This window comes from Glycine soja, chromosome 10 (genome assembly GCF_004193775.1).
Source record: "Glycine soja cultivar W05 chromosome 10, ASM419377v2, whole genome shotgun sequence".
Taxonomy (NCBI): Eukaryota; Viridiplantae; Streptophyta; class Magnoliopsida; order Fabales; family Fabaceae; genus Glycine; species Glycine soja.
Genome location: NC_041011.1, coordinates 2,528,896 through 2,654,050, shown reverse-complemented (window position 1 = coordinate 2,654,050; position 125,155 = coordinate 2,528,896). Strand labels below are relative to the sequence as shown.

At 31.5% G+C, this 125,155-nt stretch overlaps 10 protein-coding genes, 1 long non-coding RNA gene and 1 pseudogene across 19 annotated transcripts; 5 read left to right on the top strand and 7 right to left on the bottom strand.

The window, feature by feature from the left end:
• Positions 1 to 3,957: 3,957 nt before the first annotated feature.
• LOC114371930 (ETO1-like protein 1) lies at positions 3,958 to 8,663 on the bottom strand. Of its 3 annotated transcripts, none has more exons than XR_003658083.1 (6): positions 8,309 to 8,663; positions 7,658 to 7,892; positions 5,856 to 7,568; positions 5,095 to 5,381; positions 4,615 to 4,924; positions 3,958 to 4,392 (listed from the first exon to the last, which is right to left on the bottom strand). XR_003658083.1 is itself a non-coding variant. In XM_028329258.1 (6 exons), the coding sequence occupies exons 2-6, from the start codon at positions 7,783 to 7,785 to the stop codon at positions 4,172 to 4,174; spliced, it is 2,664 nt and encodes an 887-aa protein (XP_028185059.1). In that variant the 5' UTR covers positions 7,786 to 7,923; positions 8,309 to 8,657; the 3' UTR covers positions 3,958 to 4,171. The 3 variants fall into 3 exon arrangements, 2 of the variants coding, with proteins under 2 accessions (XP_028185059.1, XP_028185058.1); XM_028329258.1 differs by having other exon boundaries at positions 5,090 to 5,381; positions 7,658 to 7,923; positions 8,309 to 8,657; XM_028329257.1 differs by having other exon boundaries at positions 5,090 to 5,381; positions 8,309 to 8,657.
• A 4,162-nt stretch (positions 8,664 to 12,825) lies between these two features.
• LOC114372546 (protein LIFEGUARD 2-like) lies at positions 12,826 to 15,329 on the top strand. The gene is made up of 4 exons (XM_028330154.1): positions 12,826 to 13,171; positions 13,284 to 13,397; positions 14,571 to 14,728; positions 14,824 to 15,329. The coding sequence occupies exons 1-4, from the start codon at positions 12,922 to 12,924 to the stop codon at positions 15,028 to 15,030; spliced, it is 729 nt and encodes a 242-aa protein (XP_028185955.1). The 5' UTR covers positions 12,826 to 12,921; the 3' UTR covers positions 15,031 to 15,329.
• A 1,635-nt stretch (positions 15,330 to 16,964) lies between these two features.
• Positions 16,965 to 21,425, bottom strand: LOC114370906 (VAN3-binding protein-like). The gene is made up of 7 exons (XM_028328310.1): positions 20,977 to 21,425; positions 20,545 to 20,670; positions 18,816 to 19,245; positions 18,153 to 18,383; positions 18,006 to 18,055; positions 17,437 to 17,494; positions 16,965 to 17,346 (listed from the first exon to the last, which is right to left on the bottom strand). The coding sequence occupies exons 1-7, from the start codon at positions 21,310 to 21,312 to the stop codon at positions 17,132 to 17,134; spliced, it is 1,446 nt and encodes a 481-aa protein (XP_028184111.1). The 5' UTR covers positions 21,313 to 21,425; the 3' UTR covers positions 16,965 to 17,131.
• Positions 21,426 to 23,550: 2,125 nt separating this feature from the next.
• LOC114369314 lies at positions 23,551 to 25,074 on the top strand. Its single transcript, XR_003657588.1, has 2 exons — positions 23,551 to 23,914; positions 24,581 to 25,074. It is a non-coding gene; the product is annotated as an uncharacterized LOC114369314 (long non-coding RNA).
• Positions 25,075 to 27,899: 2,825 nt separating this feature from the next.
• On the bottom strand, positions 27,900 to 29,525 carry LOC114369313 (annotated as a pseudogene). The gene is made up of 2 exons (XR_003657587.1): positions 29,172 to 29,525; positions 27,900 to 29,026 (listed from the first exon to the last, which is right to left on the bottom strand). The product of XR_003657587.1 is annotated as an uncharacterized LOC114369313 (transcript).
• Positions 29,526 to 29,956: 431 nt separating this feature from the next.
• LOC114369334 (serine/threonine-protein kinase Nek2-like) lies at positions 29,957 to 37,063 on the bottom strand. Of its 2 annotated transcripts, XM_028326549.1 has the most exons (15): positions 36,957 to 37,063; positions 36,721 to 36,827; positions 36,502 to 36,568; positions 36,253 to 36,318; positions 35,903 to 35,949; positions 35,737 to 35,782; positions 35,530 to 35,610; positions 35,382 to 35,424; positions 35,203 to 35,252; positions 35,045 to 35,126; positions 34,873 to 34,922; positions 34,584 to 34,657; positions 32,782 to 32,833; positions 31,425 to 31,889; positions 29,957 to 31,052 (listed from the first exon to the last, which is right to left on the bottom strand). In XM_028326549.1, exons 2-15 carry the CDS (start codon positions 36,804 to 36,806, stop codon positions 30,429 to 30,431), a joined length of 1,833 nt encoding a protein of 610 aa, XP_028182350.1. In that variant the 5' UTR covers positions 36,807 to 36,827; positions 36,957 to 37,063; the 3' UTR covers positions 29,957 to 30,428. The 2 variants fall into 2 exon arrangements, with proteins under 2 accessions (XP_028182350.1, XP_028182349.1); XM_028326548.1 differs by having other exon boundaries at positions 36,721 to 37,003.
• A 13,404-nt stretch (positions 37,064 to 50,467) lies between these two features.
• LOC114372479 (sulfate transporter 3.1-like) lies at positions 50,468 to 60,828 on the top strand. The gene is made up of 12 exons (XM_028330050.1): positions 50,468 to 50,939; positions 51,471 to 51,678; positions 55,471 to 55,642; positions 55,835 to 55,900; positions 56,698 to 56,811; positions 57,806 to 57,922; positions 58,921 to 59,047; positions 59,239 to 59,525; positions 59,641 to 59,831; positions 59,932 to 60,017; positions 60,140 to 60,216; positions 60,337 to 60,828. The coding sequence occupies exons 1-12, from the start codon at positions 50,597 to 50,599 to the stop codon at positions 60,520 to 60,522; spliced, it is 1,974 nt and encodes a 657-aa protein (XP_028185851.1). The 5' UTR covers positions 50,468 to 50,596; the 3' UTR covers positions 60,523 to 60,828.
• Positions 60,829 to 61,469: 641 nt separating this feature from the next.
• LOC114370002 (protein NETWORKED 1D-like) lies at positions 61,470 to 70,581 on the bottom strand. 2 transcript variants are annotated; one of them, XM_028327286.1, is made up of 5 exons: positions 70,275 to 70,581; positions 69,765 to 69,848; positions 69,427 to 69,641; positions 63,415 to 68,759; positions 61,470 to 62,888 (listed from the first exon to the last, which is right to left on the bottom strand). In XM_028327286.1, exons 3-5 carry the CDS (start codon positions 69,527 to 69,529, stop codon positions 61,791 to 61,793), a joined length of 6,546 nt encoding a protein of 2,181 aa, XP_028183087.1. In that variant the 5' UTR covers positions 69,530 to 69,641; positions 69,765 to 69,848; positions 70,275 to 70,581; the 3' UTR covers positions 61,470 to 61,790. The 2 variants fall into 2 exon arrangements, with proteins under 2 accessions (XP_028183087.1, XP_028183088.1); XM_028327287.1 differs by having other exon boundaries at positions 61,470 to 62,879.
• Positions 70,582 to 79,395: 8,814 nt separating this feature from the next.
• LOC114372150 (methylcrotonoyl-CoA carboxylase subunit alpha, mitochondrial-like) lies at positions 79,396 to 85,371 on the top strand. Its single transcript, XM_028329576.1, has 16 exons — positions 79,396 to 79,868; positions 79,982 to 80,103; positions 80,197 to 80,344; positions 80,851 to 80,988; positions 81,142 to 81,237; positions 81,324 to 81,383; positions 81,585 to 81,677; positions 81,766 to 81,877; positions 82,419 to 82,520; positions 82,658 to 82,794; positions 83,082 to 83,316; positions 83,394 to 83,560; positions 83,647 to 83,763; positions 83,904 to 84,146; positions 84,248 to 84,343; positions 85,139 to 85,371. The coding sequence occupies exons 1-16, from the start codon at positions 79,548 to 79,550 to the stop codon at positions 85,145 to 85,147; spliced, it is 2,196 nt and encodes a 731-aa protein (XP_028185377.1). The 5' UTR covers positions 79,396 to 79,547; the 3' UTR covers positions 85,148 to 85,371.
• Positions 85,372 to 86,687: 1,316 nt separating this feature from the next.
• LOC114370031 lies at positions 86,688 to 89,175 on the bottom strand. Of its 3 annotated transcripts, none has more exons than XM_028327323.1 (3): positions 89,002 to 89,175; positions 88,479 to 88,671; positions 86,688 to 87,365 (listed from the first exon to the last, which is right to left on the bottom strand). In XM_028327323.1, exons 2-3 carry the CDS (start codon positions 88,573 to 88,575, stop codon positions 86,971 to 86,973), a joined length of 492 nt encoding a protein of 163 aa, XP_028183124.1. In that variant the 5' UTR covers positions 88,576 to 88,671; positions 89,002 to 89,175; the 3' UTR covers positions 86,688 to 86,970. The 3 variants fall into 3 exon arrangements, with proteins under 3 accessions (XP_028183124.1, XP_028183123.1, XP_028183125.1); XM_028327322.1 differs by having other exon boundaries at positions 88,479 to 88,590; XM_028327324.1 differs by lacking the exon at positions 89,002 to 89,175 and adding an exon at positions 88,839 to 88,994 and having other exon boundaries at positions 88,479 to 88,590.
• A 13,610-nt stretch (positions 89,176 to 102,785) lies between these two features.
• LOC114370394 (type I inositol polyphosphate 5-phosphatase 4-like) lies at positions 102,786 to 107,924 on the top strand. 2 transcript variants are annotated; one of them, XM_028327732.1, is made up of 13 exons: positions 102,786 to 103,639; positions 103,732 to 103,819; positions 104,175 to 104,240; positions 104,343 to 104,430; positions 104,532 to 104,636; positions 104,734 to 105,352; positions 105,443 to 105,636; positions 105,772 to 105,880; positions 105,975 to 106,123; positions 106,289 to 106,600; positions 107,030 to 107,103; positions 107,199 to 107,313; positions 107,412 to 107,924. In XM_028327732.1, exons 1-10 carry the CDS (start codon positions 103,610 to 103,612, stop codon positions 106,518 to 106,520), a joined length of 1,680 nt encoding a protein of 559 aa, XP_028183533.1. In that variant the 5' UTR covers positions 102,786 to 103,609; the 3' UTR covers positions 106,521 to 106,600; positions 107,030 to 107,103; positions 107,199 to 107,313; positions 107,412 to 107,924. The 2 variants fall into 2 exon arrangements, with proteins under 2 accessions (XP_028183533.1, XP_028183534.1); XM_028327733.1 differs by having other exon boundaries at positions 107,205 to 107,313; positions 107,412 to 107,914.
• A 13,466-nt stretch (positions 107,925 to 121,390) lies between these two features.
• LOC114370182 (sucrose-binding protein) lies at positions 121,391 to 124,395 on the bottom strand. The gene is made up of 6 exons (XM_028327469.1): positions 123,813 to 124,395; positions 123,240 to 123,427; positions 122,921 to 123,001; positions 122,507 to 122,779; positions 121,677 to 121,968; positions 121,391 to 121,548 (listed from the first exon to the last, which is right to left on the bottom strand). The coding sequence occupies exons 1-6, from the start codon at positions 124,339 to 124,341 to the stop codon at positions 121,391 to 121,393; spliced, it is 1,521 nt and encodes a 506-aa protein (XP_028183270.1). The 5' UTR covers positions 124,342 to 124,395.
• Positions 124,396 to 125,155: the final 760 nt, after the last annotated feature.

Here is a 125,155-nt window from a genome sequence, read left to right as displayed (position 1 = left end):
AGAGAAAAAAATAGAAAAGAGAGAAATATGTTAGAATTTGGAGTTTGTTTGATTTGAAAGAAATAAAAGAAAAACAATATTATGAAGTTATTTGGTTTGAAATAAAAGAAGAACGAAGAAATTAGATTATAAAAAATTATTTTACACCTTTCAAATTGAAATAATGACTTGTGTCATACTTTAACTGAAATATGAGGACCAGATAAACATATGGAAGTCATTTTTTATAGATTATATGGATATGATAATCGATTAAATGGTTCTTTCAATATGTGAATATAATCAATGATGTGATGAATATGAATTCTTTAATTTTAAATTACAATTATTACATCACAGCTAATCAATGATTTTGCTAGATATATAATCAATAATGCACTGAATATGAGTTCTACATCAATATGTAAGAAAAATATTGGTAAGTTTAATCAATTGTGCATCAAATGGCTTCTTCCAAGTAATCAATTATAGAACATAATTGATTATTATGTGAATATAACTTATTAACAAGAATGTGATGAAGAAGGTGAATATATGGTCGAGAATGTGAGTAGTGCAAGACTTCCCCATAAGACCAATGGTGCAACACTCACAACGATGAGCATCAAACACGAATAGAAAAAGATTATTGTGGGAGTTACAAAAATAGAAGAAACAGTTTATTAAAGATATGTCACTCAATCAAGTGATCCAAAATTCAAATCTTGATTGATCCTTAGGTAAAAATAAATTATATTGAAAGAAAATACTCATCTTATTATGCACTCATAGTTTTTGACAAGATAATCATCACTTTCGACCGAAATTATTTCATACTTATATCATGATAAAAAAAAAACTACAAGAAAAGTACTTTTGTCATTAGTTAACTGGTTAGTATTTCCAACCAATTTCTTCTTTGATTTGCAAAGAAACAAAAAATCTTATAGGAACTATTATTTTTACAATTATTCTTTAAATGGTTACCAAATACTTAAATTTTGTTTATGACTCCTATCTATACTCTTTCCCCTCTATTTCGAAGCAACCACATAATGTAAAAAGAAAAAAAAAACACTTAGTGCAAGATAGTTTGAAGAATTGGAGTATATTACATAGTTTTCAAGAATAGGGTTAATCCTATTCTTAAAAAAAAGTAGTTATAAAAAGCATATGACATAAAGTTAATTTTTTAGATTTTATTTTTATATTTAAAATAAAAATCAATTTAGTTTTCTAATGCATGTTCAGTCATTAAATATTTTTTAAATTCAAAACAAACATATTGTAAAAAACAAATGAATTTCAAATTTTTGTCAAGGATTAACATAATTTTCCTTATGACTAAGTTAAGTATTTACAGAAATAAAATATTTCAAAGTAAATCAGACAATTATTGTTTGGCTGAAAGAATTGAACAAGACTCATTTTCAGACGAGGAATATATGGGCGTTTGTCATTGGCATGGGAAAAGGACTGCGCAAATCTGTCATTCTCCTGTTATTTTCCGTTTTTAATCTCTTCTTACTTAAAAAAAATTAGAACGGTGATCTTTAAAGTAAGAAAAATGTTTTTTTATCACTACACCCTCATTTGAATATTTGGTGTAAAATATAGTATTAATATAAGTTTTATGTGAAAATAATTTAAAATCCAAATTTTTTTTAATTTATTATATTTTTATAATCTTATATATTATCTTTTGAAATATAATATATAAGATTAAATTCTATTTTCACATAAATTAAAATATGTATATTATTTAAGTTTTTATTTTTATTTTAATATATATATTTCTTTTAAAATAATATTTATGATTTAGTGACAACATTTTTTTTATCTATATTAAGATATTCATGTTATTTGTTGTAATATAGATAAAAAAAAATTATATCAATAAATCACATACATAAATATTTTTAAAAATAGAAAATAATGTTATTTTATTTAATTACATATCTTTACTATATAATTTCATTCTTAAAAAAATTATGTACCTGATTAAATAAAGTTAATATAAAAAAATATTATTATAGTAAATAATAAGAATATCTTAATATAGGTAAACAAAATGTTATCATTAAATCACATATATAAATATTTTAAGAGATAAATAAATACTGTCATTTTATGAAATTATAATTTATATAAAATAATATACATAATAAATTTATATTATATATTTACGATATAAAATAAGTTTTGACTAACGTGATAAAATACATAAGATTATAAAAATATAATATATAAAATAAAAATAAACTTATATAAGTATATATATTTTAATTTATGCAAAAATAGAATATAATCTTATATATTGTATTCTAAAAGATAATATATAAGATTATAAAATATAATAAATTTTAAATTATTTTCGCATAAAATTTATATTAATTACTATATTTTGTACCAAATATTCAAATGACCATGTGGATGTAGTGATAAAAAATTGTGTCATTCACTTCAAACATCATGAGATAAAAAAATTAATCAAGCCAAGAAAATGATAATAAGACAAAAGAAGAATAGAAGAAATAAGAGGAAAAATCCAAAAGAAGAAGAGTTAGAGCACCAGAAAAAAAAATAATTTAAGGACAAAAAAAAGACAACACAAGCAAGGAATTCCAAAAGAGAAGTAGCAACAATAAAAAAAGAGATAAACACTTAAGAAAAATCCAACAAATGATAAGATTAGGACGAAAGAGAAACAATAATAGGAAACAAACCTTCTAAGAGTTCACCCAAGAGAATAAAACTAATTGAAATTAAGGCACTGAGAATAAAGTAACCTGACCACACAAAGAAATAATGTGAGAAAAATAAGAATACCACAAAATAAAGTAGCAACAAAGTAAGGATGGCAATGAAAAGAAGTAACAATAGAAGCAATGAGTGCAAAAAAAAAGTAGAAGCAAGGATCAAGAATAATAATTGAAGAGCCAATTGACGAAATGTGTTGGTGTTAATGTCCACATTATTTTGGAAATATTCTTCCGGAAGAGGCAGAAACTTTAGCCCTCTTCCATTTTATTGCTTGGCTGAGTGAATTTAGGGATCACTGGGTGCTTATCGAGATGGATTCCAAATCTATTGTGGACGGGTTTAATTAAAGGACCTGCTTGGCACGGTCTCAGCTTGACACTATTCTTAGATATTACAAATGCAAGCTTAGATCTTTAGTTTTTAGGAGGCAAATTAATTTTGTCCTCACATTTTAGTGAAAGCATCAAAATTCTATGCTATTGAGGTGTCAAAGTGATGTGAGTTTTGCTTCGTCAGAAAAAAAAAAATACATTATTTCAAGTGTCGAAATGATGTTTTATTTTGATAAAACTACTGGAAATGTGAAGATTTGGAGCATCAAGCCAGACAGTCGTCAACCATAAGATTTGAGACAAAAATCATTCAATATGAAGATCTGTTAAAAATTTGCAATAGTTATTACTAATTAGAATTTGTATTCTATAAAATATCTTTTTTATACCTTGTAAAAATGGGTCAGAACTTGTAACTTGTAAGTACCCTACATTCTTTAACACTCGCAAATAAACGAGTTACTATAATATTTTCGACCACTGTTTTTTTTTTTCTTTTTTTGCATTTTATATCCATGCACTTTATTTTTACGTTGCATTCTTTACTATCGTTTTATTGTCAATTAGAATATATTTATTGATGTAAAAAATTATAATATATTTATTGGTTTAGTTTACTTTCTCGCAGTTTTGATTTACATTTTTTTTCCTATTGATAACTAATTATTTTTTCTTCCTTAACTCCTTCATTTTGCTTAAAAGTTAACCATATTCCTTGAATACCCATAAAGGAGGGTAAAAGATCTTTAAAGGAAGTAAATGTCCTATTCCTTGAAAACCTATAAGATTATGTTTTGTTGATAAAAATATGCTCAAAATTTCACTATCGATAGTGAAAAAGAAAAATAAATTACCTTCTAAAAAAAGAAATTAGATTACCAAATGAGAAAAAAAAGTGAAGAGACATTGAGATGTGTGAGATATGGAGCTGTGTATTTAGCAAATATAAAAAAAGGAATGTATAAATGTTAAAATTTCGGCCACCCCTAAAAATAGAGTCTTCGGATAGTTAAATCTTATTTAACTATACTTTTCATTTACAAATTCACTTTTGGTGACCGTTAATGTTTTCATTTGGCAGAATTCATGGTCTTGACTCATGGCTCGTGGCTATTGACACGACAGTGAAGTTCTAACATTTTTTGATGGAATGGATCCACTGAGAGAGCAGCACGACAGTCTCTTAGTGCACCTAAAACATCCCCCTTGTGTTCATGGAATGCTGCACGTAGATGCAAGAGGTGCAAATCAGCTTTGAATGCAATTGCTCTAGAGAGTTCCGCAATGGCTTCCTCTTCCTTATGGCTGTCCATCAGAACTGCAACCACATACACCATATACAAATTATCAACAATATTGAGTACTAGCTGCAATACCATAATGTGATATGACGATATGAGTAAGATTGACTACTGCAATAGCACCCACAACAACGACAATATTAAGATACAATATCAAATATTTATAAAAATAACATATAAGCAAGTTGCTTATAGCAGACCAACAGAATTGTGGGTGAGTAGACAAGCAAAATATGAACCTGCTGCTCGATATCTGTAAGGATACACCCGAAGTGGATCTAATCTAGTCACCATCTCCAGATCTGCCTTTGTGATTTCACGATCACCATACTCAGACCTCTTCTCATATGCTGATGCATTGTTTCTTGCCTTCTCAATAAGGTTGGTCATTTCCTTGTAAGCGGCAGCCTTATCATTTTTTAGAAAATGAACACGAGCAAGACCCTGATGGGCTCGGGTGTGCTGGATTTTAAGGGCCTTGATATAGCAATCTTCTGCTAACTCCAATTTCCCACAATCAACATAAACACTTCCAAGATTGTTTAGAGCCTGGTAAATTAAGTGGAAGAAAACAATTGTAAAACAAAAGGCTAATTGTATCCAAAGTAGCAAACTTATATGGATACGATGTTTGTTATTAACCCGTGTGAAGGTCCACTTGTTTTGTTGATCAGTAAAATATTTCCAACACACGGAACAATTGAAGAACTATACCTGACCTTTGCGCAGATTATCAGAAGGACACCTCAAGGCATCTTCCAGAAGAGAAATAACAGTTGAAGAACATGATGAATCTAAACTGGAGTCGGCCAATGCATAGGCCTTCAGGAAGTAGGCCTCAAAAGACCTTTTAATACTAATAGACTCTTCAGCTTTTTGAAGCCCTTCCTCACAATGACCTGTATCATACAAGATCCAGCCCTCATATACAAGTCTTTCATGCTCACTTGATACATGTTGCCAAGCTAACTGTAAACTCCGCATGGCAGCCTCAGGACAGTTTAGCCTTCAAATAAATGTCAGATTTATAGACTCAGCATACATAAGTTCCAGTCAGTATTAGAATCAGAATACAAAGAAAAAGGGATCTTGAAGCAGCAGAATTTGCAGTTTTATGTTTATTGACAGAGATGTAGTGACTTATAAATAGACAAAGAATTCTACATACACTTTGAAAAATTAAAAACAGCCATCATTTATCTATTCTTTTAGTTATGATTCAATATATGTACATGAGAGACACCAATTACCATATCAGATTCCTATGGTTCATAGGTGGAGTTAGGTGGAATTCAAGATCTTTTTACAATAAAATAGGGTACAGGCCCGTGCTCATCACGATAAAAGCAACTTTTATTCACATCATATCCATCATTTATACAAGAACAACAAAAATGCTACTGGACAGGAGGAGAGAGAAAAAACAAGGAAGTGACACATTGCATTTGCCTGGACAGTTATCAAAACATTCTTAATATACCTGAGGAGAAGCAATGACTGTCTGAAGTATAGAACACCTTTTGCTACATCAGATTCAAGCATCTGGTAGATGACAGATAGAGACTCAATATCATCAACAGCAGACCAACAGTCATATAATCGGACCCAACAATCTGCTGTTGTCCAATGTTCGACATGCTCACGCACAAGAGTACAGAGCTGAGATGCAGCTACACGCCCTTCAAACATTTTATAAGATGGACACAGGGAAAGAATTGCTTGAACATCTCGGAGCGCTGCTTTGTAGTCCTCAAGGACCAGATAGATAAAAAACCGCAGTTCCAAGCACTCTAATGAAAGTTTGAAGCCAAGAATCCGGTTGATTTCAGCCAGTGCAACTTGAACATTCCCTGACTTCATTAAAGAGGCAGTCCTATACATGTAGGGATATATAAGAGTAGGATCCAGTTCAGTTGCTTTCTCAAGGTCTTTCCGCCTCAAATCACCATCACAGTATAGTGATCTTTCCTGGTACATCCATCCAAGTGGAGTAACAGAAGAAATGACTGAGCTGATCTTCTCATAAGATAAAAGTTTCTCACCCTTTATAGAGTCCAGTCTAGCTAAACCCGCAACAGAATAAATATGACCTACATTTAAAGCCCTCTCAAAAAGACAATAGGCTTCATCATATTCTTTCCTTGAGAGTCTTACACATCCCAATTGATGAAATGCCAGCAGTCTCTGCTTGTCATTTTCAGCAAAATCAACTAACCGTTCCAGGAAATGAGCTGTTGTGTCTGAACTAGAATTAAGGTTCATAGAAACTTCACTCAAGAAACAGAAAAGTGAAAATATACCAGGCCCAACCATGACTGCCAACTGCTGTTTATTAGCATGAATAAATAACTCCACAACCCGATTGTCACTCAAGCATTTGGGAATATTACGTAAAAGAACTTGTAAACAAGAAGCCGCAAGGACAGCTGAATTCTGATCAACAGCATATTCCATGAGTTCCAGTGCATCTTCTCTGGAGGAAACTAAGGATGCAAGTCTTCTGTCACAAGCCTGTTTTAGTCCTTCGCAACAATACTTATTTGCAAAAGCTAATATTTCCACCAAAAGATTTGGAGGGACGTCAAGTAAACTGTCTGTCAAGCTGAAATAACTTACTGCCCTCATACCTGAAGGAGAGAGATTGTTTTCAGACAAATCTATAGTCTCAGAAAGTGATTCCCTGAAACAACCCTTTAGCATTGCATGGAATGGTGCTGAAAGTTCAGAAATCTTTTGTCTATCACAGACTATCTTCTCATCTCCAATTTTAAAGATAACATATTCTGAAGCATCGTTCCCATTCATCAAAGCTCTATCTTGGGAACTTACATTTTTATCAAAAGGAATATGAGATTCTACATCTATGGGTCCAAATTCCTTTTCACATTTACCACAAGCTGTGAGCAACTGAGCAACTAATTCTTCTCCTTGCTTCTCATACTTCAGCCATGCCCCAAATATAATTTTCTCATGAACAGTGTTTGCTCTCTGCCAAGCTGACCGGAGGCTTCTACGCATCAGTTTGACATCCCCCAGGCCCTTAAAGACCTGGTATTGTAACAAAAACAGATTTGATTGTTCCTGTGGAGGACAAGATTCAAGTTCTTCATGGATTTGAGCTAAGACTTCCACATAATCAACAGGTTTGAAGAATGGGAGTATCGGTGACTGTGGGACCTTGATTAGGGATTCTCTGTGGCAGTTAACAGTATACACCACTTCAATGAAATGACTAAAATAAGCAAAGCTTCAAAATAAAAAATGTTGGCCAGAAAAACTTACATTGATGCAGAAGAGGACTGTGATGACAATCTGGGAAGCTTCCCTCTTTCAACTTGGAGCCAGGACTGTGGATTCAAAGCACTATGGTGTGCTTCTTTACACGACTCTGCGGTGAAGAAAGTCCTCATAGGGCATAAGAGGCAAAACAAGTCCCAGATCTCCACTATAATACCACTGTATGCTTCCTCTTCAAAATCAAACCTTTACAAATTGAAGCCAAAGAAAAGGAGCAGACCTACCAAAAGAGAAAAGAGAGAAGCTTCAACCTGCAGGTCACATTCCACAACCCTCAACTCAAAAATTCCCAACCCCAGAAAGAAAAAACACTTATTTTCTTTTTTCCTTTCTTCCTTTAACTGTTCCCCTTTTAGAAGCAACAGAACAAACAATCTCAAAGTAACGGTCTTTCCTAAAAAAAATGATCATACCCATTAACTAAATCTAAGTCAAGACTTATATTCCTGAAAAAAGGGGGAACATTTAATAATAATTTTACTCTACTCTCTTCATTTCAGCATTAAACAAGGAATATATAGACAAAACGGTCAAATAGCTAAGAAAGATCTCAACACAAAAAAAAAAATGGCCACTTGAATTGTAGCTGGTTCATCCAAATCAGCACACAAAATGCCAGAGAGAGAGAAACTTCACCTGTGGCTTCAATCTGCAGAACCAAATGAAGGGTTCGGAGCATGAGATGAAGGGCATAGAGATCAAATCCAAGTGAGGGGGAATCTAACTGAAAATTTTCGACTTTAACTAACTTTTACTTTTTCCTTTGGTTGGTGAAAGGGAAAGTGAATTACTTTTCCCTTCTTTCCGTTGTAGTTGGAGACCATAGAAGTTGCAGCTACTGTTGGTTGGAAGTTGAACTTACCAAAATCAATAGGAATCAAAGTTTAAACTTGGTTGATTGAAGGATAAAAAAAACAGAACTAAAAACAAAAACAATTGATGAAACAATTGAAATAAAAAAGGAAAATAACAGGAGAATGACAGATATTGCGCAGTCCTTTTCCCATGCCAATGACAAACGCCCATATATTCCTCGTCTGAAAATGATGTCTTGTTCAATTCTTTCAGCCAAACAATAATTGTCTGATTTACTTTGAAATATTTTTATTTCTGTAAATACTTAACTTAGTCATAAGGAAAATTATGTTAATCCTTGACAAAAATTTGAAATTCATTTGTTTTTTACAATATGTTTGTTTTGAATTTAAAAAATATTTTAATGACTGAACATGCATTAGAAAACTAAATTGATTTTTATTTTAAATATTAAAAATAAAATCTAAAAAAATTAACTTTATGTCATATGCTTTTTATAACTACTTTTTTTTTAAGAATAGGATTAACCCTATTCTTGAAAACTATGTAATATTAACTCCAATTCTTCAACTATCTTGCACTAAGTGTTTTTTTTTCTTTTTTACATTATGTGGTTGCTTCGAAATAGAGGGGAAAGAGTATAGATAGGAGTCATAACAAAATTTAAGGTATTTGGTACCATTTAAAGAAATAATTGTAAAAATAATAGTTCCTATAAGATTTTTGTTTCTTTGCAAATCAAAGAAGAAATTGGTTGGAAATACTAACCAAGTTAACTAATGACAAAAGTACTTTTCTTGTAGTTTTTTTTTATCATGATATTAGTATGAAATAATTTCGGTCGAAAGTGATGATTAATCTTGTCAAAAACTATGAGTGCATAATAAGATGAGTATTTTTCTTTCAATATAATTTATTTTTACCTAAGGATCAATCAAGATTTGAATTTTGGATCACTTGATTGAGTGACATATCTTTAATAAACTGTTTCTTCTTATTTTTGTAACTCCCACAATAATCTTTTTCTATTCGTGTTGATGCTCATCGTTGTGAAGTGTTGCACCATTGGTCTTATGGGGAAGTCTTGCACTACTCACATCTCCGACCATATATTCACCTTTCTTCATCACATTCTTGTTAATAAGTTATATTCACATAATAATCAATTATGTGTCTATAATTGATTACTTGGAAGAAGCCATTTGATGCACAATTGATTAAACTTACCAATATTTTTCTTACATATTGATGTAGAACTCATATTCAGTGCATTATTGATTATATATCTAGCAAAATCATTGATTAGCTGTGATGTAATAATTGTAATTTAAAATTAAAGAATTCATATTCATCACATCATTGATTATATTCACATATTGAAAGAACCATTTAATCGATTATCATATCCATATAATCTATTAAATGACTTCCATATGTTTATCTGGTCTCATATTTCAGTTAAAGTATGACACAAGTCATTATTTCAATTTGAAAGGTGTAAAATAATTTTTTATAATCTAATTTCTCGTTTCTTCTTTTATTCAAACCAAATAACTTCATAATATTGTTTTTCTTTTATTTCTTTCAAATCAAACAACTCCAAATTCTAACATATTTCTCTCTTTTCTATTTTTCTCTGTTTATTTCCTTATTACCAAACAAAGTGTTAAGTTGATCATTTTATTAAGTTGTCGTATAAAGGAATGTTATATGTAAAATACATATAAACTTATGAAAAAAATGGGTCAGTTTGGCCCAATTAGATGAGCTACGCCAGGACGGCAAAATTATAGCTTCATATGAAAATTGGATTGGTCCATCTGGCTTTTACTTCTAGCCCATTAAATTAATGTTTGAACAGTCAATTTGGATTGACCACTACTTTTGGGTGAAGTTATTTATTTTGACATATTATGCTTTTAAAACCTAGTTCGTAACACAGGTTTTCCAACTCGAGGTACTTGTGAGTATGTTGAGTAATTCTGTTAATCTTAAAGTATACTTTTTTAAGAGGTGAAGGGACACTCAACCCCATATTGTCATTTGGGTCATGTCCCTTTAACGTTTGAATTGTAAATGTAACAATTTGTGGTCCACGTGTTTGTTTTGGATTTTATGTTTCATCTCATAGTAGTTTTTTTTTTGAAAAAATGTCATAGTAGTTATGACAAGTGAGATTTTATGTTATGATTATGAAATTTTTTTTGTCTTAATCATCCAGTCATAAGAAAAAATAGATTTTGATTAATTCAGAGTTTGATTTAGAAATAAGTAAAATATGGTAAAAATTATTTTCACCAATGATAAAATTCATGTAATATCAAAACGATTGAACTTTAACTTCATCTCATTAATTATATATGTCCAATCATTTGGTTATCATCATATCAATTTAATAGTTGTTTGGGATGTCATTTTTATCCCTATAATCAAGATGAAAATATTAATTTTATTATATTAAATGGTAGAATATTTAATCTTTTAACTAATTGGACATATTTAATCTCTTTAGGCAGTTTATTTAAATACAAAAAAAATATTAATCATATATTTTAGTTCATTTGATTAGCATGGTGTGTGTAAGTTATTGAAAATCATTGGTATTTATCTTTGATTCAGATTAAAAAAATCACATGAATCTCATTAAATGAAAAATAAACTTAATTAATTTTTAATTTTTTTTCTTGCTACAAAATATCATTAAATGAAAAATATATAGACTGTAAACCTTTAGTAAAATAGACATAAATTTGATCTAATGCCAATGTTGGTTCGTATTGCAAGGATACAACAAAACAAGATCAAACTAAAAAGATATATTTACATATACACAGCGAAGATGAATTATATTGTTATTCTTTTAAGGAGTCAATTTTCTCCTTTGCATGACAACAGAAAGGGGCTATTTATACAGCAGTAACCCCAGAGTTATAAAAGCCACAACAGTTAAAGCAGTTAAAAAAATATATTAAAAATAGTAAACTAAAATATAGAGTCAATAGTTACTACAGCCAGAGAATATATTAATTTGTCTTAAAAAGAATATTGGTAGACAATATCCATCATTTACTTATAGGCTAAGTATGGTGCAAACGATTGACCTAACCTATATTAGTATTTACTTATTAAATTATGATAATTAAAAACTGGTTTAGTCAGAAAATTTATTTAAATCAAATATGAGAACATCTTTGAACATCTTCCCACCTTAATTTGTCTGGTTCGCAATGCTTCTAGTGCTTTCTTTTGCTTGAACTTGGGGTCTTCCATTACTTTGGCTAAGCTTTGTGGTGGATCCAGTTGCAAAATCGATGACTAATTAAGGTGCAAGTCGACTCTCATTAGGACCTGCTAATGATGTAAGACACCAAATTTATGTTAAATTAGATATATGATATGATTAAATGGAAATGGCAGGAGAAGTTTAGACATATCTAAAGTGTCCTCTCTCACTTTGGATATTGTCATGATTCGTTGGATTAGACGATTCTCCACCTCATATTTGGCTGTGACCATCTGACACCACTTTTCTAGAGCTTGCTATTTGCTGTGTGTTTAGTTTGTATTTTGTTGAACTAGGCTATTTTGTCTCCTACATTCAACTTAATAATAACTGTTCTTATTATTTTAATTTAAGTTTATCATATAGTACTAATTATGTACACGCTTAAAGAGTTGACAATGCATTTATTTGTGCATAATTATTAAATTCAACAAATGTTGATGACACACTGGAATACATTTTTTTCAAGGGTAATTTTGCTTTATGTGAAATGAAATTTGGTTGTGCTACAACGGGTCCTTGGTGTTAAATCCAATAAAAACGTGCTGATGGATAAGATCCAAACTTGAGAGCTGTAAAGTAGACCATATAAGCACATGAAATGCTGAATCTGAATCCTACAAGACTTGAAATGAATGAGTGAATGTTTGTTAGGTATAAAACTACTTTTAGTTTTAGGCGTTAACGTAAACTAATCATCTCTCCCTTATTCAACTATTCTAGAATACTTATCCTCGTTATCTTGCAGTGATCATATGTATAAAAAGAACTCAAATATTAGAAAATTTACAAATTTACAATAATTCATGAATAATCTCATGCTCAACAAAAAATGTAACTCAAATATTAGCTGTAGTGTTTCTTTTTTGTTTTTGCTCTTCGACCCCGTTTCATCAGTTACAGGCTAATCACCGTTGGAAAAATCTAGAGTTTCCAATCCGTACACGCGTCAATCAGAAAACACACCACGTGTCCAACGCGTACACAAACGGCGACGTTTCACGTTCCCCACTCGTGTAAGGTATGCGAAGTCTCACGAAGTTTCCTTTCCCACACGAGCCTCACGCTTAAACTCATTCATTTATCCACGCAAGCAAGATCCAAAAGCTCTAATTAACTTTCTTTCTTTCTTTCTCTCTGCAGCAACAAGATGTGGAACCAACCATTGGGAAAAACCGATTTGGAAAGCGGTTCTCGCCCGCTGTATCCGATGATGCTTGAGAGCCCCGAACTGCGCTGGTCTTTCATCAGAAAAGTATACTCCATAATCGCCATACAGTTGCTCGTAACCATCGTCGTCGGCGCCGTCGTCGTCACCGTCCGCCCAATCAGCGTCTTCTTCGCCACCACCGGCGCCGGATTGGCTCTCTACATCGTCCTCATCTTTGTCCCCTTCATCAGTGCGTCTCTCTTAACCTAATTCATTCCGATTCCATTCCTTACTTCCTCTTTAGTTTTTCTCTGATTTCTCTTTCTTTCTTTTTTTTGTGTTGGTTTTGCGTGCAATTGCAGCGTTGTGTCCACTTTACTACTACTCCCAGAAGCATCCCGTCAATTACTTGCTCCTAGCAGTTTTCACCGTGTCTCTTGGTTTTGTCGTTGGATTGAGTTGCGCCTTTACTAGCGGTAAGATTCATCGTCTGTGTCCTCTTTTTTTCTTTGTGGTAATTTAGAATTTGTTTGTTAGTGTTTTTTTTTTAAAGAAAAAATAGAACTGAAATAAATTATGGTTTGTGTTGTTTTAGTTGTTCAACTTGCAACACCTTTGTGTTTGGTCCTAGAGGAGGGAGAATTGTTTTTAAATTTTACCTTGTTTGATTTAAAAATCTACACTTCATTGTTCCACAATTTTATTTTTCATCACTTTCCTTACCATTTATAGAGGTATATAATAGTTCAGGTTTTTCCTCCCATCGGCTAAAGCTCCCATCCTTTCCTTTTCTCCTTTGAATTAAAGACACTATTAGTTTGGTCTGCTTGGTTATAATTTGGACTTTGATGTGTATGATTCTAATTCGGGACAATGGACAAAGGAGAATTAAATTTAGGAAATTGGGATTACTCTTGATATTGAACTTGGGGTTTCGGGGTAAATCCATCATTGTGGGTTGTGACCAAATTCCAATGCGTGGGTGCTCCGTTGGAGAGATCTTTGTGTCCGGTCTGGGAGGATATTAAGGCAATATGTTATTTCCTCTGTTCTTTTATATCTGTCTTCTAAGTTTCTTATGTAGAAACCAAGTATTGCAATAATCTTTCTTGATTCTAATAAAATAGTTTTGGGCTTTTGTGTTTTACCCATTTTTCTTTCCACTTCAAATAAATGCATGCCTAAATTAATTAAAATTAGGAGACAAGTATGATTATAATTGATAAAAGGATGTGATCTTCAACTTTGTAAATGATAGATGGTAATAGAAACAAAAATTCTCCAAAAATCCAACAATTAAAAAGGAAGCGAGGGAGTAAAACTTATTTTTGTGGTTACATTAGGGTTCTAAGTTTAGATCTACTGATTCCTTCCTTCCATTGAGAGTGCAATGGAGGGAGGAGATTGGATTATTCCCTTACATGGCAGCTTCTGATGTAACTACCGTTTCTGCAATGGGAAATAAAAGTATAAAACCACGCTTGAAATCCAAATTGAGAACAACAAGTTGTCACGTGTTAAGACTTTACTCCCTTGTATATTTTGGCTTGTGCAACTTCGTTCAACTTAAGTTGCATTCTTCAGTGAAAATTGCCGACTTGTGTATGGTTTTGATTATTTTTCCAATGGCACTGGATAATTTGATACAGAGAAAGTTATTCTGGAAGCTGTCATATTGACTGCTGTGGTGGTGATTGCTCTAACACTCTACACATTTTGGGCTGCAAGGAGAGGCCATGATTTCAACTTCCTTGGACCCTTCTTGTTTGGTGCAGTGCTAGTTCTTATGGTCTTTGCTCTGATTCAGGTATTATGATCTTCAAACACTGTTGCTTCACATGTAGTATTGTGCTATTGTAATTATTTCGGTTTAATCCTTGTATCCTTTTCTTTCTCTTGCAGGTTCTGTTTCCACTGGGTAAATTGTCCGTGATGATCTATGGTTGCTTGGCAGCCATTATATTTTGCGGCTACATCATCTATGACACAGACAACCTGATCAAGAGATACTCGTACGATGAATACATTTGGGCTTCGATCTCCTTGTATCTGGACATCATTAACCTCTTCCTGTCTCTGCTCACTATTTTCAGAGCCGCTGATAGTTAGATCATTGTGTCATATGCAATTCCGTTCCTTGCCTGCACATTATTTGTTTTTTGTGGGGGACGAGAGTGGGTTCCGAAAACAAATTCTTGTCAACTAGTATATCTTTGGGGCTTGCTCTGTTGCTAGGTGTCTTGTATACAATGGATTATTGTCAAAAGTTGTTCATAAATAGTAGATTAGCGATGAAATTTTGTACTTGATTATAAACACGACTTTCCCTTTCTTATTTGTGTTCCTTATTGTTTATATTAGAATACAAGATATAATATATGGGGCATTGGCTCATGATATGGAAAAAAGTTAAGAAATTATGTTTGTTATGATTCTAAGTTATTCTTGTTCAAGATAATATGTATTTCTATTAATATTAGCCATATTAATTATCAATTTTTTTTTCTTAATATCACTTTTGATTTATTATAGGTATATTAAGTTTTAAAATTTTTATTTTTATTTTTTATGTTTTTGAAATGTATATTTTTGTCTTTTTTTTTTTCTTTCAATCTTTTGTTAAAAACATTAGTATCATTAGTGTATTAAATTTTAAAATAATTGTCTTAATATAATGAAGGTTAAAAATGATTACTATTTTTTATTTTAAAAAATTAAAAATAACTAAGTAAATGAAAAAAATGAATTTGAAATCACAAATAATCACCTTTATTATTATTATTATTATTTATTTTAATAATTTAATAATGATTATAATTTTATTCATTAATTTATTGTTATTTATTTTTTAAAAATAAATAAAGATAATAACATTTTTATGTAAATTTAATTATTTTAAAAAGATTAATGTCACTTTTAATTAATTATGTTATTTTAGTTCATTAAGTTATAAAAATTGTTATTTGTGTTCCTTATTTTCTGGTTATGATTTTTGTCGGTAAATTGTCTATATTATAATACAAGATAAATATATGGGGCATTGGGTTATGATATGAAAAAAAATAACAAAATTATGTTCGTTATAATTTCTAAGTTATTCTTATTTAAGATAATGTGTATTTGCATTAATATTAGCCATATTAATTATTAATTTTTTTCTTAATATTTATTCATATTTCATTTTGGTATATTAAATTTTAAAATTTTATTTTTATTATGTTTTTGAAATATGTTATTTTTTCAATTTTTTTAATTTTTTAAAAAATATTAATGTTTTAAATTTTAAAATAATTAAGTTAACTTAATGATGACAATAAATGGTCATTATTTTTTTATTTAAAAAATAAAAAATTATCATTTTTTTATTTAAAAAATAAAAAATTATTAAGTAAAGAAAAAAGATGGATTTAAAATCACCAACAATCACCTTTATTATCATATTTTCATTATTTAATTTAATTATTTAATAATAATAATAATTTCATTCACTAATTTATTATTATTATTCTAGTTATTTTTTTAAAATAAAAGAAAGATAATAACAATTTTTAATCATTACTATATAAATTTCATTATTTTATATTGATTCATTATTTTTTATAATTATTTCATTTTAATATATTAAGTTTTAAAAATTTTATTATGATTCTTTATTTTTTAAAATATAACATTTTAACATTTTTTTAAAATTTAGATGTGAACAGAATCCTAACATTACTAACAACAAATAATAAAAATGATCAAAATAATATATTTTAAAAACATAAATGATTATAATAAAACTTTCAGTAACTAATTGTAAAACATATTACAATAAGAGTGACATTAAACCAAAAACTAAAATATATTAAGTATTACAGTTCATTAAAGTAATTAAATAGTAAATGTTTGACTATCAAATATACTATTTTGGAATTATTTTTTTTCATTTTAATAATAATATAATTCTTCTGATGATATTAAATATTTTTGCTACTTTCATTTAAATTTTTACTAATAAAATTTTAATGGCTTTAAGAATTGATAATGCACAACAGCGGTCATAGCGTACTGAAATTTAGCCACATAAGGGAGAAAAATATAGTGTGTTCATTATTTAGTTACAAAATCCATTAGTGTCTGAATAAAAATGGAATACAGCTAAATACATAGTTTAAATAATCAAGCAGTAGCAAGAGACTATCTTGGCAATGAGTATTAGGTGTGCATCTCAAACCCCATTTATGTTTTGTCTGCGTGCAACAATGGAAAGAAGTCTAGAAACCCCGTGAGTCCAAGTATCATATTCTCTTTGATTTCTACATTCGAACTCCACAATCCCCCTTGCTTCTGTCTTCAATCCAAAATACCTTCTTTCTTCACTGTCATCAAACAGATGCCTTCCTGGCCACGCTGGTAAATTTGTGCACACATCTAACACAACATCTGCAATTTAAGAGCACAAATTATGAATTTTTGTTATGGCAAGCAAAAATAAAGAAATGTAATTAATGGCAGGCTAGGCTAATAGCTTACTCTTTTTCTTTTTGGTAATGGTTCCTGCAACATGTCTGCTCTTCATTTTCAGCATCACCTGAAATGATTGCAAGCTTTATGATGAATGAACAATACATGTACCCAATTCCACCTGCCTCGAATTCATTTTTTCTGGTATCCCAATTGAATTGTAATATGGAATATCATAATAATGATAGAAAAGGGATGCATTTTTTTATATTCCTTAGAATGAAAAAAAAAATTCTTGAAATCTGGGTCAAAATTTTCAATTCATTTCCATTTTTATATTAGAATTTGGATTCTATCTACTTGTTTTGTTGCAAATTCCTTCATTTGAAGCTGAATATAAAATTCTTTTTATTTATTCCTCTCCATAATAGGTATTTCATACATGCGATCAGTTAAAATTTCATATAATTCATTATAAAGAACAGAAATTCTAGTAATGCTAAATGGATCATGTGATTTGACGAAGAATGGAAGCCAATTAGTGGAATATTTTTCGATAAAATTCAAAGGGAAATTGAAAATGCTTGGGGATGGAAATGAAATGAAGAAATGTTATGAATTCTTGATGGAAAAAGTACCTGGCCTGTTCGATGTATATAGACTGAAACTATTTTCCAGTGAAGATCACCTGCAGATTATTACCAAGATGGAGTTTAATCATTTTGCAAATGAGAGAAAAAATTCAAAGTGTTAATATATATTGCTACGTTTGTTAATGAAATTACCTTTACGTGTCCGTTTGAGTAATGCAGTGCCCCTAGCTAGGAACTCTTGGCTGCAGGCACCCAAAAAATTTTCACCATTGATAATCTCTCCACTATCACTGGTGCTAGAATTACTGTTATTGCCTTTACCACATATTCCAATCCCTATGCCTCTCTCAATTGGGGTCACTGCAGTAATATTCCACACCTCCTTCAATGCTCTTGCTTTCAAGGTTGCAGCCCCTCGTAAAGCTGCATATATAAAGGATCATATTCTTCAAGTGGCTATACAAAGAGAGAAAAATACTTAACATGACTATTACTAATTAGCTACTACCTCTCACAATCCATGTGTACAAGTAATGTTCCATCTGGGACTAAGGGATTATTCAGAGATCTTTCATATTGTATCAACTTTGGTTAGGACTTAGGAGCAGTAGCTTAATGTTTTCTTAACAATAGTTATAATAAGAAGGACAAAACTTAAATGCAGTTTTATATGTTCTTTTGATACTCCAATCAAAATTGGAGTTTCAACAAGGTAATCTGCCTAATAAAGGTTCATTAAAAGTAAACAGATTTTCGAGGTGAAACCTGAATTCTGATTGAAAAATCGCACCAAAAGTACTTCCTCATGACACTGCATCAAAGTTTTGTCCTAATAATAATAGTAATAAACTCTACCTGTGGCAGCTGCAGCTGTAAGTGTTGTGATATCATCATGAGAACGGACATTGACAGCAGAGCTAACCACAGAAGCAAGGTGATCTCTCTCAGCTCCCATTGCTTCAGCAGCCTCAACACACTGAGCAGCAACTAACGTGGCCGCAGAAGCCACAGCCATGGCCATCTTCTCATCCTTGTTAGCTGCAGATGAGGCTGCTGTTGCCGCGGTGACGGCTGCAACTGCAGCTGCCACCGCAGCAACAGAAATTGCAGCATGCAGTTGAGCATTGTGGGCTCTGTGTTCTTCTTTCTTCTTTTCTCTTCTGTCTTTCAACCATCTTCCAACTGTTTTAGGTCCGGAGGAAGGAGTGGCATTGCCTGTAGTAGCACCACTCATGGCTCGTCCAACATTGAATAAGGGGTGAATGGAATTGTTTGCCCGAAAAAACTGCAATTAAGACTGGCATGATTACTTCTTTGGATTAATTTAACATCATAAAATTGTTCCATCTCTAAAAGAAAAAAATGCTGACAATATTCAATTATTCATGGTTATTTACCTTGCCACTCATAAGTCACTGGCATGCATGTCTTTTCCTAATTATTTCTGCTAGTGTTCTTTTTCATTTTTTTTATATCAATTTCTATGAAACATTTCATTTCATAGTTCCTGTAATAAAGATAAAAAAAAAAACTATACACATATTTTTCTGCCGATAAAAAAAATACACATATTTTCGAGTTGCGAGAATAAATCCTACTAGTCTTTTCCTGTGCCAACTCTATGCTTTGATTTCTTCTTTCTAGTAAAAAGGCCAAATTGAACTTTTTTCTATCTACCAAGGAAAAATTCCAAAATGAAAAGATTGTTTGCGTGAATGCTGAGATAAGGTACACTGGACAGTCAAAATCAGTCAAAATCTTTGTCTTGTTATGAGACAATCATCAGGCAGGTAGGGTAAGTTGACTGGAAACCATATCAGTAACAGTAACTCGTGTCATTTACCCACTTCAATAGTTCAACACTCACCAGGACCCATCCAAAGGTTATCTCCAAAGTTTCAAAATGTTGATTTTTTAAATGAAAAGTCACAACCCCTCCAGAACTTTAGGCTCTAGCTCCCTCTTTTTTGTGTGGTAATGGGGAGAAATAAAGGGAAGGTGGCTCTCAGTCTCTCACTCACGGAAAACCCATGAGCAGTAAGCACCAAACGCCACCATTATTAATGTGGAATTTATTTTTGAATAGCTATGAACATAGATAGATATTACTTCAATGCAGCCATGGGAACTAAAAAGAGTCATGAGTAACAGATGAATCTGTTGGGACCCTCAAGTTCCTTTCTTAATTTCTTTTGTGAATTATTTTTACATATTTTGCCTCATGGTGACAGGTGAATATGATAATCATAACCCTCCTAACCCAATAGGCTAGTTATAGCAATGGCCCCACATGCATATTATCAAAATCAACTCCACCTTCTTTAAATCTATGTTTAAGATTAACTTAAATTAAACACATTTCAAACTTAATTACTGAAATATACTACATACACATACTTAGGAACCAAGATACTACATTCAAAAGTGAGATTGGGAAGAGGAACAAGAAAAAAAAGTAATACAATAGTTACCTTACAAAAAACTATTATTGTACTTGTGAGAAAGCACTGTTGAGTGCAACAGTAGAGTCATTTCACCAACCTTCCTCGGTCCAAAAGAAAGGGGGAAAGGAACAGAGAAATACCTTGACAACATCGTCAAACTCGGCAGAAGGAGAGATTGGTGGACTATCCGTTCCGGTTAAAGAAGCACCACCGTTCAAAGGTTCACTGCTATGAGACAGTCTACCTGACGTTAATGGAGACACTTCCTGTCCAACACACATCACACATTACATTATTTTAAAACCAATATGGAGTCATAGATACAAAGAAAAAACAAAAATGTGAAAAATAATGTGGTTTTTGTATGAGAGAAACATAGTGCATGTTTGGTTTGTACTTGGATATGTTGTGACAGGCATTCTAATATAAATCCATCTGAGAAAAGCAAAATAAATGCAAAAGTAAGAATTTTGATCCATTAACAAAATTACTTTTGCCTCAAACATAATTTTGTAAAGGATTTTCAAACTTGCACATAGTATGAGAAGCAATGTGACATGGTGAAGACCTACCTCTCTAGCGGACTGTGACATAATGCGGTCAAGGACAAGCTGTGAGGTGGCAGAGGAAGCAAAAGAGAACTGGTTGCCACACATGGTTGAGAATTCCTCTGAAGCTTGTTCGGAAATGGAGTTAGTGACACTGACAGAAGAGGGTGCATTAGGAGGCTTGGAAGGTATGTCTGAAATTGAAGAAGGAGGTGTAAGGGCTTTAGAGACCTCAAGAGAAGAAGCACTCCATGATCTAGACAGAAACTCCATTGGTACTCGAGGGCTCTCTGGCAAATGTTTGCCATTGGTTGGAAGGTTTTCATTTCTGCGAAACTTCATTGTGAGGTTGGGTTCCATGTGTCAGGGTTGAACAACTGTGTCTGTGTGTGATCTTCAAAGTTTGTAGCTTTGAGAGGTAAGTTGACATCCTGAAGTGAAGGGGTATATATAGTAGAATCTTTGAGGATGGTTTGTCTAATGGTGCATTTTTCTTTATGTTCTTCAGTCATCTTCAGTGTGTCTTATTATACACATCAGATTAAAAAATTTAGTAATGCTTTACTCTAATAATGATAAAAATTATTTAACAAGTTAAAATGGATCTGTATACTTTGTGGTAGAAAAGTAGTTTGTAATATTTTAGCAAGTGTTTGGTTGAGCATCACATATCTAAATTTATCTAAAATTCACATTATCTAACGTAAAAGTAACTCCCAAGTTTTTCAGAAATCCACATTTAAACACATTATTATTGTTAAGAACTTGTACAATAATGGTTTTTATAACATGGTTGCTAAAACAACCCACTCTAATGTTATTTCAAACCAAGAATTTGTTCTTAGTTCTAAGAACCACTTAATCAGTTCTCAATGGACAATGCAATTGCTCAATGGTTTGATAATAGAGAGAGAGAGGGAAAAATTAACGCTCTGTTTGATACGAGAAAAAAAGGGTAATAAATCAACATATGGAGATAAAGAAGAGAGAAATATGTGAATAAAATAAGTGAAAAATACACTGATAAATGTTTTTAGTTTAAGAGAAATAAAGAAAAAATAGACATAAAACACTAAAACATACTCAAATAGTGAGACAAATAATGAGGTTGATAGAAATTTGTGTTATCAAAAAATAATAAAGATTGAATCATAACAAGAGACACATAAATTACAAGTTGATAAAAACTGAGTCAAAATTAGAGATACACAAATTACAAGTTCATCTGACAAGCAAGTGTTTGATATCCGATAACACAATGTTATGCAAAATTAATTACGATCATAAAAAATCAATTATAAATATATTTGATATACATTATTTGTTATCTCTCCTGATTTTTACATGAAAATAAATTTGAGTGATATCTACCCTTTTTTTTTCTTTTTACCTTATTCCATAGAGTATATATCAAGCAAATTTACTCTTACCAATAAGTTATTAGTTTGAGTAATATTAAATTTAATTTTATTAAGTAAAATTTCAAATTCAAGTCTTATTGATGAAAAAAATAATAAGGAGGGAAACTTCCACTAAAAATAGCTTAGTCAATTTTTTTGACAAAAATTAGTTGTGAATAAAATTGATAAATATTCAACATCAATATAATAATTAAAAAAATTACTTTTATTAATCTATTATTTTCTGGTGGCCCTCCTTTCATTTCTTTATCATCTCTTCACCACCCAACACTTAAAACAGAATATAAAAATGGTGATATTTGTTTATTTGATGAAGAGAAAATAAATAAAAAATAGTAATATTATTTTTTTTTCCTGTTCAAATTTTAAAATTTTCTCAACTCAAACACTTTATTATAATTATACTAATAATAATGCTAATGACCTGAGGGCAATGTCTGGTCAGCACTCAGCAGGTGATAAAGTGGGTTAAGAGCAGTGAAAATTGGTCAAACACCATGTGAATTGTGAAGTACTTTGCTGTGAAGTGCATACTGGAAATAAAGTACTGTTTTCTGCTATGTGCTCGATATCAGAGACTAGGGTGTAGGGAGAATTGGGTGACAATGTCATTTTAACACGATCTTTTTTGTAGATCCTAACATTATTAAATTGATATCACGAAGAGAAGTGGCAAAAAATTACTTTTTAAGTTGAAAAATTAGTGTTGAACATTTTATTGAGCTATAATTAGTGACTGATTCAACTATCATTACCCAGCACTAATAATAAATAAGACTCATCATCACTCATGGTTTAAGTATAACAATTCACGTGACAATAGTAATGGACCCGACATATAATATTAATAGTATTTATAACAAATTATTGTAACCTCCCTTAAGGTTTAATTTGATTATGCATCCATTTCTGTTATGGCACCCAGTCTTTCATAAACGCAGTTAATTCCGTTAACTTTTATGATCACGTGATAGGCACAACTTTTTTTAAAAAAGAAAATCCCAAAAATGCCTCCATCTTCGTTAATTTTTTATTGTCAGCCTATGAGCACTTCGTTAACGGCGTAATTATAAAACAAAAATGCAAACACAGTAATGGAATACTATTACAAAAGGGACGGTAAATATTAATCGCATTGAAATTAAAAGGATAAAATATTGTTTGATTAACATAAGAAAACAAAATCCATACATGATGTCTACGAGAGTGAACTTGGTACCCTTCTCCTTGTCGGTGGCGACACGACCCTTTGCCTTGCGATCCTTGTCCAATTTCAGCTTGGTTACAGCCACCTTCTCCAATATATCCTCTGGTACCATATCCATGAACCAACATCGCAAAATTGAACAAACCAATCAACAAACCCAGACTTGAGAGAAAAAACACAGATCTGAAAATCGGGTTGGGGTTATGGTGCGTGATTGGTATAGAGTCGGAGCCGCAAACAGAGATGACGAGTACGCTGGTCTCCATAGTCCTCTCGTGGTGCGTGGCCTCGACGATGCAGCCGGGTCACCAAGGGCTCGCCGTGGAAGCCAAAGGTGAGGGAATGATTTAGGTTAAAGGATAATTTGGTCATTCAATATTAAATGGAAACTGTCACTTAACACTGTTCATCTGAGAGGTGATTATAATTTGCTTGCTTAAGGACTTTGTGTCCCTAACATAATTTTGCAAATTTTAATAATAATTTTTTTAAAATTTCTTAATTAATGTTTTAAGAATATTAGTTAACATTTATCATTACTTAATTTATTAAGATTAAGAAAAATAATTAATTTAATTCATAACAATAAATTTATTCTAAATTTATATATTTTTCTAAAAATATCATTATCATTAATATTTTCCATTCTTCTAAATATATATTCTTTAATTTAATTAGAGATATTTATATATAAAAACAAACAAATTTAAAAAGTTGGATTGTTGGATGTTATAAAAAAAACGGAGGTAATATAACATTACAAATTAAGGGTTAGGAATCTAGTCGAATGTTATATATATATATATTATTCATTGTTTGGGAGCGTGAAGTTGTTTCCTTTCAGAACAATTTGAAATTCTGAAGATTCAAATCTAGTCAGAAAAGTAGAAATGAGACTATAAATGAGTTTCATCTGGTTCTGGATAATATTAGCAAATACACCCGTTAGTTTCAAGAGTAATACATAGGACCATTTTATGACAAGTACTTATTCTTGAAGGAGGAAACAGTGTCTGCATCTCAGACATGAAGAGAGGAAAATGTCAAAATGTCAACATGGGTGTTCCTTGTTGTCGTAGGAGTTGGCAACGCCCACGGCCGACAGGTTAGGAAGTCCAAACAAAATAAGTTTTAGCAGAAACATTTTTCTCCAGTGTTGTGTTGGGCACAAAAGCTGTGTTCTGCTCTAGAAGAGAACCTGTGCTAAAATGCGCGTGCACATAGACGTCATCACTCATCATCAGCTTCTGTTTTCTCAAATTTTCAGCCCCATGGACTCTCATAATTTTCTGAACAAAGGAGAAAAGAAAAAGGCAGTGAGAAACAGCCTTAGCTTTTTGGTTTTATAATCACTTCCTTCATCACTGACAAAAGGTGGAAATTTTGTTCCTTTTGCCTCGATTTCTCATTGACAATTGTTCCCCTTGAATTTCAATTGCACTTCAGGTTATTTTCAGAAAACTATTCTTACTCAAATTTTCTTTTTTAAGTCAACTTTGGTTACCCCTTTAAGACCACTAAGAAATGAAAAAGCGAGACCTACGTAAGTGGCAAACTCGTTGTACTAACGAAAGCATAGATAGGCATAGGCTCCCTTTTTTCTTTTCTTTACTCTTTCCGCCACAAGTGTTAATTTTTTTTTACCAGAGGATTTTAACACAATCACATTTGTTTCCAGGTCAGTTGCACAAAATGTGATGCTTATCCAAAGGATTTTAACACAACTACACATTGATAAAGTGATTATACGAGTTACGTAGCAAGTAGCAACAGGGTTATTAAGGCCCGTTTGGATAAAAAAAATGTGTTTTTGACCGGTTTTCTACTGAAAATATATAGTTTTTCAATAGAAAAATTCTAAAAAACTGTAAAAAAAAAAACTTTTAATCTTGTATCCAAATATTTATGTGAACATTTATGGTTGCATCATTTAAATGTCATAACCTTAATAGGTTGTTCTGGGAGTGTTCATTGTAATACTTTTCGTGATAAGTACCTATTCCTATTATATACTAACTAACTTTCTTCTTTTAAATATATATATATATATATATATATATATATATATATATATATAAGTTATAACACATTTGATCCTATACATAAGAAACAAGTTATACCGTAAAATAGATTAGAACTTATTTCTTATAAATAAGATCGGAGGAGGAGATAGTATTCAATTTGCTGATTAAAAAAAAACTTAGCAAGTAGAAAAAAAGAGGCATTTATATATGCGTATAGCGTTCCTCTGGTGAATGTAGAATGCCGGTTTTTCTATTGGTTTAAGCCAAAGCTTTGGAAGACCGAGAAGCGAACCTTCCCTGGCAGGCATATCCTGACAAAAATGTGAGCGCGGAAAAGGCCGAAAGAGTGAAGGCATTAGATTCATCTCCATTGTTTATCGGCTAGCAGCTGCAAGATAAAAAAAACATTTTTTCAGTTCCATGATCAGGACACTTTTTCTGCTGTTTTCTTTTTCTTTTTTAGTAGGAACAAAATTGGAGAATTGCACATGTAGATGTAGGTAACCACTGGAATCAACATAACCTAGTGTCCACCACTTCCATAGATTAAAGTGATTGTTTCCTCCTCAATCTAAGTATGAAACAGACAAAGGGGTGGATAAGACAAAGAATGAAGGAAATATTGAATTGAAAATAGCCCAAAATTTTGTTTCAACATTTTTATGTTTAAATTTTAAAAAAGAGAGTTAAACTATTCACTTAATGTCTATGTCTATAGTTATTCACAGTTTAAGCTTTAGTCTATAATACACATAAATAAAAGTTAAGTTCTTGAAGCCAATAATAGAGAAATTTTTTTGGCAATGTAAAATAGCTACAAAAAGGTTTAAAGATTAATGCTTACTAAGTCATGTACGGTGCAAAATTTTTATCACCCGTTGGATTCATCTGTGGCTTAGCACTAGGAGTAGACTCTCTTATCCATTACCGTACTGTATCCTATCCACGCATAGGAGTAGAGACTCTTATTCATTACGTTGGATGCTTTGTCATTTTGTGACCACCCGCACAAGGAACCAAAGCCATGGATTAGTATCGTGACGACTTACGAATCAACCGGATTGGTTGGTTTCCATTTTATTTCATCAAGTAATCACAAATTTCTACTGTTATACTACATAAATTAACTTAAACTAATTATTTCTTTATAATTTATAAGTAAATATATTTAATTACAAATATATTTAATTGTTTCTTTACAATTATCACAACAATAGTTTAAAAATAGTTAAATTAATTTAAAATAAAATTATTATTTATAAATAAATACATTTAATTATAATATATATTTAACAAAATAAATATAAACAAAAAAATTATATAAATTTAATTATAAATATATTAAAGACAATGAAAAAAAGTAAAAAAAAATAAGCAATTCAATTAAATAAAAATAGTTAGAATTTATAATAAAATATGTTTAAATGTAAATATATTTAATACAAATAAAATATATATTGTGAATGGAGTCTAACTAAGTTGATTAAGCAAGGATGCATGAGTTGTTATATACTCCATGGATAATTTTTTTATTAAATTTATTAAAATAAATGAAAATATCCTTCTTTATCTTTGTGATGAAAAAACAAATTTCAATTACATTTTAAATATAATTTCATAAATTGTATATAATTAGTTAAATATGAGAAAATATAAAATTTTAAATAGTTTGAGGATACAATTGAGGCATGTCTTAAAATTTTAAGACCAGATTGAAGCATTTAAAAGTTTGAGGATACAATTGACGTATTTTAAATGATTTAGACAGCAAATTATTATTTAAGCCTATTATATATTCTTATTATTTATTTTTATTCATTTTTTTTCTAACAATGTCAACTATTTCAAAATACTGCTCATATGTCTAACAATTAACTGATAATATTTTCAAAGTTAAATTAATTGAACCAATAGAAGCATATAACGATAACACGAAAAAAAAAGGCCGAAATAATGCAAATCCATATTAAAATGGATCCTACATCTCGCGCTAAGGAACAGATGGATCTGACAGGTGAAAAAACTTTCGCATCGTGCAGGACCTAGTAAGCTTTTGCATGCTAGAAGCCGTCTAGAAACTAATACTTAAAATGGAGACAATTTCAAATGAATAAATTAACCTATAAAAAACAAATAAAGTAACATCTTATAAAAAAAATTTATGGAATAATAAATGAAAACAATAAGTATTTTCTCAAAACTAACAGGCAAAAATTCTTTACTGTTAAACAGCTCGCCAAATATACTGTCATTCCACTAAATGAAATGTAGTTTATACTGTATCAGAAGTGCATCTCTTTTTGCAAAAATATGATTATTCCAAAAAAAAGGTACCGAAATACATAATGAGTCAGGTTTAACTAATCAATCTATATTGCTTTGGCAGGGGTATACATTGAAACAGGACTAACCCGAAGAAACTGGTCATCTATTTGACTGCAAACCGCTACCACCATAAAACTGCTTTGTTGTTTCACGTGAGAACTCGGCAAAAGTCATACCTTCCTTCAACCGTGACGAAAGAGGGGGAACTATTTTCTTAATTTCTTGACTTAGATTATTACTATCCCGCTCAGACTGCTCTTGCTCCTCATCAGTAGCCACTAAAAGTTGACCATTGAAGGTAGAGTTTGCATGGTGATAATCCGAGATAGAGAATGTTTTAGTCCATGCAGGCTGCAGAAACACAACAAAATTTTCTCTGCTCAAATTTTCAAACTTGGAAGGTATGAACAAAGTACAGGGTCGAGCAAAGCTTCCCCAACTTGAATGATAAAACTTTCTGGAGGGGCCTTCACCATGATGGCCCTTTACTTATTGAGATCATATATCTGCAAGCATGTATGCCCAGTTGGTGATGGACACTCACCAAAACAAGACTCAGAAAATGTATCTTCCGTTTTGCTTGTCTCTGAATATGATGGAAGAATAAACAATGGAGTTGTAAGAACAGTGAATATACCATAATCATAATGCCACTGCTGCCACAAATTCAAATGATTTCCACCCGAATTCACATTGCTGGCAATTGAATTCGACTCTGACCCTTCCAATGGTTTGACATTATTACCACGTCTCTTGCTAGTTGCCCTGCTCCTCTCATGTTGTTTAAGGAGGAGAGCATCTAAATGTGAATGATGATGAATGAGTCTCCCTTTAGCCGCACATGAATCCAATAGACTCTGCTCTAACTCATTGCCACCAATAGCCTTGTCACATATTCGAGCAAGACAAAACCCAAGCTCCATCATGCAAAACCCTAGCTCTTTGAAAGACCTTCCAAGATTCTCGAATTCCATGCCATAGCATTCACTCACCGTTTGTTGAACATGTTGTGATTTTGCATATTTGAGTTGCATGGCAAAGGGGGATACACTCCTGTCAGGGTTTCTTAAAGGAACGTCACTACCTAAGTTATGCTCCTAGGAAGGAAAGCACGCAATGCAAGCACGATGAGAATCCCTACAAAACTGAATTAATTTTAAAACTAAACCCTAGATTGATGTTATGTGTAACAATGAATTTGAATCAGAATCAAAATCCACATAGATATAAAGTTGCAATTACCTTGAGAACGAGTTTTCGGGTGTCGAGGTCGAGAAGAGCGAGTTTCCGAGAGAGAGAGAGAAGGTGTGAGCGGAGGTTGGAAGCGATGGGGACGGCGAGGAGGCCTGGGACAGTGGGTTCTAGGGCTTCCATGATGGAATCGACCATGGATGAAGTTGAAGGTGAAGATAAGTCTGAATATTGAAGCTCGTATAGATCGATCGTCTCTGCTTCCTCCATCTCCATCATCTCTTGCAGTTGCAGAGAGAGAGAGAGAGAGAAGTATAGAATGAAGTATGAACGCTTGAGGACGACAATGATACTGTGGGCCAGTGTTATGTGAATATTCACAAAATGGGTTTACGTTTGAGGGTAACTTAAAATGGATATGTCCACTAAATTTTTATTGATAACAAAATTACATGAGTTCTTCTTTGGTAAGGTATTAAGGTATATGATTGGAAATTAATGGAACTTATCTTTCAAAAAAGTAAATAAGAAAAGTTTTTAGTTTATGCATTAAATGGTATATTAAGTAATTTATTCAAGTGACTTAAACTCGTCAAATTTATTACATGAGGTGATAATACACCATTGCATGAGTGTTGAATTCTTTTTTTTTTTAAGAATGAGTGTTGCATTCAAAAAGAATATTTACAGTCAAAGGTGGTTTGTCTCAATTTTATTTAAATAATTCTAAAGCATTGGTGAGAAAATCATTAACTTAGGTCTTAGGACTTAGGAGTATCTGTGCAAGTGCTGCGGAAAGCGTACATCTTAAAAATGCCGATGGTACCATCTAGATCAATAAGATTAAGAGCAAAATCCGATTAAAGAAGCTAAACTACTCTTCATATTTTAGCATATATAGTTCTACATTAGATTACAGTGTTGTTAATGATCATAAAAGTGCGTCCGAAATACTTAGACCACAATTTCTTTGTACCTTAGTCAACAAGCTGTTTCCCTCGGTTAAATCTCAGGCCCGAATGGCTTCAACACCACTCCAGGACTCCTCGAAGTCCAAACCTCTGTTGCTGTTGTAGGAGCCGTGCACTGAACTCAACCAAACTCTTCAACAAGACCCCTCTCTTTTTTATTTTACTAGCAAGAAAACTAACTTCAAACTACTTGTGCAAGCGCTGCGGAGTGCAGCATATCAGAAAATGCTAATGATGTCAACTAGAACAATAATTAGAAGCTAACTAGCTAAGCTACTGTTCAAATTATATATAAATTTACACTGTTGTTAACGATCTAAAAATGCATCAGGAAACCTTAGGCCACAGTTTCCTTGAAGCTCTTAGCCAACCAGATAGCTGTTTCTCTTGGGGAAACCTTCTCGGGACCAAATGGCTTCAACAACACCCCAAGTTCTTCAAACCTCTGTTGCTGCAGGAGCCGTGCAGAGAACTCGAGCAAACCCTCCAATGCCTCTGCACGTTGCTGGTAAGACGAGGTGTCAAACCTGTGCCTGCTAGACTCAGCAGAGGAGTGGCTTGAAACAGCATGTTCAGAGCATTCATTGCCATGTGAAACTGGAGCAGCAGGACAAGCATCACTGCCACTGGAAGGGACACTGGCCTTGTCCACAACTTGGATTGTACACTTGTCCTTCGTGATTAAGCAGTCAGCACTCTTTGGTGAACCAGAAGAGCACTGAGCGGAAGTTGATGAAGTTCCACGGACAGGGAAGAGAGAATCCTCACAAGAGGCCAAAGGGAATTCAGCCATCTTGTCAATTCGCGGTGCATTGACAGAAATATCAGGAGAGTCCACACCTCGAAGAAGACCAACATTAGCTCTATAAGGGGTGGTTGTGCACATGGTTCTGGTAGGCAGTGGAAGGGAAGCTCTTCTAGTTGGTGGGGTGAATTTACCCCCTGCTGGAGTGGATGGAAGCTGAAATGATGAGCAAACAAATAAACTGATATACACCCTGGATTCTTCAATAACATACATACGCTCCATTAATTGAGGCTAAGGAAACCACACCACAAATTAAGCCCCCACTGGAAATTAATACGAAATCATCATGTAATGACATTTGACATTGATAATATAGAAGAACCTATATTTATAATGTATTCACACATGCATGCATGTTGAACCTAAATGAATCATATATGATACCATTGACATGCTTCAAATGATAATTCAGGTTGAGAAGTTAATTCAATCGTCTCAGTACAGTCAAATTATTTTTTCTGTTTCCTTATTTATTCTGTCATAAAGATAAACGCATGTATTGAGAAGTGTAGAACTGGAACTTACTAACTCACGCTTGGAACCAGTATAGGATATCTTTGATGGTATAGTCTGCCGTCGGGGAGTGGCATATTCCTTAGCTGATCTCAATCTTGGCAATCTATCAACAGTTGAGGACTTTGTGTCTCTTGATTTGTTAAAATTGCATTCTTCACGGACAAGGCCAACAGATAGTTCATAGTGCTTCTCTTTTGAACAAGTAGAGAATCCTAGTGCTCTTTGAGTAGAACACACAGAACCTAGCTCAGTTCCAGAAATACTAGGATTCAAGGCCCTGTCATTGCTGAATGACAATCGTTTGTCTCTGTCAGAAAGAGTAGAAACAGATCCTGGCTCGAGAAACTGAGTCCTCCTTACATAGTTTGAGTCAGACCATTGGAATGGATAAGTACTTCTTCTGGGGTTATTTAATTTCAAGTGAATTTTAAGAATGTAAGGTTGAAGATGCGGATGATTTAGTAACTCTGCAGCCTGCCAAAACAATTGCACTTAATTTGTGTTGAATAAATCCACCAAAATGAAGTTAACCGAGCATAATTTGTATAACTAACTATACATTTGGTTGGGGGGGGGGGGGGGGGGGGGGAGAACAAGTACACTTTTGCAATTATAGCAGTGGCCTTCACATTATGTAAGGAAGAAATTTGTTTCAAATGAAATTGTCTTAACACTTAAAATTTCAATATAAATTCTTGGCTGTGCTTCATAGGACAACAGAAGTGAGAATTAAGCTGATAATGATGACAATGATAGAGATAAGAAAAATAAGGAATTAAAATATTGATCAGCACAGGAATAGATGAAGGGAACAAACTTAAAGGCTGGTACTACCTTAATACATATAAGGTTACGTAATTAACAAAGTTACTGCATCCAAAGGTAAGCTCAAAACGTAAAACAAATAAGTGGTTCTATAAGAAGCCTCTTGACAGGCATGTTAAGCAGAAGTGTAAAATAAACATAAGTTCCTGAAGTTCCATACATTTTTCACGTCCCATTCACATTTTCCAGAAGCCAACCCTCAGGTAACTTAACTAGAAAATGGTTCACACAATATACATTACATGGAGCTAGAAGGTACTACGATATATGATTAGAGGCTGGGAAAGAAACACTAAGGGATCAATCAAGAAGAATTGCTCCGCTACCTTATACCACATAACATGAAAGCTAAAAGCCTAAAAATTGCAAAAACAAAAACTAAAGAAAAGAGACCACAGAATTGTCTTGTATTTATCACTCAGCAATGTACAGACAATGATATCTCATACCTGCACACCATTATTTTTATAGACTAGTTTTCATTAATCAATCCACAATCACATCTTGACAAATGCAAAGAAATATGCAAGAGAAAACATACACTTGGCCGAAGCTCAGGATTCTTCCGCAGCATACTCTTAACAAGCCCTCGACTGAAATAAGAAACAGACATTATTTAAATTGCTGCAGGCATAGACAGAAACATAGCAGTTACATAGTCATGGGGAGAAAAGAGACAAAAGACAGATGATAAGTGTGAAATTTAGCTATAACTGTGTCACATATATTTGTAAATATAATTTTTTATAAAATTGTTGTGTATCATGTCAAGCATATTAGTACATTAACTTGTGTATGTTTAGTAACGCTTCCTCCTCAATCATCCTCAAAAAACTGTTCTTTCAATAGTGATTGTAGGACCATTAAGAAAGACTACTTGGTGATGAATTGGAGAGTTTTCCATTTGATTTGGAGCATGAGTGCACAAGCATTGGCAGCCAATTAAATTGTAAAGAAAATTGTCGAAGATGGGCTTTCTGACGAGTGTGCGTTTAAACACCCACAAGTGCATTTGAACGTCTCAATTATGCTAAAAATATGTAGTTGCTACCTTGTATGCATTTAAACGTCCAACAATGCATTTAATCATAGTCACTTCGACTGGATTTACATAAATAGACTTAATAATTGTAAACATGCCTAATGCTTGTTTTGGTTAGGAACACCTAAGGAATTAGGCTTTTTGGTTAGCACATAGGGGTTAAATGTCAAGGAATAGAATTTAGCCAAGACTAGTGAATTTGATCCTCGATTATAATCACTTTCATTGAGAACTGAGTCAAATTGCTTGAGAGGAGAATAGACTTGACTATGTTTGGCAAGTCATTTCAGCTAGCTTCTAGTTTCTTTTTGTTACTTCTGTCCTAAAATTCAAAATGGGAGTGAGGTAAGCTTATGACATAGGAAATGTTCATATTCATGACAAATGGGCACAAATATCCTAATGTTTATAACTTCAAACTTAATGTTTATAGCAGGAGTGAAGTAGGCATATAACTGATATAAGATATAGGAAATGTCTGTAACCGAATATTATAAGCATTAGGCCTAATGTTATAAGATTTATTTTATTTTTCTATTATTTTTTGAATAATTTTATATTAGACGATTTATTTTAGCGATTACACTAGTTAACATAATAAAAATATAATGTCTACTTAAGTGTATGTTTTTTTTTACTTTATTTTAAACTTGATTAAAAATATTTTAAGAATATGAAAAATGTAAGTAGAATACATAATATGAAAAAATGTAACAATTGAAACTAAAAATCTAATTAAATAATGTTTCTATAAATAAAAAAAATATAAGAGTTTAAAATTAATTAAAAAATTAAAATTATAACACCTCAAAATATATTTTTGCCCATAAAATAAAATTGAAATTTATAAAAAAAATATCATATAAATATCCATTTTTATCATTTTATATTTTTCAGCTACTTTAACAGATAATTCTACAAAACACTTATGATTTAATAAATTAGCTTAACAATTTTTAGCTTTTAACTAACTTTTGAACTAGTTTTATCGAGCATAGTCTAACCCTCGTTGGGGGTAATAATTGTTATTACACTGATTGTGAGACCTGTTGTTTTCTATGTTCTGTTTTTGTATTATATTATCTTCTCTTTGCAACCATTCAATGAAATGCATCCCTTTTTCCCAATTATCAATTCAAATAGAGATAACTTGTGATTTGGTACTTGGATCTAATCCTCATGGGAATGAACTTCATACTTTTACCTTATTACTTGATAACGACCAATGCACTTTCCAATGTTACCAATTAACCGATAAAAAGTCTAAAGAAATAAAAATTACTAGGAAATAGAAGACTTACAAAGAACCAGAATACACTGTTGGTAGTGGAGCCACTAACGACTTGTTTATTTTGTTAATCAGTGCTTGCATATCCTGCTCAAATAGAAGACGGAGAAAAAAAGGACTGATTTCATGTTGTGTTCCAAAATGTAATAGCTCAAACATCACCATGGAAATTAATGATGCAATATAATATTTGTATCCCCATCAAATTTCCCTCCTTAATATAAAAAGTTTTGCAAATAATATTTCATTAAAAACATTAAAAAAAAAAAACAAATAACTGCCAGCCATAGACAGAAACTTACAAGAGCTTTAAAAGCTGGCTTGTGAGCAGCCATTTCATACACACAGCATCCTGACAATTATTATAAGATGTAACCAACGTCAATTGCAAATGAAAAAAATACTGGAAGATGGGAAAAGGAAAGGGTAAATAAGCCTAGGTGATCTCATGAGTACAAAAATAATCTATCTTACCCAAAGACCAGATATCTGACTTAGAGCCATAGGGTATATCAGCAAGAAGCTCAGGGCACATATAACTTGGAGTCCCCACAACCTAAGCTTAGACCAAAAACACACAGTAAGATATCAGGTGAGAGTAATCAATAGAATATCTTGGCTATAACACTCACTGAGGATGCAAGATCATCGCATGTCAACATTTTAGCAAGGCCAAAGTCACCTGCATCCAACATACACAACATAAGGATTGGATACTAAAACAAGGCACAACAACTTAGACATGTTTAGGCTCCAAACACATTCATGAAGTGCAAGTGCAATTTGAGGACAGAATGAAGAAAGCCATTACCTAGACGTATATCTTGATCTTTTGTCAAGAATATATTTGAACACTGAAAACAACATGGATAAAACATCAATATAAAGTAGGTCATCAAAGATTTTATATACTCAGCAACATAACATCTTCAGTAAATGAACTTAGAGAAATCATTCACCTTGACATCACGATGAAGAATATGATTTGCATGCAAGTAATCAAGTGCCATCAGCAGTTGAACCAGCCACTTACAGAGCCTCTGTATGCAAAAAATTGATAGACATTAATTAGTGAATTTCCATAAAACTTCCACACAGGAATGAAAGATTGAAAGTTATTCATGGCAGGCTCAAAATAAAAAAGAATTGCTGCAAGAGCGGCCAACCTCTTCAGGAAAATAAACGCCATTGGCCTTTTTAATTGCCTCGGCCCTGCACAACAAAGAAATTATAGAAGAGCAACTTAGTAACAATTAAAAGATAAAACGTTTTGACATATGTTCTGAGTTCCTCAAACACTTAATTTAATATTTAAATGAAATTATGACTTACATATCTCCTCCTTCACAATAGCCAATGACGATACATACAAAACAACCCTGGAAGAGCAGATACCAGCTTGCAAATTTCAGAATTAAAAATTAATCAATAATCATAAACCCATTTTCTATTCTCTGTTACAAAAAAAAAAAAGAGGCTCCAACATCAACATCATCATTGATTAATATAATAAAAGTTCAACATTTGTAAAGAGATAAGCAAAAAAAAAACATTAAACTTTTCCAGTCCAAAATAAGTCCCATTTGTCAAGCATAAACCAAAAACACTACAAAACAAAAAAAATGGCAACAAAATGAAAAAAGTTTTGATTTTTATGTTTTTTTTGGTTCTTTAAAGCTGACCTTTTCCACCCAGGAATCTTTATACTCTACGATAAATGGATTGCGAACTTTAGAGATAAGCTCCATCTGCAAATTGCAAAACAAAGAATAAACAAAGCATCTCAGAATCCTTAGTTAGCATAGAAAAAAAAAAAGTAAGCACCCCATTCCACATTTTAAAACATAAAGCAACAAATATTAAAAATGAAATGCAATAGTGAATAATATAAAGAATAAAACCTAAAAAGGTGGTGTTAGTGTTAGTATTACCTCCTGGTGAGCAGATCTACGAGTTCTATCAGTCTGGCGGGCAAGACGTATCTTCTTAAGGACATACCTAATTTTACAAACACAAAAAATAACAACATAATAATGAAAATATATATATATATATATATATATATATATATATATATATGCAAGTTATTCATGAGTGTGAGTGAGAATAAGGAAACATGAGAGAGACACGATAAGAGTGAGTGGGCTCACCTTTTGTTTTCGTGCCTGTGCCTGACAAGTAGAGCTGAAGCAAAGGAACCTCTTCCAATCTGTTCAAGAATTTCATACTGCTCCATTTTTGGACTTGAAGCAATTCACTTCAACGTTGAGACAAATTAAAGAGAGAGCAGAGAAAGAAAATAAAAGTAAGGAAGGTGAATGAATTGAAGAGGAAGTGAATATAAGCGTGCAGAGAGAGAGAGAGAGCGTTAGTTTGGCCACCGTACTTGCCCGTGCTCTTATTTTACTTTTGTGTGTTCCTGTTGAGTCATTTTCCCAGAATACGCTTTTAACTTTGACCCCCCTCTTAGTCTTATGTTCCTGTTCTTATTTGAATTTAATTTATTTCTTTTCGGCTTTCCTTTTCTTTTCTTTTCTTTTGCCGCGCTCCAATAAATTATCATCATTCATCATCTTACTTAATGCAATGAATTTAAATAAAAGCATATAATATATTTACGGGCGTGGGTGGGTGGGCAAGGAATCCGAGTTCAACATTAATATTACAAAACAAAAAAGTGTTGAAATCTTTGGTGAAAATACTTGGCTTAAATTTTATCTACAAGTCAAATTTTGAATTAGTTATGATTTTTTTTCTGATGAATCTTAAGTTAAGAAAAAAAAATCAAAATAGAAAAAATAATATATAAATTTTATAGGATTTATATTATGGTAAGATGAGAGAAATAGAGGCAATGAGAAGAATGGATGAATTGTTTAAAATAAATGGATACACACGTATTATTAGTCGCAAAATCGTATTTTTGTATTATTCATTTCACTCCTGGCTGGGACGTCTTTTGGACTTGATTATGTTTATAAGCTAATTAAAGCCGTTACTTAACTAATTAGATTGTTGTTTGTGGCTACTTTGCTATTTATAGCATGAATGCAAAAGTATTAAACTTGAGAATTAGTCGGGAGGGAACCCATTTAATTTTTTAAAAAAGTGCTTTCTGAAAAAAATTATTCAAAAATACCCTAGTCCAAACCAAGAATATTCTGTCCTACCCCTAGTTTCTATAACGTGATCTTCTTACAATAGAAAATATTCTCAAACACTTTACCCTATCTTGCATGCTTCTTTTTTTAACATTTCAATGTCATCGAGCATTAGAATTCAGAAAAACACAAAAATAACTATTCAAACTTAGGACGAATCAACCATAAATACAAGGTCTTGAAAAATGCTTTCATAGGGGGACCACATAAGTTATAACTAAACTTTGGTCAAAGGGAATAATAATCTAATTTGTTTGTTTTTTTTTTAAAGTACTGAGAAAAATTCACGAGACAAGAAACCCCATGACCCTAAACTAATAAGGTTACAAGAACTTTAAAACCAATAAAAAGACAATACCTCTTTATGCAAAGAGACACTCACTCCTTTGAATGATGTAGATATAAGTTTGGTTTAACGATAAACAAAATACAAAGAGAATAATAAGTGATGGATTTGAAATCTTCATTAATAAATTAACCATTAATATTTATTTATAAAAAATTATTTTTAGAACATATCTTACACAATTACTCATGAAAATGTGAATTTGAGAATGTAGTATTCTCATATTTGATACAAAATACACATGTTTTCTCCTCTTTCTTTTTTATATAAAAGGATGAAAATCCTACAATTTTTGTATGGGAATGCAAAATAACTACCCCCACTTTAACCTTATTTTATCTCTTTTTTTTTAATTCAAACAAATTTAAAATTATTTAAAGAAATGATGAGTATTTACCGTACATCTTTAATGAAAATAATATTCCTCATAACCATACACCATAAATATAATTCCCGAACATATAATTTAATTCACGAAACAAACGTCCCAAAACACTAAGGATTGTAAATATTTTAAATCAACCAATAAAAATCTCCCCCACAACAATTTTTCAAGTTAGACAGAGGAACTACCTAGATCGTTGTAAGAGGATTGAAATCACCTATCCCCTAGTGTGTCTCACTTTCCTGTCCCACAAATTAAAAAATGTAAACGTAGATACTGAACCAAACTGTATGACACTATGTCCCCAAAATTGCATGTCTCTCAATGGCCCCCCTTTTCTCTTCTCGACGTTGTCGTGTGTGCATTGTTGTATTTTTCTAATTTCTTGCTAAACACAGTGTCCACGTTCCAAAAAAAATTTCTTCTTCCTGCATTGCAATTCGAATTCTAAAACTCTGGATCTATAAAACATAGACACTCCTGTTTTTTGTCGTGTCCGGCAGTGCCGGCACCAACACACACTCATATTACATCCTATATTTTGGATATTACAGGTGTCCACGTGTCCATGTTTGTATCGGTGTTTCATAGCTCTGGATTGATTAAATTCAAAATCTGGAAGTTGAAATCTAGAATTCCTTCATCGTGACACTGGAGTTAAGCGATTCAGAGATTGACTTCCAACACTGGGCTCTTTTGGTTTCTTCATCGTGAAACTAGAGTTAAGCCCTTCACACGCAGCAGCGAAGCACAGATGCATCAGAGGGTAGAGATAGGCGTGTGGTTTAACAGTGTGAAAAAAACCATCACGAAAAGGATCTCAAATCCACGTGTACTTATAATTGACGTGGAAGCTTTTGATTCGTGGGACAGGAAAGTGAGACACACTTTCAGTCGTAATAATCCAAGACAATTATTTGCATATTCATACTCCACAAATGCTACTAGGTATTAATTCTCATAATATTATTGGTACCATTGAGTCTTCATTAAAATACTAACAAATTTGGCATCATGACACCCATGTAAGTCTTTATTAAACCGGTGTTTTTTTGTCTGTTATTAACCTCGGGCATTTTTTTTTGTCACGAACCCATGGCTTTTTAAGTGAATTTGAATTTAAGAAAAGGGGAAGGGAAGTGAACTTAGCAAAAATAAACTAGTGGAAACAGCAAAAGTCTTTTATTTTATACGCCAACATTTTAGCCCAATTTGGGCAAACAATGCTCTTATGGCGTGCTTCAAGCTACAAAATGGGCAAATGGCCCATATTTTGACCTTCACATACACGGACACTCGAATAATGTTTAGAAACTAATAGTGAATAAAAAAGAAAGAAAGAATACATGATTAAAAAAAATAATTAGGTAATCGATATCAATAATGTGTTTTGATCTCTTATTTTGACCGAGTCAAGATTTTTGTTAAGACATCTGTCAGCTACTTAAATGACAATCGATATCAATAATGTGTGTTGGATCTCTTATTTGAAGTGGAATTAGTTGCTAATTATATAGTAGATATGTTGTAAGGGAACTGAAACTTAAAAAGGTTGAAGAAGTTGCTGTAATCATAGTAATTCACTTGTTATGTTAAACATGGAAGGACATGTTTGAGCACACGTTGCAACGGATTTTTCTCGTTCCGATACTTGGAACGCAAAAGCAACAAAATTATGTCTTTTGTGTTTTGTGTATTGGGGAGATGGAAACTACGAGTTGATAACAGCTACACAAACATTGGCTTCTTTTCTATGATATATAACTTGGAGCTGTCTCGGTGATATAAATTTGCTGGAAAAGTTTAATTGGCTCATGAAAGTTTACATCCTTTTCTGAAAGGAGAGATGGAAAATTTTGAAAGGTATTGAAAATGTGAGAGGCATTTGATTGACATTTATCCATTTTATTACTATATAAAAGAGGTCCTGTAACATGTTGAAGTATCCCGCATCAAAGTCCAAGAGAGAAGAACAAGTGTGCTTTTGGTGACACTGAGAGGGACTCTTGTGAAAATTAATTTATCATTTCTTATATAACTCTTAGGTATTCCGATTTGTATTAATGTGATAGACAACTTATGTTAGTTGTCATACTTGTAATCATTTTCAAGATAATACACATTTTTGTTGTATTTATGTGTGAAAGTAAATAAGAAGTGTCAAACAGTTTAAACTTTTGTAAAATCTACCGTATTATTTTTCTATGCAACTTGTTTATATGTCTTCTAATTTTTAATTAATCTTTGTTGTTTGTAATTTTCGTAAAATAAAAAATAATAATGTATCAAAATAGTTGTTAGATTAAGAAGTATGAACCATTACTTTAGTATTGAAAATTCACTTGTAAATTAATTAAAAGACGGAAAATAATAGTTATTCTGAATTTTAAAATAGTAAAAATAAAAAAAAAAAATTCAAAAGCTTGAAAGCCACCGTCCACTATACTATGGGCTATGGCTATCATCATCACTACGAATGCTACGTCAGTGAGAAAGCACTATATGTGGCGTTAGGTGGGTCGAAATAACAACTTTTATGGTTGTGGTTGTTAACATAGTAGTACAATTCTGGTTCTCATTTTGAACCAAATTCCTGTTTTAGGAATTAGTCAGCAAATTAATTAGTATGATGAATTTAGGCACTCATAAATTACAAGTACTTTATTGATATATCTATTTTTTCTATTACTACAAATCATTAATTAAATTAATAACTTATCATTCTTCTCTTATTTTCTCTCTTGAGATGTAAACACTCTTCTCTTATTTTCTCTCTTTGAGATGTAAGCACTTAAGAGGTATCAAAGAATTAGTTTTCAACTAGATTAATATAGAACAAGCTTAGATCTCTTCTGTACAAATATAAACCATTAATTTGAGGACAAGATAAAATGATTAGTTTCGGTTTACACCAAGATATAATCGATAATCTTTTATTCTAAACTTAAGAATACGTTGTGTATTAATAATATACAATAATTTTAGATAATTATTATATGTGATAATTTTATTAATTTAAAAATATTTTTTTAAAAAAGTATATATACCAATAAAGATTTATGATTGACTGACATTAAACTTTAAATTTATTTTTACTGCCGATAAAAAATGATCTAATTGGTAACGAATATATTTGTATTTCAAAATAACGTAAATTTAATTGCGTTATGGATGCGAGAATATTGTTAATGAATAATCTACAAATACTTATTTAATTAAACATTCTTTAAACATTGATATTTGTCATAAGCCTGCCCCCCGAACCCTCACCTAAACTTTTGCAAACCATAAATAATTATTATGGAACTAGGTGTTATTATGAGATATGGAACATATATTAAAGGGAAAAATGTCTAGCATTATAATAATTCGGTGGGGTCAATAAATCAGCATGGTTAGAGATTGCACATTGCAGAATTGCAGGTGATGCCCTCTTCAGAAAATCCAAACAGGATTTCTAATTATGTATGGGATTGGACGGTTGGACCATTGCTCAACTCAAATTGCATTTGTGATGCGTGGATTTGTACTGATATCGATCACATCCCTTTCGATTTTTTCCAGTCACAGGTGGTGGTGGTGGTGGTGGTGGTGGTGGTGGGTTATAGTTTAGTACAATTAATGTGACAAGTGACAATAAACTAGGAACATAACTGAAGTTGTTTCAGAACGAAAGGCCTCAAGAATTAGTAAAGAATTTGAAGAAAGCGTGATGGTGTGTTCTAAAGCGTATCATACCCCTTTCAATGTCTCCTGTTTCTTTCCAACCACAATATATATATATATATTTTTTTAAAGCAACAAATTAAAGGGAATGACAAGATATGGATGGAACAATTCACGCAGTTTATAAAATTGTATCAAGAAATTGTCGTCAAAGTCCCCATATGAAGTAGCTATAGTTATTTGCTAGGTGAGATTTCCTTTTACCTTTTTCATGATTTTCCTATCTTATTGCAAATAAATATTATATATATATAGTTCTCTTTATAAACCCTTATTGATGCTACTGGTGTAGAAAATTAAAACTGAGATCTAGAATACGTGCGTCATTATCAATTCAGATTATGATCTCCATACATCTCCCTTGTAGAAAAATTAGGACCTTGGCATAGACATGCGCACCAACTACTGGTTTACAATGATATGTAGTATTATAAAATTTAAATGGTTAGAAAATGCAATAAGTCCAACTATACAATTTTTTGCAATATTTGTTTATTATATGCGATTAATGTTTTGAATGTTATTTATGATGGGCAAAAAAGTATCACTTAAACGTGAGAACAATTAATACGTACAATTGTAAGACAGGATGAATAGAGATTGAAAGCTGAGTTGTAAAAATTAAATTAGTAAAAAAAAAAAGATATGTTGTAGAGCAAACAAAGATATATATATATATATATATATATATATATATATATATATATATATATATATATATATTGTAGGAAAAATAGAGAGATGTCAACAAACTAAACGAAAAAAAAAACATGTTCTCAAAGTAAATTTACCAAACAGTTTGATTTTATTTTTTATCTCTAAAGTCTAAACTTGTTTTCAAATTAATACTTACCAAACATATTTAATTTTTCTTGTTTTTTTAAACAGGGGTATTGTTTCTTGTTAATTAGTGGGCTTCGTTATCAAACTAATGTGAGCCACACAAAATATTTAAACCAGTCAGAGAGAGAATACTAATGAAAAAGAGTATTAAATGTGTGCGTGTCACTAACATTTATTCTTATAGCTAGAATAGTTTTTTTAAAAAAATAAAATTGGATCATAATCAAACAGGTATATAAGTTCTGAAGACTAATAAATCAAGTATGAAGTAATTAATAGATAAAAGATCTCGACCTATATTATGAAGATCTGTGATATTATCTATGATCACCCGAAACTTTTTGGTTTTCTTCTCTTTGTTTTAAATAATTGGTTTTTGGACCGTGCAATGCATGGGTAATTTTTTTTAATTATTATAAGAATTAATTACTAGTAATATATATGACAAATAAGTGTAGATATAAAAAAATTGTAAAAATATTCATGTTAATTCTTTGTATTTTATACATATGATAAAGAACTTGAACATAATATATACCTTAATATCATGTATGAAGAATGAAGAATTTGTTGACATATTGAATATCGGTCCATTAAAAACTTATAAACACATTGACATATTGCATAATTAGTCCACCATTCCCTTACAACACACTGATTCAATTAACTGATAATTAAGTATATATTTCAGATAACATGACAAATTCATTCCAGATTATATATGGAGCAACAACACCGTATTTATGGATGGGTACGTACCTAATTTTATATACATACTGTTGTCTTTATCGTTGGATGTATATCAGCATTTACACGCGTTAGTTTGTTATTTTTTATTAATTATTTGATTAAGTTTTTAGGATTAGTTATTTTATTTTCTGTTATTTAATAGTTGTTAGGTTAGTAGCTTGTTATTGCTACGTTAGGTTATTACGGAGGAAGTTAATTATTGTTGCTTATTTCTGTTACAACAAATTTGTATCTAAACAGATGATTATTCAATAAAAAAAATATAAATTTATTTCTCTTAATTTAAATTTTGAGTTAAGCATATGTTAGGGGATTGAATGGGTTCAAATGGGTCAGAGGATATAAATGCACTACAGAACTAGTGTATTTTTATTAGTTGTGCAAGGGAAAGGGTACCCTTTCCTCTTCCTTAATTAATGAATATGAGTTTGTTTGCTGTTATAAAGAAAAGTATATAAAATATTAATGATATACTAATAGTATATTAACGTGCATGGTGCATTGATATCAGACTAGCTATATCGGTAACTGGAAAAGAAAATGTGGGTACAGAATTGTTTGTACTAGGGAAGTGAATCCTAGCCGCTGGGTGAAGCTCCGGTAGAACTAGAATTAGTTGCAGCACCAAGAGTGGCAGCTGGGCCACTGAGCTGAACCGGAATGAAATCACCGACCATATCCATTTAATTTCAATTATTCATACATACCGTACTTACAAAGCAGAATGCAGGACCATCTAGTACGGACCACACATCAAAGCTTCTAGTCTTGTAGAATTCACATATTTAACATTGACATTGACGTCGTTGTACTGCATGTTTACTTTCATACTTATCGAGTTTAAAAATTTATATTACTCGTATCAATAGCTTTATCTACTGTGACCTTGACACAGTGCTGTGCATCTAACACAGAATTTTGTTAATTTCATTAATTCTGCAGTAAAGTTTGGACTATGTATATATATGGCATATATGCGCTCAGATTAATTATTCAAAACTAATTAATAATCTTCATCTGGTCCCATTTTTTATGCGATCATGCAAGCTCTCACTTATCCTTCTCCGCTTCATAATATCACAAAAGTTGAAATTAAAGCAGGCCTATTAAAAATTTATATACGTTGTCACATTAGTCACGGGAGGATGTTCTTGGTCAGCTTTTTCGACAAACTTAAATAATTTAAGCGTATGATCTTGAAGAAGTAATTATATGTATGCAAACAGACTATTAATATTAATAGTCGAATAACAAAATTAAGGAATATATATGTTGAATTATTAGATTTTTTCTTTCCTTTTCTAAACCATCCCTCTATCCGGTAAATACTTTAATTATAGGTTTAAATATATTTAAAATTCCTAATAAATAATTAATTTTATTTTGAGCCCTTATAAATTTTTTCATGGCTGTAAGGATCTGATATATTAAACTTTTGTCAAGAAAAAATAAATTTGTAAGATAACAAATCACCACTTAATTGATGGTACAGACTTAAAAACAAAAATCTTATATAATATCTTCAAGACTACAATAATAAAAAAATTATTAAGAATTTAAAATAAAATTTAATCATTTATCAATAACCTTAAACATATTTAAGTCTTAATTATATTACTGAATTAAAATATGATAATACAAGTTGAATATGGTTTATTTCATATTATATTTTAAAACATAATTGAAAATCTCACCATTTTTTTTATAAATTTAATGAGTGCAAATACTATTCTACACTCATTTTATCTCCTCTTCATTTATTCTTAAGTCATGTTTAAATAAACTTCTCTCCCAGAATATTTATAGAAGAATTAATAAAAAAATAAAAAAAGATTTTCTTTTAAGCTAAAATAAACTTATTTATAAGCTGAAATCAACTTTATGACGCTAAAATCATTTAACTTGCATATATGGTTTTAGTTCATATAACAAAATTTAATTATCAGATAAAAAAATTCTTTTAATTTTTTTCTCCTATAAATACTAAAAACTTATTTACAGATAACCTTAGTTTATACTGTAATCTCCACTCCTTAAAAGGGACCAAATCTCATATATATATTCATGGTATATATACACACAAAAAAACTTAATCCACCTTTTTCATGTCATTGAACAACTTAATCTCATTTGACCACATAAAAAAAATTCATTTTAGATTTTATGTGAGTTTTTTAATCTCTCTTTACACTCACATGTATTCACCCATATTTGGAATAGTTTCACAAAGGAAATAATATTATTTTTCTTACTTGTGCTAGCTAGCCGGTCAATTGAGAAATGATATCAACAAATTTCACTACAATATTCAGAACTAAAATCTTTTAATTAATTAATTAATCCTTCAATCATAATTTAAAATTTTGTAACTAGAATTAAAGTTTAATTAGAAGTTCATCTTATGAGATTATTATTGTTGTCACATTTACTGTTGTTATTCAAATTTTTATTGTTATTATTATCATTATTAGTATTATTTTTATGATCATTGTTGTTATTATCATCATATTATCTCACTATCATGTGATGATAGTGACAATAATAATGACGATAATAATTATAGTTACATTATGATATTAATAATAGTATTGATTGGTAACATAATCGTTGTAATAGTGTGGTGGACTTTATTGGTTATAATTTTTTTTTTATTTAAAATAATGTGTGGAATAAATTAAAAACAAAAGGTCATATTTGTAAAGATATAAAACAAAATACTATAAAGAAAAAAAAGATAGGTAGATTGATGTTTTTTTTATAAGCCAAATATAAAAGAAATTAAAGAAGTAAATACATTAAAATTAATTAATGTATTGATGATATGTGGTTTCCATGACATTATGTAGCTGTTGTGTGTGTGTCGTTGACCAACCTTATCTGAGTACGTGGTAGATATAGAAGTAACGTTGGCATTATCTTCATATTTATGGTGTGACTGCTGATCATGTCTAGTGAAACATGCAAGCGTCTGGAATGAGGCACGTATACGTTGCGAGATAGTATATACTATTTTGGCAGCCATGGATGCGCCATCAGGAATCTGGTTCCTTCTACTACTACACAATCTGTGAAGTCTGAACTCTGAAGCTTTCCTACGAGACAAAAACTGTCCATTTCTTAGTTGTTTTCTTGTATTTTTTTAATGTACGTAGCCAAGAAAAAAACATGCAAGCGTGTGATATGTATTCAGTGCTCAAAATTCAAAAACAAATACTACTACTCCTGTTTTGCAGCGTAGTGACTTTCCGTGAATGATTTGTGAGTAGTCAAATTTGACCTTTCCGATTACAAAGAATGGCTGAATTAAGGATCTTGATCGATCAGGCTGAGTTTATTCAGTTTAACTTTACTTACGAAAATGGCCGGTGAAATCGGAGTTTGATCAAAACAATTAATTAATTAAACTGCTTACATATAGTTTTGAAAAAGTCAACAATTTGATTTAAGTTTTTGATTTAGATAAATTACTGGAAGTGAAATATAAAAAAAAAACGAGAAAGAAAATGAATTTTTGAAAAAAGGAGACAGCTTTTTATGTGATAACGGCCATTTTTCTTTCTTTATATTTTTTAGAATTTATTTTTGAGGAAATATTTAAATACAGAATGAAAATCATTAATTAATTTTAGATTCATACACTATCTTATTTTTTTTACTTTTTTTTTACATCAAATTGATTAAACTTATATTTTAGAGGGAGTCCGTAAAGAATTCAATCATAAATAATTACATATATATATATATATATATATATATATATATATAAACTTTTTTTTGTTTTTGTTTGAAAAGACAATGTTTGTTAAATTTTATAATAATAAATTATATTAATTATAAATTTTTTACCGGTGGATAATATAAAACTTTTTACATTGTCAGTTAATAAATTTTAAATTCATTTAGAATAAATATTGTTTGAGATGATTACATTAATTTTAATAACTATAGTATTTGTTTCAACTAATAATTTTTTGCTTTAAAATATAATTATCTTAAATAGTATTACATTAAATCCAGATTACAATCAAACCACATGATTTTTTCTATACGTTAATTTACATTTTTTTACACCATTAGTTTACATTTTTATCTATGCAGGATTGTATATATTAAAGACGTTTTAAATAGTTATATATATATATATATATATATATATATATATATATATATATATATATATATATAAAATTTTATGTTTGACTTTTGATTTTAATTCCTAGGATAAATCCCGTGGGAAAAAGTCAAACAATTATTTGTCTTAAAAAGAAATTAAAAAGTTCAATATGAATTGTGTTCATTCGTGTGGCTTAGGTGGAAACGTGTCAAATCACTCAAGTGTTTATAAAGTCTACACTTTATCTGATTTTTGAGAAGAAAAAAAAGATAATTGATTTTAAATTATAAGGCATCAGTTTGGTCTACATATTTATTGTAGATTTTCTTATCAGACCTAATCACATTTGCTCAAAAGTTTGGTAAAAAACGTTTGTTTTTCTTACTAAGGTTTTTAAATGATATAATGAGTATTTCATTGTAAACTAGCTAAAAGGTCTATTAACACAATGTTTTTAAACCACATGCACCACCTATTTTCTTTTTTAATACTCCTATTGTTACACTTATTCCCATGACATTCAAATGGTACTTTTTCCCCATTTTGGTTCGTGTTTCAGAATTTAAATTCAGGGACTCTGTAAAATTTTGGTTTCCAAAATTAAAATTTTTAAAATCTATTTATATACTTTGAATGATCTTTCATATGGAGTCTAAGATTGGGGAAAGGTAACCTACAATATAAGGGAAAGTACTATTTTTTAAAATCTCGAAGTCACAGTATAGTAGTCCTTTCACCTGTTCTGGTTGAAAAACATTACAGGGGAGGGAGTCCCAGTGTTCACGCAGTGGCATGGCCAGCACAAACAGGAGCATGTATTCAGAATATTGTGCATGGAAAATAATAAAACCCACTTGATGCGCATAAAACTCAGAGACATAGGGAAGTTATTTTTGGGTTTGGGTGGATACATGGGCTACTTTTGTATTGGGAGGATGGTTTATCTTTATTTATTGCTTACTAGTGGTAAATTAAGTCTAACCAAGGCAGCAACTAGCTAGCTCTGTATTTAATACTGCTGGTACCAATTTCTTTATTAATACAAATTGATTTGCAGATAAAAAAACAATCTAATAGTCCTTTATGATCATATATATATCGCTGAATTTGTTTGAATTTAAAGATGAGTATGAGTTTAGAAAAATTGGCTTAATTAACTCCTTGTGCATACAAACACACAAAAGTACAGCTAGCACGTCTATTTTGAATCATGAAACTTTTTTAATCTCCGGCACTAAAAATCTTGAGGGATCATTAGGTGGGATTGCTCACGGAACTTTTGACTTCTAATAATGTCAATTGTGCATACTACTATTTGTTGTTATTAGAAAATTTTGATGTACACCTATTTTAGGAATTAATATATTAATATATTTATTCTAATCGTGGTGGGGTGTTTATGGCAGGCTTGCCTCCTTTGTGGAGAGTTTTTTTGGGCAAATTTATAGGGGTGGGGTAATTTTTGAAAAATAACTATAGGAATGATAAATTTTGAAAATATTATATACTACTATGAGTAAGTTGTATTTTAAAACAAGTATAACTTATATAAATACTTGAAATCGTGAGCTAAAACATGATTTCAGTATTTTTTTTTTAATATAAAATATTTGAAGTCGTAATCTAAAATACGACTTTTTCACAACTTACCCATAATATGTAATATTTTTAAAATTTACCTATTGTAATTTTTTAAAAAAAATTACTTCACTCCTGTAAATTTGCTGTTTTTTGGGTTATCATCTCTTTTGGATTAGCCTTTTGGTATAGATATATAGTATATACTGTACAGCCTGTACAGTTTAAGCTGTAACTCTACTTTCTTTTATATATATAATTTTATTTTGCCTTAAAAAATTAATAAATTATAACTGTGCTTTTTAAATGCACTAAAAATGTAATTTACTAGCATATTCTTAAAACCATGCGTGCACTTTTTTTAAAGTACTACTCATTTTTATGTTTGCAAATACAAAAAAAATGTTAATTGTTGAAATATTTATTCTAAAAAATATATAAATATATGTTAGCAAATCTCATTTTTATTGCATTACTTTTTACTCAGAGAATACAAATACATCTTAAAGCATTTTTTTTATTTCTATAAAAGTGTAAAAGTGTATGGAAAGAATAGGATATACAATTTTTTATTCACATAACATAAACTTATTTATTCATGTAAAAAAAAAAAAAGAGAGAGAATAATATATACCTTAGACATAAAACGGACAAATCAACCCATACGATGCCATCCCACTCACATCAAGATGCGTAACCTTCCTTGATTTTTCTTCCACCATGTTCGGCTGCACACACAAGTATTATACTAAGCTTTATGTAATTTTCATCCCAAGAGGAAAATCAAAATTGGCACGAGGTGGGCAGTTCCAGACTTTTCATTTCCATTTAGAGAAATATAAGGCCACGTTTGGCTTGCCTCCCCAATAACCTTGTGACTTCGTGTGGGTCCATCTACCGCACTATAAACCCTCAAAAGAATCCTCCCCCACACATGGACAAATTCATGTCATACCCAATTGTTCACAAAAACCATTATATAAACCTATCTCATTGAGAACTCTCCCCACACAATATCACACACCAACACCTCCTTAATATCCATCACTGCCTAGCTAGCTAGCTCGCACATTTAATTATATTACACATATTTTGCTAGCCAAGAAATACTGTCATTGAATATATGGGGAGTGTAGATTATGAGTACCCTTTAGGCATGAACAACGTTGAGAGAGTGCACCAAGTGGAGGTTCCACCACCTCAACCGTTTTTCAAGTCTCTTAAGTACTCTTTGAAGGAGACTTTCTTCCCTGATGACCCTTTGAGGCAGTTCAAGAACAAGCCAGCTTCCAAGAAGTTCATGCTTGGCCTTCAGTACTTCTTCCCCATCTTCGAATGGGCACCCAGATACACCTTTCAGTTCTTCAAAGCTGACCTCATAGCTGGCATCACCATAGCAAGCTTGGCCATTCCTCAGGGCATCAGTTATGCCAAGCTCGCCAACCTCCCTCCAATTCTTGGACTATGTGGGTAGTTCATTCATACTCATCATCAACTCTTAATTATAAGAAGTTATTACATCATATAAGATAACTATGTATCTATTATCTTGATTATTTTTTTTATTAGTATGACATTGATATGAACACCAATAATTTACTTACTAATAATTAATTTTCATCAAAAATCTAATTGGTCTCTTTCTTTAAGTAGAATTTTCATCTTCTAATCATGCTTTTTTATTTATAAAACTGAAATTCAAAACCTTATTAATTATGATCTCGACTAATTTATATAGTGGTATGTAAATGAATTTTTCATTTTTTCAACTTATAAAACTTTTCTATATATATCGTACTTAGAGATTGTTTACCGGATCAGGTTCATGCTATTAATCTCGAACTACATACTATTTTTTCCTTAATTGCTTTTTTTTTACTAGTTCATGATCAGCTACTTAAAACTAATGTTATTAGTAATTATTTTGGTTTATTTGATTAATATTGTGCCTAATATATGTATGAAAATGTGTATGATATGTGTTGTTGCATGTGCAGATTCGAGCTTTATACCACCATTGATTTATGCGATGATGGGTAGCTCGAGGGATTTGGCAGTGGGGACTGTGGCAGTTGGATCGCTTCTGATGGGTTCGATGTTGAGTAATGCGGTTGATCCCAATGAAGACCCAAAGCTTTACCTCCACCTTGCTTTCACAGCTACATTATTTGCTGGTGTTTTTCAGGCTGCCTTGGGTCTGTTTAGGTAAATTCTTAATGAATCACATTAATCATATACTCTTTTTTTATCATACATTAATGATGTACTCTAATGTCACTTTCTATTCCGGAAACTCATATTTATTGTAATCTTGGATTTAAACAATTTTTAAATGAAATAATAGCATTTTTATTATAAACTATTTATTTAATTTTTACGATGGTAAATATAATTGAAAACATATAAAGTGTATCACGTGTCCTTAACCCATGCATCTAGCTAGTTCATATATACAACAACTAGTATTTTTTTATTGGATGAAGATATAAAATAATAGAAACAATAATAATAACTGCTGTTTAAAAAAAACAATAATAATATTCCTACATCTAATTCCTTTTTCCCACATCTCCTTCCACAGTTCCACTTCCATTTTTTCATATTTTATTTATTTATTTTTCTTTTACTTTTAATTTTAATTTTGCTCCTCTTTTCTTCCCATCTTTCTCTAATTTTCACCTCCATACACAGAATTTTGGAGCATATGCTGACAAAAAACAATTTTGGAGCACATGAGAGTTTATTAATAGTACGAAGCTCACACGCATGCTCTTGCTGTCAATAATAACTGTTAAAGTTTGAAGTATAATATTTGAAGAATTATGCTATCTATAAAATATGCTTTATAATATTATTTTCTTTTATCAATGGATTCGTCCCTAGGCATATTAGTATTATATATCTTTATATCAAATTCAGGAATCTGCCCAAACAGCATCTATAATAGACGTACTACGTAGTACTAAAATTTACACGACAAGAAAGATGTTTATTTTTCCGATATAATTTTTCCCACAGAAAATATTCCGTCGAAAATTTTGAATTTTTCCATGAAATTTATCAAAGAAAAATTGTCCATCGAAAATGATTGAAAAATGAATGGATTTTACCCATGGCCAATTATTACGTGGAGGCCAGGGAGTGGAAAGTTTGAATTTTTATGCACTTTTGATCATGTTAAGCTATGTATTATTGTGTAAACTAAATTTTTAGGCAACTTATACATGTTAATGGAGTATAAAAAAAATGTAGTTATATAGAGTATTTTCAATAAAGGATCTTGCTATGAGATTTTAATCTCAAGGTCTCATATTAGAATGGAGAAAATCTCAGAGTGATATAACATTGAGGAATCTATAAAAAAAAAAATAGTTAGATATCAAAATAAGATTGATCTTCCTCTTTTGGAGAATGTTTAAATTCCAAAACCCATTTGGTCGTCCAGTTGCAACCACCTTCTTTCTGATTGGTAGTGTAGTTGCCCTTTGGTTAGGTATTGGAGCAACGTTGAGAAATCCCTAACTTTAGATCTTTTTTTAACTTATAAAATTGATTCAATTTTGAAATAAAATAAAACAGAATGTCATGTGTACTATGTATCTAGGGAGAATTCATTTTGAAAAACCCTAAAGTGTGAGATGCATTTTATATGATATAGATAAAATTAACAACTATGCATGTGACAATTGAATCAATTTGATTTTTATTATTATCAAGATCTACTTACCTTAACAAGTCTGCGTTTAATCCTTATAAAAATCTTGGAATGTCACAGCCTCTCGTATTCCTAAACTCCGTTTCTTATTGTAAAATAAAAAATAACTATTTTGATTTTACATGATCAACAATATTAATGTATTAGAAAAATTGATTCATCTTTATTTTATTTATTGTGATGAATTTGGCTTTTGTAAGCTAAATGTCTAATCTTGTCAGTTGTCATGAAGAAGATGACTATCTAAAGAGATTCTAAAAATGGTATGTTATGCTCTATCAATAAAAACTTTTATAGGGCATGTTTGGATAAATTTATCCACAAATACTTGTAGGAAATGAAGATAAGAAGAAAAAAATAAAATGAGTTTCTTTTAAGTTAAAATTAGTTTATACATAAGTTAATTAAAAATATTCTTTTAGAGAAACTATATAAAATTTATCCAAACATACCCATATTTATTATTTGCAGGAATTGACATGTAAAGAATGACTTAGGTAAGAAATCCAACAAAGATGATAAAGCAAAAGAGACTAAGAGAGTTTAGAGTTTGTCCCATTAGAAAAGAGACCAAAAGACTAAGAAATAATTTTAAAAAAACTTTATAAAAGAAAAGCAAAAATATAATAAAGATAAAGTCCAATAATACATACATACAATGCGCTCGACTTCAACCATACTAAGATCTAAAGGAATTTCTTCAAAAAAATGCATGACTAACCTTAGCCTCAAAAAAATGTATGACTAACAGGAAAGAATCTAATTCCATCTTTTTAACTTTTCTCTTTTAACTACTAAATTTTTCATTCTCAAAAGAAAACCATGACTTTGACGTGGGTGAGGTTTGAACTTTGTTATTCGCACCACTTTTTGTCTTTTCCCACTCTCATTTTTTTTATATCCTATTGTACATCTTTTTCACACTTCCACTCCCTCTCTAGATCTGGATTGTCTCCCATCCAGAATAATTGAAGAGTTTCCAATTAGAAAAGGGAGACCATTGGATCAAATGTGTGGCCGAGATTAAATTTGAGAAAAAAAATGGAAAGAAATATGATGAAGAAACAAAAAAATATACACAATGACAACAAAAACAATACGTAGATAATAAATTAAAATGTAGAATTTATATTAGTTTTCTATTAGAATTTCTATTTTATTGATGTTACAAAATATTTATATCAATTAAAATGTAGATAATAAATTTGTTATAATGGATTCAACTATTAATATACTAATAAATTAGAATACAAATATTAGAATTATTTAATAATACAAATATTTATATAAATTGTTGAGGGTTGCTTGAAATTATGTATACTAAATGTTTTAAGTATATTTCTGATTGTGGTTATGTTATTTATATTTCACGCTTTGTTCATTTAAAAAGTCAAACATTATATATGTATGCCATTTTATTTTCATCTAAAGTATGATAAGAATTCTTGCTACTAACAATAGAAATCATTGTAAAATTATGTATGACTAAACATTCATGTTCCTATTTTTTTCTTAAATATACATAGTATGAACAATATTCTTTGGAATCGTCATTGGATGTATAGATGTTATAGTGATAGGAGCGATTTGAAAGAGTCTTTTGTGAAAGAGTCTTGCTACTAACTTAATGATTTATTTATCTATGTTTTGGATTTATCAATTTTACTATTTCTTAATTATAAGTATGCATTAAATTCAAATTTTTATGGTAAATAATAAAATTCATAACATAATTACTAAATTGTCAATCATAAATGATAAAAAAACAATTGAAATAATAAATTATTTATAAAATTAAAATTTTTTATGGATTTTTCGTCAAAAAATTTCGACGGAAAAATCCGTAAGAAATAATTCATGGGAAATTTTTGTGAAAAATTTCCGATGAAAAATCAGTCGGATAATCCGTGGCAAAATTCCGACGGACATTTCCAACGGAAACTTTCCGTTGAAAATTTTGCATGGAAAATTTGTGACAAAATTCCGACGGACATTTTCTACGGAAATTTTTTGTTGGAATATAAAAAGTTTGTCGGTTAAAATTTCCTACTATCATTTTTTCAACAAATTTTTATTCGTCGGAAATCCCTTGGAAATTTGTAGTTAGTGACGGAATTTTAACGTTTCCGACAGATTTTGGCTGTCGGAAAAATACTTTTTTTTTGGTAGGGTTATCAACACATCTAAAATTGTTTTCTTTATTTAAATTTTAATGTTAATGAACACAAAAATATATATATTAATTAATATCACGCACAATTAACGCATGATGATGATTGCAGGTTGGGGTTAATCGTGGATTTTCTTTCACATGCAACCATAGTAGGGTTCATGGGAGGAGCAGCCACGGTGGTGTGTCTGCAGCAACTAAAATCGATTCTTGGCCTTGTGCATTTCACCCATGGAGCTGATATCATATCAGTGATGCGCTCTGTTTTCACCCAAACTCATGAGGTATATATACCAAATATTCAAATTAAGTAGAAACATACTGAAATATTACATATATAGATACCTCACCTACCAGCTTCAAAATTATAGTACAATATATAACTACCTTTTAATTAAAATAAATTTATATGTAACGTCTACGCTATTATTTTTTGACTGGACTAAAATTAAGCATAAGTATGTCTCCTTTTGCAGTGGAGGTGGGAAAGCGCTGTGTTAGGATTTGTCTTCATTTTCTTCCTCCTAAGCACAAGATACTTCGTAAGTAATACCTAATCCATATTCTTTTGGATAAAGTATCTAATATATATTATCTAATTGTTGGGAAACGGACGAGAGCTGGATTAAATCCTGGGAAAATTTATAATAACTTATGGATGCACACTATTCAATAAATTGAGTTAGGCATCATTAATCTAATATAACTGCGTATAAAACTATTTATTTATTTTTTTATTATATTAATATAACAAATTATATATATATATATATATACATGGTTCATGTTGCGCATCGATCTTTGACTCTGTTTCCCAAGCAAAGGTTATAATTTGTTTACTGAACAAAGAAAAAGAAGCACAGTCAGATGATATATTGATATACCTTCTCACCAACAAACATGACTTGATATATAGCTGTGAAAGGATTAGTTTGGGTTCCTACCACTTATTATTTTCTTTGCATTTATTTATGCTCTTCGTTTCTAGAAACGGGACTTCAAAATCGGCTTAATTAATCTTTTGGTTGAGACCTATTTTCAATCCTAACCTAGCTAGCTTCTTCTCTCTTTACCAACAAAATAAGCAAATTATCTCAGCTGCAATTGACATTTTATCCTTCTTTCATCACGTCTCCAGCTGCTTCTATAACAAAATCAAAGTATTAATTATAGTACTATATAGTAAAATATAAAATGCCGTTTAGATTATCATAATTTACTTAATTTAATTTAACTTGCTTAGAAATTCAATTTCCTCGCTGATAATGAATAGCATAATAGGTGTGGTTAAGTTTTCTCAGTTAATTAAATAAATAAATAAATGGATTGTGATATGCAGAGCAAAAAACGACCAAGGTTTTTTTGGGTGTCGGCAATGGCGCCATTGACATCTGTTATACTGGGAAGTCTCTTGGTTTATTTCACTCACGCCGAGAAGCACGGTGTTGAAGTGGTGAGTATTTCATTTTCATCTCATTACTTGTGTGTCTTTCTTTCTTAATATATAAATAGTATAATTGTAAAATACAGTTTAAAAAATATGTTGGTTTTAATTTTAAGATAAAGAAAACTTAGAACAGAAAGGTAGCAAAGGAGACAACCTGAAAGTCTTTTATTTGAAAACTTCATGAGGTTATATTTTTATAGAATGAAAATCATATTTAAATATATTGAAATAACTTAATAAAAGATCAGGTTTCTTAATTTTAGGAGATGTTACTAATAATTAAAAAATCAAATAAAAAACTAATTTAAATAAAAAAACTAACTTGTCCTTAACAGCCAAATGATAATTTTAACTTATTTAAATTGAAACTATTATTTTAAAAGTATCACAAACACACGATCTCAACAAAATATATAAAAGAAGTATATGGAATATTTTTTTTAATGAAGTATATGAAATATTGTATTACAGGTTAGTATGTTATTTATACTAGTTTGTAAATTAAGTATGGTTTGATTGAATAAACTTTTTTATGCGAATTTTGATTGGACGAAATATAGTTATATAGATAAAACTTAATTTGCATTTTGCAGTCTTTTTTGTAACGCGTTCACTTCACTTACAATACCACACAACCAAACACTGTTGAGTGCCAATGGGTCCTACCCATACCATCCATAATCATGAACTTTCTTATCCTGTAGGACCAGCAGATGAATAATTTTTTAAGCATGAGAACAAAGTTCACACTGTGTATGTCAGATACATCTCGAGAAAACACAATTATAAAATCCAACTATCATGATTTATGTGGACAATACATATGCCTGATTACCTTTTGAAAAGTTATTGATCAATATTATTATTATTGATTGATAAGCATGCGCTACTGCCTACAATTGATTTTCTAATATTGTCTCTAAAGAAAGGATAGATATCTAATATGATAATATTGTAATAATTAATTTTCTTTGTGGTGCAATTTTGAACATGAGTTCAGATAGGAGAATTGAAGAAGGGTTTGAATCCACCATCACTGACAAATCTGGTATTTGTGACGCCTTACATGACCACAGCTGTCAAAACAGGCATTGTCGTTGGCATTATATCGCTTGCGGTGAGTGTACCTCTCAAACTCAATTACTTTGTCGAAATGCAAGCCTAATATGCCTTTGCTACACGGCAACCCAAAATGGACAAGGACTTAACACGTGCACACAACATAAAAAAGACAAACCCCAACTCCAAAATATGTCACATCCTTCGCCAAGTAAAAAGAAAAAGGAAACTCGACAAAGCCATATAGCACTATTATTAATGCCATTTTCTGTTTTTAGTTTGATGTCATGGTCCTCGTCTTTTCATGGTGATTTGGATAGTCAAATTTGGTTGTGCGGCCTTGGGTAAAAAAATGAAAAAAAAAAAAAACGTTGGACAGGAAAATAATGAATAACATCACGTAAATTTACATTAGATCACATAACCTACACCAATCGTCCTAGAGCAATGTAATATGCAAGCTAGTGAGATGTTCATTTATTTTACTCTATACAATACTTCACCTTATGATTAGGAAATTCTTATTTTCTTTTTTAAAATAGAAATTTAGAAAACATAAATATGTAAATTTGATGAAGTACACAGAAAAATTACAGAATCCAAATCATTTTTTTTATTTGATTCAAACCTTTTTTGTTTACTTTTTTTTGTGTCAATTTTCGTCAAAAACACATTTAGTAACGTCTCTTTTCTCAACCATTCGATCGAATTCTTTCTAACCCAGTTATATCCCTAACAAATGATATTAAAATTCGGCTCTAGAGTTTGATACTCAAAAAGGCAAAAAGTAAGGTTGCCCATCTTATAAAAAATTTAAAGTGAAAAGAGATTCACCCTAAAAGAGCTATTGCTTGCTGATCCAACTATTACTATTTGCATTTTAACCATTTAGCCTCTCTTGATTCCTACCTTACATATTTTGCCATTAAATCATGAGCATAGTTATAATCTAGGAAATGAATGGCCTAGTGCAACAGACAAAATCCTATATCTGCTAATCCTGTTAGAGTAGATTTCAACAAGATGTTGAGTGTTGAATTTGATGATATTGTTCAGGAAGGAATAGCAGTGGGAAGAAGCTTTGCAATGTATAAAAATTACAACATTGATGGCAACAAAGAGATGATAGCTATTGGGACCATGAACGTAGTTGGTTCTTTCACCTCTTGCTACCTCACAACTGGTAAAGGTTTTACTTGGCTTAGTTAGATCATCATCAAGTGTTACCAAAAACATATACTCTATTCTTGTTTAGCCTTGTTTCATGAGCTCTCAGGCTTATTTTCTCTTCACCCACAATTAAGAACAATCAATGAATAATTACATTTCCACATCAATTGCTGACATATGTGGTTGAAAATGAATTTGTTTCAGGACCATTTTCGCGTTCAGCTGTGAACTATAACGCTGGATGCAAGACAGCAGCATCCAACATCATAATGTCAATTGCAGTAATGTTGACATTGTTATTCCTAACACCATTGTTCCATTACACTCCCCTGGTGGTGCTATCAGCCATTATTGTATCTGCAATGCTTGGCCTCATAGATTATGAAGCAGCCATCCATCTATTTAAGGTCGACAAATTTGACTTTGTCGTGTGCATGAGTGCATACGTTGGCGTGGTCTTTGGCAGTGTTGAAATTGGCTTAGTCATAGCTGTATGCGTCAATCAACTACCCTCCACTCTGTTGAATTTTTGTGTTACTCATTTCTGGGATTTATGTAAAGGTTTATGAAACTAATATGTTGTTTCCTGTGTGTGTGTGTATTCAGATTGCGATATCTGTACTTCGGGTACTTCTATTTATTGCAAGGCCAAGGACATTTGTTTTGGGAAACATTCCAAATTCTGTGATATACAGAAATGTTGAGCACTATCCAAATGCAAAACATGTTCCTGGAATGCTAATTCTAGAGATTGATGCACCAATTTACTTTGCCAATGCAAGCTATTTAAGAGAAAGGTAAGCTACCAGCAAAACTTGGAGTATTTCTGTTGCATGCAAAAAAAATCAGGCTTACAACAGAAGTAAACTTACCAGAAAACTTTGTTATTGTGCATAGGATCACAAGATGGATTGATGAAGAGGAAGAAAGAATCAAAGCTACAGGGGAGACTAGTTTGCAGTATGTTATAATTGATATGAGTGGTAAGTAAGTAACAACTTTTTGGGTGTGCAAGTATATTTTTCCTAAAAAAAATTATGGTAACTATTATTTGCTTATTAGAATTTCCAATCTAACTTGAGTGTAATTTTATTGGCTTTGGCAGCTGTTGGAAACATTGATACAAGTGGAATAAGTATGCTTGAAGAGGTCAAGAAGATTACAGAGAGAAGAGAGCTACAAGTAATTCTTTCTCTCGGGTTATGTGCTAATTATGAACCAAAATTTTCTTATAACATTCAATTTTAGCATGCTTGATATGATGTATATATGTATTTTTCTAATTTTCTATTATGCATGCAGCTTGTTTTGGTCAATCCTGTAAGCGAGGTGATGAAGAAACTGAACAAATCGAAGTTCCAAAATCATTTAGGGGAGAAATGGATCTATCTTACTGTTGAAGAGGCCGTTGGAGCATGCAACTTGAATCTACGTCCAAGCAAAACGAATCCCAAGAAAGATGAATCAGAGGGTTGGAACAATGTTTGACTGTGATATACCAAGGAATATTTTAAATAGCTTATAACAAAGCTTATTTGTTTTGTCTTAGTTATTTTACCACTACAATGTGTGGCATGAGAATTTCTGAAACATGCCGCAGAAGTTTTAGAGGCATAGGAAAATGAAAGATGCAAGGGTCTTATAATTTCTCGACTCTGCTTCCTTAGTTAGAAGAAAATCTCCTACGTATAGGCTGTTGAATAATCTTTATGTATCATGCTTGATAATATATTGGAATGTAAAGTAATTGCCATGAGAATTGAAAAATCCTTTGGAAACGTCTTAGAACTAGAACCAATCAATGTGGATTCCTGATCATGAGTTCTCAAGCATAAATCATTGCCGGCAAAAACAAAATATACTTATTAGGTTACACGCAGACAGGAGATACAAGGTTGAGTGTTGACTTCGTGGTGAATGAAAAGGTTGTAGATTCGAATCTTTCCGGTAACAAAAAATTTAACAAATTAAGTAATAACTAATATTTACTGATGGAAAAAAAAGTTGCACACATATGTTCGCCTCATTTTGGGAGGAGACTGTACGGTGCACTTCAAAGAAATAACACTAATAGAGAATATAATGTTCAGCTAAAGAATTAATGCCTAACAACTAGATTGATAACAACAGATTAAAGTCAATTCAAAGATTAAGAGTGGAAAGAGATGAAGGTTTTAAATTAAAATAGAAAATAAAAGAGTGGGGCTCACATAATTTTGCGGTTCATTTAACTCCTTTTTCACCCTCTTTTACCTCTACCAAATGGAGTGTAAGAGATTGAAATTGGTGACTTATGCGCATTCCCCCACACATATAATCTCTAAAAGTACTACCAAATTATCACAACTAAACTAACGAAATTAGTCCACAGCAAGAGCCTTTAGTTTCTATACGGGCTTAGTCCATAGCCCAAAAATGGAGATGGAAGAAATCAATGAAAGCAAACTGGTGAGCCTGCTTCTGTTAAGGAATAGTCTCTTGCACCACAATGTTAAACAAGGTAATAGCCAAAACACTAAGCACTCATTACTCATCTAAACCAGATAGAAAAAAAAAGGAGGTGATTATTCAGAACTAAATATTACAGAAAAAAATGGCAAAAATTCCATCCTAGCCTTGGCCTCTTCTTACGAGTAAATGAGGCACAACATGTACAGCATGATCAAAACATGTAGGGTCTTGAAGCATCTTTAAAAACAAAAATTTACAAACAAGAAGGCTAAACGTCTCACTTACTTCAAACTATATGGTAACAATCAATCTCCCTTGGTGGGAGGTCGCACACATGAACAAAACGGTAGCTTTTTCTTCTTCTTTTGGTTGTTGGTTCTCGTCCCGCCATAGAGATAATCTCGCAAAAGGACTCGTGGACTTCGATCAGCCGTTTTTGTTTTCTCTTTGTTTTCTTTTCCTTCACCTAGTTTCAGCAGTAAAAACTGCAGTCTTTGCACCTCCAAATGCAATTGTCCTATTTTTTCTGATTCTCTCCGTGCCTGTTCTGAAACTCTCCTTCTGCTGACACTTCCAATTTCACCTAACTCTGCTGCATCCTTCCCAACAGAAGACACGGTACCTTCTTCCACATTCTTCATCAACTTGCGGTTGGCGTCAAACAACTTTGTGATGTTCTCCTGAGCTGCTTCAAGCTGCCCTTTCACCTCACCAAACTCAACACTTTTTCCTTTTGTGCTCTTCTCATTTATCTCTACTTTCTTCATCAAATCTTGTATGGTGATTTGGAGGTTTGTCAACTTCTGTGCATCAGAATCAAGTCTTTCTAAAATCTTGCTTTGGTTCCCTTCTTCGCGTGGTAGTGTCAATCTTCTTGAGACCTCTAACTTGTCCACACTCAACTCTTTTTCCACCAAGGAATCTGTTGAAGGATACCTATTTTTGGGTTCCTTGGTTGTTCCTCTTTGATGATTGCCAGCAGCCATCTTCTGTGTCTTTTCAGCTTGCTTGCCAATCGTGGCATCCTTATCTGCTGTTTCCCACAACTCAAGCATCTGATCATCAGCCTCAAGAATTTCTCTCCTCCTACTTATCCCGTACGACGAACATTCGGATATTTGGTCAAGCATGATGTCTTTCGGCAGAACTTCAATCTCGGTAACTGGGATAGATGGCCTTGCTTGATCTGCTTGAGTAACATGCTTGCTTGCTTGAATGTTCTCTTCATTCTTCGGTTTAAGACTTTCATTTAACTGCTTAACTGTCCTTGCAATTGCATTGATCCTTCTCTGCATGTCTTGGAAATAAGAGAGTGCATCTGGTGCCATAACAGTCTGATCTTCATCTGTTTGTCGACCATTTTCAGTGCATTCATTATTCACCAAACTTTTAACCTGAAAATGCTGATTATGATCAAATTATTACTAAAAAGCAGATTATTGACAAACTAATTTATGGAGAAAAAAAAAGTAGTTTATTTAATTAGATAGATTTGGAAATTGATCTATTCCATATAAATCATAGCCAATGAAATAATGAACTATATGTTACAAACCTACATGCTTCACATGTTGATATAATCAACAAAACAAAATCATTTTATCCTAACCACGCAAACTATTATTGGTTGAAAATACAAAGCATTGACAAACAAACTAATTGCAAAACCAGACGCCATTACATCCCATATTTCATGGGACAAAGGTTTTTATGAAGTCATATTATGCATCTGAAGTAAAGAAAGACACTTCATAATATGGTTGAAGATTGGAATTTAGCTCAACAGTCAAATACAGTGCCTCAAAACACAGAGGAGTGCAATAAGAATGAGGATCTAACCCCATAATTGTAAAATTATAGCCCAAAGGAATAACATAGACAAAAGCTATAATAATGTTACAACCAAATACTAAAACGATATGTTAATACCTTTGATTCTTCATAGTCGTGAGGCTTTTCATGTGCAAGACTCTGCATCTCCAGAGATGTTATACAATCATTCAAAGCACTGGCAGCAGGAACATAAGCAGCTAATTGTTCGCACAGTCTTCCATTTTCAACTTCCAGCTTGCTAACTCTTTCTTTTAGATGTTCAGTTTCCATGTCTTTGGAGTAGTTTCTGTGTTCAAGATTATCACATGCATCGGCAAGCTCACAGACCTTTCCTTCAAATAATGTTTCATTGACAGCAAAAATCTGAAGTTCAGCAAAGAGTGTTGAAGCCTGAGTTTCCCATTGTTCAATCTCATTTGTTCTCTTAAGTACTTCATCACCTAGCTTCTTTTCCCTCAGTTTAGTATCTCCAAGCTCTTGACGTAGGTACCCCATTTCAGACTCCAACTTCTGATTCACTTCACACAGGCATATGAGCTCTTCATTTTGATGATCCTTGTCTGAGGACAATTTCAAAATTTGATTAGCCTGTTCTTCAAGCATCGCCCTGGCTTCATCATATTTAATCTTCAGATCTTCCACCATTCTTTGCAGTTCTGTTTTCTCAGTATGTAAAGCACGAAACATCTCAGCTAGTTCACAGACATTTCCCTCTAATAATGTTTCATTGACAGCAGAAATCTGAAGTTCAGCAAAGAGTATTGAAGCCTGAGTTTCCCATTGTTCAATCTCATTTGTTCCCTTAAGTACTTCATCACCTAGCTTCCTTTCCCTCAGTTTAGTTTCTCCGAGCTCTTGACGTAGGTACCCCATTTCAGACTCCAACTTCTGATTCACTTCACACAGGCATATGAGCTCTTCATTTTGATGATCCTTGTCCGTGGACAATTTCAAAATTTGATTAGCCTGTTCTTCAAGCATCACCTCGGCTTCATCATATTTAATCTTCAGATTTTCCACCATTCTTTGCAATTCTGTTTTCTCAGTATGTAAAACACGAAACATCTCAGCTAGCTCACAGACATTTCCCTCTAATAATGTTTCATTGACAGAAGAAATCTGAAGTTCAGCAAAGAGTGTTGAAGCCTGAGTTTCCCATTGTTCAATCTCATTTGTTCCCTTAAGTACTTCGCCGCCTAGCTTCCTTTCCCTCAGTTTAGTTTCTCCGAGCTCTTGACGTAGGTACCCCATTTCAGACTCCAACTTCTGATTCACTTCACACAGGCATATGAGCTCTTCATTTTGATGATCCTTGTCTGAGGACAATTTCAAAATTTGATTAGCCTGTTCTTCAAGCATCACCCAGGCTTCATCGTATTTAATCTTCAGATTTTCCACCATTCTTTGCAATTCTGTTTTCTCAGTATGTAAAACACGAAACATCTCAGCTAGCTCAGAGACCTTTCCCACTAATAATGTTTCATTGACAGCGGAAATCTGAAGTTCAGCAAAGAGTGTTGAAGCCTGAGTTTCCCATTGTTCAATCTCATTTGTTCCCTTAAGTACTGTATCACCTAGCTTCTTTTCCCTCAGTTTAGTTTCTCCAAGCTCTTGACGTAGGTACCCCATTTCAGACTCCAACTTCTGGTTCACTTCACACAGGCATGTGAGCTCTTCATTTTGATGATCCTTGTCTGTGGACAATTTCAAAATTTGATTAGCCTGTTCTTCAAGCATCGCCCTGGCTTCATCATATTTAATCTTGACATCTTCCACCATTCTTTGCAATTCTGTTTTCTCAGTATGTAAAACACGAAACATCTCAGCTGCTTCCAACAGCTCATTTTCCTTTTGATGCAACATCTCCCTCTCATCACTAATCTGACAGCTCAATTGATCATTGATAGATTCAACTAAATGTAGTTCAACATTTGACTTTATGAATGACTCTTTAAGATGTGAATTTTCCATTTCTGCATTTTCTAATTTGCACACCATTACTTTTAATCTCTCATCAAGGTCATTATTTGCTGAACAATGTTTATCAAGATCTTCACCTAGCTCTTTAAGTTCCAGGAGCTTTTCAAAGATAACATTCTCGTAAATCAGGGAAATATTAGATTGAGCTATTGTCTCATGGATCATGACACATATTTCTTCTTCCAAGTTACTTTTCTCTTCACCCAGATATAGAAAACTTCTCGTCAAGGACTTCTTCTCTTCCAATATCTTGCAACTATCCTCCTGTAAATTGTTGTGACTCTTTTCCAAGTCTGACAGCTGCTTCCGTAGATTGTCTATCTCAGTTGTCATTACTTCCATTCTCTCCGCTCCTTTGCTTATTGTCAACTTCAACTCCTGATTATTTTCCAACACCTTTTGGACCTCTATTTGCAATGCCAAGAACTGCTTAGACTGGATACTGAAATCCTCATCAAGGGAATCTCTTTGTGTCACAAGATTTTCTACCTTTAGTTTCAACTGCTCTAGGAATGTAATCAGAATTGAATTCTCAATGGCCATTTGTTGGCTTTCATTGAAAACTGTGTCAAAAGATTTCTGCCTCTCCTGAAGTTTTCCATATATGTGGTTCAGGAGCATTTGGTCTTCTTCAAACATATCTTCACTGAAATGCCCACCGTTATTGTCAAGAGTCTTCAACACTTGAATCAACCCAATCCTTAGTATTTTAATTTTCTCAGACAGAGAATTCACATGAACCTGCTTTTGAACATTTTCAGTCTCCAATTTAGATATCATTTTGTAAGACATTCTGGAAGCCTCCAAAAGTCTCTGACACTCAACTAGAAGGGAGAAGTTCTTTTTCTCCAAATCATCAACACATTTCTGCAAGATGAAAATTTCAAGATGAGCATGTATAGCTCTGTCCAGTTCCTCCTCATATTCCTTTTTCTTACAATTTGCATCTTCTTGTAGAATATGAATTTGTAATTCCTTCTCAGCCAATTCATCTTCATTCAATTTCAAAACTCTGGAATTCTCTTCCCTCTCAGAATATAAGGAAACTAGTAGCTCTTCTACCTTTTGAAGTGCAGACTCCCTTTCTCCTTTTAGTTCCAAATGCTTCAATTCCAATAAACTGTGCAGTTCCTCAAGATCTTTCAGTGTTTGATGAGTTATGTTCAACTGTGAAACTAAAGTTTCTTTCTCTTGAAAGATACTGGACTTCTCATGGTCAAGTGATTGGCATGTGTCTTCTAATACCTTGGACTTCACCCTTAATCCTTCAAGTTCAGCATTCACATCAAACAGTGAATTTTCCAATAGGTTGCTCTTTTCTGATAGCTTCTCCAGCTTTTCAGTTGTGGACTGTAACTGAGAAAACAAGGTGGCCTTCTCAGCAGCAAGATTTGATTTCTCCTCTAGAAGAGATTGGCATGTTTCTTCCAACACATTTACTTTTCCTCTCACACTATCCAGCTCGGCATTCAAGTCTGAAAGGGAATTCTCTAAAACAGTATTTTTCTCCAGAAGTTTCTCCATGTTTTCCAATTTTACCAAAAGAGCTTCTTTCTCTCCTTTGTCAGCCGCACAAGTTTCCTTCAACCTTAAATTCTCATCTTGCAATTTTTTCACAGATGATCCAAAGCACTGTGGGTCTATGTCAGTTGACCTGACCTCCTCTATCATGGCTTCATGTTTTTTATTCACATCATTAAGCTCCTCTTTAAGACAGTAAATTTCTTGCTGAAGAGCATTTCTTTCATCAATTCGAAGCTCCACCTCCTGTTCAACTTTCTCTATTGTTTCCCTCAAATTCAAAATCTCATCCTGCAAATTTTGTATGGACAAAGATGAAGAAATTTTGACCTCATTTAGAATTTTTTTTTCCTCGCTAACCCTGAGTACTTCATCCTCTAAAGCCTGCTTACGTGATTCCACATTCCCCAGTATTTCCACTTTACTGGTAAGTTCAGAAGCAAGAGATCTAAGCTCTTCCTGACTCTGAGAATGCAACTGCTGAAGAGTTTGGAAAGCAGTTTCAGCCTCAATGAATCGCAGTCTCTCGTCTTGTATGCAACCCCAAAGTCTACCCAATTCCTGCTGCTTCTCGTTAAGTTCTTCACTTTGAGACCCCATTTTTTGTGCCAAAGATTGTAATTCAGACTGCAGCATGTGATTTGATGTCTCCAAGAGAAGACACTTCTGCTCAGAACTCTGTAACTTTTCAACCCCATCAACTATCTTGGAATTTAGACTACGCACCTCCTCTTCAGCACAAGAGAGCTTATACTCCAAATTGGAAATTATCTCCAAGCATTGCTGATAACGGAGAGTGGCATCTTCCTTTTCTTCATTAAGTTTAGTGACTTCTAATTTCAAAGCCTTGATTTCTTTTTCTGCTATATCTGCATGCTCCTTAATCCTTCTTGCATTCTCCTCAGCTTCTTTTATTCTCTCCTCCAGTTTAGATGTTGTCTCTAAGCACTGGTTATATTGAACAAGGGTAGCTTCCTTTTCAGCTTCTACTCTAGCAAGGTCCTGCTTTAGGGACTCAGTTTCAGTTTCAGCTCTAGTAGCTCGTTCATTAAGTTCTCCTGATTGCTTTTTTGCAAAAGAAATATTTTTCTCCAGATTAGATATTTTCTCCAAGCATTCGTGGTACTGAAGAAGACTAGCTTCACTTTCAGCCTGTAATTTGATTTGGGCTTCCTTCAAGGCTTGAACTTCAGCTTCAGCTTTACTTGCTCGCTCATCAAGTCTTTGAGAATTCTCTTGTGCAGTAGACACTTCTAACTCGAGATTAGACAATTTCTCCAAACTCTGCTGATACTGAAGCAAGCCAGCTTCCTTTTCATCTTCTAATTTGGCAATGGCTTTCTTCAAGGCCAAAATTTCTGTCTCAGCTTTCATCACACGTTCAGACTGGGACAAATTGTTGTTGTTTCCACTGTTTTTCTCATTACTCTCCTCCTGCGTCTCGAAAAAATTGAGCCCCCTTCTAGCAAACTTTGGAAGATTTTCATGTTCTCCAGGGATGTATAGATTATTGAGCTGCTTCAAACCGGTTTTGTTCAAAGGAGAATAGGGTTCACCAGCATAACCACCATTTCTTTTGATAGCATGGAAAGGAGCAGAAGCATCCTTTTGAGGTTCATCTGGATCAAGAAAGGCACTTTCAGGGTGGCGCATTTCTGGAGTATGTGGCTCGGTCTCCATAGGAGAAACTGCAGGTAAATCATCTGTCAGCATCATGGGAACTTGATTAGGAAATGCCTCGGACATGGTCCTATGGGCATGGCGGATCACTCCAGTTGCATGATCATATCTCTCGGCCAATGCCCGATATGCCCGGTAAAACTCTTCAACCATTTTCATAAGCTCTGGGCGTTTTTTATAATACATTTCTGCTCTCCTGGCAAAGGAATCTGCATCTTCTTCAATAAGCTTAATCATTTGCTTCACCTTGGCATCCATATCTGTGCAAGAGGAAATATCCTTGTGATAAGTTCAAACGTGCTTAAAACACAAACGGCACCAAATGGATGATAACAGAAAAATTAAATATTGTCACATCTCTCTGAGTGATTAAGCAAATAAACAATGCAATTGAGAATATAGGAAAAAGACTTTGGCTCAACAGACTAGCACATACAGAGCATGTAACCTGTCCCTAGAGGAAAGAACTGATATTTTGTGAAACAAAATAAATCACATCTATCCATGATTCAACACCTAAAGCTATAAAAACAAAAATATTTTGGAGAAGATATTAAAACAACAAAGATGATTTGAAAATATACATGTAGGCACACACTTGCAGTTTCAGAAAAATGCTTCCATAAAAATCCATATATGCCCTTTATAAAGTTTCAACTTGAGGGCATCATATAAGTCCCAGTAAATTTTGAAGTAACAGATTAAACCGCATTATATTATTATGGCAGACATTACTGAAGATGAAATATACTTTCAAATGCCAGTCCAATATTATAAAGCTTTTAGCAGGAAAAGAAAACATTTATAGACTATAATTTTGAATGCCTTATAGTCATAGCAATCTCAACAAATATATAAGACATCAAAGAAATAAAAGAGAAAACAGATTTCCTTTCAATTTGATGTGAGAAACATAGAAGGCATTACCTGTGAGATTTTCCTGGAGCCATTTTGAATTTTTGGGGCTAATGTGGCTGTCCCACCACCATGAATACATTCTCCTGGAGTTTGCTTGAGACTTAGTGGCCATGGCTCCAGCAAAAAGACAACACCACTTTCTCTTCCGATGCTATGGGAACATAACCCTTGAAAGATTCGAAGAAGCTAGCTATTACGAAGTCAAACCAAAGTCTACGCCGTTTCTGCTTGTGTTGTATTCATTGGAATAGACAAAACCAAAAGAAAACAAGCGTTCAGTTTCAGATAAATCAAAGCCACGTCTTTTTTCTTTTCTCAAAAAATGATATGAAACAGCGCAAAAATACCTTATCAGTTGGGTCTCAGTGAATCAACCTCCAAAAAATGAATGAACAAATACCTCCTGACATACCGGAGTAAGTACAAATTACCTGATCAGACAAGAAAAAAAATCCAATTAAAACAACAGAAAATACAAAACTAAAGTAAAAATATATCAGAATTTGGCAAATAAAAAAAACGTGAAATTTTTCTAAGGCACCAGAAGATGACAAATCATCAATCCGTTATCAAATTTTAACAAGAATTATGATGATCATACGTGAGATGGCCACCATATGATCAAAACTACCTGATCAATCAAATCCAGATTTTAAACTTGAAATTAAAACATAAAAAAACTGAAGATCAGTACAAAAGGAGAATTGAATTAACTTGACTTGAATTGAATTGAGAAGAGGCAGTGAGGATGAGGAGGAGGAGGAGGTTACAGTTGAGAGTCATAGGAAAGAGATCAATCCTTGAAAGAGTGGAAAGGCCAAAAACAAAAAGTGTAATTGAGATATGAAGTAACTCACCAAAAATGACAGTAACAGATTGAAAGTTTGAAACTTTGAGGTATTGGGTTCTGATTTCCACTGGCGGCGATGAACAAGTTCAGGTGTTTTTATTATTATTATGTGCATAAAGTTTTGTGTGTCACCCCATGTTGATGTTGGTTGGATCTCTGTGTTTTGCTCTATAAAAAACACAATACACAATGTTGTCTGTGTTTGTGTTTGTTTCTCTCTCTTGCCGGTGCTGTTAAGCAGTGTTACCTTTCTTTCAGTTTAGCTTTGTGGGTTGGTGGCATACTCTGTCCTGTCCTGACCGTTCCAAGGATGAGAGAAATGCCAAATTGTAAAAAAAATAATATATATATATATATATGAATTATTGAAATATTAATTTAGTTTTAACCGAAAAAGTATTAATTAATTACAAAGATATTTTAAATATATATTTTGTAAATAATTACTATAATTTAAAAAAAAAAACAATAATTTGATTTACATAGCAATCTATAAGAAGATAATAAGATGATAAGATAAGAAAGTTACTATATTTTTAATGTATTCTAATTAAATATTATTTTTTTGACACATCCAATTAAATCTTTTAAATATTCGTTTTCAGAAATTTTTAAAATTATACTGTTAAATTTAATTTTAATATACTGCTAATATAAAATATTATACCATTAATTAACTAAAAATTATTTTAAATATGATTTTTTACAGTAATTATTGTTCAGATGATAATATAAAAAAACTATATTTTAATTAAGATCTAAAGTTTATATAGTAAATTATATAACATTTCACATTTCATATATGAAATATTTTATATTTTTAGAAAGTATTATTTAAATTAGGTTGACTTAAATTTTAAAATTTAATACACCATATCAAATTAATAAATATAGAAATATATATCTTAATTTAAATAATTTATTTTTTATTTACTAAAATATAATTCTTATTATCTTGGTAAAAAAAATCTTATTATTAACAATAAATATATTACCTTATACTTTACATTATTCTTTCTTAGAATACATAATTTTATCACTATCCTTAAGTAATGACAATATTTGTCATGTTTTAAAATACTTTTATTTTTATATTTTACTGAAATTTAAAAATATTAGAGTAATACATGAATATTTTTATAGTTATATTAATTGTTAAAAGTTAAAGGTTTAATGAAAATTAAATGCATATTTTAATTTGAATTTTCAAATCGATGAATGAATTGAGTGAGTGGTTAGGAGGCGTTTCTTTGCATATTAATGACTCCAGTTTGGACGTTTGATTAATATTATTTAAATTAATGTTCTCAACGTATTAGGTAAGTTTTTATTTTGTCTTCATTGGGCTACTTTTATGAGGTATTGTTTCCATACAACTGTTTTTTTAGATTATGCCTACTAATTATTTCCTTTAATGGTTGTCTTCTTCAGATTTGAGCTTTTATCCTTAAAATTGTTTAGAGAAAAAACTTAATTTCAGGCTATATCATAAAAATATCCTTATAACTTATAAGAACATTTTTCTATTGAGTTATAGTACATGATTTTGAATACGATAGTTAGATTTTTTATATTAATTATTTTATAATAATACATGATTTTAGGATTAGATGTTAATGTGTGTAATATCAAGTGCATGTATGAATTAACTGGTGTGAGATTGTTTTAGTTTAATTAGAAGTCTTTAATTCAAATTTTAAGAATATAAATGTGTTATATACTTTGAAAAGAAGTTTTCTAGCCTAGAATATGATTGTTTTCACTATTGCAGAAATTGTTTTTTATCCATGACATTCCAGTGGAGTCTTCTATGCCTAATGTGAGATGGAAAATTCCTTTCTTACTCTTTACCAAAATTAGCTCTTTTCTCTTCTAATTTCCTAAAGCCAAACATAATAAAATTAATGTGAAACTAAGTATAAACAAGGGAACACATTCCTAAATCCTAATCCTAATTATCCATGAATAATTGCTAAATGGTGAGATGAAAATGTAAGTGGAATTGGTAATTATCATGGGTCAACTGAAAGCTATAAAAGGAAATTCATCAAAGGTATTTGGAGAATTGCTAAAACCATAAGAAAGAAGGAATGAGAATCCTTGAGACTTTTCACAAGACAATATATTTTATCTCAATAAAGATAAGTTTTTCTTCTTTATTGAATTATGGGAGTAGAATGAGTTCTACTTGATCGGCAGTCAAATATAAAAATTTGTCGAATTAAAATAATAGAAATATGATTAAAGTGAACTCTTAACCAAATTACTACTATGAAATTAGATACATGCATATTAAACAAAAGGACTTAAATATGTTTTGTATATGTACTTTCAATCAAATTTAATTTAAATTCTTGCAATGTTAAATCAGTGATTTTGATTCTTATATTTTTAAAAACAAACGAATGTAATCTCTGTTTAATCCCTGAACTGTCAATACATAAGGATTAAATTCACATATCTGGATTAGTATAAAGATTGGATTGATGAATTTGAGATTACGAGGGGAAAAAACCAAGTTTGAGAAATAGAGAGAAAAAATCCATTTTAGCCTAAACAAAAGTATCCATGTAATTCCAGTTAGCATGTGATGCGATATATAATGTGAAGTACAATAAAATATACATTAGTATATAAAATACTAATAGGGTATATAGAGTATACTAATTAAAAATCAGATGTGAAGAAAAACAGTGACAGTTGTTCATGGCCTGGAATTGAATACGGTAGTGGTAGAGGATTGGACAAAAGTGATGTGGGGATGATGTGACACGGTGTCGTAGTGACTTGGTGCAATGTAATGACTAATCTATCTTGGTGCGTCATTCAACAAACCCTCGTCACCGCCCAAACAAAATTCCGTTTAAGATTGAAGTACGTCCCGTTGTTTTCGTGGCCAAATTAGTGAAGACACACAGACACCAGACACTTCACATCTTTTTACATATTAATAGTAATTCCAGAAATTGACGGTGATGCACGATATAAAATCCTTATTTAATTATAATTTATTGTTAATATGATTTTTAAAATAATTATTATAAAAATTTATTATATATAATAAATTATAATTATATGATCGTATAAAATCTTTTAGACCTTCTACCTTTAATTTTTTTTTTCTCTAATTCTATTCAGAGCGTGAGCTAAAGAAATATTGTATGACCTTCCTCTACTCTTTTTAATTAGCTTCTATTGTATCACCTGGTGAGGGTAAAAGACAAACTTGTGTTCACTTATTGAGGAGTGGATAGAGATTTTCTATGGTCCTATTTGTCATGACACTTCCTTTTCATTTTTAAATTATTAATGATAAATAATTTTTATTATATAAATAATTTAAAACATCAATCATTGCAAATATAAAATAGTAAACATTATGTGAATTTTTTAAAATGTCACAATTTTTTTAAGTAATAACAAATTGATTAATATTGGTTACTTATCTATGATTGTATGGTTTATGTTTACTTTTCTTGTTCTTATGAAAAAAAATAATATTCATATATGTCCCATATATATGTTTGTGAGTGTGGTAACTTAATAGAGTGAGATAAATTAATAGCATCGATATGAAATTATTTAAATATACTTTCTTCATGTAATTCATTGTGAGATTGGGCTCATAGTTCAAGAGATGAAAAACTTGAAGAGATATAAAACTTAAAAAGCCCAGGGACGTCATTGCATATTAATGAATTCAAAGTGTATTATTTTACTCTATTAGTGAAATTATTAAGATTGTGAATTGTGATTGAGATTGGTAATAATGCATCATGCCTTACTATGTATTTATCATTCATTATTTAATTGTAGAATATGGGTATCTACTATTTAGTTCTAATATTGCATATATTTGAGAAAAATATAAATTATATTAAACCAAAATGATACAATAATAAACGGGACAGACCCGCAGCTAGAAAAAATAAAAAACTTTCCTAATATAAAAATATCTATATCAAGATGTTAAAATCGTCAATTTATAAAACTAGAAAAACCAGATGTTACAATTAAAATTCAGGAGACCAAAATCATGAATTTTAAAAATTAAGAAACCAAAATTATAATTTAACCTAAATTTTATTATTCATTGATCAATTTAACAATAAATTATATTTTTAGGATCAATTTACATTAAATTACAATGTTTATGTATCAATTTATCATTCAATAGTCTATCGAATTAACCTATTAATACTTAATTGACCTATTTGGTCAAACGATTGACAATTCCTCAAGTGTTAAACCTAATAGGTGTGGTTACAAATTATACTCGATCGGCTCACTTGATCAGCTGGTCCACAACCCATAAGCCTGGACGACGTTATACTTCATTAGCCTACCTGAACGGGCGGTACAATTATTGATTAAAAAACTTATTAAAATTTATGAAATCTATCAAAACGAAACTAAATTTGGCGATGTTGATCAACGTTTAGCGAAATGGATAGTGCTGTTTGATGAATGATGATGTAACATATGTTAAAATATTTGGACTTTGGTTTATCTCTGGGTCCTAGCATAGTGTAGTGCTTATAGTCTTAGGAAGATGATAAACATATAAAATAGGATAGCGAGATTTACTAATTGCTATTATTAGGGATGGAATGGACGGTGCAAGTGGCAAAGTCATGCCAGAGCATTGCACAGTGTGTGTGTCAATATGGGAATGACCCCATCGTCAACATCCAAGGTATATACCAAAGCCGAAAGCTAATCATCAAATCCTGTGATTGTATCATGTCGTTTGGTTAAAGCATGATCATATGCAAAGTGGGTGCCTTCAAAATTCAAATACTCTCTCAGCCTCATCAACATAGTGGTTTCTTCTTCTTCCTGCAGCAGCTCCCGTTTCACATGTTGGATTTTTAGGGAATTTTCTTTCTTTTTTGGTATATACCGTGTATAAAGTAGTCACGGTTTGAGTTATTGACGATTATCCATTGCATTAATTAAATTTTCTTAAGTTGAGATGTTTGCAACAAATAATTAAATAAATGAAGGATAATTCTAAGATATGTTTGGTTAAGAAATAACTTAAAAGGAAAGAAAGAGAGATTACAAAGTAAAATATATAATCATGTAAAATATTTGATAAGAAAGAAGAATGCATATGAAAGCAAATAGAGTTAAAAATTAATAAAAAAAATAAGAATAGAATAATATTTTTACTATATAAAACATTTTCCCTTCTTTCCTCTAAAATTGGAAATATATATATATATATATATATATATATATATATATATATGAGTCCCTTTTAAAATAGAAGGGTTGCTCTTCTTGGTCCCTCACTCCTTCCTCCATCCTTTTATCCTTAAATTAACATGAAGTGATTGCTACTTTTTTATTATCATTATTTGTACCTTATTTGATAAAGAGAGCTAATAAGTTAATTAGAAGAAAGTTGAAAACTAATTTTTAGAATTATTACCCAATTGAATTATAAATATTGAATAAAATAATTGTGAACTCAATTTATAAAATGACATAAGTTTATATGTTGTTGTAGAGGGGAATGCTAATGTCAGTTAGTGTGCATTAGCATTTAATATAAAAAAAATTATACAAAAAAATATTGAATCTTTTGTTTTTTAAAATTTAATTTAAGGATATCATTATATTGTAACTTAAAAATAATATATATATAAAAGTGGGAATGGTGAAAGGAATTGAGAGATAAATAAAATCTATTTTTATTTTTTAAAATTAAATGATAATATTCTTGAATTAAATTTTGAAAAACAAAACAATCAATAGTTTTATAGTCCAAATTTTTTTGATGTTGAATGCTAATACATAAGGATGATAAAATGGCTTAGGCCGGCCCATTTTGGCTTAGTCGGCCACTAGCCAGTTCAAACTTGATGGGTTGGACAGGCTGTGGGTAGGCTAGCAACTTAGTCCATCCTTTAAAAAAAATAAAAACTCTTAAAAAATAATTGACAATGTAAAATATTCAAAATATCAAATTAGTCTTAAAATCTTAAATCACACAAATATTTAAAACACACAAAATACTAATAGTCTTCAATAATAACTAATAATGATAAGTTTACGAAGTAGCTAAATCACAACAAAAAGTCATAAACTCTAAAACTAGTCTTAAAATCTTAAATAATATAAAGTAATTAAACATAAACTAACTAAAAGATCTTTCCTACCTTTTTTTTAGTAATCTCATATATCAATATAATTATTATTTATATAAAAACAATTAGTATTATGGGTTGGCAGACTAACCCTCCCCACCTAGCCTCTGGCTCACCAGGTTAGGCGAGACGAGCCATGACGGTTTGGTGGACCATGATCTCCATCCTGTCCTATTTTGTCATCCTTACTAATGCACTTCAACTAGGGTGGATATTAACATTTCTCTCTTTCGTATAGTTTTCTTTTATTTTGTAGATAAAAATATAATTTAGATTATTATCATTTAGGTTTTTTTACTTCATTTTGAAATTTCATTATTTTATATAAAGATAAATTTTTTTGTTGAAAATTAAAAATAAACCATATAAATATTGTAATAATTAAAATAAGTAGTATAATATTAAATAAGTTGAAAAATGAAGAAATTTAGTAAAGTATTGAAAATAAAAGTAAAAAATAAAATTGTCTTGTTTCTCTTGAATTGTACCAATAGGATGGCCACAGAATGAAACCAATGAAGCAATTCAGCCTAATGATTCTTTTTTTATGGATATTATGCTCAATGAAAGAAGATGATTCTAATATCTTTGTAAAATCGGTGTAGAAGAATAAGAATATTGGTCATTTGTTTCAATTTGTGCATTGTTTTAATTATCGGCTTTTACGGAAATAGATCCTCTTCATTTCCTTTTTCCTCTATTTTTTAAATTTTTAGAAGCTTTTGGAAAAATAAGTCAAATGACAATGATGCACACTTTATGGATAGTAACATTTATTTTCTCAAAAGTTTAATAGTAAAATAAATGGAGAGAATCCAAACCTGCCTTTTACGATTCTTAATGAGATGCGTAGTATACGAACTTCTAATCTCTCGTCTTATATATTAAAACCATTGCTTTGGTGAAGCCGTTGGTTTCAGGTGTATGCACAGACATTTAAACTTTGGATTTCGTATGATCATGTTTTCTCAAGCCTCTAAAAAATATGGAGGTATATTCACATAATTTGGCTTTTTTATCATTTGAGGGTAAATCTTTCTTTAAATTAACAAATGGGTGTATTTTTGAATTAATTCTTATTTAAGAATAATTTTCATTTAGGGATAAATCATAAAAATAATTGAGAGTAAACAAAAGTCATAAATTTTTATGACTTCTACACAGAAGTCGTAAAAGTAAACCCATTTAATAATTTTGAAAAAAATCTCCATGTGATAAAAAAAAAAACCCACATAATTCACTTAACTGCATTTAGGTAATCTTATACACATAAACGGGAAGGGATTTACTAGCTAGTAAGCCTTAGTGGGTGTTTGCGCAACCTTTTACATTTGCAAATAGAGGTAGCCCAAAGAATCTCAATCTTTGCTTTTCTGTTGTGTTTGCAGTGGCCACCCAAAAATCATACTCTTAATAAACTTGTTTTTCTTAACCACACTCAGTTATTTCAATATTATTTTATCTAAATATATTTAATATTGTGTAAAAGGAGAATACCCAAAAGCGATGGAGAATATAATTGGAAAATCAGACGCTTGACTTATTAAAATTTAATTATAATCTTAGCCATCAATCGTTTTTAACTTTGTTCTAAGGGCTAAATATAAGATATGTTTTTATTTGAAACGTTCCCTGTATACATATAATTATTTTTGTCTCACTTTATTATTTCTTTTATATACAGAGTCTAAAAAATGTACTCTAATGTTATAGATAGACAACTTCTTGACTTTCACACATCATTTTTCAAGTCAAATGAATCCTGTTGTACCCTTGCAGGAGTTTATCATCGTATAGGTCTCTCTTTTAAAAAAAAAATCATTGCATAGGTCTATAGAGATTGAGTTTTTCCTTAAACAAATACGAATGGTCGTTACTTTTATTTAAAAAATCTTAGTATTTAAACTTATGAAATTATTTGATCAAGCGTATAGTTAAATGTACAAATTAAATATACATTTAAATTTACCATCCAATAGTAATTTTTTTTTTCCTGGAAATAAGATATTCTTACAGCCAAAAGTGATTGAGACTAATTCTTGAAATGTAAAAACCATCACTGGATTTTATGTTTTCCAACAAAATCAATAATTTTCAATCAAATATCAAGTGCATGTTCATATGATCAAGAGCAAGGCTTGCCTTACTATAGCCATTTCGAGCGTGACAATAAATAACTCATTTGGGCCATAAGATTATTAACCACGAAAATAAAGCCCAATAGTCTCCTGCTCATATCAAATGGCCCTTAGTAGATTTTTTTGGTGAGATTTATACAATTGCCCTTAGTAGATAACTACATAACATAGTAGGTTTTTTTTAGAGTTAAATACATTTTTTTCCTTATAGTTTAAAAGTTTTTTTTTTCATTTTAATTCTTGAAAAATGTATTTGTTTTATGTTTTAAATAATGTTTTTATAGTAAAAGAGTGTTTTGATCAATGAAAAAAATGCTATCTAAAATATTTTAAGAATAAAAAATAAAACAAACATATTTTATGATAATTAAAACGAAAAAAATAAAATTGAAAAGGATGAAAATAAAAAAACAATAAATTACAGGAATAAAAAAATGTATTTAAGTTTTTTTTATCATGACATAGATAGTAGGCTTTTGACATTTTTTAAAGGATAAATACTAATTTTATTTTTGGAAATGGAAGATAATGATGAAATAGTCTATGAAGATAACAAATTCAAAGTTAATTTTTAAATTTGTAAAAATTATGATAAATTAATTTAATCAATAATGTAATGACAAATTAATTCATAAAATTTATGATTTAATATTAAATTAATCCTAAAAAAAATATTAGTGAAATTTATTCTTAAACATTTACGTATACTAAATTTGAATTTTGTATTTTTTAAAAAGAATAAATTTGTGACGTTGAGGAAGTAAAACAGGTGTTTAGCCTTTTTAAAAATATAAATAGCAAAAAGATGAAGCTGTTGAATGTGAGCTTACTAAGCTGGCCAAAGTTTCATTCATCCATATCCCACTCCATTACAGCACAGCACTTGTGGATTGGACAAAACTACCCCTATGAGTATCAGTGTCCGATCATGGCACGCATTCATATTATTTCTCAATCCTTCCTCCTTTCCATTTCGCACCAACCTCCATGGCTTCTCTGGCGTTGCTCCGCAGAACCACGCTCTCCCACTCGCACGTGCGTGCACGAGCCTTCTCTGAGGGGAAGAGCAGCAACAGACACCGCATCGAGAAGATTCTAGTAGCCAACCGCGGCGAAATCGCTTGCAGGATCACGAGGACCGCGCGGAGGCTCGGCATTCAAACCGTCGCCGTTTACAGCGACGCCGACAAGGACTCGCTCCACGTTGCGTCCGCCGACAAGGCCATCCGAATCGGACCGCCACCGGCGCGGCTCAGTTACTTGAACGGAGCCTCCATCGTCGACGCCGCCATTCGCTCCGGCGCGCAGGTCAACTCTTCTTCACTTCACTCCCTCTCCCTCTGCTTTTCATTTTTTGTCTTTCGTCTTTCTTTAATTAATTGACCTAATCGAATGTTGACACGTGTCGTTTGCGTTATTAGGCTATTCACCCTGGATATGGATTCTTGTCGGAGAGTGCTGACTTCGCCAAGCTTTGTGAGGACAGTGGTCTCACGTTTATAGGGCCTCCTGCGTCTGCTATTCGAGATATGGGTGACAAGAGGTATCGTACTGTTAAGTTTCATAATTCATTATGAATGTGTTATGAATGCGTCTTTAGATTATCAATCTTTTTTTTTGGTATGGATTGTGGCAGTGCATCCAAGAGAATAATGGGAGCTGCAGGTGTGCCTCTTGTGCCTGGATATCATGGAGATGATCAAGATATTGAAAAAATGAAGTTGGAAGCTGATAGGATTGGATATCCAGTCCTGATTAAGCCAACTCATGGTGGCGGTGGAAAGGTGCTTCCAATCTTCATGTTTACAAGTTATTCCGTTTCCTGTTCCTTAACGCAGCTGCATGGGTGTGCTAGTGCTACTTTTCTTCATTTTCTAGTCAATTACAGAAGTACTCTCTGAGCTGGATGATTATTAGTAGGACAGTGAAATGTGTTGTTGCCTAGAGAATTTAGTCCAAACAACGGAGGTTTTTTGCCATTCTTTGTGGTTCTCGTCTCAAATTTGTTGTGATGGTCTTAAATTGCTAAATTGGTTCTGTGATTCTGATATTGTGTGTTGACCTCGGGCATCTCCTTTTCTTTGGTATGTGATAACGTAAGGTGGATTGTTATCATAATGCGTGGCTACTCTTTTAGGTTTGTTTCTGCAAGTTTGAGAGCTGAAAATTTAGAGAGTTCTGGATTTCTTTTGAGATGAAAATAGATGATAGAGGGATTATTCTGAGAATATTTGTTGCTCTGAGCTTACAGTTTTATTATGTTGAAATTTGGACTATGTGAATATTGCAGGGAATGAGGATTGTACACGCTCCAGATGAGTTTGTTGAATCGTTCTTAGCAGCACAACGGGAAGCAGCTGCTTCTTTTAGTGTCAACACGATATTGTTGGAGAAGTATATTACACGGCCAAGACACATAGAAGTCCAGGTATTTATGCTAATCTTTAGCCCAGGGATTATTTGTTTACTTGTTTAAGAATTTTACTGGAACAATGGAATGAAAATAACGGACATCAATAAAAAACTGTCATGTCTCATGGATTGGAGTTTATTATAAATTCTTTTCTGTTTATCATTGTAGATATTTGGGGATAAGCATGGGAATGTTCTGCATTTGTATGAGCGAGATTGCAGTGTGCAGAGAAGACACCAAAAAATAATTGAAGAAGCTCCAGCTGTATGGCTTCCATCATCATGTCTTTAATATTAAGTAATTTATCTTTTAAAAAAAATTGATGGAGTTAAGAACTTGTAAATTTGCAGCCAAACATTTCTGCCAACTTTCGTGCACACTTGGGTCAAGCCGCTGTTTCTGCGGCAAAGGTAAGGTCCTTCTATTTCAAAATGCTAAACTGTACTTTCTATTTGAAGGATCTGAAATCAATGATTCATTGATTTCTTCTGAGTATAAAAGCCTTTAGATACCTTGTGTTCAAGATCAGATTGATTTAGAAGTTCATTGATATATTTTTCTTTTCCATTTGATATCATCCACTGATTCATATTTCTTTCTGATGGCTGAAGGCAGTTAATTATTACAATGCTGGGACTGTGGAGTTTATAGTTGATACAGTCTCTGATGAATTTTTCTTCATGGAGATGAATACACGTCTTCAGGTGCTTGTATTAGTTTTTACTGTCACTCAGTCACTTTTTCCTAAAATCAAGGCTTACAAAAGTATAACATGTGGGAATGTTAATACAGGTTGAGCATCCTGTCACAGAAATGATTGTTGGTCAGGATCTTGTTGAATGGCAAATCCTTGTTGCCAATGGAGAAGCTCTTCCATTGAGTCAATCACAAGTACCCTTATCAGGTGATGCTGCTTTTCCTATCTTTAGTTTCTTCCTACCCCTTAATTTTTCATTTATTGTGTGTGTGGGTGAGGGTGAGTTTGGGGTTTTCTCTGCTTAGTTCCATATTAAACTTAATGATTTTTTTATGAATTGAAGTTGACAGTTGGGTCAGTGTGTGGTTGACTAAAGCTCCTGAGCCAAAAAACAGAAAACATCACTTAAAGAGTAAAGTAATCTGTATAACTGGTACCAATAGGTTTAAGATATAATTATTTTTTTTGTAAACTAGGGTGATTGGAAGTCATGTATAAGTACATAGGCCTAAATTCTGTTATATACTCTGCAAGGAGGAAAAAAACTCCTACCAATATTTATGACTAATTGGTGGAAGTCATCTTAATGACATTCTCAAAAGTATACCCCATAATGAGGCAAACTGAACTGTTATTTCTGAAAATAAAGAGCACATAGAAAATTTTACTATCATGTGTAAAGTTCCATCCATCTATTATGTAGAGGCCTTAAAGATTCAGTATATTATAACTCTTTTTGTGATGGCAGGTCATGCTTTTGAAGCTCGAATCTATGCTGAAAATGTTCAAAAAGGGTTTCTTCCTGCAACTGGAGTTCTACACCATTATCATGTTCCAATCTCATCTGCAGGTCAGATATGCAAAATTAGCCTACTAATTTATTAATGATGAATCTGAATTTTCCCCACTTTGGTTGGAATAACTACGAAACTTCAATATAGATTTGTGGATCTTTCTTTTTATGCTGAAAATTTGCTATTTTGGCAGTTCGGGTGGAGACTGGAGTTAAAGAAGGAGACACAGTTAGCATGCACTATGATCCTATGATTGCTAAGCTTGTGGTGTGGGGAGAAAATCGTGCTGCTGCCTTGGTCAAACTGAAGGATAGTTTATCAAAGTTTCAGGTATACTTAAATTTTTGTATTGCCTGTGCTATAGTGAACTATGAAGCTATCATGATTGTGGTTGAGGGTTTGCAGTAAATCGCCTTTTTCTGTGTTGAGATGTTATATTACTTACCCTTTGTTAGATCCTGTATTTGTAACCTTTGGGGCCAATGGTGGCCTTTTCATGCCCCTTCTCATATACAATAGAGATTCAAGTGATTTTAATTATTTTTTCTTTCTCTAGCTGTATTCTGTCTTTTTGAAATCTTGCTCCATGTTTAAATTGCTAATATCTTCTTCCACAGGTTGCAGGTCTACCAACCAATGTCCACTTTCTTCAAAAGCTTGCTAATCACAGGGCATTTGCAAATGGCAATGTGGAGACTCATTTTATTGATAACTACAAAGAAGACCTCTTTGTTGATGCTAACAATTCAGTGTCTGTGAAAGAAGCATATGAAGCTGCTGGACTTAATGCATCCCTTGTGGCCGCATGCCTCATTGAGAAAGAGCATTTCATGTTGGCTAGAAATCCCCCTGGTAATTGGTCCCATTATTGTTGTGTAATGCTGAGTTGTTTTTGTAATTTTCCTTGGTATTTACATATGTATGTTCAGGGGGCAGCAGCTTGCTCCCTATATGGTATTCTTCTCCACCATTCAGAGTCCATTATCAAGCTAAGCGTAGAATGGAACTTGAGTGGGATAATGAATATGGTAGCGGTAGCTCAAAGATCATGAAGCTTACCATCACTTATCAGCCTGATGGGAGATACCTAATTGAGGTACCAAATGAAAGTAATTTTTTCCCGGTTCAATTATGCCACAAATTCTCCAAAAAGTTAACTTAAGATGATATTATATCTTTCAGACAGGAGAAAATGGATCTCCTGTTTTAGAAGTGAAAGCAATATATGTAAAAGATAACTATTTTAGAGTTGAAGCTGGTGGTGTAATCAATGATGTTAATGTAGCTGTTTACTCAAAGGTAAGTGCTTTCCTCTGCATAGATGATTTTGGAGTTTATGTGGATTGATTTGATAAAAACATTTTTCTGCTGTATCCATCTTGATTGTTAAATAAATTTCTTAAGCTTATAAGGCAAATATGGTTTTTCTTGGAATTCAGGATCAAATAAGGCATATTCATATTTGGCAAGGGTCCTGTCATCATTATTTCAGAGAGAAACTAGGCCTGGAGCTGTCTGAGGATGAAGAATCCCAACATAAACCCAAAGTTGAAACATCAGCCAATCCTCAAGGGACAGTTGTAGCACCCATGGCAGGCTTGGTAGTTAAGGTTCTAGTGGAGAACAAGACAAGAGTGGAGGAAGGACAACCTGTGTTAGTATTAGAAGCAATGAAGATGGAGGTGTGTACAGTTGCTCTGTGAATGTTGGAAACGCCTCTCTTTATCTTCTTTCTTTATCTATTCAGCAAGTTATAACCAACAACGTTCTGTACTTTTTCTAGCATGTTGTAAAGGCACCTTCCTCTGGCTATGTGCATGGGCTTCAACTTGCGGTGGGTGAACAGGTTTCAGATGGCAGTGTTCTTTTCAGTGTAAAGGTTAGTTAATTACCTTTTCTCCTCTTTGCATTACCCTTGGCCTGGTTATACTAGCAATATTATTGTTGCTTTTATGTGTTGGTATACATCATTGCATCACATTGTATCATTCAATATATATTCTCTTTATTATGATGTTGATGTTTATTTCTTTTTCTGGGTATGACTAATGTTACTTAAGAGTCTGCTTGTTTAAATAGGTAAAAAAAACAGCATATATGGAAATGATAATTTATCTGGACTGTGTTCAAATACATTATTTAACCCCTCATTTTCATTTTCCACATACTCTGACAAGCTGACCCTTGGTACATAAAGTATGTTTCTTCTGCAACATTAATGTGCTGAACTAGCATTTTTCATTATTTTATTCTTCAACATTTCTGAATCTGATAATAAAGAGGTTTCTTCACGTTGATGTTTATGGAACTCAGGTTATTATGTTTGAATTTTGCTACTAATTTTATCTAGAAAAATACATGTAGCAAGTACCAACCATATATTAGTTTCTTTGCGTTAATTTTTAGTTAGCTATCTTACCATAAAATGAAATGCCTCGTTTGTTGGTCTACCTTGTCCGATAAACACATTGGTCATCAGCTATGAAGCATGAACACCTGATAAGAGGAATCATGTTTCATGTTCATGTCTGACGCTTAATGGACAATACGGCATAACATAACTTATCATTTCAAATTCTAACGAGACACTTCAAATTTTGTTGGATGTTTGTGTCTCGTGTAAGTGTCCACACTTATTAGGTCATCAGTGATCTTGATAGTTGTGTTTGGGCAGGATCAATAAAATCACACTTGGATTACCGCTTTCGCCAAGACTTTGACAAGGGGGACATTATCTGGATGGATAGTTATACGCAGGTTAACAACCGAACACCTGAAAGTTGATTACTTGCTTAACAATCTTTGTGACTCAATTTTTCAAGTTACAAAAGAGGAAATATACTTCACAATAATGCAAATAGTTCCTCAAGTCATTAATAACAAAGCGGTAATTTTGCTTCATGTTTAGATATTTTTCCATCACAGGTTTTCACCTGCCCCTCAAATAGATCTCTAAAGGGGAGATGCGCACACGCCTAAAATTATGTGATAGTCGGAACACCAAATTTCAACTACGAATCCAAGATTCAATTGTTTCTTGGGGAAACAAGGGTACTAACAATTACCGTCACAGAAAAGGGAAATTTATGGATTCGTTTCATAATATACGCGTTTCATGCTCACAAAGTGAAGAGCCAAAAATTAAACTTTCGCATTGTTGATCTAAACTCATTGTGCCACACCACGCGTATTGATTTTTCACACTAATACATTTTTGCCACGTTAATTTCCAAATTTTGAAGTCGTTATATGCATGCGGTTTGATGGAGCTTCAAAGGGAACTTCAAATCTGAAAAAAAAAAACTAGCGATTATAAGTCGAAGTGATAATCATACATCTATGATCTATCACATGCATGTTGAGTTCAAGCAACTTGATCTGGACCTCTCCAGAGGATGAGTTGATTATTAAGCGAGATTTTGGCGTGCTTCATCATTACATTATGGCTTTTGATACAGATTAGAGATAGATTAACTCTCCTTCAACTAGCAAACAAAGTACTCCGTACTCCACCTTAACTTGAATGAAGTGGTTGATGGTCGGTTTAGGATAAACGTTGATACACTTTTTTGTAATTCTAGTCTTTAATTTAATTTATCACTTCGTATATTATAACTCGCTTGTTCTTCCTATTAAGTTTGTGGCCATTTGAATTACAAGCAAATTATATTCGGAATGGGATACCTATAATGCATATATATGCACTTGTTTGAATGGAAAGGAGAGGAAGATTAATTATTATTATTTATTTAAATTTAAAAGATAAATAAAATGATTGAAAAATTTAAATAAAAATCATTTTTTATTTTAGCAATTTCTCAAATGAATATATATTTACCGATCATGTTTTTTTTTTTATGTTTATAAAAACAACCACTTATTTTTATTCTTTTAAAAGAAAATAAACTATTATTTCTCTATAACAAGTTAGAATAACCACCACCTCCCAGCCTGATTCTCTATTCAGTGTGGTCACTGCCAATATCCCATGTAAGCATAATGAGGGAGGGAAAATTACACTTCAATCTTAAAAATTCAGGCCAATACAAATTGAACTACAGGTTCTTTTTATGTTTTACCTGATTTAACAGATTTCCATTTTTTTCTTTACGAAAAACTGCACATTATAAATTATAAAAACCACTAATCACAATAAAAGCTTCGTAATATTTTTAGGAAATTGCTATTCTCCTTATATATAAATACATAATTTCATAAGGTTGTATTTGAATGAGGAATTTGCATTGGTTCAAAAGTCACCTCATCTAAATACATTAAACATCGGAAGCAATTCCTCCAAAAGCTTTTTTTTTCCTACAACAAAAAAAGGGGCTTAATTAAGCTCAGTCATTAAGTTGAGTTGAGACCATTGTAGATTCTCCCCCAATTCATGTGTCAAATTTGAAACCACAATTACAAGTTATAACCAAGTCTTTTCAGTACAAGAAAATGAGGCAATGCCTTTGTACAAGATGAAGGACATTCTATCTAGGCTGGCATATCAACTTAAGCATCAAAACCAGAATAGATTCCATTCTCTCTCAACAACCTCTTCTCTTCTTCAACATAATTTTTGCCTCTGCTAGCTTGACCCAGCTCTCTCTTCCTCTTTTCCTTCTGAGAGAAAGAAAGATTCTTCTTGTCATTCCAAGTCAGAGCAGCTGGCAGCTCCTCTCCTAGGGAAATAGCCTCTCTTGTTTTCTTTCGCTCTTCATATGATTCTTCAATTTCCTTGTCTACATGCTTTTCTTTTCCAGTGGACCACGACCAATTTTTCTTCGAGTCATCCTCTTTGGGTGCGGGTACTTTTAGGACTGAAGGTCCACCTCTATAACCGTGTCGCTTCAGAGCTTCAAAGTCAATTAGACCACTTTTCTTAGTTGTCTGCTTTCTAGATTTACCTGTAGACATAAATTTCATAAAATTAAACAGCAATAAAATTAGGGAGACAAATGTCAAGATGTCAAACTGAAAAGGCAACTGAGTGTGTGAAGATATGGCAATATGGATTATTTTCGTGAACTAACACCATGGCACCAAATATGGAGTAAAGTCAGGATAAAATATTGTGAATGGAGGTTTAGTTTAGTAGTCCTGGTATTCTCATTTTTGTTTGCTGGAAAATGTCTATTCTATATGCTAAAGAAACTCTTTCAAGAAATTCAGCGAAGACATAAAGTTCATATAGTTAATTGTATATTTAAATCAGTCAATCTTTTTTATGCTTGTGCAATGTATAGAAATCCGAATCAACTCCTCTGATTGATAAGAGTAATGTTTTGTGGACACTCCACCCATCAACACCTAGGGATAAAGAAATAGAAGAGGGAAATGATAATGTAACAAAAAGCGAGAGATGGGGGTGCCAAATTGGTGTTTGTAAACATTAGGTAATAGAAATACATCCTCCTCCCAAAGATTTTGTAGTTTGTACATGTTTGGATTTCAGTTGTGAGAGCTCAAAAGTATTTTTACTCCCTAAGCAAAAAATTCTTTCTTCATTTTTTGTATTAGAATTTGCAGAAGTACTTTCCCAACTTTAATCCAAACATTTAGCCTTTGTCTATCAGCAACTGTATAGTGCTCAGGAACTATCTTGCAGACATGCACTAACTCAAGTTGGGGATGGGTTTAAGTCCTCAACAACTGAATCTACATCGGCAATATTCATAATTCCGCATCAACACTCAAAGGAACTATCAATGCCAAAGTTTCATAGCTAGTATGAGCATCAACCCACAATCTAGAGTCTAGACATGAAGAAAATAGCTGTAACAACAACAGGAAAGATAATCCAAACTACCGACAGAACAAAATACAAAAAATGTGGGACATAACACAATAAGCACCCATGTACATCCATTGTTCAATTCAAGAGAGTAAATTTGTCAAGTTATACAAAATAAGCAAATTTTAACACAATAAAAATGTATAACTTTCACATTGAATAAATCAAACTTGAGAGCAATCAGCAGAGTCATAAAAACAACTAGACAGAGAAAAGAGGATAATACCTTTGGAATTTCCCCCTCCAGTTTCACTATCACATTCAGAATCTGAATGTGAAGACGATGACTCATCGTCATCACTCCATGGCATAGTCCTCTTCATAGTACGAACCAAACACTGCTAATACACACAAACAATGCCACAGCTCAATGACTACGAATAAAACAAGGGGTTGGTTCAAGCCCCAACAATGCTACTCTGCAAATAAACACAGGGAAAGATGCCATGCTCAAATATCGCTCAACAGAAACAACAACAGTTTCAATATCAGCATAAAAATTTGATATTTATTTAAAAAGAAAAGAAAAAAAAAGGTGATGAATAATTATTAGGAGCTGAGGTTGCCGTCAGAGACGCGGACAGACCCATGATTTTGTTTTTATTCCGAAATGTACAAAAACAGAGAACTAAACATGCGCGTGCTGCTGTAACAATAGGGAATTAGACGGTCATGAATTTTGGGAAAATGGGGGAAAAACGAAAGGAAAAAGAAAGCATAAAAGCTGAGAAGAGAAACAGATACAGTACCGAGGAAAGTGAACTGACAGAGCGACACCAGTTGGGTTGTTGTTGGTGGCTCGTTTTGGAATTGGAATTTGGATTATGATTACGTTCTTCTCTGCTACAAAACAAAACTGAAAACCCTTTTTAGTTTTTAGGGATTTCTCAGCTACGAATTTGGGATTAGGACTCTCCACTACATAATCAAAATAATTACGTCCCCCCCCTTATAGATTTTAAACTTCTAAGAAATTTTATTTAATTAAAAAATTAGTTTAGAAATATTACCAACTGGTTTATAATTATTTACTGTTTTAAATTTAAAATAGAAAACATTGAGTTATAATGTATATAAATACTACAATTACATGATATTTATTCACCAAAAAAAAGTTACCTGATATTTTTAAAATAGAAAATATTAAATACAAACTTTTTATTATTAAAAATTACAATAACTATATATTAATAATATCAAATATTACTTTCTTTAATGAAAATTTGCTTTAAATTTTATATTCATTGTCCTAATGTTAAAAATTATACATATAAAAGAAAACAAGTTATTAGAATGGGAAGAGATGAATTTTGGTTATGCTCGATAAAATTAATTGAAAGTTAAAAGATTTTTTATTTAATTATAAATATTTGATAAAATTAATTATTGAAATAACTAAAATAATATAAAGTGACAAAAAAATAATAAAATAATAATTTATTTAAAAATGATGATAATTTTTTTTATAAATATATTAAAGATAAAAAATAAGAAAATATAAAAATCTAAAATCTACTAAGCTAATTTTTTAAAAAATACTAAAAATTACTTTAAAAAATTATTTATCGAATAATAAAAAAAAATTTCAACTATTAAAAAAAATTAAAAACTAGTTGTAGCGCTTCACCGAGCATAACCAAAATATCGATTTGGAGCGGACCAAAGCCCACTATGCAGCTGGCTACCAAACAAGGGTAAGTACTTGTATGCCTCTACCCCATTCAATTCCTATGTTCTTTGTGTAAAATTATGTTTAAATACTAAATTTTATGTAAATATTTACATGGTTGGTTCTATATCGAAGAATTAATTTCAGATTTAGAATTGTTTTTTTTAAAGTAATTTTAAGTAACTTTTATGTTACTCTATAAAAAATTTCTACTAAATTTTATCACTGACTTCATTTTAAAATAAAATGATAAAGCAATTCATTTCAAAATTAATTATATTAAAAACAATTAATTTAAAATCAAAATTGCAAAATTCTATTAAACAAATTCTTTCTTATGCAATTGGTAAGTTGTATAATTGTGGCCTTATTCATGGGAAATTATCAGGTAGTTTAAGACTACCACATAGTCATGGTCCTGACCAATTTTACATAAACTGCATAAACTTATATTTTTTAATTTATGAAAAAATTTAATAACACTCAACTATGTAAACTATGTATTATGTAGAAATTAATAAAGACTGTATAATATTTTTAATTTTCCTTATTCACGGTGCTTGAAAAACATCAAATATTTACCAATGCAGTTGGTGTGTACATTTGCTTTTCACATCTCCTTAGGACCACTGGCCACTGGTCCCTGTTATTTTTACCTAACTTATATATATCGTATTGAAAAATACTAGCATGTCTATTTTTGTGTAGGTCCTATAAACTTTGGCTTCATCTTCATTTCAACTTCAACTCTACCACAAGACAAATCATTTGATTTCCATGTTCTTTGAAAGAGCTCTTCTTTCAATGCATGTGGTAATTCAACTAGTCCCTTTCTCCTCGCTCCTGATTTATATGCAACTGATTATTGAGGAAATCAAGAGAATTACTACTTGTTTGTCTACTTCATTACGATTTGTCTTGGAGTGATCTCCAATTCTCCATAGAATCTAACTATCTTTTTCACCTCTTTTATGCATGTTATGGTTTGTTTTTACTTATTAATGTGCTTAGAACACAATTAAAAGAAGCAAAATGCTATTGGAAATACTTTTGAATTTTCACTTTCTCTCTTCACAAATAAATTTCACGGTTGCTTTTGATATTATGTCCTTGCTTCTTGTTCGTCAGTCTTCAACAATGTATTTGGGTGAAGACTCGTAGGCACGCGTAACAAGCCTATATGGTCCTATGGTCCCAAAGTTTGTTCATATGAAGTTCTAGGTTTGAAGAAGTAAAATAAAATCTTCAGGTTGGTAAGATTGACATTCACAAAACAATTAAGTGGGATTTTAGATATTAGTTACTGGACTGGAATTATCAAGAAGCAGTAAATATTAAGGCTAGAGATGAAAAAGAATAAATTAAGGTTTTAATATTTAGGAGCATGGTTATAGGTTAATGCTAAAAGAAAGCCAAAAACAGAATACTTTTATTCTATGGATGTGAACAACAATACCTGCTTAGGCTTACTTCAACTGTTCTTGGGTCAAAATGAGAGAAGGGGAAAGGAGAGAATGTAGGAGAAAACTTGCTGCCATACTTTCAAACACTGAAAATTCTCATTATTTCAATTTGAATTCTTATATGGTTATATAGCCCTTCTCAATATTTGATAATATGAGGGTTATGTAAAGTTGACAACTAATGTAAAACTTTGTTGAATCTTTCGTGATATATATTGATAATTTGGTGTATGGGAAAAATGAAGTCTGTTAAATTGCCTTTGGTTTCTAGTCCAAAGAAGATTAGACAGAGAGACTTAACCTACATTCTCATGCTAGTTGAGTCAAGTTGTCTAAGATTATAATGAGCCACCAAAGACTAATATAGAGTTGTAATATGCTTTCTATTGATCATACATAAGTAATGAACAACTGATCATTTGCTGACACCATAATCTCCCTCTACAGATGGATTGAATACTTGCTTCATACCACTAGTCTTAAAGCAGTGGCCATCCACATTGAACAAACTGGCTCAGGGTATGAACCCGCCTTTACTTTGAAGTTAAATCTTTAGGCGAGTGATTACAAAATTAATTTTGAGATGAAGTGAAATATATTTGGATGTTTATATTCTAAAAGCATGTTATTAGTACAATTCAGTATCATTTTTTTATCTATTACAAAAACTACCTAAAATTGCTTCAGTTTAAAATATTTTGACCTAGAATCAAATTTGTAACTTGAGATCAAACATGTGAACATTTACTTTAATTCTCTTTAGCTGATATTTTAACACAATTTTGGATGATTCAATCTAAATTCAAACACGCACTAAGATATTTTTTCGATATATAGTTCTCTGTTGTTATATTTCTTGTTTGACTTGTGGCAGTGTGACAAAGAAGGCCACGGTTGGATGATTCTTATATGATTTTGTTTTCCTTACTGTGGTAAAAGGGCCTATGTTGTAGTTGGTAGACAAATGAATGTTATTGATGTAATTTGTCTATGAACATAATACCTAAAAGTTTAAGTTACATTCCATTTAAACATAATATCGTGTGTTTTAGGCTAGGAAGGTGGGTTTCTATCAACCAGCCACATTATATGCTTTAGGGAATTCATCTTGTTCTGCTTTGTAAAATTTAATCGGTTGCCTATATTCAGAGGAATTTGCTATCTTAAGTTTGTATTAAGAAATATTTACTTAGAAGATTGTACTCTTAAGTCTTTCAATGCTTTCTATTTTTATGATTATGATATTGCATTTACATTCATAAGATCTAGTTCATTTCTTCTTTCGCTAACTTCATACAAATCAGACTGCCTTGGCCTTCCTTTTTGTACCAGTACCTAGTATTGGTTTTTGCTCGCATGTCTCCTTGGGACAATCGTGTTCCTTGTGCCAGTTATTTCTCAGTGATTTTCGTCCCTCCTGGTTTTAGTCTTACAAGTCACACCCATGTGACTGCATGTGGATAATATTTCTAGAGAATGAAAGTGGTCCTGCAATTAAAATATGCAATATTTGTCCCTCAATTAATGTATGGTTGGCAATACTTTTGACAGGACCTATTATACTTTAGTTCAAGATAAAATACGTTCATTTATTCTTCATTTTGTACGATTGTGAAGTTTCTAGACTCCAGCCAAACATGACTGAATATTGTTTTTACAAGTGTTAGTTATTGGCTGCTCTTTATTCTTATGATACTTTGTGCTGATGTTCATCAATACATGCTGCAATTTATATAGTATAGATGAATACAAAATATTATTTCTTCCCTCTGATGTAGAGAAGTGAACTTCTGCATCTATGCGTTGATGTTCCTCCATATTGTTTGGTTGGTATTTCCTATAATTTTGGTGGTTGTAAGTCGTTATTAAGATTATTCACAAAATTTAAGTTGTCCATACCGTCCATGAAAGAGATGTGTAATTCAAAATAACATGTTGGTACATAATGCCTTTAATGATCAATCTGCCTCGTAACTTTGATTGAGACAAGCAATATGTTGAGTTGTAGAAAAATTCTTGTCAATTCTGGACCAGCCATAATTGCGTTTATTTTCACATATTTAAGTTGGGAGTTCCACCGTATCAAATTGCTACCAAAATAAATTTAGAGAACAAATGGAATGTGTGTATTGCAATATCTCGAAAATGTAAAAATAGAATGCCAATGAGTACTGTTGGGTCCAAAAACAGTGACAACTGGGGTGAAAAGAAAAGGACACCATAAAGCTGGTTTTTTCAAATTGAGTCCTTGTGAGGAACGAAAACTCTAAAGAGCATGACTTGTGTGCGATTGAAACTACTAGCTTTCATTTTTTTAAAAAAAAATTCATGTTGTTGACCGGAGAAAGTTGCTGGATTGCAAATTCTTGTATATGTTCTGTATGAACAATGGAGTGGCTGAAACAGATATCAAAAGCACGAGAGTAACTAAAAAGGAACTAAAAACAATACAAAAAATGTAGAACGATTTAAATATAAATATTGATAGTATTTAGATAACCATCACTTTGAGAGAACAATACGTTCCTGGGTAAAAAATGTGCTTTCTTGTGTATATTGAGTGTCTGGAAGAACCGAACAAAGACAAATGCACCTAGTTGTAACACTTGAATTTAATTTCTATGCATGGTAAATATAATGATTTTTACAATTAGAAATTAACTAACTAGAAGTCATTTTCATTGTGCAAAGATATGAGAGAAGGTCATTATACGCAACCTAACTATTGTCATATTTGAATTCATAACCAATCAAGGTATAACTTTACTATTATGTCAGAATTTGTCCTCCACAGTATTATCATATATAATAATCTATTATTATTAGATGATACTGTAAAGAAAAAAACTTTTTATTGTAAGTGTATTTAAATTAATTCATATTATTTTATGGGGAATGGGAGGATTGAAGTACTTTTGGCTAGAGTGTCACTTGCCAAATCAGGTCGTAATTGACCAAAATCTATGCCAGTTGTAGTCCCTGATCTTCGTGCTATGTCATGTTTTCAGCAGATAATTATACCTTCGTGCTATGTCATGTTTTCAGGTCGTAATTATACCTTAAGGGCCGAGCCAGTTTTGTGAAATTTTAAGATATATGGGAAAACAAGTATGTGATATAAACAATTGCAAGATTTAATTTGCCTTTAAGAAGGGGCCGCTTCCGTTGTGAAGTGTCAAGAGGGTACAAAAGTTGAAAACTTGAAATGGCCCATTGGTCTTAATAATAATAATAATAATAAATGACAAATAAAAGCTTGGAAAATGTTATATGAAAGACAATGACAAGATCTTTTGCCTAGTTGCTAGTTCAATGAAATGAGGAAAGGGACTCGAGTCTCAACCATAGCTAGAGAAGTTTGCGTGAAAATCTTCTCTTTTTTTTTTTCTACCCCAACGTGAAAAGTTTCACATCAATATATATCAGCCTTTTCCTTTAGTTCTCCCACCAATAAATAGAGTCAAATCAACTAAAATATTTGTTCCTGTCTGAACATTGTTTTCACACAATATTGTAACAATTTTCTGTAACTTGTGTTGGCAACAACCCCAATGATCCACTTGTTCATAATTTTAGCTTAAAAAAGCATTTGATCATTTCATTGCTCCTATCGTGTTCTGGTTTTCTTCCTGCCTTGCTTCACTGCTGCTATGTTTTGTCACTTGGATGGATGTTGGCCTATATCATATCCTTTCATTTCATTTTCAACATTTTTTTTCTGCTTCCAACACCAACAACTATCCTCTTTTTCCTCCTACCACAAATTTAAAATAGTACTGATTAAAAAAGTGGGTGTTTATTGATCATAATTTTTTAAAGAAAAAATAGCAAGAGTACCTTAAAGACACTGATTAAGGAATTACAAGTAAAATAATTTTATTGAAGAACGTAACAGTATAATTTCCAATACAACTTTAGCATAATTTTAATAAAATTTTCTATTTATTGATTTCTTAACCAATCTTTTTGAATGTAAAATAGTACTAGCAAGGAGTTTGAAAAAGAAAAAAACAAAGGCCCCACGTAAGATATGAATTAAGACTTAAGGCTAGGTTTGCTCTAGGTTTTTGCTCCACGGCATGCATGTATTACGTTCCCAAAAATTGACAAATGATGAGTGGGATCCTATGTGTGCTAAAATATAGTGTCCTATGATATGATTATAACTGAACATTTGTTGTCCTCTTTCTATTATTAACGTATATCGACGAGGCTTGAGACACAAGAGAATTGTTTTGTGGTCGTTCAAGGGATGCCCTCCATGATTGAGCATATTGTCCAATAAAAGAAAAAGTATAAGGGGGCGATGACTTGTAAAACTTATATTGTATTTTCTTCTTTGATTTCAAATAAATAAATATGCATTTAATTATCCTATTCTTATCCAAGTCTAATATGAGTAATTATTATTTGTATTCGTATTTTGTAGTGTAGACAACTACGTATTTGGGTAAGTGCTGTTTGGACATTTAAAGCCTAGATGTCCCGTCAGTAAGTACACATGTACGATAGGCATAGAGGCGTACCTGTCATTTGCCAGATTATGAAGAAAAAAGGACAAGGGGATAAAAATACCCATTTAAAAGATTTCGACCAAATAAGAGAAAAAGAAAACTAAAAAACAAAAAATAAATGGCCCAATGGACACCTTCAAATCAAATGGTTAGGAAGACAGTGTGGGAGAAAAGGGAATGGTGGCTTAATAAGGGATGCTTCAAATATGAAAAAGCAAAAAAACAGAAAGAAACACCATATTCCACGTACCCTAGAGTAGAAGATACTTTGGCCAATGTACATGCAATTAAAGATGCAATGCATCCTTTGACTGCCTCGTTAACCTATATATCTACCATTTTCTTGTCCAACTCGAAATAAAATTGGATGGAAAACACCCAAAAAGGTCAATAAGTTTCTGATTAGCTAAGGACAATTTTATGAATAAATTTGTGTTGAGTTCTTATTCTTACATGCATTTTATAGAAACAAAAGGATGATGCTGATAATTATTAACGTCTCACATTGCTATATGTGGCATGCGTTAATGATCTGAAATAATTAAATTTTGTCCTTAAAAAATGTAATGGTTGTTCAATAACTAAAAAGAAAATGGTATGAAGATGTTATGTTCAATATAAGAAATGTCATGACAAACTAATACTAGTAGTATATTATGAAAATAAATGATTTGGTGTTGATTCATTTTACCCAATATATATTTCTTTTAATGGATAACTTAATAGCTGCGGTGTGAGAACCACATGGCAATTCATGCAGTCTGAGGACAGTCTAAGTACTGTCTTAAAAAACACTTACTGGTTAAATTGGTTGGAACATTTGTTTGTACAGCTATTACTATTGATTTGAAAATGGACTCTTTTAACATTAGTTATAAACATTTATGGAGAATTAAAAAAGAATAACTAAATATTAAAGGATAAGATCTATTCATAATTGGAGCATGTAAGTCAAAACAAAAGACTTGCATCAGATTTAAACCGTCAATATAATATAAATTTATTTTATAGTTATATATATATATATATATATATATATATATATATATATATATAATACTTTAAAATACTCATCATATGACAATATTTATTAGTTAATATAATTAATTATAAGTTAAAATATATTTTTCGTTTTTATAAAATTATAATGATTGTCTGAAGTTAAGTTTGCATGATTCCAAACTCATTTTGTTATTTTTTTCTTATAAATTTATATAATTCATGAGAATTAAAAATCACCAAAAATTGAATAAAAAATTAAAACGGTTAAAAATTATCACAAATTGAAAAAAAAAAAAGCAAGAATGGATCTTTTTGCACAATCTTATCTTTTAAACCCCTCTTTCATACTCGAACAAAGCTGAAATGTTATGGAATTAGATATATAGTTGGGGGGTTCAGCTGTTGTGGCATTCATGGGCACTGCCAAACCTTATGCAGTACCCAAATTTTGCAGAAGAAAAGATCTAAACTGTTCTAAGGAATTATGAAAATGTGTGCAAATTTATTACTACATTCATTCATTTCTATGTTTCTCTAATTTATAGCAACTCTTGGAAAAGTCTGTACCTCAAAAATATAACTGACTAGCAAATCTCATGTCTCAAACCTACAAACAAAGACATAACATAAATCCATTATGTGACACAAAAAAAGAAGGAAAAACTGAATTATATGACCAAATGTCTCCATTTATTGTGACATTATCAATTATGAGCAACAAATCATGAAACTCCTATGAAAACGGACGACCAAAACAATTGACAAAAATAACAAATACCAAATAGAAAAAATCAGAGGCAGAGAAGGAAATCCACACCGTAACGGTGGGATATTCCAAAACAAAAAGAAAGGAATTTTGCTAATTTTGTAATCGAAGTTAAAAATCTCTATTCACGTGAAGTCATTGTAGTTCATCAAAGTGAGATCACCCCAATCAAATGGAATAATCGACCCAGCAAAAATCATCGTCCATGGCCAAATGCCCAGAAACAGGGAATTGTAATTGGAACCGGATTTGGGCGTTTTGGGTTTGGATCTGACTGCTGGTGGTGATGTCGGAGGTGAGTGTTTGCGGAGGACGTTCAGAATGGGGCACGAGAAGCATCGGAGGGAGCGAAGATAGTGGAAGGATCGTTCCAAGCGACGGAAGCGGTGGTTGCGGCGACTGAGAGCGACGGCGCCGCCGTTGCGAGCTAGTGGAAGCCGGGGTGAGACAAGATCGGAGGAAGGAGCACGGTGTGGGAGAAGAGAAAGGGAAGTAATTTTCAGTAGACAAATACCAAAGTCATCCAAACATGACTTCAAATAAAAAAAGTAACAAAATAAATTTCAAGAATAAAAAATAAACTTTATTAATTTTATAAGGAAGAAAAATATAATTTAATTTTAATTATTTATTTTTGAGTCCCTTTTATGTTTTCTGCATCCGTCCTTGTGTGGAAATGGAATCTCTCATAAAAGGGAGAAGGAAAAACACCTAATTAGGAATCGTAGAGATAAACAAGTATAGTCTCCCTGGTGGATGGCAGATTCCAATTTTTTTTTAACTCTGAAGGCAGCCACAAACTTTCACGATTCATTTTAGAATATCCAAATTGAAGTAAACGTTTAGATTGGGACCCCATTTGTTCTTAATTGTGAGCGTATGAAGAGGGGATAAAACCAAATCATAGAAATCTTGCATCTGTCATATTCAATTTGTTGTTTTCGGTCAACAAGTGTAAATTATTAAGACCTTTAAACCCAAATGAAATGTTTTCCCCTGCCTTGGAACATAGTATCTGGCGAATGATTCTTAATTAACAACTGAATTAAGCAAACTCAAAATTGAGGGATTTGTATCACAGACTATTAATATATATTTTCTGGTTTGCTATTAACTATATATATTCTGGTATGGTAATTTAACAAGAGATAATATTGTTTTAGATAGATAAAAATCCTTTTGAAAGATAAAATTTCCCTTCTAAATATTTAATACTACTAACTAATTAAATTATAACAATCTCATGCTAATTAATTTAGGCTAGGCTGTTAAGATTTGACACTATAGAAACTCATCTAATGAATTCCCACGCTGTTATTCATTCTCCCCTCTATTTTTTTCCCTATCCATTCAGACCACTAAAACACAATACGATGGTTGGTTTGTTTTGCGACAACCACTGGACAAGTCTTGATGACGTATGAATAATTGGAGGGCTAAGATTTAGGTTTATACGACAAATAGTGGGAGATTGACCTAAAATTTGCTGAGCTTTGCGTAACCTGTTAGTTTAATAATCTTTTCCTTCCTAATTCTTGAAATATTAGTTTAACTAACAACGATTATTATAATGACATTTTTTTAGTAGATGCATATAATTATTTATATTAATAAATGATTAAGATTTACTGTATTTTTTTTTGGTGAATTTTTTTTTACTGTATATAATCATTTAATTTAATAATTGTTTTGAAAAATTAATTTAATAGTACTTACTATCATATACTATCATATGAATCAGTTTAGTTTATATAATTTGTGCGCATAAAATCTTTACAATGCATTACAAAATTTGATAAAATTTAAAATATTTAATATAAAACCGATAAATATTTGACCACTCCTCCTTTGAATAGTGAATACCAAATCCGACAAGTTACCTGTTACCTCAGCAATTTGAACATAATTGATTGCTAAAAGAAAAGATCGTTGAAAAATGAGAATATTAAGATATGAGGAATTGCAGACACGATCTCCCATATGTGCCACGTTACTAATATTAGACCATCAAGATAGCACTTAATTGCTTAATCCATTAAAATATAGCTTCATTTCATAATACCCAATGAGATCGCATGGGTTAAGAAGGATGATAAAATTAAGAATAATGGTATATAAATATTTTAATATTTTAAATATTATTTAATATTTTTATCATATTAAAAAATTTATTATATCTGTATTTTTGTTTCTCTCTCTTTATTTGTTAGTAAATAACATAATGGGTGTCAACTCACTATTTGTTTGAGATGAAATAGGTTTACGAACACCCCAGTGGTCTACCAAGATCCTATATTTATGCGAAGTGTGAACCACTAGTTCATTGAACAACGCGTCACACAAAGCAAACTTATAATACTTACATTACATCAACGCATTCCATGTGCAAATGTAAAGTACTTAATACAAGACCCCATGTCTTGGTAAAAATTTCTTTTCTGTAAAGGCATGTTTGGGATTTTTTGGTTTAAAGCTTCATTTTGGCCCTCAGACATCATTTGTTTGGTTGTGATCTATGTACCCTGAACACCGTAAGCATACGTCGAGAGACAAGCAACGTTTTGATAATTTTGCCTCAACGTGGTTTGAAGGGATAAATTTATGGAGAGTTACACATATTTTTGGTTTTTATAATTTAGTGTTTTTTTAATTTTGACTTTGTAAATTTTTTTTACATTTTGATTCTTGTAAAATATGTTTTTTTTTGTTTTTTTTCTTGAAGTGTTTTGATAACACTTTTAACGGTAAAAAATGTTTTAAACAATAAAAATTTTATTTAAAATACTTTAGGAATAATATATATATTTTACAATAACTAAAATGAAAAGAAAAAAAATTACAATATCGAAAATGAAAAAACCTCTAAATTAAAGGAAAAAATGTATTTAAGCCATTTATGTATAATACTCTTAATAAGTGTTTAAAAGATATTTAGTATATTTTATTAATTTTTTTAATTATTTAAAAGATAAAAATTTAATAATTTTATTTGTACTTTCTTAATTATTAATGTGCCTGCAGCATACACATTTGTCATAATTTTGTATGGTTAGATATTATTAATATTTATTTATTTTTATTTGTAATTATAAGTAATTTTATTATATATTTATTCAAATGAAACTTGTTCTCAAAATAAATAGTAGTATGTTTTAAAACATATTCTTTCTAAAAATAATTTTATTTAACACGCACCAAAATTGATTAAAAACAAAACTCAAAATTCATTAGGACACTACAATATATTATTCATTAGGATCGACTTAGTGGAGGATTTTAAATAATATATATATATATATATATATATATATATATATATATATGAGAATTTAGGTTTAATTCTCGTTGTTATTATTGTAAAAAAAACTAAAATATATTGTTATTGTTAATATGTTTTATGTAATTTAAAAATATGTTAAAAGTAATATTAGAAAACATGACAATTTTCTCCATTAACTAGTAATTGGAATTGAGTCAAATCTAACTCCATTTGAAATAGTTATACTAAAAAGCAATGCAACTAGAATAATATATTATGCATATGATAATGTCTAAATTATTTGTTAATTTTTTCTTCATATAATAATATTATTTCTCTCAAATGATATAGGCGACAAAGAAACTCTCTCTTAGAAATATTATAAAATATAAGAATACTTTAAATATTATTAGGTATGACATGTTTAAATTGTCAATAAAAATTCACCTAAAATCACAAATAATTTTACTCATTTAAGATTATTCAATGAGTCAATTAACTCTTAAATACAACAAAATTTTCTTAAGAAAAGTTATTCATTAAACAAAATTAGGGGTAGCTTAAGGACTTGAAAAGCCTAAAACAAATTTAAAAATGAAGCATTTTATTTACTCATAAAATAGTTTATTAAAATTATCATTATTTTATTTAAAATTTATTTTCAAATATAATTTTACAATAATTTTTTTTTGAAATATATTAGTACTAAAAAAAATTTGAGGTCTTTTCCGAATATCTTTTATCAATTATGCCAACCTAAGCGAGAGAAAAAACACACACAAATTCTGAACTGAAGTTATGACTTGCATTTATAGAGCTATGTTGTGAATTAATGAACTACTATTAAGTGATGCAAATTGATCTCCATGAACCTCTTTAACTGTGCCTGTAATGCAGACAACACGAGAGCCAACATATTCTAGAATTTTGACATGATCAATGTAACAGGAAGCAGGCGTTTGATTTTGGAAGTGTTCAAATCACAAACTAAGTGAACAGATTGGTTCATACTCTGAGTTGATAATGAGCTCTTGAACCAATCTAGAATAGTTTCAAAAATAAAATAAAATAAATCTTGTTATAAATTTATCAAAGGCATTGATTTTTATGTTGTACGACATCAAAAACCAAATTGCAAATTGGGACCCTGTAATCAGGAGTACTTTTCCTGTTTTCTTTCAATCACCAAACATACCATCCAAGATTCCAGCCTTGCAAAAATAAGAAGGCTTATACACTAATTATATTTTAGGTAGAGAGAAACGATAGTAGTATTTATTTAATATATAATTTATTATTAGATAAATTTTATTAAATAATAGTAAATTTAAGTATAAGCAAATGAAATGAAATTAAAATTTATTTAATAATAAAAAGATATAATAAAATAGCATGTCAATGACATTATCTATTATTTTACCCAAAGTGGTAGAGTAGTTCCTTCTTTTTCATATTGGGTGACCAGCTAAATCACACTTCTAGTAGGCTTTTGTACACTTAAAAAACTATAAACAAAGTCAAGATTTCATACGCATGTAAAAGTGTGTATATATTTGTCAAAATAGGAAAATTAAATCCAAAAGGATCGTTTCGACTTTCAAGTTCGACAGTGACTAAGTATATAATATATGCAAAAGTATATAATGTATGCAACAAATATGCATAGACACAGTCACAGTCAAAAGGAATATTTGTGCAATGCAAATGATTCCAACAAACAATAAACAAAACAAGAGAAAATTAAACGGAAAACAAAACAAAGCAAGCCTCAACATTACATCCACCTCTTTAACTTTTCTCCCTTTAACCGCTTTTTTATCTGCTGGAAGAAAGACAATGTAAGGAAGTGATGTGATACTGTTGCTAGTACCACTGCTGGAGTTTGGCACAATAAGATCAAACCTAACTTTAAGTTAGTAGAGTGAAAATGCACATTTTTAGTTTATTTTAGATAGAAAATGTGTGTGTGTCTGAGAGAGACCAATATAACCATTGCTTCTCTCTAGTGTCTCCAAGTTCCTAAGCTTGGTTTAGCCTTGGATTTGGGGTAAAAGGCCTCGAGAGAGAGCGAAGCTTGCTTCACTTTATTCCCTCCCTTCAAATTCGATATTTTGCTCTGTACCCATAACGAGGTTTGGTTTGGTTTTGCAAGAGAGAATCTCTCTCTCTCTCTCTCTCTCAAACTAGCACATTGTGCCTCATAATCTCTTATAGTTCTTATAACATATCAGGGGGGGTTGTCCCATCTGCGCTTTCTTTCTTCCCTTGGATTTTCATCCTCTCCAAAAACACGACCATGTGAGTGAGTGTTTTTTTTTTTTTTATTTGTACCACATTGCCTAAAATGGTGACAAACTGGGATTTCCTCTGTTCCCTCAACGTTACCTAAGAAACAGAGGAGTGCCCTGTTTCCCCCACTTTGTTGTGTTCCTATCCTCTCCCATTTACCGAGTGAGTGCTTTCATGTTTGATCAACCATCCCGTTATTATGTCTTTTTCTTCCCTTTTAATAAACAGAACCAAAAATTAAAGTGAAACGAAACCCATGTTCTTAGGGTCCTGAGCCTCTTCCTCTTGTCTTTATTATTATTATACTCGAGCTTCTCTTCAACAAGGAAAGGTTATTATTGGATTGGGTTGTTTTCTGTTGTTAATTCAGAAGGCTTTATGAAGTTGTCCCAACAATGAGAGATGACAACTCGAAGAAAAGCAAGGTTTGAATGGCTCTACCCTTCAGATTCCTTTGCATTTGTGTTCTGCTTCTGCCATTGCTTAATCTCTCTGTTGTTGTTCTTTCTCTCTGAAGCTTTCATGGCCCAAAACGTTGGTCAAGAAGTGGTTCAACATTAAAAGCAAAAACGAGGACTTTCAGGCAGATGATGTCCTCTACGCAGGTGATTGGTCAATTTTCTCATGATTTTATTGTAATTAAAGATGAGGATTGGTTTTGTTTGAATCAGATTTCTCTTGCCCTCATAAGTTTTCTGTGTTCTGAATAATAAACAAACTTCCATTCTTCTTCTTCTTCTGGAACTTGGGTTGTCTTCGTGTAACAGTTTTTGTTTGAACGAGTCTGCAACTAAAAAGCAAAGATCTGAACTCTTCAGCTCGTTGTTTTCCTCCTTCCTTGGTTTTCATCTTTTGTTATAATTTTTTTTTCTGGTTTGTGTGTTTGATTCATTCTGTGGTTTGATAAAATTTACAGTGGAAAGAGTGTGACTTTATTAACTTTATGGTTTTCTTTTTCAGGTGTCAATCAAGAGTGGAGGAACTGTTCACAGAGGGAGGAAGACACTATCAAGAGAAGCAAAACAGGTTCAGTACCGATACATTTCAGAAATTTTCTGTTTTGGCTTCCCCCCCTTGTTTTTGTCTCCTACTATGTCTCTCGGAGAGATAATTTATATTTTAATGCAGAGAGAGCAAAGAGGAGACACTCAGATAGAATGCGGCGAGGTAGAATTGACCGTGATGCAGCTCCGGTTACAGATGTGCATAACTATAGGTATGCTTCATGTTACTGTACATTGTTGTGCTTAATTATTGGTGTAGTCAGATTCAGAATAATTATTATTCTATTGAGTTATTCTTTTCTCCTGCATACAGAATCTTTGCTGCCACTTGGAATGTAGCTGGAAAATCACCTCCAAGTTATTTGAGTCTGGAAGATTGGCTTCACTCTTCTCCTCCTGCTGATATCTATGTTCTTGGGTAAATTTCTCATTGTATTTGTATAGTGTGTTGTATATTCTCTCCTTTCACCATATACAGTTCAAGTGTGAACTAGTTTGACTTTTCTTGCACTCAGGTTTCAAGAAATTGTACCTCTCAATGCTGGCAATGTTTTGGGCACAGAAGATAATGGCCCTGCCAGAAAGTGGCTATCTCTTATTAGGAAGACCCTAAACAGTCTTCCTGGAACAAGCGGTGAATGCCACACTACTTCACCGCTCCCTGACCCTATTGTAGAGTTAGATGCTGATTTTGAGGGATCAATGAGGCAGAAGACGACCTCTTTCTTCCATCGCCGGTCATTCCAATCCTTGAGTCATAGTATGAGAATGGACAATGACATGTCACTACCACAAGCATGCCTTGATCGTCGTCTCAGTGTATGTGATAGAATGATGTTTGGTCACAGGCCAAGTGACTATGACCCCTGTTATAGATGGGCTTCCTCGGATGATGAAAATGGCCCTGGTGACTCCCCAGTTGTAACACATTATTCACCAATGATATATAGAGGTTGCTTCTCTATGGAGGATAGATTTAGACAGACAGGACAGTCAAGATACTGTTTGGTTGCTAGTAAGCAAATGGTTGGAATATTTCTAACAGTTTGGGTGAAAAGTGATATAAGAGATGATGTTCACAATATGAAAGTGTCTTGTGTTGGCAGAGGATTAATGGGATATCTTGGAAACAAGGTAATTTTTTAATTTGATGTATATATTTTTTTATGAGAAGAGTTTATTGTGAACCTGGAGACCGCATTCTCATTCTCTTTAGTTTTCCAGGGTTCAATATCAATTAGCATGTCTTTGCACCAAACAAGCTTTTGCTTCATCTGTAGTCATTTGACTTCTGGACAAAAGGAAGGTGATGAACTAAGGAGGAATTCAGATGTAATGGAGATTCTCAGAAAGACAAGGTTTCCCCGAGTTCAAGACATGGGAGATGAGAGTTCTCCTCAGACAATTCTGGATCATGAGTAAGCCCTTCATCTCTTTTCCTTGAATCTTTACTAGCAACTGATGCTTAGAGATCGTGAAACTAAATAAAATGCAGTCCTAAGTCTTAAGTTTTACCCTGGCCAAGACCTAAACTTGTGGTTTAATTGGTGTAGTCGAATAATTTGGCTGGGGGATTTAAATTACCGGATAGCCCTTTCTTACCGTGCAGCAAAGGCTCTTGTTGAGATGCATAATTGGAAGGTTCTGTTGGAGAATGACCAGGCATGATACTTTCCTTACAACTTGTTAGAGTGTAGCTTCTTTTCTTAAATTATATATAATATCATCCTAACCATTTCATAGCTTCTTCTTTCAGCTACATATAGAGCGGAGACAAGGTCGAGTCTTTGAAGGATGGAATGAGGGGAAAATATATTTCCCTCCCACATACAAGTATTCAAACAATTCAGATAGATATGCAGGCGATGAAAGACAGTCAAAACAAAAGAGAAGAACTCCAGCATGGTATTCTTCTTTTATGCTAATAATCACCTGTATCAATGAATACATAAATGGAAAAGAGAGGAGACATATGAATAATGCCATTATCATAAGAAATGTCCTACATTATTTGGATCTAGTACCATGTCATTGTTTATGTGAATCTAATCCAAATCTTTGTTCATGAAGGTGTGATCGTATCTTGTGGTATGGAAGAGGCCTCCGCCAATTATCGTACGTTCGTGGGGAGTCAAGATTCTCAGATCATAGACCAGTTTATAGCATGTTTCTGGCAGAAGTTGAGTCTGTTAGCCGTAACCGAATCAAAAAATGCTCTAGCTGCTCCAGTTCAAGGATTGAAGTGGAAGAGTTGTTGCCTCATTCACACGGTTACAGTTACACTGATTTGAGTTTCTTCTGATGAATGCTATAATAATGCATATTCCGTCTGATCAACCTGACCAATTGAAGAATCTGAAGTAGCAAAGTGTACGATACAAGGTAATTTCTGTCTTGCTTGAATGTCATTCACATTTTACAAAAGAATCAAACTCTACTTTGTCACCAAGTATGCTATGCTTCCTACAATTAAAAAATTCATTGAAGACATGCTACAAATTCTCCACATACTCATCTTTAAATACATAACATTTTCCTAGAAGCATGTTTTATGTAATTGATAAAACTGGTTAAAGCATTGGGGATCCATTTCATGGAAAAAAAAATACTTAGATTGTCTGTTCTTGGCTATATTCATTTCAAACTTTTTGGCACTCAGTTTTCATAAGTTCATGGAATATTATTTAGTTCATAGATTTCTTGACAGCAATGCATTTGACTGTGCCTTCCTTCCTAATAAAGTTTTTGGTTGAGATCTCTTGCATGACTTATTCTTATCCGTAGTTTGGTCCCCCACTATTGTTATTGTAGGTGGGCAATGCTCTGGGGAATTCTAGCCCCAATGGTGATGTAAACATTCTGTTACTCTCACACTCCCAATTAAGGTTGTCCTTTCCCTTCTCTCCTTTTCTCGGCTTCTCTGTAATTATTTTTATTTTTTGATTTTTCCCTAAATCTACTCCATACCTCTTTATTGCAGCTGCAGGGTTTGATTTTGCACACAACCACAGAAACTGAATAATCTTTTTTGGCAGACTAATTAATCACTGTCTGACTCAAATGTAAAATACCATCTCAATTCTGATTAAAATGAGGTAAAGTAGTATTTTTATTTATACTTTACTTTTGTTACAACTCAGCTAGGAATAAACCATGTAATTTTCTTATTCATTCTTTGGTGCATGTGTTGCAGAAACATAAAAAGAATTACCGCTGTGAAGGGTACTCATTGCTTGTGTTAGAAAAGATATGTGCAAGTTCTGACGTATATGAAGCTTCTTTTCTCGTGGCAGCTAATGATTTCACCGAGGACCATTAAAGCTTATGGGTAAAATTTTATTATGGCTTTGTTTTCAACATGTTGTAGTGTTTTCTTTTTCTGATTGTTAAGATGAAAGTTGCAACCAAAAGGAAAGAAGGAAATGCGCACAACATACATTGCTTTATTGGCTTTTATCAGCAAGTCATTATTTTTGTACCCAAATTCCAAATTATGACCCCTTTTATTTTTTCTTTTACTTTCATTCCGATTCGGGAATGATTCTTTGGGCAACATCAACACCTTTTCCGTCAATGTTTGTTGTATGATGAATCGGTGAATTTGGCCCATGCTTAATAAATCTTGTAATCGCACTCCTTTTTGGCATTGCCATGTTGTAGAATATTTCATGTGAGGATTTTGAAAAGTAGTTCTAATAAAGAATGACATAAACTGTTATAGCGATGCAATAGAAAGAAAAGGACGTGCCAAAGTGCTTTGCTCATCCACCTATGTTGATCCTTTCAGAGAATTTATTTTCGGACCAACGGACCAATAATAATGGTTCTCATTTAAGTTGTCAAATCTGTGTGCACCACAAGGATGCCACTTCTCCATTATCAAGATAACTGTTAATTTATTTATTTTTATTTGTTTTAAATTATTTGTTAATTTTAAAATTAAAAATGATAGTTATTTTATTATGACAAATTAGAATAATTAAAATTATAGAGTGACTAATTAATGTGACTTAATTTATAAGAAAAAAAAACTAATAGTACTATTTTTTAAAGATACTTTATAATGATAGTTAACATGAAAGTTATATACAAAACTCTTATTTAATAGCAGAGATATATGGTTTGATCTAGGGGTTAGAGAATGATAAATGAAGAAGGGAAGGGTTCGAATTTTTCAAGGACATTTATAATAAAACATTTGTCACAAAACTAATAAGGTTATGATTCATAAAATTAATCGAAAATTTTGTTGAAAGTCAAAAAGTTATTTTATTAAATTATAGATGTTCGATAAAATTAGTGATAAAATTATTGAAGTAATGATTTATTAAAAAAATAAACAGAAAATTTGATAAATATATTAAAAATAAAAATAGAAGAAAATATAAAAAGTTACAAATTTAAATCTAGTATTTAAAAAAATATTATTTTAAGCAGTGTTTTAAAAGTGTCAGAATTTATTGAGAAATTACTAAAAAATATTTATCAAATAATCAAATGAGTTTTTTAATTAATAAAAAAAATTAAAATATGTTGTGAAACATAATTCAAATCAAAATTTATTTATAAAAAAAACTCTTATTTAATACTAGTATGATAGTAATATTAAAAAAATCTGATATGACAAAGATAGATCGGGCAATAATATAAAATGCAGTCCAGATAGGGATGCCAAAGATACTGTTGTTATCATGGTTCTAACTTTCACTTTTTTACCACAACCTAAATGGAACAGAAAAACCAAAAAACAAGGGAAGTGTTGAAGACTCGGAATCGGAACTTGGAATTTGGAAAAGTAATGGGAAAGCAACAAACAACTAAGAACGATTTGCTAACTGAAAATGGTTTTAGACTTAGTTACACAAAATACACAAACTAGGTTTTCTCTGCCAACCCCACTTGGCTTTCAAAATTCTCTCTTCTAATCTACACGCTCTGTTGCTGAGAGTGAATCACAACTCCACTAACTATCCTACGTGTCATCCTCAGGTTCGAAGCGTGCTGTAAACGGATTCTTTTCTTCCGTGGGAAATCTCAGCACGACTCGTACGGTCCAAACTATACCTAGTACTTATAAGATTTTTTTTTGTTGTTGTTAAAACAACATTTTTTAATCGTAAGAGCAATTATTAAATTATTAAAAATCATAACTACGATGCTATCAATTTATTTTTACCTCAATTTTAATTAATATTTAATATTTTATTTATTTATGAATTACCTCAATTATGTACTAGTATTTTCTTAAATTGTAAAAAGACATAAATAAGAACACGAGCTTCGTAACAAAACAAACTAAAAATAGAGAGATAAAAAGAAATAACAGTATTTTAAAGGGAAATAATAATATACTTAAGTAAATTATGCTATTTTTTAAAATTAAGAATAAGTAGTGGACTTTTTTTTAATTTGGATATGTAATAATTTTGAATAATAATTATTTTAAAATAGAAAAAATACTAAATTAAGAAACACTAGTATATTGAAAAATAGTAAGGAGTTTTAGTGAAACATGTATGAAAATACTTTTTTTTTCTGATTTGACTTTGCCGCAGTTACATAAAGTTTTTTTTATCTATTCATATTATTAATTTCGTTTGGAATCGGTTAAAATATATATTCATAACATTTTTTTTTTCATAATTATAATAAGTCATTGATAAGGTACATAAGAGTTAATATTTATAATAAGTCATTGATATTTATAGTTGCTAAGTAAATAAAAAAAGCTATATACAAATGTTTTTATAAAAGAATTTTTCGTATTCAAAATGATAACAAATTAATGAATATTAATAATTGAGGGTACACATTTTCTGCTAATGAAGTCTAGATAAGAATTTCTTTTTACTAAGGGAGACACGAAAACTTTAACCTGAAGACATTCTGGCAACGTGCCGCCTGGCACTTGTATATATTGTTATGAAAAATGGCAAATTTGATGAGATTCTCTGAGGGTTTTTTCATATCATGTTCCCACTTTTTTTAGACATCACATTATTTACCAGACTCTCCGGATCGATAAGACGTGCTTCGTGGTTTGAACTATGCCTTCTTTGAATCTAAATCTAAATCACTTGCTTTTGGCACGTTAGTTTTCGATTTGTGTTAATGTGTTATTTCACCTTTGGCTTTGCTACACTATTTTCATTCGTTGCGTTGTAAAAATTATTCTTAGATTTGTAAAAGTTATTAACTTATATATTTTATCTTAATTTTATTTTAAATGATATAAAATTTGAATTTTTTTTAATACATCATCTCACGTCTAGTATTTTAAATAAATAATAGATATATTCTGATATCATCATCTTATATTTTATGAGATAAAATTTAACTTAATCTAAAAAATTAACCGATGATTATTTATATATTTTATCTTGATTTTATTGTCAATATGAGACAGGTTTTTTTCAATAATTATTTTTGGACAGAAGTGGAAGACAGGTTGTTTGGTCATGCAAATTTAAAATTTTTGGCTGTCAAAGGCATACATTAAATATGTTTTGAAAATTTTCATAAAGTTCTTTCCTCTATTAATGTAACTGAAGAAAAGACTAGCTAGTTAGGGTTTTGATTCTACTTAATGTACTAATTTTGACATAAGATAAAATTCTTCGCCTTAAAACTTAATAATTGCACTGTATTTTTAGACCAAAAAATTAATAATGGGTTGAGTAATGTAATGGGGGTAACAGGGGACACAAATTTCAAGTGGGGACAAGGGGTTGACACTTGACACACTTATGTTTCTATTTCGCGAAGCAAACAATATGCTTTTGACGGACAAAAAAAAAATAGCGAGTCTATAGAATACAGAAGCCACAGAAGCGGCCTAAAGGGGCTCTCATTTCCAAAATCTTCAAAGCAAAATACTAGCTGACCATTCTTATCTTCCTTTAATTAATTACTCCCTCATTTTAAGATACTACTACTAGTACTATATATCTTTTATTTAGATTTAATTGCGATTTTACTTCTATACTAATTTATGTGTAGTTGTGTTTCATTTGTTCAAATTTTTCTGTCTGTTTCTTTTTACTATGATCTTGGGTTCATATTATTTGTTGTTAAAGATTTTTCTTTTTACTAAATTCATATCTTTTCTTATAAACTTAGTGCGTATTGTCATTGACTTGCATTGGATTAAAAATTCTAATTTAGATAAATGAGTTTTGAATAATGAAATTGATTCTAATCTAAATTCGTGGATTTTTTTATACAGTAAATTCGTGGATTTAAACTACAACTTCAAATTATGACTTGTATAGATATAAATCCAAGTAAAATAAGAAGATTCTTTTCCTATTTGTTTTTTAAATTTTGAAAAAGTTGTTATAGCTATTTTTATTTCTTTTCAATATTAGCCTTTAAGCATTATTTCTTCCAACTAATATGTATTATTGTTCAAATAATTTTTTATTTTTTGGCAATTGATAAATGTATCCATCGTCATAAAAATATACCTCATTTATATTTCCTTACTTAAGACGACCGATAAAATTTGTCGTACTTGAAGATTCAATTCCCTATTTTCTTTTTTTAAGAAAAAATTCCCTATTTTCTTAACTCTTACTAATCTCCACATTAGTATATTAATTAGAGCACCGTGAATAAAGCTTTCAAATTATAACAGAGTTTAGTGTATCACCGAGTTAATGGATCAAAGGCTATAGATTATTTCAGTTTAACAAGTTATTTCTACCAAAAAAGAACTCAATGTCACATATACATCAACTAATAATATGGCTAAAATACTTTTTAGAAGACGAATAATGTTTCCTCTTGAATTAATTTTTTTTATTAAGTTAAATTCAATTTTAATAAAAAAAAATCTCTTACATAAAACAATAATAATTAATGGCCGGACTTTCGTGGATCAAAGATTCAAAGTTGGTAGCTGTAAATCACGTGAATGGTGTCCTATATATATTTCTCCCACAATATGAAGGTTGGTTCCCATGATGAAGATGGCTTGAAATATAATGCATAAGGACCAACCCGAAAGAGAGTTGCACTTTTCATGTAAGTAATTGAATTGTTCACCTACTTCATCAGTTTCCCCCTTCCTCTGGCCCTACCAAGGCTTGGCCACTATATATTGAAGTACAATACAACCCCACTAGGCTAAAATGGTCCTTAATCTGCCTCATATTGCCTTACTCATTCACCATTTCCTATTCAAAAATTAATTTTTCAGTTGCTAAAAGTAACTACTATATATACTTTTGTGGTGTAAAAAATTAAAGTAATTAATACTATCATATATTAACATACAGTACGAGTATGCTGGCACACCAGATAGAGGTAAAGAGAGTATACTCTATAGAGGGGATAGGAGTGGAGGAAAATGAGTTAGGGCTTGCGAGCGAGTTACTTATTGCTTATACTAACCATGATAAGTAAGTTGGTGTTAGTTGTGCTTGACAATAACGGTTATATAAAGACGAATGCTATGTAGTACAAAAATAATCATACCAACTCAACTACGAATGACGTCCCGTACATAAATTATATTAAAGCTGAACAATTGAAAAACATAAAGGAGTTTTTGCTTTTAAATATCGTGAATTAAATCATTGTCATAAATGGATAAATATTGACAAAACACCTAACACGTCCATAATTAATGATGTCATACGATATATATCCATCTATCTCCAATTTTCATGAATCAAACTTCGTAAAACAATTAATCAAAAAAAGCGATTTTAATTTGTCAACAAATGCGTTTAGAACATTTGTTATAGAATTAAAACGAAAAACTATAACTTGAAATGAAATACTTAGAGTACATTTAAAATTAACTTTTTCATCAAATATCATACTTTTTATTCAATAACTTTTACCACAATTCATTAACCGCGTACTCTTTATAGTTGTTAATTAAGAAAAATTCAAACAAAAAATACGAAAGCTGTAATCAATTCCCTCAATAATTGGTTGGAGAATGTATGATGAATTCACGTCAGCTCCACTGGGGTCCTGATCGTCCCATCCCCATTCCCATGCTTGCTTGCTTACGCTGTCACTGTGTGTGCCTGAATCTTTGATCCCCAATGTCGTTGACAACCAAGTTTAGCAAGTGACGTAATAGAAAAATGGAATGATCTGGTTTAATATTTGGTGGTGATTCTTGAATGAACTTATATATACAGTGGAATTCAAGTAGATGGTTCAATTGTAAATACATACTAGCCTTATGAGAAAAGACTTGTTTTCAACTCTAGCAAAATACGTATTGAAAGACAGGGATAGTTGTTACTCAATTAAATCCACGAAACTATGGCTTATGTGGATCAATTGACAGAATAATATTGTTATTTAACCAGTAATCTCGAGTTTAAATTTTGATTATAAAATCAAGTAAAATGCTCAAAATTGGTGTCAAAGTTTTGTGATTTATAATAATTTAATTTAATTCGAACAAATTTATTTTCAGAACACATAATCTATAAAAAAAATCTCAAAAACGTACGCAGAAGATTAATCTTATAGTGTGGTTAAAAAAAAAAAACAGAAAACCAAATCGAGTGGAACTGTACATGCAGCCCTTTTACATATGCTTTACAATTTCAATGATAAATGTTTAGACTCACTTTTATTGGTTATACGTAATGCATGCGAGGGCTAGGGTTGTGTGCACTTCAACATGCATCAGTAGGAGTTTGGCCTTTTTGGAGTGGACCACTTAATCATAATTGCCAAATTGACAAGTGATTCCACAAAAGAGAAAGTCTTACCTGCAACTTTGAATTGCATTCGCATTGGACTTGATATTCGATATCGATAGTCGATACCCAATTACCCATATATAGGACAGTGGGGCACTCATCATGAATCATGAAAGAGCCTAGCTAAATATCTTCAGAATCATGACCTAATGCCAAATGCTTGGCTTCCAGGATCATGATTATATCATTATTTTTAACCATTATGCCACAATTTTAACTGATATATATATATATATATATATATATATATATATATATATATATCATCCGATATCAAGTGCGAATATATATGTACGTGCAAAAGATTTATACTATGTATAATTAAATTTATTAATGTGAGAAGTTATTTTAGATTAACTAAAAATTTTAAATTTGAGTTTTAAATATATATAATTATATTAAATATTTAAAGAAAAAACTTTTATAATAATTTTATCCAATCCAAACAAAATTATCTCAAGTAAAAAATATACATAATTTTTTTAAAAATAGATTGTCTAATGACAATATACGATGACAATCAGAGTTTTAAATTAATTAAATAACTTTAGTGCACTAATACCTAAACAATTTCTATATATTTTAACACAGTGCATATAGGCCCATGGGGGTATGTTTGGATTTACATAATTTATAAAAAATTACGTTGAAAATCAATTGAATAATTAACACAAATTTAAGTAAAAGGTCTCTTTTGATCTCACGTTAAGGAATTAATATTTGGGCTAAAATTAACTTTGAGTTCAAACAATTAAGTTCGTTTTGATCAGTTTTTAAGCTCTCAAAAAGCGAACAGAGATGCTGATCTCAAAAGTTCTCTGGCGTCTCAAATGTAAACGTTTTGGTTAAGTGGTAAATGATGATGATGTTCAAATTTTCGAATGTTATAGTAGTAAGGTTGTAAGTTTCATATAGGGAGAGACAGACACATTTTGCAGAGAGAGAATTCTGATATCTGACAATATTGACGCACGCTTGAAAGTTGCACAAAGGGCTATGATAAAAGTTCATTGGCTTTGGAAGGCGTCAAAACAAAAGCTAGCTAGATCTGATCTCACCAGTACTACTCCACTCCTACCTCACGCCAATGCATCATCCAATCCAATCTTTGTTCAAACAACAACAAAAATTAAAAGCACCACAAACTCATATGTGTGTATATATATATATCGTCATTTCTCACTTTCTTTCTCATCATCTATTTGCAGATTCTTTCACGAGTTTTCAGCATCAACAATCGAGTTTTTTTTTTTTAACACGGGCATTATATTTTTGCAAAGCTACGTGCAAGGGAATTTCCGGTTCTTCTCGACCTGTGACTCCGTAATTTCTAGGATTGTACATGTTGTTCACTGGAGCTTAGTAAAAGTGTCTGTCCTGTAGAAGTAGCATCAAAACAGCAAAATCCAAAACAGATGATAGGTATGAATATGTATCTCATCAGCAAGAGAATGACCAAATAACGAGACAGGATACGCAAGCTAGCTAGGTCAAGCTAGCTAGGCATGGACCATAATAAGACAATGAAAATGTATATAGGTGTAACGAATGTATTGGTCGTTACATTATGGTTAAATGTATAAGGTGATGTCACGATTAGGCCATCACTACTATCATATAATATTAAAAATTAATAAATCTCTGATTGTTTTTGCTTGTTAAACAAGATATGTTATATAGTGCAACTGGCAAGAATAAGAACTTAATTAATGATGTTAAATGTTCAGAAGACAAGAGGCCAAACGAGGATTGGGGGTTGATAATTAATTTGGGTAGAGTCAACAAGGCAATGTGAAATATTAAATTTCATTTATTAAACCCTATATATATATATATATATGGTCCTACATGAATTCACTTCACCGGTTATATACTAGCAGTGTTGCAGAGCAGACTGGTGAATGCAGAGACTGACTCAGTTGAATTGGGTACGTATGAATATATATGTATATGTGGGAGTGTGATATCATGGTTGGCGTAGGATCACTGTTGATTTTGCCGCTTCCATGATCCATTATTTGCTGCAGCCACGTGCATGGAGCTGAACCGCTCTCGTGTTTTCCTCCGTGCAGGTTTTTTCTATTCTGAGTTACTGTGTTCAGCAAGTACTGTTACTATTATGGAGCAAAGTCCTTTATTTTCTTGCTTTTTTGTCCCTCTAGGTAGCTTCTCTTCTCTTGTTACTCATATTAATTCAAAATCACAATGTGGGTTGATTAATTAAAGAATGTACGTACGTCATCCATTATTTTATTTCATCCGTGAAGACCGCGGAAGTGGGTCTATCTTTTGGTTTCGTATTTGTAGTTTATGGATCCATCGATTCCCTCCAAATCAACGTCCTTCCTGCCATGCATTCTATTCTACATTGGTTATGTGGATTTGGATTCAACCTAAAATAATATAGTATTAAAATAAAAATATATACATAATGCTAAACAATGTATATTGTTGGGGAATTGTGAGACAAAATAGCAAGGAAATTCACACGAGGAGTTATGAACAATTATATAAAAAAACTTACACAACACTTAACCTAAAATTTTAAAGTTGTCTGTTCTTCACTTATAACTTTTTCACTTTTACTCCACGAGACTTCATCCCTTACTTTAACATATATAAGGTAAAAAAATAAAAATAGTATGTTCGTTACATGCATTTATTATTTATTAAGGGAGAGACAATAGGACGGGAGAAGACTTTAATTTTTTTATATTTTTTTTTTTTACAATTACATCAGTGTAAGAGCCATTATCATAATGTCTTAAACTTATGGTAGCATCAAATTTCACAATTTTTTTTTTGTTCAGAGTACTAGTAAATATTACTACTATAAGTGAGGGAAAAATAAGAGAATGAAAAAAAAAGAAGTAAAAGTGCATTGTAGAGAAATTATTAATATTTTGAAAACTCATGTAATATATGGTGCTAGTAACTCTACACGATTAACTAATTAAGTTAAATAATTAGTATCGTTAATTTGATACTCAAGTAAAACTAAAAAATAAATAATTAAATAATTATATCAATATAAATTACTGGTCATTTTTTTATTAAATCCCATTTCTATTTGTATTTTTTATTTAATTAATCTATTTTACATGTATTATTAGCTACGTAATATATATATATATATATATATATATTATGATTCTTTAACAGAGTCCTTAGATAATAAATATTGCTCAACAAGATCCAAAGCGTGCGTAGGTTAGGTATAGGGAGGGAGGGAAAGGCTTATAGCTTGGAAGTCAATGCTGCGGTGCTTGTGATGGCGGATGAATTAGTGTCATCATCTGTTCTGTGGTAATCTGTGCTTCACTCACGACAGCGCTACAAAAAAGCATGCAATTGCTTCATGACATCATCAAGTGTATTGGCCGTGATCGACAAAATCCAAAGATTGTCGTAACTGGTCAATTTAAGCACCAAATTAATTTTAAGAACAAGAATGAAGGACAAAGCATGTAGCACTAATAATTACTACCAATAAATCTGCCACTAGTAGATTGTGTAGTTCAATTGGAATGCAAAATTATTTTTAAGTACGTTAATTTTGAAGTTTCAGAAGTATGCACATTAATTATAAGTTAATTAAGAAGACATTTTAATAAAATGTTATATACCAGTCATATTGCCAAAATAAATTACTCATAACAGATTAATCTAGTAACCAAGGATCTAGCTCAGATAAAAAAAAAAGAAGATTACTATTTGGTAATTAATTTTCTTTATTTGGAAATTTTTTATTTTTAATTAAAAAATAGTAAAATAAACATAAATGAATAGGTACTATATTATTTTAAGTTGAAAAATTAGTAGTACTAGAGGAATGAAAGAAAAAAAAAATCTTAATTAAAGTACTATCCTTCATTAGTAGTATCAAAGAAGACAAAACACAACCCAAACTATTGGTGGGATTTTCTTCTTGTATTCAACAAATTTTCTCATACACGTGTGAGAGGATAATTTAACTTGTGATTTTTGTATCATTAATATAATGTTCTAATCTGGACAATTATATTAAAAAATAATTAATGTTTTTATATATAAAAAAATTTAATATATATTTACTATACATATAAGTTTACAAAATAAATTTTTTAATAATTTATTTTGATCTAATAATATTTTTATATATATATAAATTTTTATTAAACCTATAATTTTTATTTAAAATTTATATATGTAAAAAATATATTATTAGATTAAAATTAATTATTACAAAATTTATTATATAAAATTATATGTGTATTAAATATACGTTATAAATTTTAGTGTTATATACAACAATATTAATTATTTTTTAACATAATTAATCTATTAGTTTAATTTGTTAGAGTATCGTGCTAATAACATAATAGTCATGAATTAAAGACTTGTATGGATCATTAATTTTAAATTATTTTATACGTAAAACATATTTTTAATAATCTGTAGGTTCTATACCAATCCGTATACAGATTGGCCTTATGAATGACAATGTTAAAATTATAAGAAAATATGTTGGATGTAGAAGAAAAATGACTGATGATGTAAGAAGAAAATCCCACTGTTGATAGGCCCAATAAGGTGAGAAGGGCCGGCTAGTCCCATGAGGGAAGACGAACTAACATTCGGCATTTGCTATACCATTCTCCCTATTTCTTAATACACTCCCGTTTTATTTTATTTTATTTTTCCAAAATTACCCCCCAAAAAAATCCACTATCCTTCCTTTGATCGACCTGAGCCCCTTTGAGAATCTCCTGGTGTACTCTTTTCCCTAGTATATTGGACTATGATTTGCTAACACCTACTACTGATGAGGATTACCTTTTCCCTCCATCTCAGGCTCTTAATTTCTTCATACGAGAATACATGTCACAGCATTGCATGCATATCCGCAAGTCGCTCTTAGTATATTGCTGTTGCTGTTAGCACTGGTTTTTACACGTTTTGAGCTCTTCTACCTCGGTTTCTTTTGTGCCCAAGGCGAAGAGGAAGATAGCTAAAGAAAGCTTTGGCTCTCATCATCGCCATGGCGTGTTCGCTCTTTCTTTCTTTGACATGTAAGAGGGCATGCATGCACTGTAGATGTGTTATTTAAATGATCGGAAAGAAAAGGGAATGTTAAAAATGTTTCATAGGATACCCATTATGTTATAAGTATATAGAGATAAAAGAAAAAGAATAACATGAAAAAAGTTATTTTTGGTACTTAACACCAACCGATAATAACTCGAGAAAAAAAATATTAATATAATAAATGATATAATATGATACGATTGAAAGAGAAATAGAGAATTAAAAATTATTAGTTGGATGTATAAAATAAAATATTATCAAAAAATAATTATTTGAAAAATATAAATATTATATGATTTATGGTGTGATAAAAAAAATATAAAAAGTTAAAAGGTGTTAACCGTGTGATATATAAAATAAGCCATTGTTTGTGTATTATTATTGAAAGGAATATAGGATTGCATGGAGAATGCAGCGCACTTGGACGAGTGTTAACGTACGTGTCTCATAACCAGCAACAGCAAGCAAGACACTCATTTCTTCATACTACTGTTTCCTAGGAAAAGGGAGGCACACAGAAGTATACATTATTAAATTATATTTTAATATTTATATTTATTTTGTAATATATATTATATGTGCATTATATACATAACTGATGATACTCATTTTCATTATATAGTAGGGTAAACATATACAATGGAGATAGATTTTTGTTGTATAATAGAATGCCAAAATATAATAGTACGCAGTATATAAAAACCTATTTCTATTATATATAGAAATTCTTATATAAAGTGATCGAAAACTTAAATTCATTGTATAATTCACCCAAATACATGTTTTCTTTATGAGGAGACATTTTTGTCAAAATAAATATTGATACCAACACCTAGGGAGGTTTAAATAGCAATCAAGAGCTGCCAATGGCAAGCACCTTAAGGTTCATTTGCTACAATAACCCATCCAATTTTCTCTTGCTTATAAGTTTCAACTTAGTATTTTAGTTTGTACAACAAAAAGTAATTTATTTATTTTAAATGATGTAAAGAGATATGACATTGCCTTCATACAAGGAAGGAGCTACTACCCCCAAAGTAATCATGCAGTACATAACAAAACTAGTTTACAGGGAGCTTCACAATACTTTTTCCATCACCAAGTACGTGAATCTGGCGTACGTAAAACTGTAAATTGTTCCGGTTAAACCATAGTCTCTACAAACTAACAGCTGGTTCTCAACCACTCAATTCGGAACTACAGTCGGAGATTATTTTGGATAAGACGAGGGTGAAGGGTTATCACTTATCCCGATTGTGTGTTCTCTTATTAACCAGCAAGTTTTTTAAATCCTATGATATTTACTACTCCTATGGTAAATATATTTTCTTTATTTGGTAATTTTTTTTTAATTTTAAACACAATAAATTAATAAAATAACCATACATAAACAAGTAGGAAAAGATTAGTAGTACGAGAGGATTGAAAAAAAAAAACTTAATTAGCGTATATTTTCCCAAACAATTGTTGTAATCTTAATTCTTTAAAATAGAGATATAAAAATGGTATGGAAAGATTAGCATTTCTTATTAAATGGAATATATAATGTGAAATAATAATATTAACGTTTCATATTGAGTATTGTCTGATTGAGGACGTTGGAAACATTTTTTTTTTATCTTATATCAGAAATCATGAATATCCATAGAGATTAATCTTGGTCCCACTATTTCCACCAAATCCAAAGAAATTTTGGACACATTCAAAACTAATCAAACATGAAAATTTTCAAAAAAATAATAGAATTTCAAAAAATAAAAATCCAAAGAAATTTTGGACACGTTCAAAACAAATTAAGCATGAAATTTTTCAAAAAATAATAGAACATTGTAGGATCTTATAACACTACATCAACCTATGAATTTTTTAGGTGAATTAAATTGCATCAACCTTTAAATTTTTTACATGAATTAAATTGTGTTTAGATAAATTTTTTTATAACACCTATGACAAAGAAATAAAAAAATATTTTTTTTATAAACTAAAATTAAAATATGCATAAAGTAAAAACCATTTTTAAAAAACTAATATTAAAAAGTTCTACTTTTAACTTATAATGATAGTTATTTTATTTTTTTCTTTTTTCTTTTCTTATGTAAGTATTCATGATTTAAGGAATTTAAACTTGGAGCAAAGAACCAGTTTACGTCTTATTCTGCTACCATAAGAGATAGCTAACAATACAAGTGGCCATTTTATTCCATTAGCATCCCTGCATTTAGATACACATAAACTCCATCTGGCTAATTTAAAGAACTAGTAACATATAACACAAAATACAGAAAATTTAATTTAAAGAGTCTCTGAAGCTTAATACATTCCCCGTGATCTTCAGCCACATGCACACCTTTTCTTGATTGTTCTAAACCTCTCACGCATCAGCGCGACGACCACGCTCCTCTCTCGGCAACTCAAAAGGGAAAAAGAAACTCTCCTTTCGGTCGAATACTCCGTTCACCATCTCAGAAGGATAGTTAAAGGCAAGCTCCTTAGCAACGTTGTCCAGAGAACTCACAATGTTGTCCTTCCCTGTTACACACAATATATATAATAACTAGCTTCAACTTTGCAATAAACTAATTAAAAACCAAATGAACATGCATGCATAAAAAAAATGTATGCATGGCATAACTAAGGGTTTATGTGTGTGTGCCTACCTGCAAATGTAAACTTCTTGTTGTCTCGAGCGTTAACCTCGAAGCAAATCATGAGGAGATTCTCTTTATTGGAAGCTATGGTGACGAAGGGATGACCGGGAGGGACAACAAACACCATTCCAGGCTTCAAATCGGAACTGATTCTATGGTATGAAGGGCTACTCTTATCATGCTTCGAGTGTGACGACCTTGATGACATGTGTGGACATGATATTTGAAGATGCCCTCTGCCATCGATCACCAGTGCTATCTTCGTTGCATGTGAGTTGTAGTGAATAGTACTCATAGATCTCTATTAAATTATAGGAGAACATGCAAATCATTATTAAGAATTGAGTTCAAATCTATGCAGTAAATTTTAAACTGTCAAGATCAGTCCCAGATCACGTTATCATCTTAAAGAATAAGTTAATTATTATAAAAGTAAGAAAAAACTAGCTACCATCCATGACAATATCTTATGGAAATAATATAATGTTATCAGTCACAAGGCTTGTTTTCATGTTAAGAAAAATTTAATTATGATAAAGCCAAAAAGACTACCATTCAACAATATCAAATTGGTTGATAATGTCAATGATCTTTACACTATATATACATGTACTGTTTTTTCTTGAAAGATTACCAAGAATTTAAGTTCTATTTACTATAGATGGCAACCAAGATATTAACCAAACTGATAAAAAAATGACAACCAATTAAGAGAATTATTGTTTGAAATTAATAAACGTAGTCTACATTAGAGTTGATAACAGTTCAAAAACTAGTAACTTACTCATCAGTTAATGAGATAAATAAATAAAGATAAGATAAGCGTGTTGATAATATACCTGGGTGATGTTGGTAAAGGTAAGCATGAGATTGAGTCTTTGAAGCCAACTCTTTTCATCATCGTCAGGACCAACTTCAGTTAAACGACCATATCCGTTGGAGATAGTGGGACGCTTGCTGAAAATATTGAATTGAGGCTTGGATTCGCCACCGAATGGCCACCAAGAGCTTTTCTTGGTAGGGGCCAACGCACGCACCTGTTCTCTGCTTATTGCGAAAATACTTCCCTCGTTCTGTTGATCAAAAAGCTTTTCTAACTTTCCTTTTGGGGTCTGTAATTATTTTCCATTTTGGTAAAAAATACAAGAAACCAAGTTAATGAAATTGACAAGCCAAATTAGTAGCATTTAATGTTACTTTATGCTATAATATAATATTGATGCATGATAGCTAGAAATTAAGGGTCTATATACTTGGAGCGCAGCTTGCAGCACATTCCAGCTGAATGCTGAGAGGACCGATTCTGGGTCTCGTCCTCCAGGCCCGAAAAATTCCTACACCACAATTTCCTTCGATCAGTATAAAATATAATATTCAACTATATCGTATATACCATCTTCTACTTGCTTTAATTAGTTAACATGTGAACTCAATTGTGAGTATTGATTTAGTTTCTAAAGATTTTGAAATTTGATTTTTAATTAATGATCAAAACTTTGTTTGGTCTAGTTCTCTAGACTTTTGCATGTTATTAAAAACTTAACTAATCCATATGTATATATAATTAGAAGCAATTACCTCAAATTTTCCAGGAGTAGAGACAGAGACAGGTATATGGAGCATGGCAAGGAAGAGCTTATCATTCTCATCTCTGTTAACGATGTACAGTGGGGTGCCAGCTGGTATGTGTATCATGTCCCCAGGTTCAAGGGTGATTTTTTCTGTTTCACTTTCACTCACCAACCCAAGTACGGCTCGCCCTAGTAAATAAATAGAAATACAACAAATGAAGTAAGGAAATTTCACAAAATTGTACAGCATCAACAGTAGATGTGTGAATCACCAACAAATTAATAAAAAAAAGCATCAATAAATTAATATTATATATATATATATATATATATAAAAGAAAAAATATAGTGTAAAATAATTTTATATGACGTCTAATTATAACTTATTATTATATAAATATAATAATTATTTTAAAATTTATAAAAATAATATTTTATGATTGAATAAAAGTATAAAATTATTTTAAATGGTTAGTAAATGCATGCATCAACATTAAACTCAGAAGTCAAAACTCATATGCAAATATCTTAAACTAAAAAGAATATATATTTTGCTTAATTTAAATTTACGTACCCTTGATGTTGAAAAAAACAACCTCGGAATCAAAGTGGCGAGGAGACACGAACGTGTGTGCTCTAGCTTCCAAAATGGCCAAACGGAAGTTCTCAATGCCCTGAAGAAGCTTGGATTTTTCAGTGAACTTCTTGAGAACCCGAATTCTGCCACCTTCAGTTTCGACTCTGGTCTCAAAATCCTTATCTTCCTCAAAAATGTAGGGATTTTCATCTTGTTCCTCATGCTGCTCTTGTTGTTCTTCTTCCCTTTCACGGCTTTCCTCCTCTTTCTTCTCACGAGTTTCCTCTTGGATTTGTTTCTCTCGCTCTTGCTTCATACGATGATACCTGTCACATCTTTGCAAGCATACCCGCTTGTCACCCTCAGTGTATTGCTGTGGCTGTTGGCATTGGTGTTTGCATGTTACGAGCTCAGGGTCTTCTTCTTCTACCTCGGTTTCTTTACATTTGCCAAAGGCTAGGTTTGAAAATAAGGCTAAAAGAAAAAAGAAAAAGATAGCTAAAGAAAGTTTGGTTCTCATCGCCATGGCTTGGTCAGTGAGGAACAAAAAAAACTCTCTTAATTTCTTTGAGATGATGCATTGTGCTTGTTTATTTATATATATAAATATAAAGAGAAGGAAAAGGGAGGAGTGAGGAATGGGGTGGCAATTGCATGCACTAGCTAGGACAAGTGTTAATGTACGTGTCTCGTAAGTAGCAAGCAAGACGGGTAATTGCTGCCAAGTAGAGCTGGGTATATACAAAACCATAAACAGACAAAACTTTTGCTTTTTTCATACTCCTATAATGTTTTTTCCTACGAAAATGATGGAGAGACACCATGTTAGTAGACACGTACACGGTACATAAAACTAAATATAATACTCTCCGTTTATAATTGTTCTCTTAAAATTTTTTATCTCAAAATAATTATTTTTTAATTTTTATTATAAAATTAATTATTTTTTTATTTATATCTCTTATATATTCATCATCAACTATAAAATTTAATAATAAATTATTGATAACGTAAGATTAAATAGAAAATGAAAGACAGAAAACAAATAATGCATGAATATAATTAATATTTACGCTTTTTTAAAAAAAAAATCATGTACACTCATATGCCAATCAATACCTAAATAGAGAAAGTGATAGAAAAATATAAATGTAATGTGAAAAAATAAAAAATAATTATTTTCTTTATTTCTAAGGAAAATAAATAGGTCTAATTTGGTCTATTCATTGTGTGAGGTTTCTTTCTCATCGTATTCTTTATCGTATTTATCTTTTTAAAATATTTCTCTGACTTTAGGTCATATGAAGCAGTAGTGAAAGTATAAAAAGTGAAAATAAGAT

Bases quoted from the DNA above. Each gene is read 5' to 3' on its own strand.
- LOC114369334 (XM_028326549.1), bottom strand. From the start codon at position 36,806: ATGGAGCAGTATGAAATTCTTGAACAGATTGGAAGAGGTTCCTTTGCT. The intron at 35,950-36,252 runs GTCAGCTTTAAA...CTGCTCTTCCAG, and splicing joins AAGATTCCTGGGTGGAAAAG to GGTTGTTTTGTATGTATCGT. The intron at 31,890-32,781 runs GTATGTTTTCTC...TTGTTTTGGCAG, and splicing joins ATCCTGAGCTTCGGCCAAGT to GCTGCAGAGTTACTAAATCA.
- LOC114371930 (XM_028329258.1), bottom strand. From the start codon at position 7,785: ATGAGGACTTTCTTCACCGCAGAGTCGTGTAAAGAAGCACACCATAGT. The intron at 7,569-7,657 runs GTAAGTTTTTCT...TAACTGCCACAG, and splicing joins CAGTCCTCTTCTGCATCAAT to AGAATCCCTAATCAAGGTCC. The intron at 4,925-5,089 runs GTATAGTTCTTC...TTAATTTACCAG, and splicing joins ATAATCTGCGCAAAGGTCAG to GCTCTAAACAATCTTGGAAG.
- LOC114370182 (XM_028327469.1), bottom strand. From the start codon at position 124,341: ATGGCGATGAGAACCAAACTTTCTTTAGCTATCTTTTTCTTTTTTCTT. The intron at 123,002-123,239 runs GCTTCTAATTAT...ATTGTGGTGTAG, and splicing joins CTGGAAAATTTGAGGTAATT to GAATTTTTCGGGCCTGGAGG. The intron at 121,549-121,676 runs GTAGGCACACAC...TGTGTGTAACAG, and splicing joins CAAGAAGTTTACATTTGCAG to GGAAGGACAACATTGTGAGT.
- LOC114372150 (XM_028329576.1), top strand. From the start codon at position 79,548: ATGGCTTCTCTGGCGTTGCTCCGCAGAACCACGCTCTCCCACTCGCAC. The intron at 80,104-80,196 runs GTATCGTACTGT...GGATTGTGGCAG, and splicing joins CGAGATATGGGTGACAAGAG to TGCATCCAAGAGAATAATGG. The intron at 83,764-83,903 runs GTAAGTGCTTTC...CTTGGAATTCAG, and splicing joins ATGTAGCTGTTTACTCAAAG to GATCAAATAAGGCATATTCA.
- LOC114370002 (XM_028327286.1), bottom strand. From the start codon at position 69,529: ATGGCCACTAAGTCTCAAGCAAACTCCAGGAGAATGTATTCATGGTGG. The intron at 68,760-69,426 runs GTAATGCCTTCT...CCTCTTGCACAG, and splicing joins GCTCCAGGAAAATCTCACAG to ATATGGATGCCAAGGTGAAG. The intron at 62,889-63,414 runs GTATTAACATAT...GATCATAATCAG, and splicing joins ACGACTATGAAGAATCAAAG to CATTTTCAGGTTAAAAGTTT.
- LOC114370031 (XM_028327323.1), bottom strand. From the start codon at position 88,575: ATGAAGAGGACTATGCCATGGAGTGATGACGATGAGTCATCGTCTTCA. The intron at 87,366-88,478 runs GTATTATCCTCT...TTATGTCTACAG, and splicing joins TGGAGGGGGAAATTCCAAAG to GTAAATCTAGAAAGCAGACA.
- LOC114372479 (XM_028330050.1), top strand. From the start codon at position 50,597: ATGGGGAGTGTAGATTATGAGTACCCTTTAGGCATGAACAACGTTGAG. The intron at 50,940-51,470 runs GTGGGTAGTTCA...TTGCATGTGCAG, and splicing joins CCCTCCAATTCTTGGACTAT to ATTCGAGCTTTATACCACCA. The intron at 59,832-59,931 runs GTAAGCTACCAG...TATTGTGCATAG, and splicing joins GCAAGCTATTTAAGAGAAAG to GATCACAAGATGGATTGATG.
- LOC114370394 (XM_028327732.1), top strand. From the start codon at position 103,610: ATGAGAGATGACAACTCGAAGAAAAGCAAG. The intron at 105,353-105,442 runs GTAATTTTTTAA...TTAGTTTTCCAG, and splicing joins TGGGATATCTTGGAAACAAG to GGTTCAATATCAATTAGCAT. The intron at 105,637-105,771 runs GTAAGCCCTTCA...TAATTGGTGTAG, and splicing joins CAGACAATTCTGGATCATGA to TCGAATAATTTGGCTGGGGG.
- LOC114372546 (XM_028330154.1), top strand. From the start codon at position 12,922: ATGTGGAACCAACCATTGGGAAAAACCGATTTGGAAAGCGGTTCTCGC. The intron at 13,172-13,283 runs GTGCGTCTCTCT...GTGCAATTGCAG, and splicing joins CATCTTTGTCCCCTTCATCA to CGTTGTGTCCACTTTACTAC. The intron at 14,729-14,823 runs GTATTATGATCT...TTTCTCTTGCAG, and splicing joins TGGTCTTTGCTCTGATTCAG to GTTCTGTTTCCACTGGGTAA.
- LOC114370906 (XM_028328310.1), bottom strand. From the start codon at position 21,312: ATGGAACCCAACCTCACAATGAAGTTTCGCAGAAATGAAAACCTTCCA. The intron at 20,671-20,976 runs GTAGGTCTTCAC...TGTGTTGGACAG, and splicing joins TGTCACAGTCCGCTAGAGAG to GAAGTGTCTCCATTAACGTC. The intron at 18,384-18,815 runs GTAGAGTTTATT...TTATATATGCAG, and splicing joins TACAGCTGCAGCTGCCACAG to CTTTACGAGGGGCTGCAACC.